Source organism: Mytilus californianus, unplaced genomic scaffold, assembly GCF_021869535.1.
Source record: "Mytilus californianus isolate M0D057914Y unplaced genomic scaffold, xbMytCali1.0.p SCAF_2, whole genome shotgun sequence".
Lineage (NCBI taxonomy): Eukaryota > Metazoa > Mollusca > Bivalvia > Mytilida > Mytilidae > Mytilus > Mytilus californianus.
The window spans coordinates 95,523,360-95,667,538 of NW_026262668.1; the positions used below are offsets into that span (position 1 = coordinate 95,523,360).

The window sequence follows — 144,179 nt, forward strand, 5'->3', positions numbered from 1 at the left end:
TGTAAAAGAGAAATATTTCATTAAATCTGTCTTACATTATACATTGTGCATTTCTAATTTTTAATTTTGATCAGAATGGATGGTCCAGAAAACTCATGGCCTTTACCATTTCTGCAATTTACATTTCGATCGTACGTAAAGACAACTGTTCAAATCCTGCACAAATCATTGATAAGTCTATAGTATCATACTTAGTATCAGAATGTGCAGAAAATTAATAATGACCAGATATCCAGCCATGTGTAATAGTATTCGTCCCTAGTATAGCACGGTCTTTTATCTTATAGTGTACAAATGCACAAGCAACATCAGACATGATTTTGAAGTAAACATTTTGCTGAAAGGTGCAAAATATTTTTGCAAGGCAGACGGGCAGAATGAAAATAAAATTTTGTATAAAACTCTGCCATCACTACAAATTGTAGAAAAATGTCCAGACATAGAAAGCAATTTAATATTTTAGAAATAGTTCATTTTTCTCATATGTTTTTCCCGTTTAACAAAACAATTTGGGGTAAACAGCCACTTCTTTTCTAAGTCCTCAGATATGAATGGGTTTTCCTTTGTAAAAATGGTGTTAAAAATACAAGTGAACCTATATTAGCTTACATTCACGTCATTTGGTCTCTGATGGATAGTTGTCTCATTGGCAATTATACCACATCGCCTTATTTTTATATTTAGATATTTTTCTGGTGTTTTTTCTCTCGAGTAAATACATGTGTGCAAATCGCGCATCACTGTAACTTTTCGTTTTACCTTTGCGTCATAGCAGATGCTTGCGGACTAGCGAGTAAGTATTTTTGCATTTTTAATATAAAAAGATTGGAGAAAACACCAGAATTATTAAATATGGTGAAAACAAAACTGTTTTCATAAACACCAAAAATGAGTTTGTCTTGGGTAACTCCATATTCCTTAAGTAGTCGTTTTTAAAACTAAACTGAAACTACATAAAAACCAGTATTGTAAACTATCAGATCACTTGTTAAACCCATTGTATATGAATACTAAACGAAAGAGAAATATTTGTTCCTCTTTTAAATTTGTTATTTCCTTATCGGGTGAATAAATTCACCTTTCTGGCAGTTTTTTTTTAATTGCACAAATATGAAAATCCGACAATGATTATATTTTCCTAATTTTTGACAGATAACAACAACAAATAAATCACGTCGAATTGTTTGTTCGAAATACAATGAATAAAGGTTTTAATTTTTTTCATATTTACTTTATTCATACGTTTTACTCGGAAGTATAGTATAATAGAAAAACAACCAAACAAATTCCGAAAATATCTAAAATTTTGCTGAAATATTATTATCCTTATATCGATTTGTATGGTACTTAATAAACTAATAAAATTCAAATAAAGATTTCTCCACAAGCGATCATTACATATATCAATTTTTCTTCAGGTAAACATGTATATGAACCAGAGCAGAACAAGCTTTGACAAATCCCTTTGAATTATTGATTTACCTGTAACACCTTGATGAATGCCCACGTGGTCTGACCGACACTATCCAATATTTGTTCTTGTCACGGAAACATCTATGAGATATTGTGACATGCCGTTTTATAATTGGCAGGTAACACAGCTATTTAAACTATGTCATTTATTGGAAAATAAACTACACACTTTGTTACCGTATAACAATGAAGTAGATTGAATTTTAATACAGGTAGACGTTTTGCAAAATAATATTGTATATTTGAGCTGCATGTTATTTTAATTTTTACAACAACCACCAACCCATGAAGAGAAGATTTTATCGCAATAAAAATATTTTGGTCAAAATATTTTCATAAACATTTAAAATGTTTTGAAGTAAATATTGTACAAAGGCTAATTATTCAACACATTTGAAAACTTTTCCCCGTACTAACTTTTATAGCGGAAGATTATCCACCTCAAAAGTCAACGAATTATAAATGAAATTGCATAGTCATCGAATGCACATGACGTCATAGTTCAAAGAATTCCATTTGTATAATTATTTTCTCTTCTTGTATTTTTTTTGGTAATGTACTTTTTCGTTCATTTAATACAATCTACCGAAATATCTTAACCGTATATGTTATTTTCCCCATTATCTTTGACGTCATCATAGAAAGGAACCAATCAAAGTCATTATATAATTCTACGTGAAAGTACAGAAAGACGAAATACAGGTTCTTATTCGCAAATATAATTTTTGTATTAGAGAAAATATGATAAAAATGTCAATTGTCGTTATTCTGTGTTTTTTTTTTTGTTGTTGTTTGTCTTTTGGTCGTTTTTCGTTTTTTGTCAAGGCCTTGTCAGTTTTTTTTTTACTTTTGAGTTTGAATATTTGGTATCTTTCGCCTTTTCTTTAAACTAGTAAGTGCAAATAAAATATACAAATGATTATACAAATTCTGACAAATTATGAATAGTCTTCCATTAGAATAAAATAACGCTTCCAAATCGAACCAGCGTGTCTTTGAAAATCCACAAAGAAGAATGAGAATGTTCATATTTATCCACTGCCTACCGCAATAAGTGGCCATACCTGGTTTATATTTATCCACTGCCTACCGCAATAAGTGGCCATACCTGGTTTATATTTATCCACTGCCTACCGCAATAAGTGGCCATACCTGGTTTAAATTTTTTTTTGTATGAACGATAGGTAGTCACAGGTGTTATGCGAATATTAATTCATCGACATAAAATGTTTTTGTATTGCACGAAAACTAATAAATCATAACACGTATTTGTTCTCAAAAATATCAGCAAACAACAGTCTGATTTATATCACCGGTGTGTTGTGTACGAGACGACTTTTTGAAAAATTTATCATTAATATGTCATTTAAACTGCAAAGGTTATTATTATAACAACATGTATGCATACAGTTTACATGGTACGATTAAACAACGATCAAATTAATAAAAAATACTATCGTATGAAATCAGTATACTTCTTTTTTCATCCCTCCTTATGATAAATTCACTATATTCATACTTTCAGAGTATTCTAACTAAATTGGTATTTGAACAAAAGGAGCAACAGCGAAATTTTGAACAAAACACTTAATAAGCATTTGATGAACTTTTATGGGAAACTCATCGTCCTATTAATCTACACAGATGTCGCATGCAGTAATGTTGTTTTATTCGTGGATGTACAGGGTTGATATTTTACGTGGTTTTCTATACACAAAATGTATTTGTTTTCTTCGGGGAAGAATTGTACGCAAAGGTTCATCGGTTTTTTTCAATTCTAGTATATAGCACTGTAAAGCTTTGAAGTAATACATTTTTTTATTTTTTTAACCTAAATAAAAGAAAAAAAAAAATAACGTAGACCTCTAGAAAATGGTGTATTTGAAATTTATGATATTATTTTAATCAGTGGAAGGTCCTGTGAAGATGCATTATAGTAACTAGACCCCATTCAATCAACTAGAGAAGGAGTATACAATATCAGAATATAAATGTCAACTTAGAATGGTTATAATATAGTTCTATTTTAAGGATGCCAAATAGTTAAAAAGAACTGTTGATATGTGTTTTGAATAAACAGTACACAATAATGCAAATACCTATGATCGTCAATATTAATAAAAATATATAAACTATTTTCTCTAGATTTCGAAAAAATAATTGTTAGCGCATTGGAAGATCGTTTGACAGACGTAAAGACTTTTGATGAAACTTATTCTTCACTATTTGTACAATTATATATATATATATATATATATATAACTCGTCTAAACATCAGCCCAACAATGTTAGATCTGTAAATTTTTAGTTCTGCCCTCGCCGGGATTATATATATAATACGCAGTCTCTATTGTAATTTCTTTACCTTCGTTAACTTTTAAATCTTAGAGTTATTCTAGTATCAAATCGCACAGTGTTATAATTCATTTACCTTCGTAGTCTTTGAAATTGATGAGTTATCATACCGATTCAAATCGCACAGTGTTATTCATTTGGGATGTATAAATACGCAGTCTCTGTCGTAATTCATTTACCTTCGTAATCTTTGAAATTTTAGAATTAAAACCAGTTCAACATACACATTACTATTTATTCTGGGTGCATATATATATGCAGTCTGTATTGTAAATGATTAACGTGCGTCAACTTCAAAAAAATTGAATTATACAAGCGTGGATCGGTTTTTAGTTTGAATTACGTTACAAATTTAGTAAAATCACAAAAGATTGATATTATTCATTATACATTATCATGATCATACTGATGACGGATATCTGTTATCAGAAACATTTATTGATAGTTCTATTTACTGTTTTAATATTGGTGTTGTTTTGTACACATTACAGAAATATGTATATAAAAACAGAGTACAAATACCGTACTGTACAATTAAATTGTTAATAAGCGCAGTTACACTTTTGACCCTTTATATTTTCAAAAAAAAATCTAAAGCATTTGTCACCAAAATAAATTTCAACGATGCAAATGAAACTGATAAACATATGTTCACCATGTATGTACAACAAAGTCCACTAAGGCATATGATATTTTGGCATTTTGTGAGGACGTGATACGTTAACACTCGTTTTCGGAAATGCATTTCAGATATAGTTCTAATATGTATTGTGTAAATTTCATTCATGCAGTTTAATCCGTAATCAAGTTTGTTTTTCTTTTTTTGCTGAATTTTAACAAAAGAAATGGAGATATCCTATTTCCTAATGAGTGAATCGGGAACAATCGCCATACGTATTTCATAAACAGACAATTTAATCTCATTGTTGATGATTATGTATAGAGGTATTAAACTACATATTAAATCCAACATTCCATTTGATTCCATTTAAATTTGTTTTATTGTGCTGTTTGGACATGCTCGACAAGTTTTGCATATACTTCCAATATCTTATTTGTCCGAAGTATATGCTAAATATATGAGCAGGCAATTGACAAATATATATGGAACTAGTGTTTTTTCAATGAAAGTCATATCATATCATATCAATTTCGATAGAATGTCTCATTGGGCAAGAGGAACATAAAGTTGCATTAAGTGAAAGGAGCCATAGTTAATTTTATTGATAACCGAATTGAATGATATAATCTGGACAATTTAGTGCGAAAAAGCAAAAAAGTCACTTGTGATATCAAAATAAAGTCAAAACCATTTGGAATTTGATTTATTTGGACATTGTATTCCTAGTTTTTAACCAAATTAGAAATGAACAACAGCTTTAACAAACAAAAATATATAACTTACATTAACATCTTTATATAATATACCTTTTTGGAAAGGCCTTGCATCATTCTAGATATTAGTTAAAAGATCTCAGAGTGAGGCCATTTTGACAGTTTTCACAGATTTTCATTAAATGCAAGACGTTTGAAGCCCTGTCGCATATATGTTAGATAAGATTAAAAAATATAGAAACTAATATCTATCAACATATTGTTATTTCGAAGGTTTACAATACTTTTTGATTTAGAATGGAAGGGGCGAAAAAGAAACCTAAAATTTACTACTTCTATGAAAGAACTAATTATACTCCAAAAATTTATCAGAATAATGTTTTAATTAACATTGACATGACGACAGTCAATGGATGTAGTTATCACGCTCTCCCAGACACCTCCGGATTTTGGTGGCTTTTATGTTGCTCAATCTTTGTTTATTGAAGTGTTTTTTGGACTGTTATTTGTTGATGTCATTTTCTGTAGCCGTTGTGGTATCAGTCTTTCTTCAACTTGTGATTTTTATTTAGTTTTATTTTTAATATTTTGTTGTATGTGATCTTCCGTCATTGAATAATTCTATACTTTTGTTAAAAATAAAGATGTATGATATTTGAAAAGCTGTACCATGAAAAAAGCTACCATCAACAGCAAAATAACAGGTACACGCGTACAGAGGAGTATATTTTCAATCTGTAATATTGATATAGAGCTTAAACTATTACAAAATGTTTAGTTAAGAAGAAACAAAAAAAATATAAATTCAATCATATTAAAATGATTAAAAACAAAGATTGTGCAACATAAACCCGACCAAAATCCGGAGGTGTCGTGGAGAGCGTGATAATTGCATCTCTTTGACTGTCGTCATGGCAATGTTAAGTCCAACAGTAAACGTACTGTTCCTTGGATATGATTCTAGTATTCAACTTAACAAACACGATTTGAAATAGTCGCACATAAGCTGCTTACCCTTCTTGAGAATTGAAGTTTGTTCCAGGCTCGCTGGGGTTCTTGATGATTTTGTTTTGTGTTTTGTGGGCCGTTGTTTTTCATGTGGTCTTGGTTTTTGTCTGTTTGTCTCCAATTTACTATTTATGGTTGGCCTATTTCTATATTCTTCTTTTTTCCCCAATGGTAATACATTGGAAATACAATGTGAAATGCTTTTACAACGTTCAAAACTCAAAGTTTTAAAATGCTTTTAGGATACTTGAAATTTTGAGATATTCAAAACTTTAAATATTGTTTTTTTTGGATTTTGGACTTTAAAATAAGAAAATAAGCGGGGGAGTGAAAGCTAAAAGAGTTTTGAGTAGGAAAGAGTCATAACCCATTATATAAAAAAATAATTAATTTAAGTTGTTATTTAAAAAGTGTGAATAGAAAAACACAATCATATTTTGAAATTTTATTTGTTAAATGTTACAAAAAGCTAGATTGATTAGGATATACAGTGTAAAGAGTTTAAAACAAAAGTAAGGTTTGAGAATGTCTGAAATTACTTAACGATAATTAGGAACCATCTTAATTGGTTGGAAATTGGTTGTATATTTATGCAAACTGCACATCCTTGGAAATATGGTCACCTGGATTTCTTCCGTTTTTTTTGGTAAGACCCTCCTCAGCCCATAATGAGGAGGTGTCCCTATTGTGATACTTAAATTCGCCGTCACGGAGCGTTCGGAATTGGCAGCTTAAATCCGATGCATCGACAGGAGGATTGCAACGCCCTCTGAAAGGTGAATTTCTTGACGAAGAGCTGTTCCCTAAAGAAAATCATAAAAGAAGTAGGAAACAAAAAAACATAACTTAGATTTTCATGTTTATTTTGTTCACAGGGAAAACATTTTATTTCTTAATTTCAAACGTTTAAGTCATTTATCACTTATTTGCAATTACATATTTATACACGTTTAGATCAATGTATAAAGGTATTCTCTTTTTACACAAAGTGCACTTGTTGTAATATTAAAAAGTCACATTTACAGGTAATTCCTTTCATCTTCATAGATCGTTTGTTATCTTATTATGTAATACTGAATTGCACTCAATGTAAATGCACCTAACTGCGCATAATGATTGGTTCTAAGTGTATTATTCATCTAAATGACAGTAACTATTTATTGCTCATATTGTTAAAGTCAGATGTGTGTATTATATGGTTTAAACACACACACACACACGACTATAAACCTGTTTAATTGTTTATTGTTCAATTCCCCGCCTATACCGCAACTGAGGTTTCCATCGTTTTTCTACTTAGAACAGAGTTCCGGTTTTTTAATCTTATTTTCTGTTAAGTACACTAGATAGTTACCAGCGCAAGAGTGTGTATGATAAAACATACAAAAAGAATTTGGAATCACAGAATGTAGTTATAGTGAAAGCCTTGACCTTTATATTGCAAAAAATATGTTTTGTAAGTACCTGATATTGCTGAGTTGTTTTGAAGTGGACCATGCATTCACTGCCTTGACATTTGTAGTTGTAAAGTTTACATATAAAACGTTTTGCTTCCCGGAGCTGGTTTGAATCTGACTGAAGTACCTAAGTTGTCTATTAAGACTATCTAATTTTTATTACAAGCAATGCATCACATTCTTTAACCGCAAATTGAGAAAGGTATTAGAAAATTTGGCACGTTGCCTTGTTTAGCAGTTACTAGACAACCTGAACAATTTTTACTGTTGATGGGTCTTGTAGACGAAACGCGCGTCTTGCGTACAACAGTTTAATCCGGCATCTGTGAAGAGATTATTTTGTGCCGCGCGCTTCCTTAATAAACAGTAAGTTCGCCCCTTCAGTTACATAGTTAGGTAATTGTTTAACCTTATGTATTTTATTTTTTTTTGTAATGTTCCATTTTAAAAAAAAATAGATTGATTGCTGTATCCTTAAGTCATGTGGCAGATATTTCATGTCTATTCATGACTATACCAAATTGACCATTCCTCCAAAAGGTAGCTTCTGTAAAAACTCACCAAAAATAAAAGGCTGATTATATGGTACGCTAGACGTGCGTTTCGTCTACACAAGTGGTACTCGAATAAAAATAGTTGAAAAACAAAATCAAGTACGAAGTTGAAGATTATAGAGGACCAAAAATATTTTAAAAGTTCACCAAAATATGTCTAAGGTTATCTATGATTGGGGTAGAAAATCTTAATTGGGTTTCGAAATATTCAACATTTTATAAATAGTAAATAAGCAAAGATGACCGTTTCAAAGATATTTCATTAAAATGAGTCGACAAGGTCACGGTTGGGAAATTAAGACTTCTACTGGAAAATGAGGGAATTATTGGTAGGGTCAGACATTTTGCTTTGCAACGGACCCTTGATTGTGTTATGATAAGGGTTATATATTGTTCAAAGAGCATGCTATCTCTTTTCATGGACGTGGCTCCGTATTTATCCTATGGTTTACTGTAGAATGGTTAAAGTCAGGTGACCATATCTCGATTGCCCTGTTAATCCTTGAGTTTTGAAGGGGCATTAGCTGTCAAATTCATGTTCACCGATTTGACTCAAATTCTAATATTTGATTTATAACATACCAAAACGTATATCCAAATTACAATAAGTCTGAAATAAACAATTAACAATGAATAGACTCGTTGGTATATGTGTATTTTAGTCTAGACGCCATCTAATTAACCATCGAGATGACCTCCGAAGACTACCGACGGTCACATAACCCGATATAAACATAAACATAAACATAAATATAAATAGATTGCGACCACGTGCAATTGGATTTTTCTAGGTCTGTTTGATTTCATGTTATAGGTTAAAAAAAATAAGTTAAACATCGTTTTTACCTGTATAAGAATGATTTTTGTGGATCGAATCAGTCAACGAAATGGTTCACCATTGTTTCACTTTCAATGTTGACATTCTCTTCCTTTTAATGACTGAACACGCCTAATACATGCGTCACCAATCTCTAGCTAAGGGGTTGAATTGAAGGTCAAAAGAATACGGATTTAATGAGGTCGAATTATTCACTTGCAAGTGAATAATTCATCAGCGATTTTTGTGGATCGAATCAGTCAACGAAATGGTTCACCATTGTTTCACTTTCAATGTTGACATTCTTTTCCTTTTAATGACTGAACACGCCTAATACATGCGTCACCAATCTCTAGCTAAGGGGTTGAATTGAAGGTCAAAAGAATACGGATTTAATGAGGTCGAATTATTCACTTGCAAGTGAATAATTCATCAGCGATGTTTCTTATCTTATTTTGACAAAATTGAACTAAACTGGCTGCTGAAAGCGAATTATTATTTCACTATTTCACTTTCATTAATGATTGAACAACAAAAAATCATATTTTATTTGTTTTTATATCAGTTTAAAAGAAATGCAACGAAACTGACAACATGAAATACAATTCTACGATTTCTAATTGCTTTAAGTGGCTCCCATTTTTATATCAGGGAAAAAAAACGTTTTGAAGGAAGGGAATGTAGACTTAGATACATGCATTATCTATATTAATCCCCTGTGAGAATAGGAAACAACAAACGTACTAAACCCCATCGTATAATCTGGGGGGGGGGGGGGGGGGGGGGGGGGTGACGATCAAACAATTGAATGTATTGTTCATTTAAAACAAAGCTTGAAAAGTAATGACAATGTCAAAGTCTAAAAGTAAACTGATGACTGATTTAAATTAGCATACATTTAATGTATGTACATAATGTTTCAAATATAAAGGGTCACACTTTGTAGGCTAATCGGGAGTTTAAAATACTTGGCATCCATCACCTTTCCAAAAAAATCCCACCAAAATAAACAACAAAAGTGAAAACAATAATATTCTTTTAGATGTTGAAAGGTTTTAAGGAATGAAAATAAAACATATACACCATATAAAACACCTTAGTAAGTATCAAAAGGCGAATAAAGTTAATCCTGACATCTTGATCTGCCATCAGTCAAAAGATAGATCGGATGGCATTCTACGTATTCCTTTGATAAATATTGAGGCGGAAGATGTTTTTAAGACAATGGACAAAAGGAAAGAACAAACATATATGTGATACTTTTTTTCAACTCCGTTTTTTTTTTTTTTTTTTACTTTTTAATTTTTTTATTCTAGCGTTACTGGTGAGTCTTTTGTAGACGAAACGCGGGTCGGTGCACACATTTATATGCCTGGTATCTTTGATGATTCTTTGCTTTACATGAAAAAAAAACCCCATATATTTATGAAGTTCAGCTTTTAGTAACTAACCATCCAAAATTTTGCAAAATTATTTATGGACTAACAAAAGTTCATGAATATGGCACACACACACACACATATACATATATAAAGACATAAACTTATTTGATACTATAGCTCGTGTTACTCAGTCATTTAAAATTTCTATGTAGTGGTTTTGTTGACTTGTAGGTCTTTTCGTCGTCTTTTTTATTTTTGCCATGGCGTTGTCAGTTTCTCTTCAATTTAAGAGTTCTGAATTTCATATTCGATTCTCTCGCCTCTTTGTATATATATAATTGGGATTTGAAAAAAAATCAGATTTTATGGACTTCCCCTTTTTGAATTTACTTTGGAGTTCGGTATTTTTGTTATTACTATTTTCATTTCATCGACTGCCTTCAGTCAACTGTAAAATGTGAATTATAACTGTAAAATTGCTGCTCATTTGAAATGATACATACTAAACTGTACATACTAGATATGACCTTTTATAAATTCATAGACATATAAAACGTGTTTTACTTACACCTTCACGGCGTACAAAGACTCAAACATTTGAAAAATGATTTTTTTCGTTTTTATTAATCTTAAATTCTAAGTAAACAATCATACGTTCTACAACACTTAATAAACATTTCTTAGTTTTTTTTTAATAAGCTGAAATAAAATAAAACTAAATCAGTTAAGATTTCAGATTTAAAAAAAGTTTTAAACTTTAAATAACGTTATATTCATGACTGAAAATATCTAAATAAAAAAAAAAGAATTAAATTTTGAAATTCTGAGTTATTAAATGTTACATAGGTCCATTTTGTGTTTTATGGTATAACTTTTGTCTTATAATCAAGCTCTTTGACGGATTTGATACTGACATGTTTTTGGTTATGGTGTAAGAAACCGACGGACTGTACATATGCCATTGTTTACATGTTTCCCCTCATCAAGATCACTTGCGACGGTGCATCCCAGGAATCAATTTGGTGTTTATTGGTACAGTGTGTGGGCATTTTTTTTATATTAAACTTGATTAGGGTTTTCTTTTTCGAGACTGGAAGGAGTCGCATTTAAAAGCCAAAGTTTTCTTCTTAACTTTTGCCATGTTTGTCTATGTTTTCTTGTAGTTTATTGTGGTTGCTGTTTTAGAAGGGTTTAAAAAGAACTGCAGTATCTTCCGTAAACATTCTGACTGTTACTTAATTATAAATAAAAGAAGTAAATTGAGTCTTTTAATACTGACCCGTGTGACATTCCGTATTCTATCTTCTATTATTCTAATGTATCACCTTTGACTACTACTATACATTTTGTACTTGTACCAATTCACGGAAATGACAGTTGTTTTCCATTCGTTCCATTGGTTGATATTGTCTAGTTTTTATAGACTTTCCCTTCTTTATATTTTTCTTGGAGTTCGGTATTTTTGTTTACTTGTTTGTGTTCAGTTCGAAATTATCCCTTAGTCCTATACTTTTCTTTAGAACTTATGATTCCATAATGGTGTAGTTTAGGTAGGAAAGACTGATCCCTTGAGAAAGCTCCGGAACAGTATAAAATTAGCAGATGTTTGTTATCCTTTTCCAGGTTTGTGTTATATTGTCAATAAATTTTAGAGCTGTGTTTCAAATGAACCTGTTTTCTATAACAATTTTGCATAAGATATAGAAAGTTGTTTGCCTCTCCATGTTTCATGATACCACTAATGACCGTATTTAAAACGGGTACATGTAACAGATATTGACCAACGGATTCCTGATATGTATATCTGTTCTTTCTTGCATGCTGTAGTGACATTTGCAGTTCTCCAATCATCGAGTATTCCTGTCTCCTTTAAAAAAATTGTAATTGTTGATTTTTTAGCTTTTTTTCACGCTGTTACTAGTGGTGATTACAGTTTCAATCACGATTATTTTTTGCTGGTTGTCGTGACATTTTTTTTTTGTAGTATTTTCTCTGGCTGACGGGGCAGGCTGGGGAACAGATAGATTGGATATGATCGTTAAGTATATTATTTTATTTCCTCGTAGTGGTGCGTCTCCATAATTTATGACATTTTTCCTGTCTTATGTAGGTGAAGAATCCGTTTGTCATTGTAAGACTATCTTCATTTTCCTCGTGAGTTAGTATGTCCTCTATGTATTTCCAATAAGCTTGTCGTGATTTGTTTAAACAGATTGTTTCATTTGCTTAATCTTTTATATCAAAAACGTGATTTGATTTCACGTATGTAGGTTATCTATTTGTTTTTGTCCTTGATCTATCATACTATGTAAGGTTAGTGTGTACTGCTTTCCGATCCTTCCTTGACCGTATATATAAATTTCAGAGAGTATTTATTTTTGTACTTTTTCCAGGTTTTCTTTAATTTGTAGTACGACATATTCATATCATCTTTTAAACTTTCCCTATTTAGTGAACGATACAAAAGAATTGCTTTTTTGGTTTTGATTGTTTGATTATTTGTCATTGGATATTTATTATTTCTGAATACACTATATCATGGTCTAAAATTCATCATTTTGATTGGGCAGTTGGTAATTATAAGATCTAGTGCTATTCAATTTCTAGTTGGTATTAAACTAATTTAGTAATCAGTTATTAAATTTTCATAGTGGTTTGTTCGACCAATTCATTCTTTGTAAAAAAATATTACAAAAATACCGAACTCCAGGCAAATTCCAAAAAGGGAAGTCCATAAAATTGACAAAATCAAACGCTATCAATCAACGGAACAAGTGAAAAACAACTGCGACATCCCTGACTCGGTACAGGCATTTTCCGAAGAAAATGGTGGGGTAAACCTGGTTTTATAGCTAGCTTAACCTCCCACTTGTATGACAGTTGTTTATAGTTACGTTGTATTGTAAGTTTAAGTCACACTGAGCGCTTTTGCAAATTCAGTCTCTTTTTTTAGAATAGGATTATGTATAGATATTTTGTGCCTTTTTGTTGCATTCGTACCCATATTATATCCCTATCCGTGTAGAGTTCTTAAACTTAGCCTATATGAACTTGTTGTTTATTGTTATAAAACTCCATATTTAACTTTATGTTTTTTATTATCCTTGTGGTAAATTTTATATTTTCCAGAGGGAAAATTTAACGGCTACTTGAGAAAGATGAGCCTTACCAAGTTTTTCATAATCATTAAATCTTGCTTTGTACTCTCTTTTGTGTTTTTGAATTGTTTTTGTTTATTTCTTAGGTATAGATTATATAGTAAACATTTAAAATTCTTAGTGTTATAAACGTTTCATTTCGGAGTGTTTTGATGTTACTTTGGACGCTTTTGAGTTGATGTGCGCCTCGGCTTTAATTATCTTATTCAGTTGCTCTATTGATATACCTTCTAGTAGTGAGGTAAAACTCTTGGTAGTTGGAAAAGCATAATAAATTGTAGTGTTTGTTACTTTTAACAATTTATAATTTGTCGTGATTTCTTTCTAAATCCGTTAAAAAAAAAGTTCTGAATAAATTTTAGTTGGTGAATACTTTCATATGCTAGATGTAGTTAGTTTCGATTTAGTGATCCGTCTTAACAATTATTATGAAGAAATGCATGACCAGAATAATTGAATTTCTAGAGTATGATTATTTTTCGGTTTTCAGTTATGTTCAATGTAGTATAGTTGTAGGTAAATTTGGCATGGCGTCAACTCAGTTTATTTTCCTTGACTTTTCAGGAACATGTAATAATTTGAAAGTATTTTAATTATATTCGGGTGTATATATTCAACGAACGACTAGAAATATTACATTCAGTCCGGTCGATGAATTTATTGCTCTTTTTGTCAGTGATAAGATGTCGAAATATAGGTTCATTATGTCACCAATTCAAAAGGGTAAGATTAACGAGAATTTTTTTTTCGATGGAGATTCTGTTGTTAATCATTGACTATCATTTATTTACACTTTTGTTTTAAATTACATCAGAAGCTCAATTTATGATAATAGAGAAAATATATTTGACCCGTTGGTAACATGACTGAGCTAGCGTATATTATTTTACTGTTTTATGTTTAAAACATGTTTTTAAACTTAACAATATACTTAAACTGCCTGGTGGTTCAAAGCCCATATAAAAAACGTAGGAAGTCATTTAATATCACCAACAGTATTGAGGCTGCTCATTCATACGAGTACATATACATATATATTGTTTGTATTTGAACGCAAAAGAATTGTTTAATTCTTTTTCGCTAATTTTATTCTTTAACTAATTAAAACATTGTGCAACATTACTATTTGTGACTTTTCATTTTCATTTCAGGTCAAGATACAGTAAATGGATGATATCAGATTTTGGTAAAAAAAAATTATACAACTTTGGCTCGTTAAACTTTAACTGAAAATCGGAAAATGTTGCATTTATCTTTTTTGTTTTCTGAAATATTACTGATGGAATGTGTATAGAAAGTACATAAAATCAGCGAACAAGTTTTTCAATTTGTCTTAAAATCATCAAATCTCCAATTTCATCCTATATATATTTCTAATTATTTGTTGTGATACATTAATTTCCGTTTTAATGATGTAAAATAATCATCTGCGACTTGGCGTATTAACTAATACGTTACCTAGTTGATGGTGAAAAAGCGACGTTTTACCTTTTACAACTTGATGACATTTCGCTTATTTTGACGTTTTATGGTATTTTTTCACCTATAGCACACCAGTTTGAATGATGCTTACCGTAAAAACGTAGTCGGTGAACCTGCTATCGTTATATTACATCATTAAAATGTACATATTTTTCTAAGAAAAAAATATCAATTAGAAATTGGAGGTTTGATGATAAGTAACACACAATAATCTAAATTTTTAGAGCAGTGATGTTTTTGTTCTAATTTAAGATTCATTAAAAGTATGTGTATAATTCCACATTTAAAAACGATGATTATGACGACTTAACGCAAAGTGGCAATGGTTGACATGGCCTATCTGACCAGGTGAGCCGGACATCGTTTGTACGGTTTCTAAGTCGTTCAAGCAACTATTAAACTTGAACAAAGGATTTTTCAAACGAACATTTTTCTTTTTGAGTCGTACAAACAAGTTTTAAAATGTATTGACTATTTTAATAATCTTTAAAAAAAGTTTTTTTGAATATCGTAGACAAGATTTTATTTTTCCCTGCATTAAAAACGGCACGATTACCCCGTCGTTTATATTCCACAATTCTAAGTAGATAAATGAACCATCTTTATAAACATATAAACCGTATATATAAAAATCATTATCCAATATTCTGATTTAATCTACAATTTGGAAAAGTTATAGAGGAAGATTGCCGTGTGTGTTGTCAGTGCACATTTGCACTCGTAAGATGTTTTGGAGTACCAAAAACCAAAGAAAGAGTCATATAAACATTATAAATTTAAAAAAAATAGGCGGAAATAAAATACAATTATTAAATAACTTGGTATAAACTTTTCCTAAAACAATTAATAATTTCCCTAAAGTCACGTTGATATACAAGAAAAATTTCCCATTAAAAATTCCGTCATAACGATAAGTTCGACATAGTTTTTTCTTTCAAAGTTTCATATGTCAAAATCATTAAAACAACCAAATGATGGTTTTGCCTGAAAACCGTACATTTAAAGAAACTGGTCTCATAGAATATGAATCAGACGGTTGCTTTTCGTGCAAGTGTAATTTTGTTATTGCCCTAAACATAGAATATATACGATGTCGTTTGTGAAAGGACAAATGTTACTAAGGAAAACAAGAAGTGTATTTTATTCCTTGTATTTGTATTAGTCTGCCTTTTCATTTGTCAGTTTTATATGTTTGATCCTCTTGGCATTTGTCTACTTTCTTTTAACGTTGCTTCGATTTGTTTAATGGTGGAAAATAAGATAAGATTATAAAATTTTTCAATTGTTCTCGTTAAGAAAACATGCATGGTGTGTCGATTAATCTTTATAAGACTTCTTGGTCTCTTTTTGGTTTTACCATCAAAATATGCTTGCATTTATTTTTGGTGTAAAAATTACTTATATATCTATGAATTTTCATTCATGAATTTTTTATCGATATATTTCAGTAAAGAACGATTTGGTAGTCTTCTTAAGTCAAGAGAATATATACTTGGACTCAGAGGTATATAAGCACTGAATTTGAGAATTAGGCGAAAGAATTTATTAACTTATTGCTATTTTATATGCAGACGACACTGTAGTAAAGCAGAGCATATAGTGTTATAGTGTATAAATGCGCAAATACCTAAATACAATGTAGTTGTATTTTCTAAAGGTAGACTAACACAAAATTTATAACTTTTTAATACTTTATTCTGAAAGAGAAATTGTAAAAAAAATCAATTACTTAGGAATTCATCTTTCCGTGACTAGGAGCTTAAAGTTTGGAAAACAACATTTATAGTTAAAAAAAAAAAGCAACAAATGCAATATATGACGTCTTACGAAAGGACGGATATCGAATGTGACAATATCAAATAGATCTTGTTGATAAACTATAGTAAAACCCATTATACTATATGGCTGCGAGGTCTGAGGTTTTGAAAATAGGGATTTATTGGAAAGAATGCGGCCTAAATTTTGATTTTAACTTTAAATATACATTAAAGTAAGAATGATTTCTTGTTGGGCTAGAATATTTGCAGAAAAAATAAAATAAATGACTGAGTATGATTTGAAAATTGTTACTGATATTGTCGGCGGAGAATGGTACTTTATATTATTAAGAATACATACAAACACTTCTCCATGATTCTGATCTCACTAACATTTGGTTAGAAAAAAACGTTCCTTTTTGAACAATTGATCAAAACAACAATAAAAATTGATACTGTAAAACCAATTTAAACAACTTGGCGTATTCAAATATTCAAAAGTATTCTAAAACAGTTAGTTATCGTATCTTTCAAACTGAATGTGCTTTTGAAAATTATTTTAACATCCTAAATGAAAAAGATATGTATGTGTTTTTGAATTATAAACTTCCGATCGAAACTAGCAGATGGCAAAATGTACCAAGGGAAGACAGAGTTTGTGTTTTCTGTAATGAAAATTCCGTTGGGGATGAATACCATTAGATAATGAAATGCAAATATTCGGGAACTTAAAGGAAAACATGTTTTGACAGACAGTTTTTGTAATTCAATTGCAGTACGCTAACGTTTAAAGATTGTAGTTGAAAATTAAATTAAATAGATTATGTTCCTTAAAAAAATCATCAAAAAAGGTTAATTAACTTTATCGCAAGACCCTTCATATTCTAAATTCATAAGCTTTCTATAAAGATAAATTTTAAATCAGACCTTTAAATGTTCGTTATTTTTTGTATACGCTAAAACATAAGGAACATTACTGCATGAAAATATTGTTAATTAATATTAACAATTTCGACAGCATTGTTATATAAAAGTCAACATAATATATGAAGCCAAGTTTTCCTCCCCTTTCATTTAACATGAATCTTTAAAGCAAACAAATGACTATAATATCATTTTAATCCAGATACCTGAGAAAAGTTTCAAAAATATTGTATCTCGAAGATAATTTTATGTCTTTGCTATACTTTGAAGCTTCAATTCATTAGTAAAATCTAAGTTCACGGTAAAAAAAAACAACCTTGTAATGTACATATTTTGAACCAAGCATTGAATGTTTGCATCTTTCTATTTCAAAGTATGTGGCAACCATTTGATATTTGATATTCGCGGGAGGTTGGGGTTGGAGTGAATCCTCCCCAAGACAGGATGAAAATCAATATCAATATCCTGTCGTACGAAATGCAAGAACTAATTGTGTGTAAAAGTGTAAATAAATAAGCTTAGCTGCGGGTGAAAATGAAATTCCGTCCGTAAACAAATCCTCCTCCCCTTTTAACCGAAAATCAAATAGTCTCCCTAATTAATGTCTCGAATAGGGTGTATTATTTCAATAAGTAATATAACGTACAGTCGTGGAGAAAGGGGTTGAGTTCGTGTGGCCAATATCGTGTTATAACTCCCTCTATGCACAAAGAACAACACTGTCTTGTCTATGGTTAAGGTAATTTGTGTGTATTTATACATAAATTCCTGAATAGCAAATCTTGATTTAAAGTGCGTTTATATTTAAACAAAGATTATAAAGTTGCCTCGTACAAACATATTAATTACAATAATAAATAAAAACTCAAAATAACAGAAATCAATAGACAGTCGTATAACTTGCACAACTCTTTAATTTTCTATTGTTTATGTTGTTCATTTTATTTCTTTGGTTTTTTAAAAGTTTTTTCCTGTTTTTTTTCGGGTTTTTTTTTTCGGGTTTTTTTTTTTCTTCTTTTTTTTGGGGGGGGGGGTGGGGGGTGGGGACCAAAACGACTTTACAGAGTTCATATGGCGAAGTGGAATAAAACATACTAACTTTAGGAAATGAATTCAAAACTACAATTTGAAGTTACTTTTGATTTTTGCATAACCTGTCGTGAGCATCACATATCTTTTCTCTTGTACCGTTCCCCGAAAGAATTCTTGATGTTATACAATAAAGAATAAAGGGAAAATTCCACATGTACGTACTTGGATTAAACTTACAGGACCAGTGTATTTCACAGAATGTTTCAATCATGAATGTATACTGTACTTTTAAATCGCAGGTTAATTTTTATTACATGTTCATTTTGAAATTGTATTAAGTTATTAATAATCATATAATTTTCTTCCCTTTCGAGGATTTTGAAATACCGTATTTCAATAAAGCACTGCTATTGCACCGAGGGGAACTTTATTGCAACGACTGCGAATTCGAATGCAAAACTGTTTATATATATTATATATATATACATAATTACTCTAAATATCAGCACAACAATGTTAAATCTGCATATTTGAGGAAGCAAATTTTTGTTCTTGCTTCCGCAAATTTGCAGATTTAACATTGTTGTGCTGATATTTAGAGTAATTATGAATATAATATGTGTTTTCTGCCGTTTATCACCTTCGCTGGTGATCATATGGATGAATCTGTCGTACAGTTGTCACTTGTTTAGACGTACTTATTATATATATATATATATATATATATATATATATATATGTATGTACTCATATATGAAATGAATATTCCAATATAGATTAATTAACCCTTAATGCATCAGTTCTCGCTTAATTGCTTTCAGTAACTGTACTGTTGAAGAATGCAAGGAAATTAAATGCAATGTAGAATAAATTTTAATTCATTTAAACTTTTTTTTAATCATTTTCGAGCAATTCTCACAAAGAATCACAAAAATAAAAACATTTAAAAAAAAAAATCAAAATTTATAGGAATATTATCTTTTACGACTCCCAAAATAGATGTTTGAAAAAAAAAATCACTACTTTTGTATTTTTTAACAAATTATTGCTATTTTCATTGAGAATGTTTTTTGGGCATGATAAATATACACATTCATCTGTAAATTGGAATGCTTTAAATTGATTTCTTTTATAAAGGTTAAAGCTTAAATTTTTGAATTTTCAATGATAAACATTGGTTTTGAAAAGAAAATGATTTAAAATTTATCGTTGGGAAGAAAATCAATCACAAAGCTCTTTGAAAACAGGTTTGCATAACTCTGAAGACCAATTATGAATTTTTAAACGAGCAATATATATCGTGGATAATTTGATTTTCGATTTTGAGATCACGTTTGAAGCAATGCGATACTTTTCAATCTGTTTGAAATACTATAATACAATAACACAGCATGCATTCTTGTTAATATGTTTAAATCACGCTCGAATGACAAGAATAATAATGCTTTAACATGCGTTACAAAAATTATTTGTACACATAGTTCTATTCTCATCGAGTTGAAGCTTTATAAATTACTGTTGATCACGTGACCACAGCTGAAGGCAATACAGGACGACGTACGAATAATACATCTGAAAATAACAGTATTTTGATGACACTGTGAGATTTTTTAGTATTTCTTTTCTGGTGAGTACACTAAAATTTTAACTTTTTAATGTCGTTAACAGTTTCCTTGCGAATCATGCAAAAAATCAGTTGTTTTGATAATATTACGAATTTAATGGGTTAACTCAGACGATGAAAACCACAACAACATGGCGGCCATGTGTAATTTTCGTCTGTATTATTTAGTCCAATATGTTGAAATATAATATATTCTGATGAATGAAATATTGCACTTTTCTAAGTATTATTTAATATAATATTTATCCGTCATAATTTCGATTAAAGGTACATTAATTAATTGTAAAAGTATACAAATTTTAATTAATTTATCAGCTATATGTAAATTTACTGGCACTCTGCCACTAGGTAGCTCCGCCCACTAGAAGCAGACGATATGTTTCATGCGGCGAGCTATTTACCGACATTGTTGCAAACATTTTGGTGATACATTGATAATGCATTTTACTTTGTAATTTGCACCAAATGTGAAGGCTATTGATAAAAATATTTCAAGGACTGCACAATATACGTGTGAAACTCACACAGGAAGATAGATTTTATGTGTGTGGGATCAATCAGAACGAACAGAGATAAAATTGTCTGATCACCACACGCAGTGTTCATCAATCAAAACCTGTCATGTGATCAAGGTAGTACAAAATATCGGATTAAAGAAGAATAATTGTAATAAATCACAGAGGATTAATTAAAAATCCCCTTGTCATTTATTTATTCATATTTGAAGGAAAGCATGTAGTAGCTGTATGAAGTTTAATTTATGAGAATTTAGCTTCTTATTTTAAAAATAATTTTGTTCAATGCATTGTCAAACCATATAATTTTAAAATGAAAGAAAATGTAAAAGGTGAATAAAAAATAAGCATGAATTATTAATTAGATAATTACATATGAAGTTTAAAAAATTGCCTACTAAGTTAATGAGCACCCAGTACACATTAAATAAAAAATGCATTAAAAATAAGATGACCAGTAAAATACAAATTTTTGTGAAGTGAACTGCAAAATGCTGATTTGTATCTACAAATGATTTAATTGTGCATAACGCACTACAACTTATAGAAATAAAGCAAGGAAGTATGTGTACTTTATCAGGCGATCATTTTACAGAATATAGGAAAACACATTTGTAAATTCCCTCTTGCAGCACGTAGACAGAAGGCTTCGCAATTAGATTGATCAAACTTTAGTTCGTTGTTGCAAGAGAGAAGTTATTGATTTTCTGGCAATACAGGAACTTTTCTTACAGAGATGCTGCTGTTATTTTCTGTATCCATAGAGAACTTACACATTTCCGTCATTAAATGAAATACGCGTGGGTATTTTTAAGTGTAGTTTTGCATGTGATGTCTAAATGTTACAGGGAAATCATACAATATATCTTTTTTGATATTTGTCATACTTGTTATGATTTATGATACGGAACTACAAGTGCATGACGTAAAACAAGATTATATTTATGTATTCCAAAAACACGCATGCACGCTGAAGCTTTATCGCATTTATAGTCAAATTAATTTAATCAGTGACGTGGATGTTGATGTTTTATTATAAGGACGAAACGTTTATACAGCTTTTATAGTTTTAAGCTATTTGTACGAAGTCAACTGGGAATAGGCAAAATGTCACAACTTAAGAAGTGCTATATTTAGTTTCTTATTCTAGAATTCATGAAATAATGACGGTACAGGCGAATGTATAAATTTCGTATACAAATTTTCTTAAATGATTGGAAAACCGTTGCGATTTTTTCCCTCGAAAGTAATACTGAGAATATAATTGGAAATTCTTTTTCCTAAATTTTAAGTAATAATGAGAGAATGAAAAATAATTACTTTGACGAAGTTTATAAAAACGACATGAAATATATATAGGACCCGAAACGACTGGATTTACCGTATAAAATATTTAGTTTGTTCTTTCTTTTCAAACAAAAGCAGTTTTAAATTACGAACCATGATAATGTGCATAAAATTAGATGCTATTTTTTGTTACTCAGTGAAAATACTCAGTGCGTGAAGAATAATTCTCTATCCAATACATTTTTCTTGCAATCCTATAAATATAAAATAATTAAAATGTTACAATTGTTTAATTGAGAATTACATGGATTTATAACTCATCAATGTTAAAGACTTAAAAAGTAAATGTCACACACTCATCTGTTAATGGTAAGTGACGTTCGCTGTAGACAAATCATAGTAAAACATTAACTTGTTCGTGTGAATCCTGAAATCAATTGGATGATAAACGATGGGGATTTTTGTGTTCAAGCGAAGGTATACTACACGTGTGTTAACAAATTGTTATAATATCAGATGAGATATAAAAACAAATATATGTTAAAATTCTTCAAGTACGGATTAGAAGAATTATCTTAAATTAATTGGATTGTCATTATTTCCGAAACTGTGATGACGTCTTTTAACCTGTACAAACAAGGACTGTTCGCATCGACATCTAAATACACAACACATTTGACTTCAGTGGAATTTGTATTGTGAAATTGAGATAAAATAACGGCAAACCGGTTTAACGTTGGCGTTTCGAAGTCGGAGTGCAATTGTTTTGTATGCTGAATCAGCAAAATATAAGTCAAAAGTTGAGTCTCGCAGTTTGAATGTCGGCATTTTATGAAAATGGACCTGTTTAATTATTAAAAAAAAAATCTGTTAAAAAAGTTCATGCATTAATAATTCTGATATGCGTTTTTAGTTTCATTAACGTGCAAAATTATATCGGTACACCAAAAATGGCTTTTCTAAAATGACTGCATGCATAGCATTGTGAAGTTGCTCTTACTTGAGATCGCGTTTGTTAATATAGCGTAAAATATAACAATGTACTATAATAGCCTTTAACCCATACATGGATGTGATAGACATTTATGTAAATTGGAACGTGTATTATACAACATATTAATTACAACTGCAAATTTTTGTGTTTTTTTAACCTCACTGAATAAACGATACATAACATTGATTCTCATGGAAAAAATATCACGATAATATTAATAATGGTATATCCGGAAGAACAAGTAATAGGACGAAAAGGTGTACGTTCACATACCATAGCTAGGGATGTCGTAAATTTGTCATCTCGTGCAGAATTTGTTTTGAATCCAAGACGTTTAATTATAAGCAGAGTAATCTGGTTGGGCAAAATCCACTTAAGATTCATTTCACAGAAGGAAATATCGTTTTTTCAACGTTTTTATATTTTTTCACCTAATGAACTTCACAAGGCCTTACTAACACGATAGGTATAAATTAGTAAACTACAACACATACGATATAGAGTCAACAATAACTTCTTAGCGAGATATGTAAAAAAGTCTTTTCATATGAATTTTTGAATAGAAACAAACTGGATTTGGGAAAGTTCCTGAAATCAGTACGTTGGTTAATTCATAAGCACAATTCCTACTGGTTTATTGATTGCATAGTTTACGTTAATGTACTTCGCGCCTCATTTTACATCATAACGTACTGTATATACCCCACAAATCGTTTTTAAAATGAACGAACAATAACGGATAAGTAAATTATATTTGACTGCACTAAGGGGTATCTCAAAAAATTAATACTTGTGTCTTGGTTGGGGTATTTAGATTATAAACGTTTTGGATTACAGTGAATTTGAACAAACCTGAAATAATTAAAAGTATCAAGAAACTATTAGTTTAATTTTTAACAAACAAGGTTTTGATTTTGTATATAAAGTATTAAATTTCTTGCAAGTCATTTGCTTATTCAATAGTGTGTAAGGGGACATGACATTAAGATACCTTTTTGTTAATGTTAAAAATTAGCAAGAAATTATGATTTTACATATTTGTCCGTGTTTTTCTACAAGTATTCCCTAGGTATAGAAATTTCGTTAGAGTAATCACTGTCTCTGTTGTTTTTATGTAGAATTGTATTCCGTGGATATTAGAATTCATTCAGAACTTGCTGACTTGCTGACTGAGAGCGTATTTACATGAATCTGAATTCTTTGTTAGGGTTCGTTTCTCAATCTTTGTTTTTTATGTAGTGGTTTGTGGACTGCTGTTTGTCCGTTCATCTCTTTTTTGTTATGTCAATGCTATCTGTTTTTCATCGGTTTGTGTTAGTTTATTGTCCCCTTGGTACCTTTTCGCTTGTTTTACCAGGTTTGAGGAACTCGCAACTATCATAAAAAACGCACACTGAACAACCTTTGAATATATCTCGTTTTGACCACCTTGTGTTGGGGAGTTGCTGTTTCATTGACGTTGACCCAACATCCCTTTTTATTCGTTGAAACTTTTGAATTGAATGCTACACTTTGTTGTCATATTAGGCTGTAAAAGCGTTGACCAAAGCACAGGAGTTGTGCACGGTAAACAGTTTTACAACCCTATGAAATTGACTGCTTTCCAATCAAAAGTATATACATGTATATATATGCAATATTTATGAAAAATCTATGAAATGTAATTATAAACTTATAAAAAGCAGTATTTATACAAAATCTTATGTTCACTGTTTTATAGTGAAATTGTTTCTCTTTTCGTAGTCTTTTTTGTTTTCCACGGGTTGTCAGTTTCTCTCGACTTATATGCGTTCGAATAACCTCTTAGTATCTTCCGCCTCCTTTTATTTAAAATGAAAGACCAGACGAAAACACAAACGCACATGTGTGCATATATATACACTTTCTCTCTCACACACATATATATTATATCGTTTGATATGACTTTCTGATTAATTAATGATATCCATTTCATGCTATAATCCTTATTTCAGTAAGTACTTTCTTAGTGACCTTGAAAATATGGATACTGCAGAGATTATTCTTAAATTAAAACGGAATAAAAACTTGTAGCTATAGGATCTATAACAAAAGGTGATTTCTGCTTTTCATCTGCCAAGCAATCTTCTAGTATTAGATACATCTATGAGGGCGTTTGCCCGATTTGGTGTATCTAATTTACACCAAGATGTTGTTGTTTTATGTAAAATGATAGTTTTCAATAATTTAGGAGTGGGGTCTTTCAGCGATTTGACCATATGTTATTGATAAGCATGATAAATGCAGGGTATCCAATTTTATTTAACGACATCTTGGTGTAAGTATAGTAACACACCATCTAGTTCAGCAAATGACTGTATATGACAGTTGTTTTCCATTTGTTCCATTGATTGGTATAGTCTAAAGTTTGATTTTGTCAGTTTTTATGGACTTCCCCCTTTTTTAATTACCTTAGAAACTCAAAGTTGGAGTTCGGTATTTTTGTTAATACTTTTTTTTCATATCCCAGTTGACACGATGCAGCGTGTGTGTTCTCTTTGTGACAATTTCACGAACAGGGTTATACTTTTGGCCCAAAGAGGTGATGAGATGAGGAAGAACAACTGGAACTGTGTATGTAATGTCTAAAAACCTCTACACTGTCACGGATAGGTTCAATTTATATAGTGTCTCGGATTCTGAATTTATAGTACCTATGTTATAGATTCAATAGTATACATATTTATTATATAATATATAATATATAATATAATAATTCTACATAGTGTTCAATACCCAAAAGATTGCAACCGATGATATGTTATAATCGGTTAAGTCAACCAAACGACTATCAATTATGTAATCGATTGTGTTTTTCAAGAGCCAATAGAAACATAAATGACCTCCTCAGTATGCTAAAAAATAGCAATAGAAAAGTAAAGCTTTCAGAGTTCACTGAATATGCAACAAAAATCTTGCTTAATGATTTGGAACATATTTGCATCTATATCTATACTGCAACTATTCAGTTAAGTGGGCCAAATGCATGACTTTAAAAGTATTCATTTAATAACTGAACATAATCAATTATGAAAATTTATAGTAGATAATCACGTTGGATTGCCTCAACTGACATATTTTTGTTTATAATATATTAGATCAATTGATCATCAGAACATCACCATAAGATCCACCATACCCACCATTCCTTATATGACATCATTACTGGGTTTCGTCATGATACAATCTCTGACCATTGCAATATATACGAATTTGGAATTAATAGGTAATACATGCACAGAAGCAAAAACATGATACTTTAGCTATCAAAAGTAAATCTATTTCAATAAAAAAAATTCACCGAAATAGAAATTATCAAAATATCGCACTTTTTGATAGTCATTTTTAACTCATTTGTTGAGTTTGGTTGATTAATATTCATACAGACTGTCAATATTCCAATGAGTACTGACTGTGCACTCATTAAGGCCCCTTGATTTTATACCCATTTGAAGTAAAATTTATACATATAAGTATATACTAGTATAAAACAGTCTTAACGTCTAGTTTTTGTCTCACCATCGTCGCAGTATGGAGACATAGGTATTACTATCCGGCGGCGGCGTAAACTACCGTATTTGTATCTATACTACTGAAATAAAGAGGTCCAATTTGTTAGCCGGAATGACGTAAAAACGAAGAATCAAATGATTTAACTTTATATGTAACTAATAGAGGACAATGATGTTGTTTAAAAATTACACCATTCCAGGTCCTTTTGTTTTCCGCATAATTAATATTACCAATAATTAACAAGTTCCGGGTCGAATCCGATATCGATACCAATAGTATATGTCACATGTAGTTTCCGGTTACCTGTTACCTTCTCAATCAGGAGAACCTGGAATTCTTCCAGTGGTTGTTTCATATCTATGATACACTATAGTACACCATTTAACAAGTCTGTTTTCTTCCACCTCAATCACTATTAATTTTGATCAATTAGTTAAAATTAAATTCAGTTTATTGAACATGTTGAAGTAAGAAAACCAGGACAGGTTCAAACAGAAAGATTTTGAAAGCAGAGAAAACTGTGCACCTTACAATCAGCATGACTATCAGATGATAATACGAATACTAAAAATCCAGGCTAAAAATAAGGCGTTGATACTCTTATTTAGTCACGGACCCGTGTGTTCTAGTGAAGCTTTAAATTTCAGAAGGTAAAAGACCTGGATGCTTCAGACCTTGTATGCAGATACCTTATATTACGAAGTTGCCGTCTGTCATATGTCCATGGTCCTTGACCTCATTTTTATGGTTCAGCGACTGCTTGAAAAAAAAATTACAGTTTTTTGTCATGTGAATTTCTCATTTATTATGAGTAATAGGATAACTATATTTGGTATATGGGTTCCTTGCAACGTCTACATGTCCGTCAGACAGGGTTCCCCTGACCTCTACCTCATTTCATGGATCAGTGATCAAGGTTAAAATTACGTGATTAGGTCCGTTTCTCAGATTCTATAACATTAGGTCAACTATATTTGGTGTATGGAATGATTGTAAGGGGTACATGTCAGACTGGCAGGTTTCATCTGACCTTGACCTCATTTTCATGGTTCATAAGTCAATGTTAAGTTTTTGTGTTTTGGTCTGTTTTTCAAGTACTATAAGCAATTGTTCAATTATATTTGGTGTATGGAATGACTGTAAGGTGTACATGTCGGTCTTACCGATATCATTTGACCTTGACCTTATTTTCATGGTTCATTGAGCAATGTAAATTTTGTATGTTTTGGTCTGTTTTTCAAATACTTAGGGTAATAGGTCAGCTATATTTGGTGTATGGAATAATTGTAAGGTGTACATGTCTGTCTGGTTGATATCATCTGACCTTGACCTCATTTTCATGGTTCATTGGTCAATGTTAAGTTTTTGTGTTATGGTCTGTTTTTCAATTACCATAAGCAATAAGTCAGCTATATTTGGTGTATGGAATAATTGTAAGGTGTACATGTCTGTCTGACAGGATTTAGATAACCTTGACCTCATTGTTATGAATCTTTGAAAATGTTAAGTGTATGTGGTACTTGTAGTAAAACCTTTATCTGTAAGACTTTCAATGTAAAATCAATGGTCAGTAAAGCAGTCGAGACATTTCAGCGTGTGCCCTCTTGTTTTAATGAAAACCCTTTAATTTCACTTTCAGATATTTCGACGATAGGTCTTAAAACTCAGTGGCAAGACTTCCTTTTGGAATACTCCATTCATATATATGTCTATAATTATTCCTTCAACAGAGGGGATTCAAATGGAAGTCTTCCCCAAGCCAACTAATGTCAGTGACATATTAACTGAGTCATAGATCAAACATGCCTATACTAATGGCAATATGACATTATCGGTTTTGTCATGTCCTGGCTTTGAGAATTATACTACTACATGAATGTGACTTTGGAATCATGTGGCGGGTGATGTGTTTGCCCAATGCCAGGAACCTCGTCATTCGTTATTTTCTTTCATTTATTTTCTTTTTGGAGATCTTGATGTTGATGGAAGATGTTGAATTTATTCTAAATTGGTTTTAGACCCTGGACGGTTTAAAACTGTACACATTGTACTTAGTATACAGAAGCCTATTGTTGAAGACTGTATGTTGCCATCTTGATGCATTTTTATTTTTTTTTGTCGTTTGGTTGCTGTTGCATTGACATATACTCCCCCCCCCCCCCACCCATATTATGCATATAATAGGAGATGCTTAGCTATACTTGACGTACTTGGTCAAACTCTCTTTGGTGTTTATGTGATTTCGATTTTGTCCGTTTTTTTATACTGATTTATGATGTATTTATTGAAAATATAGGTATATTACCTATATATTTTATACTATGCCAAGGTGAAACATACATATATTGTTTTTGTCTGCGTTCGATACGCTTAACGTAGTATAACTTTTTAGCCTGGTTTCTTACAGACGAGATTCTTTACCGGGAATTTCAGCTTTTGGTTCTAAATTTAGTGTGCACGAGACAAAAGGCATTTGAAGGCAAGTACACAAGTAAGAGGTAACATTATATAGATACCGATGTACAAAACTCGTACATTCAAGTAGAATATACAAATCAAAGTACCGAGGAAGCGTGAACAAAACGGAGTGAGTTAGGGCATATCGACAGGGTACTCGTCTCCTGCAATGATTTCATCACCCGCCATGCGAGTCCACACTAATTGAAATTGTCATAATAGGGAACAGGCAATCATCGGTAAATTTACAGATCAGACGACTATTCTGCATTGTATCTATAGATGTAAAGATTTTTAAAACGACTAAAATCAATGGTTCTTGTAAGTTGAGACACAGCCACATCGGTCAACTAATTCGTAATGGTGACAGTAAAACTTGTGAAGTTTCGATTTCGGTCGTTCTTACTCAGCTGATGAAGCAGTTTTTTTTTTTGGCGTGAGGACGTAGCCCCCTGTTAATGAAGTTTGTATAATGTGATGATACATGTAACTTATCAATGAAGATGTGTTAATGCCATACGGTGAGGCATTGGGTATACTGATGCTAAGACATTTAGAATTAACAATGGGAAAGCTGAAATCATTATGTTTGTCATTTATCACAGTTTGAAGTCATCCTTTAACTGTGGCCATTGTGTATCCTACCTTTCTTTGATTATTGTTATTGATTGCCATTTGTTTGCCTTAGGCTTCCTTTTAGTAGAGTTGTCCAATTTATGAGATATTAAATGCAACCAACATGATTTGCCTTACAGTTATGTTAACTTCTAGCGATTATCAACAATCCACCAGCAGTGATACCGAACAAAATGGTAAAGATACAATTGTTTTACATGTTTTTGTGTGCTACAGCACTATATGGAACCTCGAAATGTATACTATTTGTTAAAAGAGATTGCAAAATACAGAGAATGAAGATAAGTACCAGCATTAAATGCTAAATCCGTTTTGTCAGTTATAAATGATTAGGACATGAGTAGTGACCATATAGCGTATAATTAAAATCACGTAATTAATGTAATCTATACATATCTACCAAAATGCAATTTATGAACTATATATATATGTATACCATAGAAGGGAAAGCGGATTATTTCCACAACGTCTAAGTGATGTCACCACTGTCTTCAATCATGCAGTTTTTGTCCTCTATATTTAGTCGGGGCCTCGGTGGCCGAGTGGTCTAAGTAGTTACTTCTGTAATCACTAGCCAGTCAACACTGAGGTTGTGAGTTCGAACCCCGCTCGTGAGGGTGCACTCGACTCTAATCTTAATTGACTAGGATTGTCAGTTTTCCTATCGAAGGTCGGTGGTTTTCTCCGGGCACTCCGGCTTCCTCTACCAATAAAAACTGGCCGCCTAGAAATAGCCCAAAAGCGGTGCTTAAAAGTGGCGTTAAAATACCAAAAAAATTAAAAAATAAATAAATAAATATATTTAGTCATCATTGCTGTTATCGACGTACTATAGTAATATTAATATATATATATATATATATATCATAGGTTTGAACGTTGTTTTCAATTTAGACTTGTATATATATATATATATATATATATATATATATATATATATTTAATGAAATTTTATACTGTACTTACATCGAACTAAAAGGAATTTGTTTACTGATTTGTATAGATTTCATTTTACATGTTGATTATTGCATAAGGTGAGGGGACAATTTAAAAAAAACTATTATGTGTATCCACATTGAAGTTATAAGTATATTTGCAAATCCAAATATTTTGCAAGACTTATCAATAGTTTTATTTATTTACTAAATTGTCTATCATATATGATGATCTCAAAAGTCATGATTTGTAGGAATTCGATTCTGATATGCATTTAGAGTGTTATCGCTTGTCTTCTTATGTTTTCTACACTGATTTTGGAATAATGGGACCGGATACTGGTTAAACTCGACTACATTCAATTTGCTCGTCCAAACTTACAAGTTACTGACGTTCAGTGATTGTATTTGTTGTATATATTTCGTATCGCCTATATTGTTTGTTAGTTAGATAGTTTTGTTTGTGAGTTATATAGATTTTCGGCTATGCTTTTATAAATCTGTTGTAGTGGGTTTTCTTTAGCTTATTGCCCACTTGTAAGTTGTCCTCATCTTTAATTATGCGCTGGATTTCAGTTATTTTTTACTCTATTACTTTATATATTTTGTGGCATTTCGACAGGGACATCTTAACGATTGTGAGAATGTATTTGTTTTATTTGCTTTGATATTACTTTTTATTCTTTGGTTAAAACTTGTACAATACATTTCTTTATTTCAAGATTGTATTTGATACCGTGTGGATAGGTTGATTGTGGCATAAATTACAAAAATCAAATATCAATAAGGGAAAGCCTTTTTACATTTATTTAAAGCATGTATCAACATATACATTTGTCCAGTTTTTGATATTATCACTCCAGGACAGGAACAATGAAATTAATTGAAATTTTGTTTATTTTTAACATTTTTATAAAGTTCTAATCATGGAAATTAAATATTAAAAAGGATGAAGGAAAGTTTGTGATGTTATATTTCCCTACACATTGAAAAAAAATTTGAAATTGTATTTGTCTTCCTATATTTTTTTATTTGTATTACATGTAACTAAATATTCACATTTGTATGTTACCACCTTTTATCAAGAAAACAAGACATGTGGTATTCATCAACTAACAACTTTATATTTGGAGTGAAAATTTATTTGAAAATTTTATGTTTTCTGAGTGGTATGGCTGATAAGCTGATTTTCAATCCAACATCATTTTGATGCAATTTCTTGGGCATAGATGTAGGACTGTATATTCTGTTACAAGATGCGGAAAAACAAGAGGGAAATCTTTCACCATTTTAGTTTTCTATTTATTTAACTAATCAGGAATTTTAATGGAGGTAAATAATATTCAAAGTCCCGGAAAGATTTCAAAATCACGCGAAGAAAAATTGACCATGTATTTTAAACTGTTTGTTATCCTTTATTTCGCTCACATGGTTTTATTGTCATGCAGGGGATGCAGGAAACAGTAGTATTTTTTCTATGATACTTTGAATAATGCAAGCTAAAAAGACCATAAAGACACGAGTTGTTATCTTAAGCAAAGGAAAAAGTTGTTCTAATAGCAGAATTTAGAATTAAGAATGAATAAATAAATGTCGAGGACAGGGGACTGTTTTCATTTATAACGGTATTCGTTGTACCTGCATATAGATAATAGAAAATTATCTTCCATAATGTAATAATTAATGTATGAATTATATGATATTTCCTGTTCAAAATTCAGACGAATCGCATTAATTAAACGTATTCTAGACAACTGCGACTTATTATTGATATGAATATAAAATTAAAATCGACAGATTGTTATTCAAGCCAATGATCATCAAAAATTATTGATCAATTTATTCATGACTGGTTCTAAAAAAAACTATAGTAACGCGTCAAAAGTAATTTTTTTTCCATTTGCAAGAATGTTTTCTGTCTGGAGTCTTACTAAATTAAACTGAACCAAATTGATCCGCATGCAAATAACGATGTAGAGATGTTTACACATGAAGTTTCCAATTTTAAAACATGTCGCTGGTCAGGTTCCTGCAGAGAACAGAATTTGCCATCTTTGTAAGAATTTTGTAGGGGATGAGTTTCACTATTTATTTATATGTAACTATTTAACAAAAGCCGAACTTAGAAATAAGCTCAATTATAGCAGAAATCCAAATGAAATTATATACACAGCTGTATATATTATTGTTATGTTTTAAAAACAATTAGAAATTTATTGTAGCCTCAATATGAATGTTTCCCCCGCTACCAATCCATTCTTCTAATAGCTTTGATATCTGTCTAGTTTCTATATATGTTTGATTGGTTTTTGGGTTGTATATAGTATGTTTCTCTTTAAATTTTTCAACTATGCAATATTGTATGTATTCGATTCACCTGTCTAATTTACATCAAGATATTATTGTCAATGTAGAAAGATAGTTTTCCAAAATTAGGTATAACATCTTGTACACTGATCGTTATAATAGCCAATGCGTTATCTTGTCTTGTTTTGTCTATATACAATACATTTTATATATTTTCACAAAACAATTAAAAAATAAATAAAAAAATACAATAAATAAAAGAATAACCAGAATATCTTTTTGCACGGCAAGCTCTATTAAGTCAAGAGTTATTTTTGGGTTTTTTTTTTTGTTTTGTTTGGACTCTTTAATAATGTATCTATGACCTAAACTGATTTTTTTCACTGTCCCAAAGAAGTCTATCGTTGATATCTTTATACGTATTTAATAGACATATCCTTATAATACGGTTATAAGCCTGATAAGATAAGAAGACCTTAAGAAAGCAGTTTTTTCGATTTGCCACATATAGTACAGGTACAAATAAAACGGTTGTTTTGAAAGTATGCACAGCGGCTTAGATGTCAGCATAACATGCAGATACATTTTAATTCGTGAAACATTCGACAGATAAATCACTGCAAAGTGTGCATTCCTTTCAAAATATGCATCAACTGAAAAGTGCTTTGCCTGAAACAATATTTCAACGAAGTGTTAGAAGACACATAGTACATAGGCACTATGCCAGTAGTAAATTGAAATAAAACTAATGAACTAAGCGGTCATGACATAACAAAACAGCACCACGCGGATTGCCCTAGAGTAAATATTTCCTATTTAGATGAATTTATTTATTATGCAATGGAAATTCCCTAGTTATCAATCACGTTGTCGTGAAAATCTGTTATTTGGAAAGATATTTAAGTCGGTAAAAGTCCCTATTAGTTTCGGCTGACGAATAACTATACACCCTAAAAGTCTTGTCAGATGGTATACAACGGAGAGAACTTATTTCCAACCTTAATTTTTTCAACCGTCGATTGTCGATACGTAAGAAAAGAATTTTTCGCATACTTATTCTATAGATCGCAACATACAAAAATAGATTTAGAAAAATGAATTGTTGGAAGTGTATTATATATATATATATAACGATCAATGACTAAACAATTAACTAAACTATGCTTAGATCGTTTACGTAAGAAGTGTGAATATGAATTTTTGTAATGAAAAAGTATCTAACCGTCTCCAATTAAACTGTTGAATATTTTGAACGTTTCACCATAGGAAATCTCCCCTCTTGATAAAAATAGCAATAATGCTGAATATATAGATATAAAAAAACTGGTTATCGTTAATTTCTTCTTACTTTAACAAAGAGAAAAGTGTATATGAAAAGAGTTTTACATTGTTAAAAATACGTACAATTTTCCTTGCAAAAAAAAAAAGAACCATACTAAATTTATTTTCTACTGGATACCAAATTATAATTCGATATTAAGTTACTATAAGCAAATTTAAAGCTACATCAATGCGACTTGTAGATTCTTTCAAATATATATAAAGACTATTTCAAAGAATAATTGTGCAAGGACCATCACGAAACAACTGACAATATATGAATGGAAAAAACTTTAGATTATCATGTAATGTATTTGATTTTCCCCAAGATTATTTTTGTAATAAGAGATTTAATTATCTTAAAATATCATTTAAAAATTAAAAAAAAAATTCTAATGCATTTTCCTCAATAAATAATGAAAGTAAGACGATACGAGTTTACATGTTCATGGTTAATTTAATTTTTAGCAGACAACTTAAAAAGTACATATTTATAGTTTGTTTCGAATTTACTTTTATTGAGTATGCTTACAAAAATAAACAAACTATTGACGTTTTAACATGTCACAACAGGAGTGACTTTTCTATTGATCTCTATTCAACGGTCATCACACTGTAAATGAAGTCAACGTTGACACAGAAAGTACAAATTGATTCAACGATTATTTACATTGTTTAGATAAGCAACGAATGCACTTCATGTCATTGACAGAACAAAATATTTTTGTTTCTCACAAAGCAATTAGAAATGGAAAACACACAATGAAAAGAAGCATTGTCTTGTCTATGATTGCTGGATTCAAGGGCATCTTGTTTTATTTGTCTTGATCCGGTTTTGTTTTCTTAATTTCTATTATGATCCCACCATTCTTCTAATAGGTATTGAGTGTATAGAGATCCCTCAATTGAAGTCCCCAAAACAGCACCTTCTCGCCAGAAAGGATAAAGGTAACGTTTTATTTACGGTGTTTATGTTTTACATCTGAGGCTATCAGATACCAAGTGGCATACTACTGTATCATGTAACTTATCTATGGATGGTACTATTACAGACGCCTTGCTCCATAGTAGGTCACATAGGCAAACATGCCACTTAATTAAACATGTCGTCGATGTTGACTGCAGAGAAAATAAAAGCACTAACGAGTCGTGAAGCGTATTGTATTATATGTGGGCAAATAACGCCACCCACTACAAGTATACATCATTTTGATCAACATGTACATTGACTCTCGTGTTACGTCCGAAACCAGTTTTCAGTTACTAAGTACATTTGTATGATCAGAAGGATGCATAAAAGGAAATATAACTACATTCTTAAAAATAGAAGGTCAACTAGACTTACTTTTCATTCTTCATTGGCTTAGAATTTTGCACAGCGAGAGTGTTAAGTTTTAGGAAACTAAATAAGTTGCACCTAAAAAAAAAAACTCGTATAAAGATGCATCTCAGATGAGATCTCATAAACATGTTTAACCCCGCCGCATTTTTGCGCCTGTCCCAAGTCAGGAGCCTCTAGCCTTTGTTAGTCTTGTATTATTTTTAATTTTAGTTTCTTGTGTACAATTTGGAGTTTAGTATGGCGTTCATTATCACTGAACTAGTATATATATTTGTTAAGGGGCCAGCTGAAGGACGCCTCCGGGTGCGGGAATTTCTCGCTGCATTGAGGACCTGTTGGTGACCTTCTGCTGTTGTCTGTTCTATGGTCGGGTTGTTGTCTCTTTGACACATTCCCCATTTCCATTCTCAATTTTATCTAATGAGTAGAACAGCCTCCTAAGTAGCTCATCCCAAAATCCATACTCTTTTGGTTGCTGTTTCTTCAGTTAATTTTGCATTTGAGTACTTTTGACAAACAATGAGGTTAATTTGTATTGGAATGCATCACTATAATATTGAATGGATCAAACTTAACCATTTTCTTTTTACATTTGACTTTGTTTTCCCTTCATAAAAGTTACAATAACTATTTAAAGTTGATAGACTACCTGAGGTAACAATTCAGTTGGTGAACTGTGGTAAGCAGCTCAGTTTTTACCAGTTTCACCCAAAATATATATTATAATTATATCAATACCATTGGAATAGTCTCGTAATGAAGACTGTTTATCATACAGAAGATGTTTTAGCCGATTTATAGTATACAAATAACGGAACTTAAAAAGCAGAAAAAATGAAATGTCTGTGTCCTTGATTTTTTATAGTATATAAATAACGTAACTTAAAAAGCAGAAAAAAATGAAATGGCTGTGTCCTTGATTTTTTATAGATATAATTAATTGAAAATTTGGAGAAAAAAAACGATTCCTTCGTGATTTTTCAAACAGTTAACACTGGCTCCTATTTTCTTTCAAAAACTATGAAAATATAAAGTATTTTTTAAGGTTTTTAAAAGTGGCACTTTATACTATAAGTAATAAAATTGTGAAAAAAGGGGCTAGCGGGCAAACTACTTATTGGCACTATACATGGATAAAACTAGAGGATTCCGAATATCTTACAAAAAAATTAAAGACAAGAGTAACGAACATCCTTAATGCACTGAGTTGGAGTATACAGAAAAGTTTGAAAGATTAGGTTGGAATCTATTTTTGATATATATTAAAGAAAGTCTTAATATTTCTTGTTGATATATATTTTATAATTTTTAAATGTGAATTTTATACACACGCTGGCACCGAATTCAAATAATACGATAGCAGATACTGACATAAATATGTATGATACTTTTTCAATAAATAACAGGTTGATAAAGGAAATGGTTTTTATCGCTAATAAAGATAACCATCGTCATGATAATAACAATTTTCAATATGATATTTTACTGTTTACAACAATTAAATTATATAAATTTGGACAAAAAGGTATGATACATATTTTTGTCGAGCCTGCAACAAATGTGGAAGCGAGATATAGCGATCCTACACTCCCGTGATCTCTCGTCGTCGGCGTCGTCAACATTTAGGTTCAGTCTGTGGTTAAAGTTTTTTTTAATACATCAGTTCCTTTTTCAAACCTTCATGGAATTTTATTAAACTCGAACAGAAGCTATTTTATGATTAAAAGACAGCAAACATTTGAAAATATATTTTTTGATTTTTCCGTAATTATACTTTATAAAGGACATACATTTTTTTCAGTTAACATTTAAGGGTTAAAGTTTTTTTTTTAGACAACACAATCTTTATTAAACCATCATAGAATATTATGAAACTTTGGCAGAAGCCTTTTTATGCTTATGAGATAATGTCTGGTTCCAAATTTTGAAAACATATTTTTAATTTCTCGTTTTTTTTTTGCAGTTAACATTTACATGCAGTCTCAGATCACTTTTTTTAGACATCAATAAGTTTGTTAAACTCTCCATGATGGAATATTTTATGAAACTTGGAAATTTAGTTGTTTCAAGTTGAAGAAATAGTATCTGAAGAAAAGTGTTTTGAGTTATATTATTTTCCCTGTATTTTACTGATAAATGGACCTTCTGACGATCAACACTAAACTACACCAGCAATTGCAGGCGAGACGTCTCGCGTGGTTCTGTCAAACCCTTTGCGAATTTTTAAAAGACCTTATTATACAAAATTAAACTCTGATCAAATAGGGTGTCACCATTCATTGTCAAAACTGAGACTAAGACATATCTATTGGTTCCAGTTGTTACTTCGAATTTTATAATATTTTAAAAACTATTAAACTGTGATTTTTATGATGATCATTTTGTTAAACAATAGTTTGCGGTAAATCTAAAGACAAAAATACTTTGACTATTTTATCTAATTCGGTTGAATTCCCCACTTTCGTTCATTGCTGTATACGAAAACCAGAGAGAGTACATCAAATAAATAAAAGCTTTATATAATTTATGAAAATATTCATTCTAGAAATTGTGTATGTCGCAGATGGTAATGCATTGTAACACATTAGTATATATATATTCGCAAAGCTCCATGTTTTGACTTATATTTTACCTTATAATACAAGAAGAAATTATTGATTAATTGAGGCAAGTTTGTCCGTATGTTATCAAGGAACGACATCCATACCTTTTATTGTCCTCACCATATTATCTGAAGTTCCGCATTATGTACGGTGTGTATATAGTGCGGAACTAATAATACTATAAGTTATCTACGTTCATATCCGTAGATATGGATATTTTAACACCCTGAAGTATCCAAGTACACCCTGAGGCGCAGCCGAAGGGTGTACAGGGTACTGAAGGGTGTTAAAATATCCATATCTACGGATATGAACGTAGATAACAAATTTATCCCCAGTCTTAGTCTAAATCTGGCGATTTTTAGAGAAATTCGACCACAAAGTTAAACGTGAAAGCAACGTTTTTTTCATTTTTTAAATATCTATTATTGAAATTTGGGAATTTGACATTTTTTTAACGGGGTGTAGGGTACTACCTTTGGTAGTACCCTACAGGTAGACAAATATAAGACGTTTTTAAACTAGAGACAGAAAACTGAAATGGGTCGAATTTGGCGCGCAATGTTGTGAGAGTTACATCATAAACGATGTGACGTCAACGTGGGTCATTTGCATAGATAGGTCAGTAGTACCATTCATTGACAATGTGGCTGCATAGTGATGCATTTACTAAAATGAGTGCAAATAATCGATATAATAAGATAAAATCGTTAGTGGATTAGATATTTAATTATACAGACATCATGGAAAATCTACAGAATTCGATATTTCATAAGGAACAACCATGGAACTAAGGAAAACGCGCGTGAAATTCCCCGATGTAATGGGTAGCAACGTCCGGGGATATGGGTTAGCAACACCCAGGGGCTATGGGTTTTGTAACGACGTGCGTTAACCAATCAAACTCCTAGAAATATACTAAGCCGGGGATAAAAACCTTTACGTCAGTACTTGAGATCGCATTACGTCTTATGTGTTGCAATATTGTTAGATTTTGTATAGTATATGATATCGTTCAGGTAACAACGTTCGGTGAGTGCACTACCCGTTTTTGTCGTTATCATTGCACTGCCTATAATCCGCTGGAATGTAAGGGGCAATCAATCATATTGTCCTTCTAATCTGTTCTCCAGAATTATAAAGAAAAGGATCAATAACCACACTGAATAGAAGTGATGTTTTACGATTCGACTACGTATAAAATCAATTAGGGAAGCGGATTGAAGGCGATATGTTACACACGATAAAATGAAATGTATTCCTTTATTGAAATACATCTTCACCAGATGCGCATACAGATGCCATTTCTATTTCCTTTGATTACATCACTGAAAATGATAATGTACAGCAGAAGTGCTATGTATAATTCACCAATTACCGACACTATCTTATTTTACAAAGAAAGAACACTTAGTACAGTGTGTTATCTTTTATTTTGTACACGAAGCTACACTTTGACTGTTATTGGATAAAAGAAGATGTAAATAATGATTATTGTGATTTATATTGACATAAAATATATACAGTTTATTGACTGTGAAACTAGGAAATAAATATAAATTGATTGACTGAAACAGCTAACAGATAAAACAATAAATGCATAATGGTGCAAAGCACTGGAAATAGTAATTAAGATAGGGAAACTTTAAATTAAAATTAATTTTATGTATAATTAATAGTCGTTCACATATTTTCTGAAATTACTTTTCTTATTTATTCCCGTTACGGAAAATAGGGATACAAAAACATATTACATGAAAAAGAACAGTCATTAACAAAATAGTAAATTGATAACCGACGAGGAAAAGGAAAAAAAGGTATGACCCAAAACAAAATAGACATTATTCATCTCATAGTTTCGTTTGTGAAATGTGTATTGATCAATTAACTGATTTGTTATTTATTCAATTTAGTTGAATTGTTTATTCTCATATTCTTTAACTTGAACAAGTCAGTAGATCTAAGGCCCTTATTAGACGTACTACATGTATTTAGTCGTTGGTTGTACGAGAGTCATACTAGATTTTACTCTCCACACATTTCTGAATTGATATTTTTTGTGTGTTTAATTTACTCGACTACTGTCTTGCAAAAATACTTTTTATAGCTGATCGTGGTTTAAGATATATTATCTTTACTTTACAATATCATTTCTATCTTTTAGGTTTGTAATGTGACCTATAATGACTAACCTTGACCTTTAAACAATTGTTAACCAAGTTACGTAATGTTGATATGAAATATTATTGTACCGCCCACATTTTATTACACGCTGTCAGTTCTTGACACCTTTGGTGGTCATTAATAACATTTTACTCGTTAAACATGTTACCTTCATTTAAAAATATTATTACACACATGCATTACACGAATTAAAATGTATCATATATTTCAGCTTGCGCAATGGCACATCGACCAAAGAGGACAAGTCTTCGACATCTGCGAGAGCATTTGGTGTGCGTGCTGTGTGGAGGCTATCTGATTGATGCCACTACGATCGTAGAATGTCTACATTCATGTAAGTTTATCTGTTTTGACATTTTTCCAATATTGTTGGCGCAGACGATAACGGTACGTAGCAATGCCATAAAGGCTTTCAACTGTTATATGGTTAAGATTATCGTGATATTGGAATTCTATAGCAGATTGTAAATTAAATTATCGAATAAAAGCTATTTGTATTGACGATGATTATGATTTTCAAGGGATTATTATAGCTGTTAATAACTATAGATAACATTAGGAAGTACTGTCCTGATATATAGAATAATTATTACCTATATTGATATTCAAAAAATGGATATTGCCTTGCCACTCAGTTCATCCATAGTGAACATAGGAACATCATAACTTATTTTTATTCAATATTTATTGCGCTGAACATTTCTATTAGTTTTAATGACAATTTCATTGTTTTCTTAAATTTGTGTACAAATTAACTGCAAATAGGAAAAACACTAATTACACGGGCGTAGGAAATGAACTTAGTTTGCAAAGTTTTACGTGTCTTCTTCCATGGATATGATTTCAAAAATGACAATATAAAAATATGCCCCTGTTTTAATGGACTATGGCACATGAAGAAATCACAAGACCAATAGGCGTAAATATTGCTAAATATAGAAAAAGTAGTTCGAAATTACTAAGGTAATTAGGAAGTGATATCAAGTAAATATTAACGATAAATAATCTAAAATCTCAAATTTAGAATATTTGCATTAATTCATATCCGCATTCCGATAAAGTAAGAATAATATGTGGAAAACAATTAGTCTCACGAAACCCATGTAAAAATAAGGACAGTTCAACTCATAAAAAGATATAAAGTGAATCCACGAATAGAAAATAAAATTCACCATTAGACAAACATGAAACTTTTATTGAAGATTTAAACTACGGTCGGCTTTATGGTATGGTCTTCACCTTAATTTATAATTCATGTGTAGTCACGTTCTAGAAAACACGCATTAGTTTGAAACATGCAATTTTCCATTTAACAACCCTCTAAAATACACAAACATGCATCACTATTAGCATATGTAGTTGGTATGAAGTTCTAAGTGACTTTATAAATTGCCAAATACTTGGTTCTTCGCATAGGTAGAACGGGCATGTGATACAAGTTACAGGCAAGGTTTCATATCTGTCCAATCAGAGATCATGTTTTCAGTTTAATACACGTTATATCATTATTTAGCAAAAGCAAATGTAAGCGGTAAATAAAAACATGGCTAAAATAAAAGGAAAAGAAGTGGAAAAGGCGAAATGCCGAACGGAAAAGGGAGCATACGTAAGACATTCTTCACGTTTTTGTTCAGAGACACTTTTGCCACATACCTTAAATCAAATAAATCAAAACTATTTGAAATAGGCCATTGATTAAAAGAATTAAAAATATTAGGGTAACTTTTCAGAAATGAAATGGTGTTTCTTGTCTAAAGTTTAAAAAAAGGATATTCATCTTACCGGACTTACTGTTGATTCTCTATTTTGGTTTAAACCCATGCACATAACTTGATAGGCAGTGTCAACTTTGAAGGAATATATCTATAGGATACACAAGTTACATGTCGCTGATGATAAGTAAGCATTGATTTTTTGGGAGTAAGTATTAAAGCATCTGTTCTAAATGTTATTGCAAAAAAAAAAACGGATGAAATGACCCTCTGTTGAACTACTTATCAAGGCAGGATACATGCATTATGTGGGCTGTTATATTTTTCCCTATTTTTTCGCCACCGATACTCAATTCACTACAAAATATACAACTTAAAAAATGTTTTCCAATGTCTATATAAGAGATTATGGTGCATGTTGTTCAAATGAATAATGGCTATTCATAAAACTAAAAATTAAGAAAGCGATAATGCAAGCAATAGTTATCTATAATGTCTGTCTATCATTTATACTTGTTTTCATGTAATTGAGTGATGTGATCAAGTAATATAGGTTTATTTCAACATACCATAATCATATTTAACAATCATCACTTCAAAGAAACATAGTTTTGTTAACATGTACTTTTCACATTGCAGGGATAGGGTAATTATTCAAGTAGATCGTTCTGTATTGTATTAATGTTATTTTAATCCCAAGAGATGATTATACAACACAATGTTTGAAGATTTGATATATAATATTCTAAAGTTAATTAAGCGACCACCGAAGATAAATTCATTCCTGCTATTTATACTGAGCAATGGCATTCTTTCGTATCATTACCAGGAATATATATTTCTTTTTATTCATAGTTTAAGGTACATTTTCATTTTTTTTAGTTTTAAGCACTGCTGAGAAATAATAATTTTCAAAATGTGCATATGGTGCATACAATTATTTTCGTAATCTGGAAATTTTGTATTGATATAACTATGCGAATGTTATTACATGAAACGTTTGATAAATGTCGGTACAGATTTGTATATGCAAAATAGTTAAAAATCTGATCAATCTCTTTAGTGGAATAATTTTTTTTCTTCAAAACTATATTCTGAAGATAAGAAAAAATGGACATAACAAACTTCAATGTTATCTTAACCTCATACTGATTAATTTAACCTTTTGATGCTTGATAAACATTGGATGGAAAAAACTATCGTTTAAAGTTTCTGCGTAAAATGGGTAACCTCAATGCTGTTCATACTAAACAGTGACCAGATCGTTAGCTTTAGTTTTTGTCCGTTTTTGAACTATTTAGTATTAAACAAATATTGCAAATCAAACAATATAAATCATATAAAGTACTGAAAGAGGTTATTGATTCCAAGTGATAAAGATTTTATAGGATTTGATATTTTCAATTTTTCAACCAACTAACGTTACAACTGATTAAGATCCCGTTCTCTCTTTAACTCCGTTCACACGACAAAACAAAATCAAATTCGACAACAATCATGACCGGTTCGCATTCAAAATAGTCCGGAATAATACCATTAACGGTACCAATTTTTAACTGCACCAGATACGCATTTCAACAAATAATGTCTCTTTATTGATGCTCGAGGAAAAATAATTGAAAGTCCAAAACCTAATACCAACGTTCAAGAGCTAATACAAAACAAAAAGATTACATGCGTATTTGTGAATCCGGGGTCAGACCATTTTAGATAGGTTGTCTGACATCCGATTTCAACAAACATCGGATTTGAGTCTAGAATAAATATACGTGTGAACCCAAATGCATTATCTAATCCGGAATATATCAGCTCAAAAGGCTTTTGTTTACATTTTTGGCACCAGAAAATCACGTGCATGCATAAATATTTATTTCACTCGTATATACATGTGGAATTTATAGATATACAGAATGACAATTACACATTACAGAACCGCTTGTGAACGCAAACTAAATTTGAATCCGATAGGATAATTTCAGGTATACATATTCGATTTGTTAACAGGGCATTTTTTTTACTTTTTTACATGAAATGACCGTTTGACCTATTGTGTGCGTGCATTAAGTATGAATGGAGATATTTATTATTCGATGCTTAAATAAGATTAGAATATGCTTGTGAAACCTTACTTTTTTCTATAGTAGCCTTTATGTGCAGTGTTTGAAATAAACATCTGGGAAATTTAATTAAATTGCTTCACATAATAATTTGCAACTTTGGAGTATCGTGTTTCGTACAAAAGACTTTGGTAATTTTTCGTTTTCCCATTTGAAAAAATCCCACTTATGTTGGGTCTTTCCTTACATTTTGTTATAGATTCAGACATTTTTTTTTCTCAGCCAATACAGCATGAGCTGTTGGTCCAAATCTGTAATATTCCCTATTGAAATTATACACCAAATAATATTTATGAATGCATACATATGTCAATCAGTTTCTGTGGTTGCTGACGATCATGCAGAATCTAACCACTCTGTTCTTTTCTAATTCTTAGTTAAAAAACAAAAGCGATAATATATATTGCCAATTACATTGGTATTTTACAGAGAATGACTGCGTATGCATCCTTTACAAACTTCATAACCGGTAGTCATCACAAGTACACTTCAATTCATAATGATTGTAATAAGCTTTTTTCTCATGCATTTTTGATACTTATGATGTCAACACTTAATCCGGGGCATTTTTCTGAAGATAAATATTGTATAATGACTTATTTGTCAATTTATCAAACTTCCCAATCTATTTTATATCCGGGTTTTTAAACATCAGACCTCCTACAGTATCCTTTTGTAAAGAGTGGCCATATCCGAAAGATTACTTTTGACTATTGAAACAGGAGGAGTCGAGTAAAAAACCTAATAAACACATTTTTATTACGCCATAATTGTTTGCTTCAAAGTTCAAAATTAAGTTGAATACAGAAGTCGGTTGTATAAAAGGAATTAAGCATTTATTTTCCTTAATTTCAATTGAAATTATGTCATATAACAAAATGTTTAGAGAACATGTTTTTTTCCTTCTTTCTAAAACTTTAAAAATCGGGAATGGTTTTGGTTTATCAGCAGTAAATATGGGCTGCTATATGCATCTATATGCACTGAAAAAAATTAGCATTTCAGTTTTTATCATATGATAGGCAATCTTTGAAGTTAACACAAGACTTTTTGAGGAAGTTTTTTCGGGCTTGGGGATTAACAATCAACGCAACCAAGTATATTGATACGACTTAACCGACTCATATAATTGTACTTCAACAAATTCATAAAGTCAATTGCATGTAATGATAATGAATTAAACCAACCACATTTGGAGTAGTCCTGAGTTAGCTAAATATCCAAAAACAAAAGGTTGGTTTGTTATGTTGGATGCTTGTTTCTCAATGCTGTAAATGATTCATTGCTATGTTAAGTTTAATATCAATTCGTTTCCAATTATTTCATTTGTAGTTTTCCATTCTATATTTGTCGAAAAATATTTTTACTTTGCAGTGACAAGTTGTACAATGAGTCAAATGAAACTCACTTGGAAACGTTTCACAAATTCTTAAGTAGTTATTGAATGGGTTAACTGCATGGTGTGATGTTGAATAGGCTAACTGGTGTGAAGCTTAATATAGGTGAACCGGCGTGATGTTGAATAGGTTAAACCGGTGTGATGATTAGGTCAATTGGTGTGATGTTGAATGAACACTTGCTTGATTAGTCCATGGAAGTAGAATGTCAATATAATTAACTTCCATGATTAGTGAAGGCAAATGTGAAGCCTTCTCTTTACAAAACATTATCTCTTTGGCTAATAAATTATATAGTTATGTTTTAACTGCTGTCTCCCTTTCTGCTTTAATTGCGTCTTTAGAATAAATGATCGTTCTGCATACGTTTAGCAGTACTTTTCTTTTTACTTAAATTGTGATGTGTTGAGCGTATTGTTTTTTTATAAGTTTTGTTTTAAAGAATACAAATTTAAGTCATTGCACAGTCTCTGTAAAAAACAATTATCCAATACAACAGTCGTCTGCATATCCGTGTTAATTATAATAACTTATCTATCAATTATTCAAATTGTCTTCATATGTTTCTCAGCCTATTTTTGGTTTTAATTGTTTTATTTCTGATAGCGCGTTTTACAACTTATAAATCTCCGTTGTCTTAAATGGAAGCTTGATTGTGTATAATTTTCACATTAAAATGGGCTAAGAATAATTTCAATAAGACCATGCTATATAAAAAAATAAATAAATAAAAAGATAGAGTGATAAGTTAATTAATTAATTAATCATTATATATATATATTTTAAAATTATTAATTAATTAAATAATTAAAACAATTAAAAAAAATATATATAAAATGATTGTAAATTGTCTCTGAATTGATTACTTTAAAGTACGATACATTGCAGAAACGTTGTCTGTTTTTTTTTTTATATTTGACAAGAAATATAAATACGTTGATTAAATCGTTAACCATATCATTGTTACTGATGTGTAAACATTGCTTCCCTATAACATCAGTTTTGTTGATGTATAGGGATTTTGTTTTGATGGTTGATCTTCTGTATAGTATCTGTTGATTTCACTCAAAATTTGGGCCAATTAAAGTAAAAATTTAGGATAATGCTTGTCTATAATTGACCTCAAAATGTCTTTTTTTTAAATTCTGTTGTTAATGTTCTGGCTCCTCCCCTTTTGTTTTTATTAGTGCGCTGTCTCATCCCTCAACCCCTTCGTTTTGTTGGTGTGCTGTCTCATTGATATTTATGCCTTATCTCATTTCATCCATTGTTTTATTTATATTGTAATATACCAATTTAAAAAATATCTGCGAATACGATTTGCCTAACGATTTCAACCTTCCATGGTTTTAATCAGGCTTTCTGGAACATACATGTCCGTTTTTGCTTATTCTCTTTTGTGCGTCTTTTTCCGTAGGGGTCAGATATTAGTGGTTGGTTTGGTAAGTTTTACTAATACACTTGGTAATAGCTGCAATTCTTAATGTATTATTTTGTTTTACAAAAACTGTCTAGAACGAGTATATCTCCTCGAGTTCTCGAAAAAAGAAGTTTGTTCGGTCCGTATTCTTGGTAAATGGAAAAGGGTGCAAAATATAACATAGAGGATGCCTTTACCTATATATTGAACAAAAGAAAATTAGCCAGTTATAAGATGATTAGTTATTATAATGTGTTCGTATATATGTAAAAAACGACAGGTTCAACAAACAATTGTTAGGAAGTAGTAGACACATTTATTTACGTAAAGAAAAAAAAATGTAAGTAAATGTCACCAATAAAGGTAAATGCTGAGTTTTGCAAAAACAATATAGGAAATAATCAATGTAAATTAAGCATTGGTACAGTAATGAGGAAATGGATATTTCCGATAGTGTCTATAGTATCTCATGGCCAAGAGGACTTATCTTATATTTATGTGTGTATTTATATATATTATCTGTCAATGTCAAATTTTAGATGTAGACACAATGTATTGCACGAACAAGAAAATATTGACATTAGCTTTGTATTGATTGCTGAAAGTCTAATCCTCAAATAATAAGAGATACTTATCCAGTGCTGCACTTGTAACACTATTTATGATTTATCGTCTAATTAATTATGTGGTAACTATGAATTCATATTTGATATAATGTGTGATTGTATGCTACCGAATACGAATGCCAAAAGAAAAAAAAAAACGTTTGTTGCGTGTTTGATTCACGATTATTTTACGTTTCATGACATATACTATATATATAGTAGTAAAAACTTTAAGTAATTATGTTTTTTTTTTTCTCTTTTCAGTTTGCAAGACCTGTATTGTACGATATTTAGATAGTAGCAAGTTTTGTCCAATATGTGACGTTCAAGTTCATAAAACAAAACCACTTGTTAATATTAGGTTTGTATATTATTCAAATATGCATTTGAGAAAATTATTTGCATTGACAATTTAATAACTTTTCTCGACCCATCCATATTTATACATATGCATCATGTTTGGTGATATGGTGAAGTATAAATACGAGACGGTGCATAAAGGTACGTTCTTTGGCTTATACGACCCTGTACATTCACCAAAAATTAAAATGTGTATAGTAACATTATTAATGGTATGTATATTTTAATATTCATTTATACAATTTTTGTTTACTTCTGAATTTAGACTTACTTAATAGTTTAGGCTTTTTGTCACATTTGTATTGAATTGTCTTAAAGAAGATTTGTCAAATTAGAGAAAAAAGTCTTATTTTCAGAGGTGTCTTGGATAGTTTTTAAACAATTCAATGAAAGTACTGTTTTTGTTGCTATGGGAGAATAGAACAATGTGACGACACCCCTTCCCAAACAGAACTTTTGATATTTGGAACGTTCATCACGAGGATGCTTTTTATTATTAGTTCACATAAAATGTTCTGGTTTATATAGTTAAATTGATGAAAATAAATAAGTCACCATATCACGTTATCGTTCGATTTCGTGTTCTGACAGATGACATTGGGGGAACTTTACTATATACAACTCTCATTCTTATAAACCTTTCGGATATATAAAATTAAATAAATAAAAAGAATACTATTATAAAGGAGATTAAGAATAAAATACAATTATATAGTTTTCGTCAAAGGTAGATCCACTAATTGTAAAAAGGTTAAAACAATGAAACGTAAAACGGAAGTCAATTTAATTGTTTTTGAAAGTTTTTGCTCTTGTATATTTGGTTGTACCAGTTCTTTATTTTCTTCTATAGCTTGATTAGAAATAGTGGTTAAACTTGTCAGTTTGGAAATCCATCTTAACGCCTATTTATATTTATAAATCCAATCAATAGCATTATGTTACACGTTTTACAAACTAATTACTTCTGCTATCCATGCCACAAGTCATAAAAGTGCCTTATACAACATTTGTGTAATACCCAGCACACACTAAACCTAATTTGAGATCGAAAAATATACGCATATACTAATATTTACATCGAAATTGAATCCATTTGTGTTCGCTTTTTTAAGTTGTGTGCATGTGGAATACGTATTCAAATTCCCATAATGGTATTGATAGTTTGAATGTTCTCTCCTATTCATGTATTCAGTGTATTGTTATACATTCAGTGATTGAAAAGGCGTGTGAGAATGCTCGAAAAGTGACTTGAACACGTGCTGTAATCACCAACCGTTATGTGCACATGCATTGAACATTGGCACGCACTTGCTATTTGATGTCAAATTAGTTTTAGAAGACGAAGCTTGGTGTTCTCTAATGTAACATGTATTGATGTAAATCTAAGAAATCCTCTTATCGATTGGATTTATTATTAGCGATGATTACTTCTTTTGGTTAAATTTAATATCCATTATATTTATGAATCTGTACTTGCTTGGATAAAATAAATGATTATTTTAGTGATAAGTGTGTTTAAATAAAAAGATTTTTGTTCATATTATAGACTGTATAAGATTATAATAAATAACGTGTTTAAAGATATAAGTAATATTATTAAAAATGATAACCTTTTCAAACGTGTAATTCAACTGTTATACGTAATGCACGTATATATTTGACACAGATATACGAAATGTACGTATGTATATTTGACACAGATATACGTAACGCACGTATATATTTGACACAGATATACGTAATATACGTATGTATATTTGACACAGATATACGTAACGCACGTATATATTTGACACAGATATACGTAATGTACGTATGTATATTTGACACAGATATGCGTAACGCACGTAAATATTTGACACAGATATACGTAATGTACGTATGGATTTGACACAAATATACGTACTGTACGTATGGGTTCCGCGTTTTTCCATTCGTTTGATAAGGAATGGCTTTTTCATTTGTTTTATATATATGATATTTACATGCCGTATAATATGATATTTACGTGTATGTTATATGATATTTACATTTGTATATTACGTGTCGTAGGTATTTAGTTTAATTATTAAAATCGTGTGCAAATGTAAAATAGTCTTAAGTAATGCTTATAAATACTTGTTCTTTTTATGTGTTCTTATTTATCTTGTTGTTTTTTCTCCATTTGACTTAAAAAAATGTTCCGTAAGTTTTTTTTTTATTTCCTCAGAATGTCGCTTCCATTAGATTTCGTTGATTTTTACATGAAAGGGATGGTATTTATCATACATGCATACAGAAATCATTTGTATACAAAATTCCAGCTTATTCTTTGATGTTGTGGAATATCTGGTAGAGTCCCCCATCTTCCTTATTCGGGAGAAAATCCGATAATATTGGCAACTAAAATTGCTCTGTCACTTAATTGTAATCTGTTTGGAGTGGATTGATATGAATTATACATGCGGCGTTCAAAAATGGCAGGAAATTTATTCATTGATTTTTCCACGTCGACAAAAATTGAATGAAAGTGCTATGTGCACGATACCACTGGTTATAATAGGGTTATTTTACGAGCAAATCCTTACAACGATGGACCATTAGCATATTTTATTATATTATAAATAATGAGATATTCAGTTTCTTTGTCATAATAATAAAGTACTTGTCTACATGACGAGAAAAAGAGACGTATGTGTTCACAAAGAGGGGTACTCTATAATGTCCGAAATTTAAAAAAGCTTGTTAAATTATTTTATATCAAGATAACATGATATAACAAAATTAATGTATATGGGACCTATTTGATAATAGTGTCTAAAATCTGTCCAAAGAAGTGTCATATATATATATACCACATCTTAAGGTCATCTATAACAGACTCAACCGTAAGGCATGTCAAACTATATTTTTGGTTTCGCTAAGATGGTATTTTGATAGACATGAATAGATAAGGATAAAGAAATAGATTTTTTTATCAAAAAATGTTTGTTATATGTTTTATTTATCAATCGCATCATTGTCCACCTTTCCTTTCATAGTCCAAACATATTTGTTTAGTTAAATTCATTGTTCATGTTTTGTTTTTTGCGATAACGATCATATATATATATATATATACACATATCTATTATCAATGCGAGCAATATATAGTTATACTCTTGTTTTCTTTAGAACTTGTATCAAAATGTTGTCACATTATTGTATATACACAACCTTTTCCTTATGAATGTTTGCTATTTTGTTTTTTAATTTGTTTTGGTTTGAAGTTCTTATTTCCTAAGATCATCTTGAGATGTGTAGTATACTGATTGGTATTTTAGTCTGGGAAAACATGATTTTATTAGTTGAAATTGTCTTTGACGGCCTTTTATAGCCGACTAACGGTATGGGGTTTTCTCATTGTTGAAGGCCGTACGGTTGCCTATATTTGATTACATCCACTTCATTTGAACTTTGGTGGATAGTTGTCTCATTGGCAATCATACCACATCTCCTTATTTTTATTTTGAACTATAACTTCCAGTATAAATTCGAGTACTCTTAGGTCGGTAGTGTGTCTCAAAATGTCTTTATGTTAGTTGTTTGTCCTCGTCCCGATCTAAAGTTTATGTTCGATCTTTTATGGCTTACTATACGGTATGGGTTTTGCTCATTGTTGTAGACCGTACGGTGACCTGTAGTTGTTTTTACATCCTCATCCTTAGGTCTCTGGTGGATAATGTATAATTGGCAATCAAACACATCTCCTTATATTTACATTGAGTCTCTTGTCTCGTTATTCAAACTGCGAGGAAGAATTGAAGGATACATTTGTAATGTTGCAAATTATAATTATTCAATAACTCTATCTAATAACTATAATATTTTATTAGACAGCCATAAGACAAAATTAAGTTTTATTTCTTATTCACTTTTATAAAACCAGCTATTGAATGCTTTACCTTGCATACACTATGTAGCAATTATCAATAAATAATATATATATGCAATATCACTCGTGCATTTCGCCTATGATACTGTCTTGATATGCTTTAAGGCATAAATTCCAACAATTAAAGATCTCTAAGCAATCTTCAAACCAAGGAACCAATAACAGCACAGTTCACCTATTTTGTATGTAGAAGCCCATACCAAGACGAATAAATGATGTCGAATAAACCTTACAAAGTTCATGACCAAAAACAACAGCACAGTTCACCTATTTTGTATGTAGAAGCCCATACCAAGACGAACAAATGATGTCGAATATACCTTACAAAGTTCATGACCAAAAACAGCTAGGAAATGTACACAATCAAAGAGTTGTAAATAATTGTTTTGTTACTTTTCAGAATGGACCATACTTTACAAGATATGGTGTACAAACTAGTGCCTAATCTATTTCATGGTAAGGTTCATTTACGTCTATAGATATAATGTTTTTATTTCAGTCCTAATAACAGGTTGTCAGATTAATTTGACATGTTAATTTTATTTTAATTGATAGAATTACAATGATCGTTTTATTTACATATCCACTACATTCATGCATCATATCAAACAACCGCGAAAAATCAGGCGTAACTGTATAAAAAACTATTGTCGCAGGGTTTCAACTAAATTTATCATGGAAACCCTGCGCAGACTTAGTTCATTTGCATTCATAATTATAATTTGCTAAACAAAAGATGCTTTTCATCTATAATGCGAAACCATTCATGTAGTGGCAATGATCAGAACGACCTTTTGTGCATGCATTTAAGTGGTTCTCAACAACACATTTATTTACACGCATTCATAAGGTTTTAACGTGTTTGTGTCAACAATTAAAGAGAACTGATGGATATTCATATATTTATGTGCAAGTACTGATGTTGTGTCATGGATAGATACCCAATATCCTTAGTTTTTATACGCCCGTTTACGGGACGTATTATGGTATACCGTTGTCCGTCTGTCCGTCCGTCGTCAACATGTCGGACATTAACTCAAAAAACGCTTTAACCAATTTGCATAAAACTTTGGTTAATTGTTTATATCTATTGACGTGAGCTCCCTTTCGTTTTTTATAAATTTTAGATTTTACGTTTCCGAGTTGTGGGGTTTTATTAATTAAAAAAGGGGGATTTTCCAGTTTTTGGACAATAACTCAAGAATGCTTTCACCAAGTTGCAAGAAATTGTGGTGAATTGTTTATATCTATTGGCATGAGCTCGCTTTCGATTTTTATATATTTTAGATTTTACGTTTCCGAGTAACAGGGTTTTATTCATATAAAAAGGGGGATTTTCCAGTTTTCGGACAAAAAATCAAAAATGCTTTCAGCAGTTCTTATGAAACTTTGATGAATTGTTTATATCTATTGATTTAAGCTCCGTTTAGAATTTATAAATTTCACATTTTACATTTCTGAGTTATGGGGTTTTCTTCATTAAAAAAGGGGGGATTTTCCAGTTTTCAGACAATAACTCAAAAATGCTGTCAGCAATTCTCATGAAACTTTGGTGAATTGTTTATATCTATTGATGTAAGCTCCCTTTACATTTTCATAAATTTCTAATATGACATTGAGAATTAATTGAACTTTAATTGTTTATAGTCTGACAACAGATTTACTAAGTATTGCGCAATAGCACAGTGTATTGCACAACAGCAAGAAATCTTTAATTGAATATAAATTCAATTCATATAACCAATTTCAAGTTCTTTGACTACATTTATTCAGAAACCTATAATATGTCAAACATTTAATACAATCCAAATTCAGACCTGTATCAAGCTTGAATATTGTGTCCATTTTTGTCCCAACTGTTCAGGATTGGACCTCTGCGGGCGTATCTAGCTGCGCTCAGCGAAGCAGTTTATTCTATTATAATGTTCATTGACTTAAATCTCAATTATTCAAACAGGAAAACTCTAGAAAAGAAATTGATTTGTATTCCGGTTGTAAACGCTTCTATGAGTATTACCTTCATATATTCCCTTTCCTGTTAATAATGAATATTGAATATAATATATAATTATACGTGTATTCCATAAAAGTCAGCTTATGCATAAGCTTCAGTGTCTCTGATTTTACATCAAGTATGTATGTTTTTTCCCTCAAGATTAATCTGGTATTTGATTATCAGTCAGATTAACAGAAAGTTATAGGATTTATCAAGAGTGATAATACCTTTTGTCTTATTTGAAAATGTTTGAATCGTTTATTATCGAACATCAAAAAGTTTACATGGGTGCTAGGCAGGAGACGATTACTCGGTTGACGCAGCCGGTCTCGCTGCGATTAGAGTTCATGGAATCTTTCAAGATTTTATCTCTTGATAAGTATATAATTTTCGATTTTTGAACATCAGTAAAATACCGAATCCTCTCACTTACATGGTTTTTAAACTGAATTGTATTCCTATGGTGTGTGCAAAAGACTTCTTTGAAAGGGGGTCGATAGTGAAACTTGTAAAGTAACATTTGTCATGCTGTACGCCAATGATGTCATAGCGGGTTACAAATATTCAAGTTAACTTCCAGTCCATTAGTTAAAATTTGTCATATTTTCTATTTCCACCAAGTGATGTGCAAGTCCTTAATTTGCATAAAATACAACTTGTATCTTGTGGAAAATAACTAACAGGAAAACAATTAATACCGCATCACATCAAACTACTGACACATTGCTCAAGTATAGAGAGATATTTTATTTCCAATTAGTATATAAAGTCGTGTATTTTTCATGTATAACGATGACTCTCTCAATAGAAAAAATTGCATTCCAAGAAGTGAACTTTCGGCCATTGTTGCCAGCTGTAGAAAATAACTTACAATATAACAGGCGGATTGATTTTCATCATCATTATTTCCTTTTTTTGTATTTACAATAATCAGGCTTTTTACACCTCTCATAAATGACAATGAAAATGTTAAATGGGCCTAAACCATATACTTTCATGCCGACTTGGGAATATATATTGCATTTTTCCGGTAGTAGTATTTTTAAAATGCGATACTCGAGATATCACAATGTGATACTCGAGATATCACAATTACAGAGGCCACAATAAAACGGTTCTTGAAATCTGAACACCAAAAAAATGGACTGTTCTCGTCTTAGTCATTGTATGTTTCTGTCCGATTAAGCAAGAAAAAAACGAACAGATAAATAGAATTAAATTTAAAAAAATGATATATATTAATTTATGAACGTGTGATACATGTAAATATTGAAAGACAAAGGTTATTCGAAGAGGCATCTGTTGGCAGTATACTCAAATAGCTCTTGACTGATTTGGACCAGAAAGATATGGTAGAGTTGATCCTTTCGACAAAGAAATTCCTGAAACGAACGATAAATTATGGCAATTCTTTGAATTTTACATATATTCACCAGAAACTATATATATCCATAGAAACTCTCTGAAATACGATGTCGGTATTCGTTATCTTAATTCAGAAATTTCTTATATATGCAAAACATTTAATTTCATTAAATAGCTCGTGACTGATTTGGACCAGAAAGTCAGTGTTTATATATTTTCCCTTAATGAAAGAAGTATTTTTAAAGACAAAAAGTTAATAAATAGGGGAAATAATATTTTCAATAATCAGAAACAGTTGCTTGTATTATTGTTACAGTGTATTCTGCAGTTGGATGAACATTCAAAATTTCTTATATCAAACAAAAAAGTCAAATATCAGTATCTACTGCAACAATGAAATTCACTTTAGGCTCGGGATTTAATACAAAAACCAATAAAGATTTAACGATATTCATTTGTATAACACTCTACCTGTGTTAAACATTTTTAGTTATTTTACTAGACTATACATATTATTTCAATACCCTTTATAGAAAAAAAATACAAAATGAAATTTTAAACTTGGTTAATATTTTATTTAAAGAAAAATTTGTCATAGATTTGGTATTATTTAGTATTATATGTAGTTACTTTTCCTCAAATTTATATGCCAGATGTTCATTTCTTTCCTCCATATTCCAATCTATATTATTCATTGCATTAACAGCTGAACGATATATTAACACACACGCGGATAGTTACTTTAACATATGTATTTTGTTTAATATATTATTAATGCAAAGCTGTAGGAATTTTTCGGTAATCATAGCTGACAGACGTACTTCTCGTGTGCCAAAATATTATTTATACTACAGCAATTTAACATCTTTTATGTAAATGAACACTAAAATATATCATATTGTGCGTGAAATGATGTGCGGTATTTAAAAATGCATAGATCCATTTACTAGTATATCTTACCCAACTATATCCCTAATTTGTGTATAATCATATATCTGATATATTTATTAGTATCTATATTCTTTTTGGCAAAAATGAAACAGCGATCATATATTGATTAATGTATATAAAGTATTAACGCGTATTATGCTGTTTTGCAGAGGAAATGAAAAGACGTCGAGAGTTTTATAAAGAAAACATCGACGAAGAAGGTTAGTATGAAAAGTGTTGGTTCTTGTGGTATAAAATATTCCTTCAATTGCTCTGATAATTGTCCTACAACCTTTAATATCTTTAAAGTATTACAACTGTAATAGCAAGTGAATCAAATTCATATTCACCTGACATTATATTGTATCGTGATAACTGTTAGAACAAAATATATGCAGCTCTCTTACTCGCACATACTGTAGCAAAACATGTGTATTTCACAACTGATGACGTCTCAGTGAAATTGTTTCTACCAATCATGAAGATCTTTGATCATATATTATTTTTTATCCGAATACTGCTTGAAGTATTTGATAATTTATTTTTAAAATGCAATATCCAAAACATAAGTGTTTGACTCGATGTCTTCGTTCTCGGACTTAATGGTTTAATTGTAAAAATTCATGGAATAAGTTTTTAAGTCTTACGAATGTGATACTTTCTTATTACGAAAACCGTCTGCAGTAGAGCAAATTATGCCATTTACATTTATAAGTATATTTTAAATTTATTACTCAAATTTTGCAGATAGTCCGGAAGGACCATGGCCAGAATATTACATAGATGATGATGGTGAAATACAACGAGAACGTGTCATCTTTTCTGATGACGAACAGATTAGTTTATCGCTTCAACTAAGTACCGAGTGAGTTTATAAAAGTATATGGTCACTAATTTCTATAGGTTGAAACAGTAATGTTCATTTCTATCAAGTTTCAGAATAAACTCGTAAAATATTGTTACATTTATTCCTTGTGCTTCAGCTAAACCTGTCTGGAACGTTTCCAAATCATTTACTTCTTTCAGACATTTCGTTTTTGTGTTTTAAGGGTGTTGATGTGCATAGCATTCAACACTCTCATACGTTCCTTATCACAAGTGCACCATATTAAATTTCATTCTACAGTAGTTAAAATGTGCATTATATCAGAAAAAGCTGCACAAGTTATCAAAAGCCTGTCATATTCTGTTAGTTTATAATCTATTTGCATTCCTTTCATCGTTAGTTTCTAAATTCAATAACAGTACTATCAAATTTCTTACAGCGGTAAACCACCCAAATCACCTGATAAAAGGGATCCCAAGAGTTCAACAGAGGTCAGTATGAACATAGGATTTAACGTACAAAATAATAATACACTATATCAACAATAGAAGCCCCCTTGATACCAGATTACGTTGTGTATAATTTGTTTGCCAGGTCATATCGATTAGAAGAGATTTGATTCTTACATATCGTAACAGATATCTATATAATATATTATATTATTTGACTTCACTGACATATTTGGATCTTTCTAGATACATTGTATCAAGCGATGGAAGCGGTTACTAATATTTACTATAAAAAGCGTTTCTTATTGTCGAAGTCAGATGGGAACTATTTTCTTTGATTTGATTTTTTATTCGTACAGCTTCATATGTTTAGGTTTAACTAATAAAATATGTTTTCTTTATCCTTGATTAATGAATACTATAAAATGTACACATTTTAAAATTTTATTTCATGGTAAAGACCCGTTTCTGACCAATTTTTGTTTCCGAGTTTTCTAAATCATTTAATATTTGCAGTGATTCACTGAATTCATTATAAGAAAGTATATAGTTCTATCAAACTCATAAAATGAATATTAGTAATAAATGTAGTATTTATATATACTAGTATATTTCAAATTTTAATTCCGCTGACATGCATCTAGTTTTGGGATTCGGAAGTCGTTTTTTTTTAAATGATGACTAGAAACTTGATAACCCAAACCAATGCAACATAAATATTTCAGTTCTTGAAATATAAATACTACATTATCATAAATTATACTAATATTTTTTTATGATAACATTTATAATAACTTTTACATGATACCTTGGTGCTTATAATTAAATTTAATAAAATAAAATAAAATAAAAAAAGTCCGTATACATTGGCCTGCATTATATTTTTTAAATTATTATAAATTATTTCAATTTTGGGTTGATAAAACGTTCAAATTCTTCCTTGATAAATGATTTCATAATTTAGTTGATAATGATTTTATTTGATAATGAATTAATTTGCCTTTTTTCTTTCCTTATCTCTCTTTAAATAAGCCTACGTCCCGGTAAAGTGATATTTTAACTTTTGATTCAAATGGAGTAGAGTTTAAAGTATGACAATCGATTACAACCAAAAGCGTCAATAAATTAAATAGTTAACCATCAGCTTAATGTAGGCCTTTGCATAATTACGAAAAATTGTTCATGTGTTGATAGAAACATAAATGGTGACAAGGCACAACCCGATCCATAAATCTGCGTCTAGGGTCATCAAGGTCAAGGTTGCGGTCTGATGACTCTATTGTTTCTTTGTTTATGCCGAACAAAAATCAACACAATTGTTTTTATGGTAAGATTTAACATGGTTATAGAGAAAAAGCTTTTTTTCAGTGCTTTGTTTTCACGTTTTTTTTTATAGATGACGGATTGTCGTTATTTGTTGTGTCCTGCTGCCGTAACCGTATCACATTTGAAGAAATTCATTCGCCTGAAATTCAATCTGTGTGACCGATATCAGGTATATATATATAAAGTAAATTATCCTAAACCAACCACGTGTAAATAACCTGTATTTCTTAAGGCATATGGAAGTATTCATAAAGTGTAATCAGGCTTTTAAAATTTATTTCTTGTGGTTTTCAAATATTAAGTTTATTGTCAGTTGTAAATTAAAAGATTAAGATTTGACAAGGATATTTTTGTAGTTATCAGATCTCCCCCATACATGTTTATTTCTATATGTCTGACCTATTTATAAGACAAAAATTTAAGGGTATTGTACTCTTATTTGTTTACAGTTTGATGGAAGTAAATATTGATGGAATATCTGGTCAATTGTTATTACAGGAGATTGACAATCATCATATTTAAAAAAAAATGAATTCCATCCTTTTAATTGTAATTTTGATAGGTATTATATACGTGGCAGTAGAAATACATATAAATCATAGTTGACGAAAAGGACGATGCAAAATTCTGTTCTTTAAATTTAATGGTACTTAGAAAGTAATGATATATCACTATTATGATACTCATCACACACAAACAGTACGTGCACTAATAAGTTCCTTGTAACTGAAAGAGAAATACTATATACATGTAAATAATTTGACGTATAGAAAACTTTTTTAAATACACAATAAATGTCAACGTATGCAGTTTCCATGAGTAGTTAGTTCTAAACTTAATATTGTTGGATAGCCAACATCAATATATTGTTTTTGTATATTTGAAGATCGATGTTTATCACTCGGATGAAATCCTTCAGGACCATTACACACTTATGGACATTGCGTACATCTACGCTTGGAGACGAGTAAGTAAAATTTTCCTTTAATTTGATATTTAGTAATAACATTGATTTATGCCAAAAGCCTAATCTTGTATGAAAGAAGATCCTCATTACGGATAATTTGATTCGTATTTGGTAACACATTTTATTCTCTGTAGAACATCAATATAATAAAAGAGAATCAAACATAAAATAAATTGTATCTTTTTTTATTATTGTGACACGTTAGCAGTTTTTGATGGCAATACATTTGAATCATTGCATCAGCAGATATAATTTTATTCATTTAAAATGTTCAAATTAATGTTTGAATTAAATTTTTTTATCGTTTACCGATGCGTTGACGACGCTAAGGGCGTTGATCAGAAAATTTCTTTTTTACCCCCTCAAATATCATTTTCTCATATTTTTGAGTTCATATCAAAATGTTCATGAAATGCCGTTACAATGAAAACAACTTTTGAGTAAACTGAAAAATACGTTTTTCGGCATGTTTCGCCGATTCTTAATGTGTCATTTGAACAAGGTGAGTACAAATCTGAGAATATCTGTCTCACATATGACCAGGAATCTGATGTTCAGTAGTTGTCGTTTGTTGATGTGGTTCATAAGTGTTTCTCGTTTTTTATATAGATTAGACCGTTGGTTTTCCCGTTTGAATGGTTTTACACTAGTAATTTTTGGGGCCCTTTATAGCTTGCTGTTCGCTGTGAGCCAAGGCTCCGTGTTGAAGACCGTACTTTGACCTATAATGGTTTACCTTTATAAATTTTGACTTGGATGGAGAGTTGTCTCATTGGCACTCATACCACATCTTCTTATATCTATATATTATGTAATTGTTGTAAACGCATTCGCGTCCCTTTTTCCTCGATTGTCACACGTACAACCGAATTTGTACTTACCATGAGCAACACGACGAGTGCCACATGTGGAGCAGGATCTGCTTACCACTTTGGAGCACCTGAGATTCCTCCGGTTTTTTGGTGGAGTTCGTGGATCTCAGTTGTTTAGCTTTGCAGTGTTTTGTAAACTGTTGTTAGTCTTTGACGTTTTTCGTTTTTGTCATGGTTTTGTTGGTTTCTCTTCGACTTTTCAATTTTGATTGTCCCTTTTGTATCTTTCGTCTTTTTTTAAAAGATTGGCTTTCCCATTTCATGTCAAAATACAAATTAATTTAAGGATGAATACCATTTAAATTTAATGTAATGCTATATGTTTTACCCCACAAATTCTTATCCTTTTTTCTTCAGTGGATGTGTTTGATCAGATCTGAACCGATTTTTGATAAACAAATTATAAATTAAAAATTTGAGAGCTTCTAAATATCGTATTGTCGCCAAAGAAGGATTTGAAAATTTTATCACTGCAATTTCAGTTAAGAAGTTTGAACTTCCGCCTCCGAAAGTTTGATTGAAGTGGCCTTTAGTTATCAGAATCTGCCTTACTTTAGATAATTTTCACTGAAGGTCAATTTTTTGGGTCAAAATCAAATTTTTAACATCAGTATTTGTCTATCAAAAGGGAATACACAAATACATTCTACTTTATTGTTTAAAGAACTTCATTTGAACCGTTGAAAACCTGCACGCTGTTGTAAGTGAAATTTGTCTTTATGATCCTTATTTTTTTGGTCGGTATATATCGATGATTTTTTAAGTCAATGCGTATTCTATTTTGGTTGAGTCTACATTTATGTCGCGGAAGTGATCCTACATTCCGTCGGCGGCGTCAACATTTAGGTTCAGTCTGTGGTTAAATTTTTTTTAGGCATCAGTAACCTTGTCAAACCTTCATGGAATTTTATGAAATGTTAACGGAAGCTATATTATGACCAAAAACAATATTCAGAGCAAAATTTTGAAAATATTTTTTTCCATTTTTCATATTTTTTTTATAAGTAGACTTAGTTTTTTTTGCAGTCAGCATGTAGATACAATCTAAGATTTAAGTAATTCAGTCTTCAATAATTTTTTGAAACTTTTATTGAAAAATACCCAAATTTGACAGAAGCTTTTTTATGACCTAAAGTATCCAGAGCATTTTAAAAAACATTTCCGTATTTTCATGATAAAAGGATTTGTTAGACATCCATTACTTCGTCAAACCTTCATAGGTGGAAGCTTTTTTACGATAAAGAGATAATGTCTGAAGCAGAACTCTGAAATTTTTTTTTCCTAATTTTTCCGTATTTTACTGATCGATGGACTTCGTTTTTTTGCAATAGCATTTAGGACATTTAAGGACATTTTGGGATTAAAGTTTTTTAACACGATACATTTCTTAACATTCATTGATTGTTATGAAACTTGGACAGAGGCTAATCTTTTAGATTAAGAAATAGCATCAAAGAAAAAAGTTTTATTTTGTTTAAATTTACGTATTTTCCTTATAACTGTTCTACCTTTTACAGTCGACATTACACTTTTACACTGAAAGCAGTAATCGCAGAGCGAGACACAGGGTTACGCAGAATCCTTTACAATTTTTTAGAAATACGTAACCAAACAAAGATCAAGTGTTAACAAAAATGTATTTTTATATATTCCCGTATTGATACTTTTCTTTTTGGAAAAGATTAATTACAATATTAGCGAATATAGAATGATATTTGTTGATTTATGCCTGTTTTTTTTTGCAGAGAGGACCTTTAAGACTATTTTATACCGTGTACACAAATCCCGCAAAACGGATAAAACGCAGTATATCTGCTACAGTAACATCAGACATTGACACAAGTATTGTTGAAATGCCGTGTACCACCAAACCATCAGAGAGTACTGACGATACTGATAAGAAAGTGGCATCCCCCGTTCAAACATCAACCAAATATGATGACCAATCAAAGAGTGAAACAAAGAAGCCTGAGATTCCTTCATCTACCACCAGCTCCAGTAAATGTACAGAAACTGTTAGTTCCACAGTAGATTTTTCAAAACAGGAAAACAAGGTACAAATGCCAACTAATGAAATCGTCACACAAAATTTGGAAATTCCACAGAAAACAGACACAAAGAAAACCTCTGACATACAAAAAATGACAGAAATACCAACATGTACTCAAATCAATGTTCCAATTCCTCACAGATCGTTCTTATTAGGACCGAAACCAAAAGAAAAAACAGAAACGAAGCAAAAGGAGTTGTCAAGTTGGAAAAATTCTAAAGATAAAATACTAAGTCTTCCAGTGAAACATCCAGATAGTAAAATAACAGTCCCTCATCCAAAACCTGTAGAAAATGTCTCGAAAGTCTCAACTACTTTGAAACTACCAAGTGCTTCATTTACTCATAGCAACGGCAAGATCACGAACACTAATGCTACTAGCCAAATAATGAAAGCAAGCAGCAGTAGCACTTCCACTGGTAGCAAAAATTCGAATTCAATACACGATAAACAAACAAAACGAACTCACGTCGATTGTTGTGTTTCGCCCGACACAAAGAAACCAAAATACAATACGGAATCTATTGCTAAAACCGGGATATATAAAAATGGAAAGGATAACCATGTAAATAAACCTGTCAACATCCCATATGTTTCTAAATCTCCAACAAATCTTGTTGGTAGTACATTGTCGTCTGCTGATAAAGCACGCAAACTTCTTCATATACCAGAGAGGCCACTCCTTCCGTATGCCCCTATGGCAGCGCATTATCAAAGCATGAATGGTTTCTTCAATTATAGATCACAAATACAGGATTATGGTAATGATGCACCGCAGGACCTTAGCATGAAAAAGAAATCTAGCGATTCTAATGATAATACAAAGAATCTACCGGATTCAACAAAACACTCGCCTCCTGCGCCAAAAAGTGCTCCTGATAATAAACAGAAAAAGGAAAAAAACGGAGAAATTGACAAGTACGCGTTCACCGATGATGATGCAGCTACCCCAGTTACGTCACGTAAACTGCAACATGTAAAGTCAGAACCTCTAACTTTGAACTGATTAATTATTGTATGGCTTCAATGGATAAGAAATTTTTATGTGAGTTTGGCAAGTAGGAAATTGTATTGTGATGACACGGAAAGTTCTGTGGACGTCTTGCTTATATCACAGAATATGAGTTAGTGCTAAATTGTTTGTTTAACGTAATGAGTGAAAAAGGATGTGGATATTATTGGACTGCTCCATGAAACACTGAAAAAGGAAGTAAATAACAACTTAAATTAGGTTTACAAAGAGTTCAATTATGTTATTGAAAAACCAATGCTTATAGTGCAAATTGCATTTGTAAATGCTAGCTGCTTCAAACCAACTGGCTGTATGTATTAATTACGAGCTTTATAGGTTAAATATATTAAACCAGGATTGGTCACAGTGGATATAGGTGATTTTTCTTCATTCCATTAAATTCGTTTTTCTTTTTGGACATGCATGATATGTATTTTTTTGTTTTTCTTTGACTAATGATTGCCTTGCTCTCTTGGCTCTTTTTCTTCTTTTTGATGGTACAAATAAAAAATATAAAATGAATTATAATTAAATCATAAGGTGTTCTTTTTAGAAATATTTTAAACACTTCACATGGAAGTAATATACTTTTACAGCATATTTTTTTATTCATAAAACTAAGAAATATAAACTCAATTTTATTGTTAGTACCTTAAAATTTTTATGTACAAAAATGTTGTCTTTAAAAAGCATACATCAATATACAAAACAGAGAACAGATACCAGACTGACAGCAGTGTTATTCATTTACAAAAAGGTTTAATAAACGTCAAGCAAAACAAACGTAATTATTGTATTATGTATGACAGAACTAAAACTAGCATGACTATACCAATGCCACAGTCTACTTAAATATTTTGTTTATAAAACAAATTTTAAAGTAAAAAATCGAGATCAAAATACAAAATATATTAAAACCATAAACACACAGTTTGAATTATGAATTTGATTTTAATTGAACATTGGACACACGATTTAAAAAAAATGGTGTAGTCTTTTTTTATTCTGTTTGCTAAACGATTTTTAACATTTTTATTATACTTCATATTTTACATAATTATATTTTTCATTTTCGCACATTCATAACAATCATGTTTATATTTACAATCATACATTTCTGTACATAGTCACTCCTTGAATTGTTTTTAAGTTGGTAAAGAAAAATATTTTTTTCTTAATATCATGTATGACATAATTAAAAGTCATGGGTATCAACTTTACTCTTTTATAACTTTTATTGAAAGACAAATCCTAATCTTATTATTAGTGTTAATTGAAAATGATAATAAAAACTGTAAAAAAATTACCAGCTAAAAAGTCGAATTGAATTAAAAGTGTTAAACATGATCAAATTAACAGATTGAAAAATAATAGTTTTTGTATTTTTGCCCCAAAGTTGTTTATTAATTCCATTTATATTCGATCTAAATATTGCACTTTGGTGAATATATTATATTTCACAACAGGTCAAAATTTATAGAATGGTATAACCATGGAAGTAATATAAATATTACTTCCATGGTATAACTCTCTCTCTCTCTTTCTCTCCTCTCTCCCTCCCTCTCTTTTTATATGAAACAATGGAAGGTGCAAACATTTTTGATAGGTGTTTATAAAAATATGTATTAAGTGTTATGTTTTCCATTTTACTTCATATTGTTTTATTTGAATTTAAAGCTATTTATTTTAAGGATACATATATTATATTGAATGAAATCCTTGTGAAGGAGTTAATATTATTTTATGTTTGGTTGTATGAGATACAATCTGTTAATGTCTGTTGTTGTAGAAATAAAAAAGTTTATGTGAAATGTTCGTATGCATTAAAATAAGAGTTACTGTTTATTTGGGGTCAGATTTATGGCCAAATTACCCTTAATTGTTTTCCCATTCAGTGTTAAAATCGGAAAGTCATTGAAACCTTTTGGAATTTAAATAGTAGAGAGTTGAAATGAAATACTTAGAAGATAATTTCAACAGTTTTACATATATCCATGCAATCATTGTGTTATTAATCGCTATGTGCAGTTGTGGAAGACAATTTTGATATAAAATAGCAAATTATTTATTATGGTAAAGTTTTGAAATTTGAAGGTGGTAACCTTAAGAAATTAATTTGTATCTGAAAGTCATTACATAAATATACTACAAATATAATTTTGCTCTAGTTTAAGAAAGTCCTTCAGATAAATTTTATAGAAACATACAAAATATTTGCCAAAATCTACCAGTTATGGGCTAGCTAAAGACGTTTTTAATTTGTGCATGTGTTCAAAAATACACGATTACATTGTTAGAATCTCAAATTACACCCACGACACTGTACTACGATACACTTTAGTGAAAACTGGAATGAAAAACAGTAAAAATAACAAAAATACCGAACTCAAGGGAAAATTCGAAACGGAAAGTCCTTTATGAAATGGCAAAATCAAAAGCTCAAACACATCAAACGAATGGAAAACAACTGTCATATTCCTGACTTGGTACAGGCATTTCCTAATGTAGAAAATGGTGGATTAAATCTGGTTTTATAGCTAGCTAAACCTCTCACTTGTATGACAGTCGCATAGAATTCCATTATATTGACAACAATGTGTGAGCAAAACAAACCGACATAAAAGGCAAAAACGTCAAAAATTGGGGTACAGCAATTTAGCCTTTTTGACAACGGCTATATGATGGGTATACAATCGGTGAAATAGGCTGTTACTATTTTTTTTTTCGTTATATTTTGTTCCCGTGTTTCATAACATAATCAAAGGTGGCAAAATGAAATAAAACACGGTTCTCAAAAATAACAAAGAAAAACGTCTTCGGATAATTCTGTTGGATATCTATAATTACTATTTGTAGAGTATCATAAACAATTTACTATTTATTTCATTTACCATGAACAAAGGTATTTCTGTGTCATTACTTGTGATCACTTATCGAACAGTTTCACACACACACACACACACACACATATATATATATAATTCGTCTTAATAACAGCCCAACAATTTTAGATCTGTAAATTTGCGTTAACAAATTTTGTTCTTCCTTGGCCGGAATTCGAACTCGTGCATATATATATATACAAGTCTAAATTGAAAACAATATATATATATCTTAGTTTACTTATACTGTGGATTATTTATTATTCGTGGAGCACCAATTTTCTTTGATTTCATGGGTATATGGAAACCACAAATTTAATTGCTCAACAAGTATAAATTTTCTATATGCTTGTATACAAACTTTTGTAAAACTATACGAAATCAAATATCCATGAATTTTTTAACCATATCTATGAAAATTGGTAACAACGAATATAAATGAATCCACAATATATCGAATACCGATCACAGAAATCTTATGGCCTGTTTGTACAGTTCGAAAATTAGTAGACTACTAGAGATACTTCGTCGTGTTTGTCTATATGATGTTATGATTCGTCATCTTTCAACAATTCCAACTTTTTGATACCGCCTTTTTTAAGATGAAAAAATGAAAACAACTTCTTATAAATCTCATGCATCCGAAACGCTCTTCTGGATTTACCTTCATCAGGAACGCCCAAAGCCAAGTATTTGAAAGGCAAGGACGAATAACAACCGAAACAGTTGAAGAGCTACATGACTAAATAGATCTAAAAAGTAATAGCCAATTCCATCTAAGGTCAGGTTTGCCTGAGGGAGTTGAAACCTTAGTTTCTTAATAATTTATAAATTTATAAACAGGCAATTTAAGAAAGGTATGTTATAAATCTTGCCAGTACCCAAGTACCGACTACTTAGCTGATGATACCATCGGTGACTGATAGTCCACAAGCAGCCGTATCGGTACCCAAGTACCGACTACTGAGCTGATGATACCATCGGTGACTGATAGTCCACAAGCAGCCGTATCGACCGCGTGCTGTAAAAAAAATTCTATCCACTATACAGTGACTTCCATAAATGATTAGTTACTGTCACATAACTTAATTTTTGTTTCTGGCACTAATTCGATACCTCTGCTGGTGAACTGCCATTCCCCAAGGATAACATTAGCTCAGTAGCCAGTTCTTCGTTGTCGACATGATTTATAACATGGCTTTCTTAAATTTCGCCGTTGAATTATTTAGAAACTATAAAAGAAACTAAGGTTCCAACTCCCTCAGGCAAAGTTGACCTAGGGTGTATTTGGCTATTTTAGTCTTCTTTTTGGGTCCGTTTTTGTCATATAACTACTGAGTATTCAAGTATTTAAACATCCTTGGCTTAATTGTTTTTGGGGGTGGGGTTGAGCGTTCCTAATGAAGGTAAATTCATTTCGGACGCACCAAATTTAATAAAGCGTTATTTTCATCATCTACTGTCGACACCACGTGTTGGTCGATCGTTATCAAGTGACGTTGAATTTGTCCCAAATGAGCATAAGCATATTTCCCAGTGTACTTTACGTTAACCTTTGTCTATTTTAATCCTTATGGAACATATTATCACCTTTGACCCCTGTTTAATGCGACAGGTGTGATTTACGAAGCAGGATATGCTTGAGATTACCTACATGGTTTGGTGGGAATTATTAATGCCCAAGATTTACTTGGTCGCTCTTCGTATACCTCAGTTCTTGTTTGCCCATTCCTATGTATAGTCCCTTTTGATTTGTTTCGGAAGTGTGTTGTCTACTTGATACTGGTTTCTGTATGCCGTTTTGACGTAGTTTGTTGTAGCTATATTCCATCTTTTCATGTAAGGAACACAAATCTTCTTTTGGTATAAAATATTCAATCGACATCCTAAGATTACATACTAGTATTGTCGCATACGTACACTATTCATAAAATTTACCCCAATTCAAACAAAATATAATTATTTAGTGCGATAAAAATCACAAATTTGTGATAAAACTATATACAATCATCAGTCGTGCATGTATATACATGTAAAACTTCTAATAGCGAGCAACCAGAATTGGGTAACATTGACGTAAACGGTTTCATAACACTTAAACAGGATGACAAGTCTCATTGAACTTGATTGATTTGACCTATATATTATGTGAAATTCAATTAAGCTGCAACAGTACAGAGTGCAACATATATGGGTCATTATGCGGTTTTAAACCGTCATTAAGATGCATATGTTCTTCATTCTCTGACATGCATCAAACAATTGAATTTTTGAAATGGCAAATATTGAATAGGCTTTGAACTGGAATATCAACATTATTTCTTATGGTAACTTCGAAAATTTTAAAATTAATTTTGTAAAAATATAAGAATATTATGCCTACAAAATACAATACTTACCGAACAAAATTACAAGATCTATTGCCAAATTTGAATGCTTAAAACAATAATTAAAAGGAAAACCTGAGCAAAAACATTTTTTTTTATTTAAACACCTCTAATAGATACTGGAACTCCTGGTTGTCCATTATAGACTTAAACAATAATGGTGCCTTTTATTTCTTTTCAAGAAAGTTTGATTTCAACACCACAAATATATCCAAGAATGAAAAAAGAAGATTCTTTTGGTTAACCATATATGATTTACCTAATGTTATACAATAATATATTCCATGGTTGTTTTGATTTTAAATTTCCTTTTTGTGACTATGTCAGTCTGTTAACCTTTCTTCATACATGTCGTGCCAGTCTATTGGTTTCAATAAAGCGAATTCATTATAAAAAAATATGAATAAACGACCCGTTAAAAAAATGCCAGAAAAACAGTCTACAAAAACAGATGCAAAGGATACCAAAGGGACATACCAACTTAAGTAGGAAATAGACTGACAACGCCATGGCTAAAAAAGAAAAAGACAAACAGACAAACAACAGTACATAAAACACAACATAGAAAACCAAAGACTAAGCAACACGAACCCTACCAAAAACTGGGGGTGATCTCAGGTGCTCCGGAAGGGTAAGCAGATCCTGCTCCACATGTGGCACCCGTCTTGTTGCTCATGTTAGTACAAACCTGGTGATAAGTCTAATTCGGTAAGTCACATTTGGGGGGAAAGGGAACGGGATTGTAGTTACGACAATTGGAACATGTCAAGTTCTCAATCTCCCCTGCTTCAAAATGTAGTGGCGGAACTTTACAGGTATGACCAAAAAGTTCTGTAAATGGATTTGATCATAAGGAAACCGCGACAGACAAACACTGACTTCGAGTCCTAACTTTGTACTTTAAAGGCTAAGGGGTATTATCTTATTGTGACGTCAATCCTGCCGTAACAAAATATGGATTCCCCATTGGCCTTCTGTACGATTTGGAAATCAAAATATATTTGTAAATATGAAAGGCCACTTTACGTATTTTATCAACTAATTTGCAAGTTTTATCTTGTTAAGTTGTATACATAGGTCAGGTGAACTATATTTTCTCGGGAATCTCGTGGTAGCGTGCTGGAATCGAGTGTGGAAGGTCTTATGTTGGGTCAAATGTCGAGTCAAATGACTAAATAACACTTACATTGTTGGGTAAAAACTGATTGGCTTGGAGATTAAAATGATATGCCCAGTTGAAGTGAAATAACTTTCTGTGAATAAATACTTTGTGACATCTCATATTTGAAATTTCCCTTAACTTGTCCATTCCGATTACAAAGAAGGCCCAATTCTTCCTGATAATAAAAGGTGCTTGTCCAGAAAAGTTTTGAAATGTTGCCTTTTTAACGTTTTATATCTATTGATCGATCATCCAAATAGAAAGATCAAAAGGAAAATTCTAAGCATAATTTAAAAGATACGTTCTGTCAAAATTTCAGCAATTTTATGCCCCAAGGAAAATGCGGTTTTGACTGTTATATCTATAGATCCTTTTGGCTCTAAAACTCGTCAACGTCTGATGTATGCAAACTTTTGGTCATGAGTGTGTCTTGGGAAATTTAGTCCACAAATCGGTAAAAAGGATCAATATCAGTTTCATTTCCAGTTGCGTGTGGACTCTTTGTCTCCATAGATAGCATCCACCAAGTGTTCATAATTTGTTACACACAAGTTATGATAAACTCTCAGCTTTATTATTTTGTGCAAAAACTATGTCCCAATCCTCTCATGTATAGTATATACTTTGGTCGTTGCTTGTTAGTATGTACCTTCTATAAGTATTCCTGAAAGTTTGGCTCTGATAGTTCATGTATGGTGATAATAAATCCAGAGAAGATTCGAACGCAGGTAGTTTTTGTCTCGCCTTGACGGAGTCAAAAAGCGAGACATAGGTATGCTGTTTCCGGCGTCGGCGGCGGCGGCGTCAACAATGTATTAGTTTGTGATTAGGTCTAGTTCATGGTGAACCACTAGTGGTAGGTCAATGGTATTTGGTATGCAGTTGTATTAACATTGGCACATCTCATTACCATGGAGATTATTTGGCCCCGCCCCCTTAGTCAAGGTCTATTGATTTTGAAGTTTGCTTAGTTTATATGTATTTGTTTGTAATTAGGTCAGTTTATGGGGAACCACTAGTGGTAGGTCAATGATATTTGGTATGCAGTTGTATAAGCATTAGCATATCTCATTTCCATGGAGATTATTTGGCCCCCAGCCTCATCCAAGGTCTATTGACTTTGAAACTTTGCTTTGTTTGCATATATTAGTTTGTGATTAGGTCAGTTTATGGGGAACCGCTAGTGGTAGGTCAATGATATTTGGTATGCAGTTGTATAAGCATTAGCACATCTCATTTCCATGGAGAATATTTGGTCCTTACCCCCTCAGTCATGGTCTATTGACTTTGACACTTTTGCTTAGTTTACATGTATTAGTTTGTGATTAGGTCAGTTTAAGATGAACCACTTATGTTAAGTCAATGATATTCTGTATGCAAATGTATTGGCATTTGCAAGTTTCATTTCCATGGAGATTATATAACCCCATCCCCTAATTATGGTGCATTGACTTTGAAACTTTTACATAGTTTAAAAGTTAATGTTTGTGTTTAGGTTTGTTTAAAGGGAAAAGTCAATGGTATTTTGTTTGCAGTTGTATTAGCATTGGCACATCTCATTTCCATGGAGATTGTTTAGCCCTGTACCTTCAGTCATGGTTCTCTGACTTTGAATATTTGCATAACTTACAAGTTCAAGTATTGCTATTTTAATTTCAACATTTGCATTATCAAAATAACAAATAGGCGAGACATATCTCTGTGTTAACAGTTTATGATGTTTCACTTTTATTTGAAATATAGCACTGTACTGCAAATTACAGAATAGTGAAACAAGAACGGAAACATTTGCACTAGGTAAGCAGAACACAATGGTACTAGACATCAATACTCAGGGATAGAACATTATGTTGTTCACATAGTTTTCAAACAGCACTCCGTAAACATAAGACCAGATGGGATGTTTTTATAGCTTGAGTATGTTATCTAATTCTATTCAAGAAACATGCATTAGCTGTCAGTAACTGCGAGTACTCTCAGATCTGTACTTAGTGTCTTTTTTGTTGTAGGGATGTATAAATACCCTGCCACGTCCGGTCTGTGTTTTTGTTACTTCTTTTTCTGCTTTGTATCGATCTGATGAGTTAAGCCCTTTTCAACTGATTTTTATAGTTTGTTCATATGTTGTACTGTTACACCACTGCCCCAGGTTAGGGGAGGATTTGGCGCCCGCTAACATGTTTAACCCCGCCACATTCTGTATGTGCCTCTCCCAAGTCAGGAGCCTGTAATTCAGTGGTTGTCGTTTGTTGCTATATATCATATTTGTATTTCGTTCATTTTTACACAAATCAGGTCGTTATTTTTCTCGTTTGAATTGTTTTACATTTGTCATTTTCCGGAGCCTTTTATGACTGACTATGCGGTATGGGTTTTGATCATTGTTATAGGCCTTACGGTAACCTATAGTTGTTTACGTCTATGTCATTTGGTTTCTGGTGGAGAGTTTTTTGTATATTGTACTGAATTGTTTCTTTGTTGACTAGCTTATCATCATTATCTTTTTTTCTTTAGTCCATATAGTTTTGGGTAGATTTGACGAATCTTGATGCATACATTTATTGAAAGAAGGTTTTTATAGCTTTCTAGATGTCTCCAACATTAAGCTTTGCAATGACTGGAAAACCCGTTGATATTTGCTCTGTCTGGGCCATGTGTTGTTCGTTGTTGTTTGCCTTGGTTTGTGTGTCGGTTTTTTCGGGGAATCGAGTGTTTGATGTTTGGTGATTGATGTATCATGTTGTGTTATGTGGTGTTTTTGGCGATTCCTGCTAACCCTTTTTATGTATTATAAAACTATTTAATTTCCAATCAAAGTTAAATTTGTGCACTTTTTCAGTGCCCTTTTTGACTGACGTTTTTCGACAGGGTACATTGTGACAACATGAATCAAATATAAATTTATAATTTCACCCTCTAAGCGAAAAAAAAAAAAAAAACTATCAGCATTGTTGTTAACATTTACAAACATTTTGAAATAATTGAATACAGTTTCAAGTCGAAATATAAATTTGTGTGTCGGTTACCGTTTCTAGGCCGCTTGTGTACGTCACAGTGTACGACAACTCTTTACCAAAACATCCGTCATTCCAACATGCATTGCATGCTTCATGAATATTATTTTGGTTTAATAGTTAAAACACCGTTTTCTGAAAGTTAAGGAGAATGTAGAAATGCAGTGGTTTTGGAGGAGTTACTAATACTAAATGGACACACCTCCCGCTTCGCTGGCGTGGAGTTGGTAATGATAAATCCCACTGAACTAATTTCATGCTCCTTTAACATTTAACATTTTTATAAAATGTCTTCCATTTTACAATCTTAAGTGACAAACAAGACATGCAGCATGATATCGTGAATCTATTGAAACTGATTATAGTTTTCATAGGCGCTTTAAAAAAAATCAACTCACTATCTTTAATTTGAAAAAAAATCGTGAAAAACGGAAAAGGTACCTGTTTTTAAATTGCTTTATGAAACTGACATTTTGTACGCTTGTTTGTTCTTTGCCAACTCAAAATCTGTAAAAATTGATATTTTGTTTACATGAGAATAAAAGCATTTTTGGAGGAATCCTACTGTCAATTCTTGATTTTAACCAACGTCAAGACTGTAATAAAAGAAAAAATGAAAGAAAAGCGTTTCTTGTATGTTTTTTAAACATATTGTTTCTAGTTTTGTTTGATTATCTTATATTTTCAAGTGAGATCGACACAAAATTATACTCATGCCATTAAACAATTCATCATAAACGTTTTGCTGTCTTAATCATTTTAATGATTATAACTTCGATCAAATTCTGGTGACTATATGGTTATCTTCTTAAGGATGTACTTAGGTGAAGTTAAAAAAATCAAGAATTTAAAATTGATACTTTAAGTTGGAAGAGCATTAGATAATGAACAAAATAAGCTAAAAATATTGATAGGTTATGGAGCTCCTGTTTGAGATATTTGATTTTTAAACAATGGTATTTGCATTGGTATCATTTGGGTCTTAAATCGAAAGAAATGAAATCTAGAATATGCTTAAATTGTGGTAAATGACCTTTTCAGAGCTATTGAAGTCTTATATGAAAAGAAAAATGAGTGTTATGGGGCAAAATATTTTACTCTGTAATGAAGGAAAAATACCAAGGAGTCCGAACATCTGACACAAATTCCTAAACCTCACCCAAGTACTTCCTTAAAGTGGTTATTGTTGGTTTAGAAACGGCGATAGATGGATACGTTTACTTGTGAGTCACCACTAAGAAGACACAAACAACGTAAATTAACATTATTACTTCTTAACAAAAACATTTAATAATACGACAGATATGACAAAAAATTATAATAAATCTGATCGAATTTTGTACCCGTATGCTTTTCTATACAACCTATTTGCCATTCCAGGGACAATATCGATATAATTTCCTATTTCTGTGGGAATATTGATCCGATCTCATGCAAACTACTGTTGACAAATACAACTGTTAATTTGGTCTATCTGGAATATTGCTGATAAGCGGGTTTAATCATACCAAAGTTGTCATAATTTAAGGTTTCTTCTGCTGATTAGATTGAAGTTATTACTAATTAGATGCTTTTAACTTTGATTTCAGTTTAAGATATTGAAAAGCCAATATCATTTGCCTGGAGTTCAATATCGTATAATGCAATAACAAAAACGTATCTCTCTCCTTTAGATTTAATATGCATTAATCTCAAATGTATACACGTCGTTTGACTACTTTCATCGTATTTTTATGCATATGTTATTTTCTGCTATTATTGTTGTTTTTGTTTTGTTTTAATGTTTTATTTATTGTTTTTGTAGATTTTTTGCAATATCGATTGAACTTCATTTAAATTTACAATAATATTATACACAACAGTTGATGGAAATGGATTCGACATACTTTGTTTGTTCTTTATAGCATTTCAGTCGGTTAAGATTCCAGAATTTCATGTCGTTGGCCGATACATAGCATGTTTTCCTATGGGAAAACTGGCAGATTTTCTTGTATACTACTAAATGTATTTGACATGTATTTAAATGTTTTTAACAACAACTATATAGAAGCAACATACTCTATGTTTTGGTTTTTTATTCATTCTCGTCCCTGGATATGGATTAATTATTTACCACTGGACTTTATTGAATTTAGTTTGTTGGCATTCCTGTCTGGAACATACTTGCCTTAAAAAAGTGCCGGCATATTTATAATCCCCGCCTTTTTTAGGACATGTATTGCATAAATTTAGTCGGGTTGATATTTTTTTCAAAAATCATATATAGCCTTGGGTTCAAATAAATGTTATGTATTACAGATGTTGTAAGATATTCTATTTAAAAAAAACAACCAAAAAACGAAAAGACGACATTTTTTAAATCAATATGCTAATAAATGAAAGTACTTTTTTTTTTTTATCCCTACCCAAACCTCTCAAAGCAAGTTATATGAAAATCGACCTTACAGATCAGTATAATGCTATACGAGTCTCAAAAACTTAGATTTCATAGCAATTTAGCACTTGGTTGATAACGTTTTCTCGTCTTGAATATACGAAAGAAACGCTTGCTACTTGACGTTTAAAAAACAGCAATGTATCAAAAGACTTTTATTTGGATAGAAAAAAAAAAAAAAAAAAAGACTAAACAAAATGATGTGCAATGAATTGCGTTCTTACAGTTTACTTCTTTTTGTTCCAAGATTATTCTATCCTTCTTGATTTAGGGGACAAAGCATGGAGTCTCTTTTCAACAACTCTGAAACATAAAATAAACTATACTTGGAGAAATGGTGATCAGATTATTCACAGTATGGTCGTCATCATTAGCAAGAAATCCGTATTATTTGAAAAAAAATATGAAAATATAAAAACAGTGAATTTTGATAAAATCGTCGTTGAGCCTTAAATACATAAGTTTTCTTGGATAGATTTGGATAAAAAAAAAACCGGAGAGAAGTTATCAAAGGGGGGGGGGGGGGTCGGAAACCATAGGTCGAATTACAACAAACAACATGATGGTCAAATGAAAAGCAACGAAAAACAAGCAATAGTCCACAAAACACTTCACAGAAAACTAAAGATTGAGCAAAACGAACCCCTCCATGCAAAATCCAGGGCTGACTCAAGTGCTCGGAATGGATAAGCAGATCCTGCACCACTTGTTCTACCTGTCGGGTTGTTCATGGCAACTAAAGATTTTACAATAATTGACACATATATATACGTGGTCATCTGTGAAACAAATATTCAAAAACGGTCAATCAAATCATGAATGCGTCCATAAAACTTTGGACGGGATGAATTCAACTAGGAACCCCTGGTTACAGAGTTTCCTTGTTAGCATGGTAATCATGAATCATTGATAGCAATCGAAAGTTCTTAAATATCGTGTCAAATTGGAGAATATCGTGTCAAATTGGAGATATATATTAGACCCCTCTACCAAGACATTTGTTTTACATGCACACGTATAAAAATTGCGGTTTTTATCCAACGCAATCATAGGTTTGAACGTTGTTTTCAATTTAGACTTGTTTATAATTTTTCGTTTGGGCTTGTATTATATTTTCCTTCGGGTTTATATGATCCGTTCATCCTATTTCGACTCTTTAAAATGCAAGAGTCTATCCTAAATTGAGGTAAATTATATGGCCTTCCAAATACCGTTTCGATCCCTAACATCACTGAATGGACATTAATTGTCGAAATCCGGATATGGTGTACAAATTTTTGCACTTCATGTTTGCGGTATACCATCTTTTCCGCAAGTTTATTGTTTTCTGTTTGGTATTAAATTAATATGTAAGATCCATTTTTTACATCTGGTGATCAATTTATTTGGCAATCGCCAATGGCAGTCAGCAGGGTTTAAGAACATCAGTTGTTCGACCTGTTAGTCAAATGCGTTTTGTTAAAATATACTTTTTCACTTTTTGGTCTTTTGGCAAATGTTGTTTGTGCTGTATTTAGACCCCTCTACCAAGACATTTGTTTTACATGCACACGTATAAAAATTGCGGTTTTTATCCACCGCAATCATAGGTTTGAACGTTGTTTTCAATTTAGACTTAATTGTTTATATATAAGTCTATACTTTTTCACTCATTTGGTCTTTTGGAAAATGTTGTTTGTGCTGTATTTAGACCCCTCTACCATGAAATTTGATTTGCATGCACACGTATAAAAATTGCGGTTTTTATCCAACGCAATCATAGGTTTGAACGTTGTTTTCAATTTAGACTTGTTTATAATCATAGGTTTGAACGTTGTTTTCAATTGATTGAAATGAAAACAACGTCATAGATTTGAACGTTGTTTTCAATTTAGACTTGTTTATAAGTCTTAATTGAAAACAACGTTCAAACCTATGATTGCGTTGGATAAAAACCGCAATTTTTTTACGTGTGCATGCAAAACAAATTTCTTGGTAGAGGGGTCTAAATACAGCACAAACAACATTTCCCAAAAGACCAAATGATTGAAAAAGTATATTTTAACAAAACGCATTTGACTAGCAGGTCGAACAACTGATGTTCTTAAACCCTGCTGACTGCCATTGGCGGTTGCCAAATAAACAGATCTCAAGATGTAACAAAATAGATCTTACATATTAATTTATTACCAAATATATATATATATCTCCAATTTGACACGATATGCAAGAACTTTCGATTATATATATCTCCAATTTGACACGATATTCAAGAACTTTCGATTGCTATCTTATCTATATACTTCATAAGCCGGCATACATGTGTTTAAATAAGCCCTCCAAACACTCGATTAACCAAAGGGAAAAGGAATCTGACAACATACAGTAAGGTATCGATCTTTTTTCTAAAATGACTGCCTCTGTGGTCTAGAGGTAGCTTGCTTGACACGAGTGTGGGAGGTCATGGACTCGCCGATGATATCGTATGTTTGAGCAAACCAAAGATTTAAATCTGATATTTGCTGCTTCTCTATAAAGCACACGGCTTTTAGGTGATGGATCAAGGACAGGTTGGCGCGGAGTTAGAATAATTTGATCGTTATGAAACAACCATTCAGTGAATCAATTTTATGAACAACACACACACAAACAAATGTACATACTTTCATACCATGTATTTTCCACAATTCAACGTACAAAAGTAAACCCCCTGAAATTCACATCATATATGCTAATATTATTCATTTAACCTGCATAAGTTTGAACAGCGTCTTTTTTCAAATGGGACAAAAAATTTGAATACACAACATACATAAATTACGGGACGATGAAACAACATCAATCATATAACTATTATTATCATTTAATATGGCGTTTTTATTGCCTTTTTATGTGAAATTTATGTATTAGTATAAAAGTACATAACAACGATGTGTACAACATATAACACTTCACTTTAAGAAGGCTAATTACAGGAAACTGTTTATTTTTATTGTTAGACATGTCGTTGTTATTGAAGTGTATGACATCCGACACTGCTTTGATATTTAAAATTTTATTTGTTCAAATCTTAGTTTTATAAACAATGTTTTTTGTAGATTGCATAATAATTATGTTTTAATTTGTAATGGTAAATTAAACTGGATGAGTTCCAGTAAGTTAAAGAAACTTCCTGAAAATGAAAATATAGATGAATTTATGGAATTTATTTCGATCAGTGGTTCAACTTAACTAAGAAGCAGATTGAATGTCACTTTGTCCGTTCTTAAATGATTCCTGAAGTCGCCCCGGTCATGACGTTCTTGAAAGAGAGTGTTGAATGTAATCCTCGGTCTCTCTTAGCCATTGGTCTCTTGGTCTATTTTTGGTAATAACCGTTAGGCGTGGTTCGGTACTTGTACATCCCGCCATTGTGTTGTTGCATGTGCTGTGGTTATTTTTTGTATTCTTGTGTTTCATTTTTGCGTATATACTTTGTCTATATGCAATTTTGTTTTTTGTTGTTGACATATTTGTTTGTTTTTATAGTGATTGAGATTATAACACAATGTTGACTGCTGTACCCCTATTTTTAACATTTTTACCTATTATGTCTGTTTATTTTGTTCACATATTGTTGTCAATATAATGGAATTTCATGCGACTGTCATACAAGTGAGAGGTTTAGCTAGCTTTAAAACCAGGAACATAAGGAAATACCGGAACCAAGTCAGGAATATGACAGTTGTTTTCCATTCGTTTGATGTGTTTGAGCTTTTGATTTTGCCAATTGTTAAGGGACTTTCCGTTTTGAAATTTTCTTGGAATTCGGTATTTTTGTTGTTTTACTTTTTAGCAACTAATTTCTTGTCTCCAGTCTTCTCACTCTTGTACGATTTCTATTTCGCCTTCTGATGAGTCAGGTAATATTTACAGGGGCGTTTCTAGGATATTTGAAAGAGGGGGCGTAGAATCAAATCTTTGCCCGAGTGGAGCGAGGCGAAAATTTTTTTGGACCTTTTTTTTACTAAAAAAACATAAAATAATTGAGAAATGCACTAATGTAACAATATTAGCAGATTACGATAGTTTTTTTGTTTTTTTTTTAGAAAAGAGGGGGGGGGGGCGTACGCCCATTACGCCCTCACCTGGACCCGCCCCTGATTTAAAGCTGAGTTTTAATTTGTTGTCATGTTCTGCTGTCACATCATTGTCCCAGGTTTCGGAGTGCTTACGAAAAAAAGTCAAATAACAAAAATAACAAACTCCAAGGAAAATTCAAATAGGAAAGTCCCTTATCAAATGGCAAAATCAAAAGCTCAAACACATCAAACGAATGGAAACAACTGTCATATTCCTGACTTGGTACATAGTTTGACCTCGAGAAACATGGAATAGACATTAATTGTCGAAATGTGCATCTCGTGCAGTTAAATTGGTACCGTTAGTGTTAATTGTTATTGCCTACATGTATGTTAGGGTTTCTCGATTTGTTTGTATTTAATATATGTCCGAATAAAGCTCGTACTAATTAGTCTTTTAGATTTAATTCTTATCTACTTTCCTGGTTATATTTTCTTTAACTTCTCTAGTCTAACTTATTTAGTTTTATTTAAAAAAAATGAGACAAATATCTACCAGAGTTTAAATGAAGTGGTATTAAGCAATCATAGGCCACCGTACGGTCTTCAACAATGAGAAAACCCATATCGTGTAGTCGGCTATAAAAGGCTCCAACATGAGAAACAATTCAAACGAAAAAACTAACGGCCTAATTCATAACAACGATTTAAGAAAAAAATATGACAGACATGAACCAATAACAACCATTGTACTATATACATATATATACAGTCTATCTACTAGTATTTTTGTTTCTATTTGTTGATATTATTACTATCAACCAAACAGTCTTTTTGTAAACCTTTAATGGAAAGAAGCCTTGCGGGTAATGTGTCAACCATGGAGGATATCTTTTTGAAAGGGAGATTTTGTTTACACAGGTGTGTAAAAGAAGAATAATATCAATTGCCATTTACAATGAGAACGTTTTCCAGGAAAGGAGAAAGTATGTTTAAACCATATTTGTCCCTTGAATTCGAAAATCAAAAAGTATATCAAAGTTTATCAAATGACATGCCTCGTAGATGCATGATGGCAATACATTAACTTTGTCTGACATACTTGCTCTGGGGCTTCAAGCATTTTGCATTTACTAGAATACTGCAAAAAGTGCCAAAAAAAGTAGCATATATAGATTTCAAATTTTTACATTAATATTTAAATGTGAACCTTACCCAAAAATATATTTTGTCACAAGCTGTCTTACTTCAAAGTCTAAGATACTTTACTTTTTATGGCTTGTCATTTGCTTTGAACTAGCTTACTAGTATTTCAGTGACTGCGAGTATTCTCAGATCTATATACTTTGTGTCTTTATAGTGTTTTTGTAAATTGTTTTGTGCTTTGTATCAGTCTGATGAGTTAGCCCTTGTTTCACATTGGTCTTTTTGTGACCCTTTATAGCTTGCTATTCGTGATGGGTTTTGCTCATTGTTGGAAGGCCGTACGATTACCTATAGTTGCAACTTCTATGTAATTTGGTCTCTGCATGGTGAAGAGTTGTCTCATTGGCAATCAGATCAAATCTTTTTATTTTTATATATTACAGAAAAGATGGTAATGTGCATTCAGGGAGGCCGTGGCTCACATATATAATTTACAGCGCAACATTAAAACACACTTTAAACATCAGATGAAAAAGTCTTAAATCGCCAGTTCGACACAACGTACAAAAAATAACAAAAAGACGACACACAAAGTACCGACCTAAGAGTACTCGCAATTACTAAAACCTCATTCAAAGCCAACTATAGTCTTAGATTTTTTTTTAATTAGTTATTGGCTTTGAACTAGCTGTCAGTAACTGAGAGTACTCTCAGATCTGTACATAGTGTCTTTTTTGTTGTGGGGATGTATAAGTACCCGTCCACGTCCACTCTGTGTTTTTGTTAGATGTATTTCTATTTGTATCCATCTGATGAGTTAAGCCTTTTTCAACTGATTTTTATAGTTTGTTCTTATGTTTTACTGTTGCACCACTGTCCCAGGTTAGGGGAGGGTTGAGCGCTCACAAACATGTTTAACCCCTTTACGTTCTTTATGTGCCTCTCCCAAGTCAGGAGTCTGTAGTTCAGTGGTTGTCGTTCGTTCATATCTGTCATATTTGTTTTTTGTAAATTGTTTTGTTATAAATTAGGCCGTTAGTTTTCTCAGTTGAATTGTTTCATATTTTTCTTTAATAGCCGACCATACGGTAGGTTTTTTTCTCATTGCTGAAGGCCGTACGGTTGCCTATAGAATCTGGAAGTTTTAGGGATTGAGAGTGGGTGTAGAAATCCTTGTTTACAATACACGTTCCTTTGTCCTCAGAGATATTTGTTTTTATGGTAAATCTGTGATAGTCTATTCGCAACTATTCGCAACTTATCTAGACAAGGGACGGCTTAGGGCTTGAAATTTGATGTAAGCACGACCGGAGAATGCCTGTTGATGAAGGCCGTAATTGTCCTTTAGTTTTATAATATTGTTGTCTCATTGACTTACATCCCATATCGATATAGGATCTCGGTTCCGCATTCTCCATATTGAGACAAATCTATTACTTGAAACTTACACAAACAAAATTTACTTATTATAGAACTTTGATTCCCGTTCAATGAGTGTTTCAAAATTCTTACAGGATTAAATTTTGATTGGCTTATGAACACCATGCTATAATCATTATCGTCTACATTTGAACATTGTGCTAAACTATATAATTGGCAATACATGTAATCGTTTATTACACTATATTTATGAAGCTACTGCTATACGAAATCTACTTAGAACTATTTCAAATAGAAGAGTTTACAATCCGTATGGTTCCATTATGGACCAATAAAGTACTTTAATTTTGCTTTCACGGAACAACAAGTAATCTTTGATTGAGTACTACTGTATTAAGTACTCGGGTAGCTGTTGAAAGACGGTTTATTTGAAGAAAACACTTGGACGCAGTTCACTGTAGTGTTAGAAAAATATAACAAATAGCTTACATTTACAAAGAGCAATACGGGGACATAGCAAAATTCACAGATCATCATTGAAACTTTTTTCAGTCAAAATTTTGACATTTGAAATCTTATAAATTTCGACTTTAACTCGAAATATTAACTTTTTTTAAAATCTCGAATTTTCGAATATTTAAATCTAGAAGTTTATATTATTAAATAGTCAGAATTTCGGTTTTGGCAAATTTCAAGATTTTGAAAGTAAAAATTTTCAAGATTTTAAGAGTTAAAATTCTGAGTTGAAGTCGAAATTTTAAGAATTTAAATGTCAAAATTTTGACTAAGAGAAAAAAGTTCAATGATACTATGTCCCTTCAACGCTACCGTAGAACAATATGCAGTAAAGCAACACTATTTAAAATGACCATACATAATTGTCGATGGTCGTTTCTGCCGTGGATACACATGGTAGAATATCCAAGAAGTAATTTTTGTCGCCTGTGAAACCACCGCTTTGAGCATTTTCCTGAATTTCTGGTTGTTATCTGTGCTTTTTATTGAATTTCTGGTTGTTAACTGCTTTAAATAGAATTTCTGGTTGTTAACTGCTTTGAATTGATGCTCTGACGACTGGTTGATGTCACCTAGAAGAATTTATTCTGCAACTTAGCATTTCATGATTAAAGATCTAGTCAGTGGTCTGTATTCCACATAAATATATAATGAAGCATCATGTGCAAGAAATCAGTTCAATTGTGAAAGATTTGGCCAACATCAACAATAATATTATTATAAGAAAAAAAGGGAGAATACATTTTAATTTCTTATCTAATGTATCCGATGTAAATTATTCATATCGTGTAACCAGTAGAGACCAATTTGTAGAGTTATACAGAGTTGTTACAAAGAAAATCGTCAATAAAGCCAACTGTATCAGCAAAAGGTTGATATTTACTTGCATCAGTTTTATTGATTTTCATATTCAGTGTTTAAGTGCCAAATAATGACCTTCTCGCATGTCAAGACACATGTCAAGACAAACAAAACGTAAGGCGCGGCCATAATTTGACCGTTTAACCTCATCATAGTCTGTCTCGATCGATAGTATTTTGTTATAACATGAGGCACGATGTGGGTAGTACTGTTAAATCAGACAATAATTTACACGTACATATAGAATGGAATGTTGTAGATAACGTATTCTAGGCAAAACCAGAGTTCAATGTATGATTTCTAAACACAGATATATGTGTTGGAAAGATTCACAATATTTTAACGTAATAACAGACATTCTCTTATCTTTGTTTGAATTTGAAGAGAAAAAACCCAATCTATTTGAATAATCAAATACAAACCTAATAAACTATTTGCGTTTCGTTAATTTCTTTTACATAAATCACGCTTTTAATTTTCTCGTTTGAATTGTTTCACTTTTATCATCCAAAACAACATTAAATGAACAACACTTAATCAAAAGCCTCTACCGGGTATTTCTGTACACAAATATGGTCACTTAATTTCATGTAGATGTAAAAATATCCCTTTCCCCCAAGCACAAATATTGCAGATCCAAAATTTTCAAATTGCAAACGACATACGACAAAAAACACTTAAAATATAACTTGAGACAACCACTGAGGAGTTTTCTTGACTTTGGACAGCTGCCAGAACATGTTGCAGTGTTAAATTGTATTTTTTTTTAAAGATATCAATCTTCCTACTTTTAATCACGGTCATTGGAAAAAAACAAATTACATAAAAAGAAGAAACCATAAAAAATCAGAAAAAGAACGTTTGTCTTAATCTTATAAGGACTTCAAAGACATACACAAAAAAAAAACAATACCCCAAGTATATAACAAAATAATATATGAAACAATGTTTGCAAGTTACTGAAAGCAATTGTTCCGTGTACTTAACCATGCATACAGCTGATACGCAAACATGTCAACATACAATGTTATATCGGCGACTGTTCATCTGGGTAGATTTCACACAGCTCCGTTAAAAAAATAAAGGAAACCTGTGCAAATCCAATTAAGAGACAATGTAGGGAAAAACAAACACTTTTTTTTATAACTGTGCTATTTATTACATGTAACTTCTGTATACCATTGTATTGACGGAGGTTTATCAGAATAAAGATATATATATATAAATATATATATATATATAAACAAGTCTAAATTGAAAACAACGTTCAAACCTATGATTGCGTTGGATAAAAACCGCAATTTTTATACGTGTGCATGGAAAACAAATTTCTTGTTAGAGGGGTCTAAATACAGCACAAACAACATTTTCCAAAAGACCAAAAAAGTGAAAAAGTATATTTTAACAAAACGCATTTGACTAACAGGTCGAACAACAAATGTTCTTAAACCCTGCTGACTGCCATTGGCGATTGCCAAATAAGCGGATCACCGATCTAATAAATGGATCTTAATTATAAATTTAATACTAAACAGAAAACAATAAACTTGCGGAAAAGATGATATACCGCAAACAAAAGGTGCAAAGGTTTTTGTACACCATATCCGGATTTCGACAATTAATGTCTCTTCAGTGATGTTAGGAATCGAAACGGTATTTGGAAAGCCATACAATTTACCTCAATTTAGGATAGACTCTTGAATTTTGAGGAGTCAAAATAGGATGAACGGATCATATAAACCCGAAGGCAAATATAATACAAGCCCAAACGAAAAAATATAAACAAGTCTAAATTGAAAACAACGTTCAAACCTATGATTGCGTTGGATAAAAACCGCAATTTTTTATACGTGTGCATGCAAAACAAATTTCTAAATATATATATATATATATATAACTGTTAATAAGCGAACGTGAAAGTGGCACAAAATGCCATAAAATACCAAATTCAAGCCCACCAAATAGACCCAAACTCTCAAATTTGATTTATAACATACTTAGCACATAGATCTATCAGTTTACAAAGTTCCGTAGGAAATAATGAACAATGCATGGTGTCGTTAAAAAATATTGACATGTCGTGTGTATTATTGACCTGATCTCATCTAATTAACAATCAATACGACCTCCGAAGATTTCCGATTTAAAAATATAAAATAAAATGCCGATTTTCCTTGTTTTGACCAAGGGCAACCTCCTTGTTTTGATTGACTTCATATATCATAAATTATAAAAAACAAATTGTGGATATCATCGTTTCGACTGTATAAAAATTATTGTATTTTTGCGGGTCAAATCAGTCAACGATATTTGTATTCTCGCTGGCTTACCTATATTTTTTTTAGCTGACATTCCTTTCAATAATTGAACTTTATGAAAACATGCGCTCTCAATATCCAACTAAGGTCACATCATAGGTCGTATTCATACAGATCCAAATGAGATCGATTTAATGTCTTGCAAGACAATTATGTAGCAGCTTAGTTTCAAAGTTGACCTTATCGTGACCAAATTTAAGAAAGCTATCTGATAACAGCGAATTATTATTTAATATGCCGTTCTGAAAAACACCAAAACAAAACACAAAACAAAACAAAACAAAACAAAACAAAACAAAACAAAACAAAACAAAACAAAACAAAACAAAAACAAACAAAAACATTTCTACTGTAGCCGTTATAAATAAGTCTATTATAACACAATACAAAAGGATTTAATACATATAGATTCTACCACTGCATCGAGTGTGATACGATATTTATCCACTCGAGACAGTTAAATTTTCAAATTTAAAACGCGAGGCTCGCCGAGCGTTTTAAATATTTAAAATTTAACTGTCGAGAGTGGATAAATATCGTATTACACGAAGTTTGGTGGTGGAATCTGTTTCTCTAATGATTTTTAAACAATACGCAGGCATTCCGTCTTTTCGAATGATCTGCAAAAAGATGTGTTCTTTCTATGTGACGTCATCAGGCATGGTCGCCTTTATTCATGCCGTCACAATAGGAAATATAGGAAATTCAGAGGAAAGCATGAAAATTCGACGTCATAATCGGATTTTAACCAATGAATAATTGAGATCAAATGAACCACACGTTGATTAAATTTTTTATACAATGGGTGCAGAAAGGGATAAATTGACGAAGAGTTAGAGAAAATTCCTTAATGTGTTTGTTTATACAAATGAAATATTACAGTTAAAGTTTAGAGATGACCAATTGATTTTCATATTTATCGGTCTTGAATAAATTCTAATTATTCTTTTATAGATTTTCGTTTTGGACGAGACGTCGAAATTTATATTTTAGTATGCCACTAAATAAATGAAAAAGTATAATAACAACTTTAACCTAGGTGATTTGTAACAAATATGTCGCAAAAGTTTTTTTTAAAGATACTGAAAACTGAAAGGAAAACACATTAGACGTGATTTAAAGTGTGGTGTAATAAAAGCATATTTGAAATGTATTGAGTTTGAACTTGTTGCCAAAATTACCTAGAAACATTAACAATTTAAACTAATACATCTTTAGAATAAATTAGGAAAATGTTAGGACCGACGTACGATGAGTTAAGCCTTTTTCAACTGATTTTTATATTTTGTTTTTATGTTGTGCTGTTACATTACTGTTCCAGGTTAGGGGAGGGTTGAGCGCTCACAAACATGTTTCACCCTGTCACATTCTTTATGTGTCTGTCCCAAGTCAGGAGCCTGTAGTTCAGTGGTTGTCGTTCATGTCTGTCATATTTGTATTTCGTTAATTGTTTTATTATAAATTAGGTCGTTAGTTGTTTCATATTTTTCATGTCGGGGTCTTTTATAGCCGACTATACGGTATGGGTTTTTCTCATTGTTGAAGGCCGTTTGGTTGCCTATAATTGCTTACATCCACTTTATTTAAACTTTGATGGATAGTTGTCTCATTGGCAATCATACCTCATCTCCTTATTTTTATATTACGACATGTCTAAGCATGCACATCGAAGCTATCTTAGGACTATCTTATAGCTAAGTATGACCTAGCTATAACCTCTGTTTTAAACACGTAAAAGAACATATATAGGAAATAAAAATTTATAAAAATGCATTGAAATAAACTTATGATAATAATTATAAGATTAATAATTATATTTATCATTAGTATTATCATAAAGATAATAAATATAATGTATCTAATAATTGCACATTTAAACTTATGAAATTAACAAACAAAAAATATAATTACATTTTAAATGAAAATTTAATGAATTGACAACTGGACGTGATAATCTATATACTTACGTATAATGTCATACAAATAGTCTAGCTAGGGCCGTGTCAACGAAGCTGTCTTGCGACTAGGAAGTGTCTTAGGGTGGTCTTAGGACACGTCTTAGTCCTGAGTCAGGTTAATGAAACTTAGGATATATATACATAGGTTTCTTAAGATGGTCTTAGGATAGTCCTAAAAGTTACGATGTTCTAAGTCGAAATAAAAAAAAACAACAAATACGGCCTTCAGTCAGTATTTGATGAATTTATGTTTGTGTGGATATACTATCCCATGTCTTATCCTTAGTATAATTCGTCGCCACATTTGATAGCTTGCTGAATAAAACTCCCCTATGCTTAGGGAGCAACCATTAAACTTCAAAAGGGGGGGGGGGGGTTATGGTTATTTTGTCTGAGTCAGAAAAAAAATTTCGACGCTGTCAATCAAATTATTTTATTCAAAATTTAACACTATAAGGTATGGGAAAAATCTGGATTATGAATATTTATAACGGAACTGTTCCGGAACAAGATCTTGCATTCGGCAAGATCTGGATGCAATCTAGACTCAATCGGTAAAAAAACAGAAATGACACAGGACATCGTGCAGAAAACGCAGGACATTGTCACGATTTTGATCCGATACAGCAAATTCTGTCACGACATAGTCACGATTGTAATTCCGACTAGACAAAATCGGCTAAGTTTCCCCGAATGTTACGGGACGCACCTATCTGTCGGGGGTGATTGGCCGACCTCTCCAGACCATTCCCGATCCATATGAATCTGTTACGAACGTATACGACTGCGTTCAGACAATGATAGGACATTCCAGATCACTGAGGATAGTAATCCGACTTTTTCACTTTCCGTGTCTTAGTGCTGTCTGGTCTCAAATGGGCCATAATCGGCACTGTGTGAACGACGCATTAACAAAGTTTTGTTACAATTTAGTTTAGTTGTTTATTTTCAATAGCATATAATTATGTATCTATTTGTATTACGTAAAAACTTTATTTTGCATTATTTTTTTTTGTCATAAAAATGCAACCTCAAGCCTTTGACGTATATATACTGATATCCATTAAGATGTATTTCATTTATTTCTCTACATATTTTTATCAATTTAATGAATGTGTTATGATGGTCCTAGGACAATCGTAGTTAGGACTGTCCTGTAATGTAGCTTTGTTTTACATCATATGACACGTCTCAGCTTAGGACATATCCTTGGATACTTTGATTGACATGGCCCTGCAGTTGATTATTATAGTCCCTATAAGCAGTCTATTTCCTTAACGGAAATTATTTGCCCTTCTTAAATAACTGACGTATTTTTTTTAACAAATTAACCATCATGAAATATATCTAAAAGTTAGGACCATCATAAGACCATCATAAGACACCTAAAGTGGTGTCCTAAACATTTCCTAAGTTTCAACATGTTTGATAAACTAACTCAGGACAAAGATATGTACTCAGATGGTCATAGTTGTTAATTTTTGTGTCATTTTGTCTCTTGTGGAGAGTTGTCTCATTGGCAATCATACCACATCTTCTTATTTTTATATTTAGGGCATGTCAAAATCTTAAGACCGCTTTGATAACAGGCCCCAGATTTTTTCCCATTGAAATTATACTTTTATCACGCGCATATAATATGATCACACAAATTATCAACAATTTTACCCAATTAGATACAAATGCTATATATATAGATTCTACCACTGCATCGAGTGTGATACGATATTTATCCACTCGAGACAGTTAAATTTTCAAATTTAAAACGCAAGGCTCGCCGAGCGTTTTAAATATTTAAAATTTAACTGTCGAGAGTGGATAAATATCGTATTACACGAGATTTGGTGGTGGAATCTGTTTCTCTAATGATTTTCAAACAATACGCAGGCAAATTTATTCCTTCTTTTCGAATGATCTGCAAAAAGATGTGTTCTTTCTATGTGACGTCATCAGGCATGGTCGCCTTTTTTCATGCCGTCACAATAGGAAATTCAGAGGAAAGCAAGAAAATTCGACGTCATAATCGGATTTTAACCAATGAAGAACTGAGATCAAACGAACCACACGTTGATTAAATTTTTTTTATACAATGGGTGCAGAAAGGGATAAATTGACGAAGAATTAGAGAAAATACTATACATATATTGCTGTCGAAGACAATAAAGCAAATTTTACAAGTTTTTGTAATATTTTGCATCTAGGAACCAATATAGACTTTTTTTGTATTCGATGGACAATAATTATAGCTTTACTTCTCGCACAAAACACAAATTTTCCAAAATTTTATCAACATTACAGTTTTTTGCCGTCTGTCGGCAGTTTTAAAATGGATACATGTTCAAAATTACAAAGTGTAACCATTTGAATCTGTGATACGATGAATTTTTATAACAAGATTCAAGGATTTTTGAAAAATGGCCTCTCGTATATGAAATTAATACATTCAAGGAAAATTGTCCTTCCTTTTTGACTCCAACTATTTGATGAAAGGGGGTAAGTTGGATGTAATAAATTAGTTTTAGGTATGTTTTAGTACACATATCTGCCACTTTTAACTGCTCTGGTATTTCAAAAGTTTTACAAAATGAATTTCATCAAAGTTCTAACAAATCTAACATATTTATATATATCTATATAATAACTTATACCGTTACTGCATTACTTTCTAAGTCACGAAGAATTCAAGGGAAAACAAGCAAGTATATATATATAGTTTATATAAAGCATGTTGCAAAATTATGAAATAAATTATAAAATATGAAATTTAAAAAACAAAAGTTTGGTTGACTTGAATAATTAACTATCATGTATCCTGATTTATTTCACTCTCGCTAAGAAACGGAGCATCCATTCGTCATCTATTTCTCCGCAATATCCTTCATTTGACCAGCAAATATAATTCAAAGAAAACAACACATCTTTCGTGGACTGATTCTTATGCTTCCGTTTCTGAATTATATACGCACGGGTTTCTCATATATATTTTATTGCTAAAATATTCGGTATTGAAAAGTAATTACAATATCGCAAGCCATCTTAGTAGTTACATATTGATTGAACTGTTTAACGACTACTCGGTTGGTTGATTGTGGGAAGGTGTCCCTTATATGGAGTGGAAAAAATCGTTTTTATATACACGTGCGGTTTGTTCCAAACCTCTGTAAACTGAACGACTATAGTAAACGATGCAATGAAAGCATCATTTAAAATATAAAATCACACTCTTCTCTCGTGAAAAGGTAAATTTAACCAGCTACGTTTGTACCTCTATGAAATAGCCTCCAACATTTCAGTATCGTTCTTTGCACTGTTATTTATATCTTGTAATGTGCAAGTTATTTTGGACCAATATGAATACAACGACCTATGACGAACATGCAGCAAAGGTCAATCAACTCCTGAATGTACAATATAATATAACCAAGACATAAGTCAATGAACTAAATGCATGACTGCTTTCTTCTGTATAATAATAACTTGTACATATGCATGTTAAGAATAAACCATTTTTTGTTTTATCTAATACATTTTATAAAGAGACTATTTTTTAAAATTAGCTATGCATAAAGAAAAATAACAAAAGAATATAAGTCTATATACATATTTGATTTATCCAAGAAAAAAATCGCGTGTGGATTAAATAATGTTGTGAGTTTACAAAAACTTAATACTCGCAAAAAAATTTCATCAGATATACATTACAAATAAGTCGTATATGTATTGCCATCCAACAAACAATAAATCGATGCATGATCTATCGTGTAATGTACTTAGTAAAATTAGTACGACAATCTATAATGTGTTTCTATACAGAATAAACTATTTTTTTATACAGAATTGTAATGTGTATATTTTACTAAAAGTCTATTATTTTTACGGAGTGCATTTCAGATTAATGGATATTTTTATTTTTTACTTGATTTTAACTTTTTCCTAAAGTGGTCACAGCAATAAAACAATTAATTTTAATTTCTAACCCATTTAAACCTCACGCGTAGAATATGTAATACGAATATTTTTTTTTTATTATTATTATTTTTTTTAATATAGTTTGACTAGGGAGTCTCTGATGACTTGATTCGTATGCCATGTTTACAATTTTGCTCCTGTTACGCAGAAACTGTACACATTAATATATATATCTGAACTATTTGTATCACCTTTAATGGGAATAAAAATATACACAACTCTAACACATAAAGTATAAAATGTCCGTATAAAATGCATATAGAATTTAAAGATTTTTTATTTTATGGAAAAGAAAATAAAAATATTAAAAAAAAAATAATAATAAAAAAAAAACAACTTCAAGAGATATACCAAAAGCTCTGTGAAATGCCTTAGTATATTGTTGCTGAAAATTTATTGAAATAAAGATATTTAAATTCTCATTCTTTCTAGTATACTTTACTTTATTTATACATATATCTCAATCTTCATATATCAATTCAACTCAACTTATAACATATAAGTCATCAAAGTCTGTCGGGTATATCACACTAAAGATTCATCTTTGATTCGCGTAAATGCGACAAAAAATAAATAAATATAAACTAGATGAATAAATAAAAATATTGAAAAACATAAAAATGATTCACGTATCCGCAATATAACCGCTCACCAAGACTCGCCATAAACAACCAATATACACGCAAAACAAAAGTAAGAATACAGATTAACAAAATGAAACAAGAACGACAAAAGAAAAAAATGATATCAAATACTTAAAATTAAATTGAAAGTGAGAAATTGCAAAGAATATACACGTCCTAAGGGATTTATTCTAAATAAGTTATCTTTCAAACGTAGCCGAGTATTATAAATACAAATTATAAGCTATATTGAGCGACGTTGAAATTGCCGATGTTTTGTGTATGCCAAAAAAAAAAAAAAAAAATTAAGAAAAAGAAGAAAGAAAGAAAAAGAAAAATATAAATAAATAAATAATAAAACTAAAACTAAAAAATATATAAAACAAAAATATATTGTAAACTATAATTCACATTACTATTTTTGGACACATTTTGGCTCTGTGCCGATCGATTTCATGCATATGCTTCATGGGAATAAAGATACGACTTGAATAAAAATAATTACATTTGTCTAATTAATATTTATATGTATTTATTTACAGAGTTATAACGATGTGAAGACTACATTGAAAGTGTTGGTTCCTCAATTCATTTATAAAAAAAAAAAAAAAAAAAAAAACAGTTTTTGAATGTTTTCAAATTAAACAATGAAAATATATACATTTGATTCCCTCAGATTCAATATATATAATTTTTGTGCATTGTATATTTAGAGAATAAGTGCTTTGGCCGCTTGATTTGTGTTTAACTTCCGTGAATAGATAAATGGTTGAATGTATTTGACGTGGTGTAGGAAAATTAATTTTGTGTAAAGAAATTAATTTATATATGAATAAATGGAGTTGGAGATGTAAGAGATAAATTTAGCTAAACATGTATATTAATTTTAAGCATGAAATATGCTTGTAAAGGGACACAAGACAACGTGTCCGTAATAACCATATTAAGATTTATTATGTAAAATACAAAAATAATTTTTGAAGTGATATGCTTTCAATTGTCTTAAGATAACTTTTTTATATTTGAATATCAATCCAATTTATCATCACTCTACTCTATTTTTTATTTACAAATAACATATTCAAAATATGACAAAACTTTACAAGGACTTGATATGCGCTTTATTTATATTTTCAAACAGGTATAAAAATCTTATCATTCTTTAATTTTCGTGTGTAAGCCATGTTTCTTAAATAATTACAAAATTATCGGTATATTTTCCCCCCCGTTCTCCCGTATATACAGTGATATCAGATGATTTTATCCTTTTTTTGGCTGAAAATTGCAATCGGTTATTCAGCTATAAACTGGTGATGTAGGTATTTTTTTAATAAGAATTGAATGATGTGTTAAAACATACTTCATAGTAATTTCCCAATGTTTTTTGTTTAATTTTAACATTTGATTGTTTCGTTTAGTGTCTTTTTATAATCTTAATATTGACTACTTGGGAAATCTTTTCTTTACAAATCAGTTTGAGAATGAAGTTCCAGATGTTTTGAAAATCTGGGTCAATCTCGAATAAATTTCTTTTGTGTGTCGTTTTTCACAAGTTCACAGAAGAAAGTTATTGATTGTCTGGTTTTTGATTGGCCAGAATGATCTGTTACTAAAAATAAATGAAAAACTACACAATGCGACCACCAATGATATGTCACGTGATTACTCATAGTTGCATTTTAGCGTCGTTACATTTATTTAATATTGCAAATAAACAAGGGATTTTATTTTATAATAGATAATGATACAGCTATAAAGGTAGGTTGAGTTTTATCAACTTTATATACGCAGTATATATTCGTTAGATCGTTGTTTATCACAGTGTATACATGTATCTAAACGGGTCGTAAGTTTTGTTTGACCTCACACATTAAATGAGATACATTCAAAATGGCGGTCGTTAAATCCCCCCGACAATTTTGTCATAATATAAACATCGTTTTTATTATTAAACAATCAGAGTTAAATTAAAATAGTGTTGTCTTTGATTTACAAATTGTATGTGGTTTTGAACAAAAGCGTTTGTTTGACAAGTTCTCTATCAATTTACCACAAATAGCTTATAGTGTGATGATCTATGTTTTGCCAGTCACGGGTCATTGTGTAAAGATAATAGGACCCAGGGTTCACAATGGAATAATCAATAATATAATTTTGCATATATTCAGCTTTTAGATAGTTCAAAATTTTATGTTAATATTTGCATTATTTGATATTTGTTTACACATACTATTGTAGTAATGTGTGGTTTGGGAGTGTGTTAATATCAGAAAATAGATGTATTAATGAAAAAACTATTATAACTACAATAAACAACATTTATATTTATTTTGAAAATAGCGTATTAGTTTTATTTTAAATCACTGTTTTCAAATACACTATTAGGTGTAAAGTTTTTCATTTTAGTTTGTACACATCTTTAAATATTTAATTTACAATATTTTAATATTTATAATAAACAAATAGCTGTTGTTACTGAATTTTAAAAGAATTACAAATATACAAAAGCTGCAAATAATTTTGTTTCTAACTTGTCTTTGAAGTATTAAATCCCTTTTTTCCTGGAGAATAAAAAACAATTCTAAAAATAAATTTGCTGTAATAATAAAATTATATTTTTGATAAATTTAGTTGTGAAATCATTATGACTGTGTGATAAGAATATTTCAATTCATATGTTATTGAGTGGGGATTATTTGAAACCTTGTTGAAAGGAAATCTTTCAATTTGAACACAGACTTCGACCTCTCACGGCAGATGTTCAAAATTTTACTGACACACCAGAGAGACAAAGAAAAAAATGAATTTAATTTGTACTAGCAGTCGCCGGAATTAGTCGATGAAGAATGTAGAGATAAACGTTTATATTAATGATTAATTTTATTTGTGATTAACCGAGCATTAAACCTATGGACAGGCTACATATATATTTATAAATATTGGCCAGAATACCCTTGACCGCAATACACACAATCACGTGATCTAGACAACCAATCAGCAGTAAGAACATTTCACTGCAAGAAGATTTGTCATTTGTGAAAATGTAAGTTACTCTAATGTCACGGATTTTTTGTAAGATTAAACTGCAATGCGACATAGGGATCAGATTTAAATGGGTTCATCACTTTGAATGAAAAAGTTACCAGGGTTCTTAAGCATAATGATATCACAGATTATCACAAGGTTGCCAAATTTGCTGACGAGATTTTACAGTAAACAATGAACCTGCAACGGTTAAACGTGAAATTTATGAGTTTTGCGATTCATGTTGAAGGTAGACAAAGTAAAAAATATAATTTTACTATAATGTGTTCATTTGCCTAGGAAGACCGTGTAATTGAATATATAGCATAGAGGTATCTACAACTATAGACTGAACTATATATATCAGTATGGAATACAGTTTTCAGCAATAAATTTTATATTATTTAACACCAATAGCATGTACATAATATATATATTATATGTTTTACGGTAATGATAAGGATAAACGTTGTTGAGCACTCGTAACGGAAACAATGATATGTCCATAAATATGCTACATGCAATATATCTAATACTAATTATACAGTTATATAAATCAAGAACTCACAATGAACTCATTGATTCTTTAATATGATTGCATAATTACTTGAATATGGTGCATATTTTTTATGAGTGAAACATTAGATGCAAAGTATATATACAAATGTGACAATACACGTTCAAAATGTGTTATACTATGAATACCAGCCATATATATATATACTATTGAAAAACAAGCTCAGAGTAAGATAAGTTAAAAGAAAAATTAAAAATTCTTTTTCTTGAAGAAAAAGAACAAAAAACCAACAAAGAATGTTAGTATTTTTTGTGAACAATAATCTTATTTGTGCACCGGTAATCATTAGTCTTCAGAAGTTTTCTGCAAACAATTTGTAAAAAACAACAATTTGGCATACACATTATATAAATAACTTATATAATTTGTTTGCCAAATGCTATAAGTGGAATATAACGTGAAGGTATAAGCATGGAAGTATTATATTAACAATGTAATACTTCCATGATATAAGTGATTGATACAGACCAAATAGTTAAATTTTATGATAATTCGCCTTTAAATACAAAATCTTTTGTCGTGAACTTGACACAGTGCCGACCATTTAGTTTCCCTTTAATGGGCGAATTTGTTTTTAATGGACACACAATTTTGAAATACATATACATGTTCCTTATCTATAAGCAAAATCGCTGACGAAACTATTTTTAAACCACCAAAAAGTACATGTTTCAAGTATTATATATATATATATATATATATATGTGTATAATCGAGGTCACGGGAAATTGTAAACATATTTTTGATCAAAGAACATAGCTCGTTTTTGTATCAAGAACTGGCGATAGAAAACATACGATGCACATTGTTTAGTTGTAAAATTTCAATTCTGGGGTTCACACATTTCAGTGCACGCGGGCATTGATAATCAATATACAAACGCACTCAATGGAAAGCGCTATATTAATCTTCTATACGTTCGTTTTCCCGATTTTTTTTAACAGTTCAGAATTTATATGATTATGAGTTATGACAAATTGAAATATTCAAGAAAAGCCAGTTTTGTTTATTTTCACTTGAAGAAGTCTTGATATGAATTTTTACATTATCCAATTAAAATATCTGTTTTTTTTTGACATTTTCATTGCAATGAATTAAAAGTAAGACATCTTTATGCTTGTGGTTACTCTTGTAATAAAGAAATGCATGCATTTCCGCAATGCAAAGAATTTACCTGGATTTTTTTTTTTATCTGAAGATGTATAATTACACAAAAAAGTTTTACTCTCCCCTTTTTTCCCAGTGAGATTTACATGGATGTTAAGATTTTGAATACATGTTTTAAAAACCTCAATTTTGGACTTAATAATTACACTTGAGCAAATGAATTTTTGAATAAGTATTTCGGAAACTGGATAAGACGTTTACGTATTGTAACCCTATTACTTCAATTACTAAGTATCATATTAGGAACATAACGGAAATTCGTTAACGTTTTCATATTGTGATTATGAATTATGGCTATGATCAATCAAGCATGCACATTCACCATCATTTGCAATAAGATCATATACTTTTGTGTGGTATTTACCCACTTCTATTTCACTAAGATTCCAACATTTGATATAATTGTGAGTGAAATATAATTAACATGATAAATCCATTTATCATTTTACATACAGTTAGCAAATCTTATGTTATACCAGGAGCAATGTGAACTTTATTGTGTATGGAATTTCAGTCGCTCTCTGTTGTAGGTAAATGTCAATTTAATAACGTTCTTCATTGCATCTCTCTCCAGGTAGGGAATGATGGTCGCAAGATAAACGAAAATACCCTTGTACCTTGGAAAGTCATCGCAGCGCTGTGCGATGCGTGTTTTCAAAAGTACAAATTTGTCATAAATCATAATTTTAGGGCGGTCTCATTACAAACATAATTACATCAACGAGATGGATATGTTTTCTTGCCTACCTTTTGCCGCTTGTAGTTTTTAAAAGTACACCACATCTGACCAACTTTTTAAATTTTCAGATGCATAGAACCCTGAAAATAAAGATTACGGAACTGAACCCGCAGTTGATTTGTGTGTTGTGCGGTGGTTATTTGGTAGATGCATCCACAATTGTTGAATGTTTGCATTCATGTAAGTATAGTATTAATTGAAATATTGCGTCATGCTTAAGTAATAATAAACTTTGATGGAGTTTACATTAATTATAATGAGTCATCTTTACATGAAAAAATTGCGGAATAAATTTTACTCAAAAAGGTAATAAATTAATCAAATGTGTATGTGTTATTATTGTATTTACTTTAGTAATGATAGTTAAATTGTTTATAAAATTAATTTAAACGTAAGTAATTTGTCTACACTACGATGTTAAAGTGTTGATTTTGACAGTTTTTTTGCATCGTTTTGCCTTTCGATATCCGTTGATAAAATAAAAAATCATTAGTTTTACATCTTGAATTTTGCATATTTATTTTTTAGTGTGGCCAAAAAATATGAATGTAGTTTTTGCAATTGCACACGAAATATTAATTTGACATTTTTAAAAATATTTTTGCAGTTTGTAAGACGTGCATTGCACGATACTTAGACAACAGTAAATGCTGTCCAATATGTGATACCATGGTGCACAAGACTAAACCCATGCAAAATGTCAGGCAAGTACAAAATAATGGTATTAATGGTCAAAAGTTCAGTTACAATTGACCACACATTTAACTTATATCTTAATTTAATATTTTGTGGTTTGTCTTTTTTATTTGATGGTAATAGAAGAAAAACACGTTTATATTACAAATTGTCGACCTATATTTGTAACAAATAAAATGACACTATATGCAGGTCACACTACTTGTAATAAAGTATTATTTATGGAAATATGTGTGATACATTTCAGATTGGATAAAACCTTACAGGATTTGGTTTACAAGTTAGTCCCCGGTTTATATAAAAGTAAGTAGTATGTAACTTTTTTCATAAGCAGGGTTTTCAATGTAGTGACGAAAAATTCATGCTTTTTCTTTTACAACATGACATCTGATCATACGCGAATGCAGTTTTGGAACGTTCTGTTGACAAGTTCTGAAAAAGGTATGTGCATCCGATCAGATAAATATAGATTTAATCGGAACCCTCATCAACGGCACGTGTCCAGTTCTTTGTTAATAATAACCCTTACAAGACGAAACTTGAGTCCAAGAACCTAATGAATCAAAGCAGTCGTTCAAATAGCTTTTTAGGGACCATATTATAAGTCTGTAAAATTGTAGATGTCTGCCGATTCGATATAAAATTGATTTTCGTATAAACGCTATTTTTTACTAGAACATTCTTTATTTGTCTATATCTAAGCGCTTTTCAGCGGAGGGTGTCTTATTTTTCTGAATTCAGTTTATAATGCCCTATGTATGCTATTTACCACCGGCAAACAATTAAATTGAATATTACTAGTATGTACATTTTTTTTAAAATAAAATTTTGTAACATCGTATTAATTTTCTTTATTACCAGACGAGATGAAGAGAAGACGAGATTTTTATGCAGCTTACCCAATAGGTAAGTTACTATACCAATTGATAGGTTTTTTTTAGCGCGAGGTTCAGCGCTTGATTTTGCTGTACGATATTAAAGATTGGAATAGCATAATCGTAGGCCATACTATCTCCCACTATGAACAACGTAAACAGACAAATATTATCAAAATAATTCTCATTTACATATTGTTTCAGTAATAATTGGCATACATATGTGCACATGTTTCATAAGACTTTTGCAACTTACTTTCAACTATAAGCCTCTTGTGCGATTTTTTAAGAGATTGTTGATTGAACAAAAAGGGATTTTCTCTTAAATACAAGTAATGGGAATCCCTTGGAAGTCAATGTAGATATTTTCGTTATTAAACTTCAGAACAAATAATGGAAATTCCTTTGAAGTCTATATAGATTTTGTCGTAATTTAAATTGAGTACAAATAATGGGAATCACATGGAAGTCGATGTATATATTGTTGTAATTAAACTTCACTATAATTAATGGGAATCCATCGGAAGTCGTAGATATTGTTGTAAGTCGTAACAAATAAAGGGAATCCTTTGGACGTCGATGTAGATATTGTTGTGTAACAAATAAAGGGGATCCCTTGATGTCGAAAGTAAACTTCAGTACAAATAATGAGAATTCCTTGGAAGTCGATGTAGATATTTTAGTAACAACACTTCAGTACAAATAATTGGAATGCTTTAGAAGTATATATATAATAATTTTGGTGTTGTGCAACAGGGTAAGAAGATCAGTCAAATGAATCAAACATATTATCCTTCGATTCTTTGTTTTGTGCCGAAGGGTTGACGTATCACTGGTATAATCATGATCATACAGGTCTTTGTTGAAATGATGCGGAAATCACTTTTACCTTTTCTTTTCTCAACCAAGTCAAGTGGAATATTATGTGTTGCAAACGAGAAAAGGCCAATCTGAAAAAGGTCGTTTATAAAGGTCTGTTCTGACAAGGCAACCCATGGTCGTCAGAATAACTATATTCTGAATTGGTATTTGCTGCATGGTTCTCCGTCAAGCATGCGGTATTTATTTCAGAGTAAAAACAAATAACTGCTCGGCTTGCAGTCAGAATAATGTACTAAAAGTACTACTCAGCGTGTCGATCATAGAAAGCAGAATATTTATTCATTAATTAAGGTTATTGTCATTAATATGCTTGTAATAATTGCTGAAGGACAATTCACCGATCAATCTTTGTTTGCATGGGAATTCTGAAATTAATCTTCACTGAATTTACTCGTATATACTGAGCATGAATTTCCTTGAAGTTTCGTTTTATTAACTGACGCCAGGTCACTATTGCCCTATAAATTGGGCTATTTTTTCCTGTGGTTATTGAAAGTACCAGAAGATGACTGCTTAATATCTGTTGTAGCTAAAAGCATACCAGTATCACATATATGGAACCAAGCTTTATTAAGAGGTTACGTTGTTGTGATACATTTTCATAACTGGCAGTCCACAATCTGATTAAAATACATATCCTGTGTCCAGGCTTTCCTTATAAGGATCTGAAAACGTTCCGTTCTGTTTTAAAGACCTTTCAGGATCCTCTGATTTTGTCGGATTAATACACACCTTCAAAACTTTGAAGGCTGAAATTTCATTGGCTGATGTAATGATTACCAGAACAGAAAGTAAAACGGAGCGTTGTCAAGTCCATGTTAGCAAAGCTTCGACATAGGATCTGTATTTTAATGAGATAATGAGATTGAACAGGCATTACTTCTCATTTGACAAATGGTACTGTTTTGCAATAAAGAGCTCAGACAGGTTACATTTGAACAATAATTGCAGCGCACTCTACATTTTACTATTAAGTTTTACCCTTGTCCGTCTGTACGTACGTCAACAATTGGTTTCCGTTCTATAACTTGAGTTTGCTTCTACCAAATGTTATGAAACTTATACACAATGCTTATTACCACAAAATACAGATCAAGTTTGAATTTTGGTGGCGTCACTTTAACCGTTCTAGAGTTATGCCCTTTATTAATGGTAAAATCCAAAAATTTTAGTTTCTGTTCTCGAACTAAAGTTTGCCTCAACCAAATGTTATGAAACTTATACACAATGCTTATTACCACATAATACAGATCAAGATTGAATTTTTGTAGCGTCACTTTAACCGTTCTAGAGTTATGCCCCTTTATAAATGAAAAAAATAAAAATGTTTAGTTTCCGTTCTCTAACTTAAGTTTGCCTCTACCAAATGTTATGAAACTTATACACAATGCTTATTACGAAAAACACAGATCAAGTTTGAATTTTGGTGGGGTTACTTTAACCATTCTCGAGTTATGCCCCTTTATAAATGAACAAAAAAGCAAAATATTTAGTTTCCGTTCTCTAACTTAAGTTGCCTCAACCAAATGTTATGAAACTTATACACGATGCTCATTACCACAAAACACAGATCAAGTTGAACTTTGGTGGCGTCACTTTAACCATTATCGAGTTCTGCCCCTTTTTAAATCGAAAAATTGCAATTTTTTTAGTTTCCGTTCTGTAACTTAAGTTTGCCCCAACCAAAAATTATGAAACCTATACACAATACTTATTACCACAAAACTCAGATCTAGTACAAATTTGGGTAGCATCACTTTTAATGTTTTTGAGTTATGTCCCTTTATAATGTTGTATGCAAGCGGGGGCATCATCTGTGTCCATGGGGACACATTTTCCATTTATTTTTTATTTCCCGCTTATGATTTTTACAATCAAGTCATTGAAAAAAGAGAAGTATGGACAATCTCAAATTGATACCAGTAATGAATGCAACATCAGATATTTCTCCTAATTTCTGTTGGCATATTTTTGCTCTGAATTCCCCAATCTGTTTAATGTTGGGAATGACACAATCTCCGTCAAACAATATGGTTACTAATATAGAAAGTAAGAGCGGAAGCAAATGGTTTACACCGATTCTTTGTTTTTCGAAGATAACTTAATACGTGTTTCTTTTTTTTTCTACAGACCCAGACCGACCACCTGGTCCTAGTGAAGATCGAGGTAACGAAGACCATGATAGATTGATTTATACGGAAGACGAAAAGATCAGCCTAGAGCTAGAACTATTTGCAGGGTATAAAAAAAAATCACATGATTGTTTTTAGAATTGAATAAACAGAAGAGTTACTTTCAAATTTCAAGTTTGTTATTGTACTCTTGTAAGGCAGCTTCAATGTATTATCAGTTTTGTAGGTGGAAGAATTAGTTATTGCTATGGTGTTTTACGATAGATCATAAAATATAAATATTATGAATAAAATTGAAAAAAAAAAACATGTTTTAATTTTTCTGACACACGAAATAACATTAAATAAATATGTGAATGATAACGGTATGTGGTTTACATTTAATAAGGATTTAGCAAATGGATGCAAGTGACAACTAGATATATCAAAAAGATCAATTGTCTTCCTATTTGTAATAAATGTAGAATTAGGAAGGAAATGGTAACTTCTATGCCAGTTGTTAACTTCTATCATCTGGTCTCTGGTGGACAGTTGTCTCATTGGCAATCATACCACATCTTCTTATTTTTATAGCTCACTCTCAAACGGGAGGAATATGTTTTTTGCCCCTAATATGTCCGTCAGAATGTTTTAAAAGTTTGATACAAAACTGAAGATGCCGTATTTTGGACGTCGGAGTCTCATGAAATTTTGAAATCTACTAATTCACATCACGGGAAATGTTTTTTGCTCGTTGATTTTTGTTCATACTTTTGAAGTGCTATATTACTATTGCTTTCTTTTTTCCAGCTTCAATCCATCTGAACACCTAGAATCCACGGCGGACAGCGATCCAGATAAGCTCAAGGTATTTAAATTGTTCTATATATATATTTTAGCGTTAAAGTTAAGATAATTTTACACTTAAGATATTGAAATTGTATTAATAATTCTTTTATATCAAGGATTAATCTTTAAATCCATATATTTTTAAATGATTGCATTTACAATCTCCCCTGTGCAATTTTCACAGTTATTTTAAAACACAGTGTTACCCTCTGCTGTCATTTGCCAGGTGTCTCATAGAAAGAAAGAATATGTTTTTTTGACAGTTGAATGGTCCAATAATAATTATTCCCAAGATTGACTATAGTATATATTCAACATTGATTTTAACTATACATGATGTTTAGTACATTTTTTATTCCTTATTTTTTGAAACCATTGTCTTTCAGGAAAAGGATATTCGCTATTTACTTTGTCCAGCAGGTGTATGTGTAGGTCATCTGAAGAAATTTGTTCGCTTGAAGTTTGACATTCCAAAAAAGTACAAGGTAAATGGATAAAACAATGCAACATGCCCCTTTCTACTTCTGACTTTTTATATAGCTGTACTTTCATTAGTTTGTGTTTTAACGGGTCCCGGGAACACATTTTGTTTTGTAGTTTTCATATCTTTTGTTTGATATGCGAATATCAATTCTGAGCTAATTGAAGTGAATTAAAGAACACAAAAGGTCAATTTAACGTTTTTAAAGCGTAATCTTTAATCGCTCTTGAGTTGAAGTCTTATTATTAAACTTTAGCCGTTAGTCTAATTATTGTTTATATACTGTTGTAGATTGATGTGTATCATTCAGATGAACCGTTAAAAGATGATCTTACATTAATGGATATTGCATACATTTACACTTGGAGAAGGGTAAGAAACACCGATTGATATATACCATACAAAATAAAAAAATAGAATGAAAAGACAATCAACTACAAGAAGAGTCGTGAATTATTTATAGCAAGCTTTCAGCTAATATTATACAATGCTAATTGAGCCAGTTGGACCTAGAGTTTATTTGAGAAACTATTTTGTATCTGGTTTTCGATCTGTAATGTCACAGTTTCTAATCAGCCTATTCAGGGTTTTGTCTGTAACACTTTGTTTTATTAGTTCAATATATAATAGGCAATTGTTGGTCATTGTTGTCATGATGATGATATTCAGTGTAGAATATCTGATAGTTCCGTTGAATAGTAGACCCATTTGATATCGTGCACCTATAAAGCATTCGTTTTGACATCATACCTTTATTGTTCAGTGGACATAAGAATGATTTGAAGGTTGCAGTTTCCATCATTTTTTCATTTTTGTTTTCGCTCTGTGAAGAAGATAAAAATTTCTGTGGAATGTCTTCACATTTTAGAGTTATACTTTTTAAGGGACAACAATATTTACAATAAAATGCAATAGAGATTTTCTAGGTAAGTATGAGGTCTTACAGTGACGTGTAGTTGTATACATCCTTGTGCTTTGATGAATAGTTGTCTCATTGGCAATTGTACCAAGTCTCCTAGTTTTTATTAGTCCCCTATTGAAGAAATCGAAGGGGACTTTAGGTTTGCACTCCGTCCGTCCGCCTGTCTGTCTGTCAGTCCGGCAAATCAGTTTTCAACACTTTTTTTCTTCGTGCTTGAAGATATTGATTTGATATATGTTGCATCATGACAAGTTACAGATCAAGTTCGAATTTTGTTCTGGTCTGATGATTTTGTGCAGAGTTATGGTCCTTGGACTTAGAAAATTCACTCAAATAATCTGTTTTCCGCACCTTTTTTGTCATGCTTGAGGATATTGATTTGATAATTGGTATATAGTTTTATCATGACAGGTTACAGATCAAGTTCGAATTTTGTTGCGGTCTGATGATTTTGTTCTGAGTTATGGTCCTTGGACTTTAAAAATTCTCTTAAATAATCAGTTTTCATATACTTTTTTTCGTCATGCTTGAAGATATTGACTTGATATTTGTTATAAAGCTTACACCATGACAAGTTATAGATCAAGTTCCAGTACAATGAATTTTTAACCGGTAGGGGACTATGTATTGCCTTTCAATACTCCAAGAATGCTTGTTGTAGTAGGTTTAATTATAACATAATGCAGTTTTTGTTCCAAAATGACACGTTATTGGATTGTTTTTTTTTTAAATTCATGATTTTGTGTTTCAGAATTCGCCACTAAAATTAATCTATAGTATATATGAAGTCTTAGGAACAAAGCGGACAGCTGCGTTTGAAGAAACAGCTACAGAACTGACCAAATATCCCAGACTTTCTTCAGACACAGAAGAAACGGATGCATATAGTGAATCGGAATCTCAAGATAGTCTGTCACAAGATGAGATAACCAAGAAAGATACAAACGAAAATCACATTTTTCACAATGAAAAAAATAACTCAACAGCCGGTGTAAATAGAATGGAAAACGGAAATCAGTGCAAGATGAATGGATTTTATCATGATAGTGATCTTCCAGTTGATTTGTCCAATCACAAGTTAAAGAAGATCACATGTGACAATGAAGTTTCAACAGATGGTAAAAATGATGTAAACGGTTTTATTGGACACCATTTCTTACAAAAACCCTACACTGTTAATAGAAACTCCCCAAACGACTTTTCTTTCAAACCAAAGAAAAGAAGGAAGAAAATGGAGGACTGTATAAAAGAGAAAGAGGTTTATTCGAACAAAAAGACATTCACCAAGTCTGAATATGATTTCAACGAGTAGATCTCATCATATTCAGTATGATGATATATATCAGGAAGTCTAAGATTTATCAGGGTCCGTATATTCACAGGAACAGTAAAAGGCAGCGATTTACCTTTCTTGTCTTTTCTCACTTTCACACCAGTTCAATTACATATATGAAATGAAATTTCTTTACTACATGTATCAACTTTATGGATGCTATTTCAGAACACAAGAGAAAGGAGCTGTTAATGTTTCCTTTTTTATTTAGGACCAGCTGAGAATTATTTTTTTTATGTTAGTGCTTAAGATGAAATCGAGCACTTAAGATTTTTTGTAATTTTCTGTTTAATTATAAACGGATTATTGTACTGATAAGCTCAGTCAGATGCAATGTATTTAATGGTGCTATATGTTTATATACTATGCTTTGTATTGTACAAATGTATTTTAATTGAAGAAAGCAGCTTTGAAAAAGAACATGATTGCATTTGAAACATTTAGTTTTGATGATCTATGTGGATGGTTGTCTGATAGTCAATCATACCACATCTCCATAATGTTTTATATTTTCTGTTCATATTCCAATTTTGACCAGAAATTAATACAATTTATATAAATTTCTGGTAGCCGTTTTTCAAATAAAAACAACTTTTTATGGAAGGTAGAACTAAAGATTGCTTCAGATAGTTCTATATAATTCTACTATATTCACCTACATTGTATGTGAAATTTTACACTAAGATTCATTGTGTTACTCAATTAGTTGTTGATATATCAGGAAATTAATTCAAAAATAAAGCTGAAAAATGGTCTGAATTTTACTACACTATCTAATATCGATTTCTCTTTAAAATATATCTGTTATAAAAAATGTTTTTAAGCTTTGTGAGTTTAACAATGACTTGTTCTTGCATGTATTGCACATATTAAGAAGTCTGAATTTTGTGATCAGATGAAGCTAACTCTTAGTTTAATTTGGTTGTTTGAAATACAAAAAAAACCCTAATAGATACTGATAAATCGCTCACATGTTCTGTTCTCACATGATGCAGAATTATTCATTACTGACTTGTATTCATTTTGTCTCATAAAAAACAAGAAACAAAATGTTCAGTTTTACTATCAAATTCATTGATAATGACATGAAAATGACGGAGCTACATTTCGAGCAGTGATTACGTTTGTTAACAAAAAAGTGAAACTTGTTTTTAGGAAAAAAAGTGAATTGCTCCATATTTACTTCTTTGGAGTAATAGATACGGATGGATGACTAAAAGATTAAGAATTTATAATATTTTGTAAAGACAATTTTTTATACTTGATTATATTCTTATGCTGAAGGTAAATCCAGAAAAACCCTAGTCAAAAGGAATATGAAAATAACACCTTATTTATTTCGTGTGTCACGAAATAAAAAGTGTTATTTTCTTGTACCTTTTGACATATCCCTTTTAAGTTTACCACTTCTCAGTTGAAACGAATAGAGTAGATCCTCTCTTCGAGATCATCTCTTACAGAGATGAATTGTCCAAAACAACATCGCCATCATAGTTTAAAAAAAAAACCAAATCAACCGTTCTTAAAGTTTTCTTTATTTTATAAAAAAGAATGGAAACATATCTTGTTTTAGGAATTGATAAATCGTACTTTGTACAAATAACGCTGATTAGAACAAAAAATTCACTAACAATTGACATTAACATGCTGGATTTATTTCATTGACAACATATTTGCTACATTTTGACGCGTTTTTCAACAGACAATCGATATTCCTCCTATGGAAACAAACTGTGTTTTTATTTTCGACGAATTGCTCCTTTATTAATGTTAGGCATATTTTATACAGGAGGAATGAAACGGAGCTTGCATTATGGTGTGCCCTCACTAAATAATGAGAATGAGGATACCACAGACTTGGTTTAGTCTATTTCATACATCTAGAAGTTGACAATGAGGGTCGGTTGAGACAACACTTTACGAAAACAAAAGATGAAGTCAGATTTCCAATTGTGAAAATTATTTTTATGTAGCAACATTTCAGCAGCGACTGCATATGGGGATTATATCTCCAATTTTATACGTAATTCCAGAACTTTCGTTTCCTATAAAGATATCCTTGATAGAGGATTGCTACTTACAATAAAGCTATTGAACCAAGATTTCTTATTGGTAAAGTTGAAGTCATCCCTTCGAAAGTATGTCACAGATGACAACGGATATGTTCCCATTGTCATTACCATAATCCCGTCCTCTTTTCCTCGATAGTGATATAACCAAATGCGACTTTTCACAGAATTTAGACTTATCATGAGCAACACGACGGGTGCAACATGTTGAGCAAGATGTCTTCATCGACATTGAAACAGATGGCATTCAAACTAGAATCTGACAAACGTGATTTCAACTTCCCATTTCTTAAGAGTAACATACACTCTGCCCCATCGTATGGCGTTTACACATCTCAGCTGATACTTTACGCTGGTGCATGTTCACACTACTAGCATACAAATTTCATTGCAAGGGTGTGCTTCTTACACTAAAACTGCTCAAACAGAGTTATTACGACTGATATTGTTCCAATTATCGTAACTACAACGCCCCCTTTTCTCCGAATTGACCTACCGAAGTAGACTTATCACCGGGTTTACACTTGCACGAGCAACACGACGGGTGCCACATGTGGAGCAGGACTGCTTACTCTCTCAGAGCACCGGAGATCACCCCCAGTTTTTTTTTTGGGGGGGGGGGGGGGGTCGTGTTGCTCAGTCTTTTGTTTTCTATGTTTTGTTTTGTGTACTGTTGTTTGTCTGTTTGTCCTTTACTTTTCTAGCCATGGCGTTGTCAGTCTTCTTAATCAGTTAATCAGATTTGAACATCGGTAAACTACTGCTGACTTAATTTGTTTTCTGTTTCTCTTTGCCTCTGAAAGGTAATTGCCAGCACATTCAGATTAATCAAAAGAAATAAACTAGTACACCAATTTTTGTTGAAGGGCCAGCTGAAGCCCGCCTCCTGGTGCGGGATTTTCACGCTGTGTTGAAGACCCATCGGTGGCCTTCAGCTGTTTTCTGCTCTTTGGTCGGGTTGTTGTCTCTTTGATACAATCCCCATTTCCATTCTCAATTTTATTTAACGTATGCTTAGATAAACTATAAATATACGATTTTCTCTATAACTATGTGAAAGAAATTGATACTAGTACTATATACTATCGTTGATCGGTAAACTGCATAAGAACAACGACCAGTATTGCATCTTCTAATAACCAGGCAATAGAATTGCTTGGTCTTATTAAAATACACCGACAATGATCTTTAACAAGAATGATATGATTTTCTTCGGGTTTCTGGTATTGACCATGAATCCTTTTAAGGGTAATGCATATATAGCAGAATAAAACATACTCTTTCGTCACACCTGTACCGTCTTCATTATGGGTCATGCAATTCACACGTTTGTATTTCAATGTTTGTCTGCCATTACATCTTTTTGCATGTCATAGGCTCTTTATTTTAGGTCATTTATCGTATTGTCTTACTGCCATTCTTAGTTCTGTCACTCAGCGTAGATCTTCCGATGCCTTTCAGTCCAGATGATAAACAACATTTATTTTATATAATTACTTTCAGATGGTCTATTGTTGTGTTTACCCATCCAATATTCGTTCATTGCATTGCTGGGGGCTTGGGAATAATAAAAAAAAGGTAAATTTCAAATGAACAATTTTCACTATAGTTATGCATGACTTTATACTAAAAACTGAAAGGTATTCCATATTTCAATATTACTTTTTTTTTTTACATAGGACTCTTATCTTTGATTCGGGTCCTTGTACTGATATATTTGACCAGCAGTTTGTCATGTTAATACATTGTCACTTGACGTTAAACAAGCGACTATTAATCAATGAATCGGGTTGATACGCAATTATGGTTATTTGAGACGGTTCATATATATTTCAATTCGCAAGTCCACAGAAAGTCGAATAAGCAGTAGCAAAAGGATATTTTTCAGGAAGAGTTGTGGGGATTAGTAAGATCCAAGTGTTTACATTTTTTTCTCTCTCATCTGTTGATAACCACCTTTCAACACGAACCGATATTTAATAGAGTGCAGACTTATATTCATTCAAGTGAATTTTGGATAACTGATTATTACCCATGTGGAGGAATTCACACGTATGGATGACTAAAAAATATAGGATTTACGAATTTCTATTGCCAGGTTCTCATATTTTAGTATCTTACTTTTTGTTCTATCCTTTGGTACAAACAGATCTCAGTTGAAACGATGTACTTAAGCATATTCTCGTTCGGGGACTTCTTGTACAGAGACGTGCAGTCAACAACAAATCAAAGTGATCAAAATCAATTATGGAAAGAATTGAAGACTTGTGTTCATAACTGCAAACTGTACTTTAGTTTATCATAAGGGGGAGGGGGCATTGAGGTGAAGCGAAGACAAAAAAAAACACAAAAAAAAAAACAAAAAAGAATTAACACTATTGAAAATAGTTGCATTATTTTCATCCACAGAAAGATAACCACATTGGAGAGTAAATAAATGAGCTTAATAAAATTGAGATTGGAAACGGGGAATGTGTCAAAGAGACAACAACCTGACCAAAGAGCAGAAAACAGCCCAAGGCCACCAATGGATCTTCAACACAGCGAGAAAATGTTTGTCAATGTCAGAAAGTCACAAAGTTCGCATAACATTTTCTTTGAAATTGAAATTTGATATTAGAATCAGTTTTATGTTTTCATTTTTTAATGCACTGAAGAACTTAAAAAATATTGATTCCCCTTAAAAATCTGTCATTACATTTATCCTTGTATAGTTCCGGTATAACACATGTATTTGAAATGTCACACAGCATATCATCTTCAAGTGTATAAGGAACAATTGACCTCGTCCAATTTTTTCTTATATCAAAGCAAATACATCCGCAATATTTAAAACCTTTTAATAACCCAAAGCCACAATAATGGCATGCATATATTTTATTCCATTTCAAGCTGAAGTGCATATCCTTTTTACAGTACTTTGGCTTTCTACGTTTTAAATTTGAAATTAATTTACATGTCAGACTATTAATCTCGGTTCCAAGTAAGAGATTTTTTAAGACAAACTAATACCAAAATTGCTTCCATTTATATACAGCAACACATCTTTTCATTTATTTAAAACAGAGTCTCCTTTTATCTCTACTTTGAATCAAAACTTAAAATTTCTACAGCGTCACCCATGAGTTTTACGTAGAAGAAACGTGCGTATTCTTAGCTCTTTCACTCATCGTAGATCTTCCGATACCTTTCAGTCCAGATGATAAACAACATATATGATATATTATTATTTTCAGATTGTCTTTTTATCAGATTGTGCTATGGTTATTTTTTGTATTCTTGTGTTTCATTTTTGCTTATGTGCTTTGTCTATATGCCATTTTGTTTTTCTGTTGACATATTTGTTTGTTTTTATAGTGATTAAGATTATAACACAATGTTGACTGCTGTACCCCTATTTTTGACATTTTTTCTATTATGTCTGTTTGTTTTGTTCACAAATTGCTGTCTGACCAATGAGGGAATATGATAAAAATGAACCAGAACTAATTATATCCGACCAAACGTGAAGTTCATTTACGTTTTTAAAATACTAGATCAGATGTTATGATCAATGTAAATATCTATTCAGTTTTTTATTTTGTTGTCCGACAAGAAATGAAGGCGGCTCCACAGTAATGGCAGATATAGTACTTAGTTACTTTTTCTTATTATTGGTGTTGATGTTACGTTGGATATGTCGTATGGAGTGCATATTTCTCATTTGGTTTGATGTGAGCAGAGTTGCAGTCAGGTCAATGGAGATAGCATTTTCATACTTGACACATCAGGGATAAATAATATCATCAATTGGTCAAAACATCTATTGATATTTACATTTACTAAATTGTATCACAACTACAGATATTTATTGTTGAAATCTGACTGCATCTACAGGAATTGTATGCAAAGAGATAATTCCCATCCGAGCTTGTACGTTGATGTTATCTATAAAGCTAATAAGAAAGGCCCGAATAAGAAATGACTATGAGTTAACATACATATTGATATCGGATAAAATTATTCTGTTGAAGTTCAATCATTGCGTCTTTTCTAAGAATGTAGATATCGTTTGAGGCAAATCTAAATGGTTTTTGTTTTACTTACAGTCCTTCCCCTGTCAGCAGCAAGCAAGATATCAGGTGGTTTCCTAAATGCAGCTGACAGCAGGGGATGATACCTCAAAGACAGACTGGCATCATAAATCTTTATGTGGAAAACGTCTTTATCCTACCTGTATCAAAAGCATAATAGGTGGCAGCATAAGTAACTTTAAATGCAGTTGACACCAGAGGATGATGCCATAAGGATATACGAACATTTTTATTTATAGAAATTTAAAAATAAAAAGTAATAATCAATATATATCTTCCATTTTCATTTTTGTTAGGACTAATATGTGTCTGACCTTTAAATCAATATGTAAATACAGCCAACATTTAAAATATCTATGTATACAATAATCTTTAGGAATCAGATGTGTGTATATATAATTACATTTATTTTAAGTGAATCAACATTTTTTTCTACACAAAAAAGCAGAATGATTTTGGTTGGTTTGACTGTTCAAATCATTAAAATAAGTATTAACTTTTGCAATGCAGACATCATATTACTTCTTTCATGCTCAAATTTTGTGCAATCAAAATGAAAATGAGCCTCATCTTCAATAGTACTGGAAGTACATTTATTATATATTCTGCTGTCAGAGAATACCTTGATATCTACTCAGTTCTATTTGTAACCAATGTGAAGAAATACGTAACCTTGGAAAACTCTTCTTAGTTCAAAATTTTTAATCAATGTGAGAAATTTCTGAAAACCAAAATTTGATTTATATGCATGATATCTAACTGTTTTTTCCCAGTAGCTAATGAACACAGTTGATAGGTTGGTTTGAATATACTTCTTAAATCCGTAAATACTCTAGGAACATTTCTAGTAGTTGCACATCAATCCCAAGTAACTTCAATATAACATTTATTGAACCATACCAGAAAAATATAATATTATATAAAGATTCTTTGTTTATTTTTGAATTTTGAAAATATTATTATGTTTTAAATGCTCATTAGCATGGAGGTGGGCATAACGTAAAGTAAAACGAATTTTAACATATTGAAACTGTTCAAATATATTTCCTCTGATGTAAATTTTTTATATAAAGAAGGGAAGTTGCTGCAAGAATATCGAATGTGAGTATATGTTTTAAACTCTTATGCATCATCTTAATTTTTGACATTTTACATCTTATTTTTGAATGCACCTGGACAAAACTTAAATTCGTCGCCATTGTCCCGTTAGGTGTTAATTTATTACGGTGCGTGTTGTCAAAACCGACGCCACTGTTGTCAGTTAGCAGTCTTATTATCAACACTATGATGTATGTAATGTGTCATAATAAACGTACATCATGGCTTATCGGTTCATCTATTTTCGATGGGTCCCTATACATATTCATAGTTTTGCCGTAGGAAGGAAATCTTAATTGAATACAGCATGTTTAATTTATCAGAATTATAGGACAAAAATACTTTTTTTAAAACAAAAACTTTTTCTGAATGCATTAATTCGATATGGCAAGAGGAGAAAAAAAGTTTTACTTTAATCGGTTTCGTATACCGGTATTATCATGAGCTATGTTTTTTAAAAACAAACATAAACAAAATGGTTGGTTTATTTTGTAATCAACCACTTTAATACAATGTAATTGATATTTGCGCACAACTACAATTAATGGAGGAAAAAGATCGATGCATCTCTGAACTTCAATTAATTTTATAGAACTGTTCTCTCACATGTTTCTTAATTCTTACAATGATTGATGTGCCTGCCAACTAGAAACCAACATTCAAGCATTCTTTTAAAATATATAGTATCTTCAAATTTTATCTATAAAAACAGTTATAATTAAGAAAAGTGCCAAAGGAGTTGTTTACATTATACAGAAAATAACCAGATATAAATGTGTTTCTGAACGAGTAAAATAAAATATATATATATGGTAATACCCTGTTTGTACAGTACATGTCAATGAATACATTTAAAAGTAGAAGAGTTGGCACCAAGTAAGTACAATAATCTACTGCATGTATGGCAGGGGTCAAAGCAAAGCTATTGATAGATTCTCTTCCGTATGATTTATATACCGTCTTAAGGAATGTTCCTTTGCTACCTTGACATTGTTATAAAATTTAGCGTAAGTTTTATATATATATTTATGTATTGATTTTACAAATACAATTATTTGAAGAAAAGATTTCTTTTCTCTTTCATTATGACGACAATATCAACTGCAACTGTAAAGACGCTGATACCACGAAACAATACCCTTTCCTCTGGCAGTTTTAGTCCTGTAAACAGTTTTAACATGTAAAGCAAGTAGTCCGTATTTCAACGAAAAGGTGAAAAGGTAATCATAAAGAAGTTTAAGCATTTTGGGGTTGTTATGATATGTTATTTCGCTGAACATTTCTATAACACTTACTACCATATAAATAAGCAAACATGAAGTCACACCTTATCTATATCTAAATGCAAAAAAAAGTCAACTCCTTTCAAAAATTTTTATCAAAATATCAGGGAAAAATTATGTTTCCATTTTTTTCCACATTACGTAAGTGCCTCTTACCCTACAAGTAAAGACATATATTGCCCTCTTTTAATTGTAAAATGTTGCTCAAGGGTATGATGGTGTAAAGAATAATTGGCAAAATCGGTGATTAAAAATAATTGAGGAACTATATATTTCAATGGTCGGGTAAGGTAATAACTATGTATTTGTTTTCTTTTAAATATGTTTTAAAATGAAGTTGAACCTTATATATCAGTATATATTTTACACAGAAAAACTAATTATCTCATGTTTATGTAGATATGTACTTTTAATGTTGTCCAAATATTCAATGTTCAAAATTCAAACGCTTTTCGTTTACAATTACAAATACATACTTATGCCTATTTCAAAGCAACAACTTGGCCATCAAACGTTTGTAACTGCTAAATTAAAATGCACTGATAAAAACTCATAATTCTAAAATGATTTAAAGACTATTTAATGAGGTTTTAATGTAAAGCACAAATCTACAAGTGTGTGGCGAATCTTAAAACGCCAAGATAGTTATCTTCGCTGTCGGTTAAGACCCACAACGCTTTACGAGTAGGTGGCCTTTATATGATGAATAATGCAAGAACCAGTAATGCATGACTCGTGATCCTAAGTGGAAGGCGTATGACATATCCATCATTAACAAAGCGTGAAACACCATTAATAAAGCATATCATACAATATTCCGAACTGAACGACAAAATACATAAATGCTATAAAATCCGTGTTTGTTAGCAATTCGGGTGTATTTCAATTTATGCTTATACAATTTAATTCACGTTTTAATACATTTTATTTTTGATTGATTTGTTATACACAAAAGTATTATACATTTGATATCACACACATTAAAATTTCTAGAAAAGGTACAAAAAGCTTAATCGGTAAAAATCAGGCCAGTACTACTTTGAAATCAGGAAAACATCATATATAAAGGCAGTTATCATTTCGGCAGATGTATAATGTTCAGTTAGTGTCGAATTACACTTTTTTTTTTTATATAAAAGGAAAATAAGCACATTTATCACAATTAAAATTAAATATTTTCAGACAGATGAATGTAGTGGTGTTGATATTTCGGAGCTCTTTATATCTAAATTGTTAAAAAATAAGATTATAAAGCCCCATAGTAATATTTATTCTCATTGAAAACTGAAGACAGGTTTATGGTGTAAATGTACGTGGGATAACTTGCGAGTCGAGACCAATAGGAAGGCGACTCTTTTTGCATTTAAAAGTAAAAAAAAGTATCAAGTTATTTTATCTAAAAAAAATCACAAAGATTAATCACCATTTTATATATGTCTAAAATATTTGTTATTTTTTATATTTCAAATAAAAATGAAAAGATATGGGCAAAAACATACTGTCATACTATTTTCCAAGTAGAATGCAATAGTAGCCTGATAAAAGATGCTAATATTTAAGAAAATGCGATAATTTTTTTTTAAAATTATATACAAACAGAAGATCTTTCCATTTATACATTAATGTTGCTATTTTGTGACAATTCAACGACATAACTTTGAAACAATTATTGCAGAATCAGCGTAAATGAATCTTGACCTATTTCATGTAAAAAAAGTAGTACTGCTTACTTATGATATATGTTCATATGAAGAATTCTATATAAAATTATATTGGATGCATTACATATATTTATCTGTTGGTTGGTTGTTTATATATATATATAGTTCGATTCTAGATGGCCGAGTGGTCTAGAGCGCTGGACACAGTGCAGGCGATGTTGTCACGATATCCCAATATAGCATGAGTTCGAATCCCGGCGAGGGAAGAACAAAATTTTGCAGATTTAACATTGTTGTGCTGATATTTAGAGTAGCAAATATAATATGTTCCGGATCGTCTAGAATAGGCGATACTGCGCAGATAAGAAAAAAAAAAGTTTAGCCGACCAGTACTTATATAAGATGGTAATATACGAAGATGATGTTATAAAATCGTGTTAATAGTGTTAATAATTTTAACAATGCGTTTATTATATAAATTAAACAAAAATCAAAACAACGGTTTTCACAATTAGTTTGATGTTAGAACGAATACAAATGTGACTCTGACGATATTTAGACGTTAATCCAATAATAAAATAAAAAGGGAAAACATTTCTAAGATTAAATATAAGATTTAAAAGAATGGACGGAAAAGGGAGAGAAATATCGGGAAGCGGGTAGGAGTCAATCAAATTCATACGTCTAAACAAGGCGGGCAGCAGTGTGTCTTAATCACATGTCAGACTCTAAATAGCCTCCAGTCTAGAAAGGTTTCTATAATAGAAGTTAACTGATATTAAAAAATGTATGACATTTGCGTATATAAAATCAACGATAATATTTAACAATTTATTTAAATTATTCTACCACAAAAAAACATATCAATAACAAATAACAACAAATAAACATCTGAACAATTTCATCTCAGTCTGCTTTTTGTTGTGCGAAGACAAAATGAATGACATAATATTGTGTCGAATAGTTTGAAAAAAAAAGAGAAAGCACAAAAAAAAGAAAAAAAAACCCGAGCCAGATGAGATTAAAAGTCATTATGAGTAACTGGGAATCATATTTTACCATATTAGAATTATGGTATGACAGAATAGTATTCTGTCTTCTTCAATTTTACAGAATTTTTTCTTTAATGCTATATGATGGTTGCTGTATTTCACTTGAATAGATTTAAGTGATACTTCGTCCAAAAAGTTTTTAAAATCTCATCAATAACTTCCTACAAACTCAATACAATTTGTAGACATTTCACATAATTTTTGATGCTCAATTCCACATTGTATCATCGTAAACACATATGTCGTAAACGCCTATGTACAGCAAATAAAAAAGGATAGAAAAGATGAACAATGAATACAAATATACACAGAAAAGGATGTATTGCATGACTCCAGTTTAAACAGACACAGTAATAATCTTTTTTACTCTAAGCATATTAAGATTCATCTGATATTTTTCCTATCTACATTTACAGATTTCTTATTATAGTTGTCTTTAAACAAACCGAGCTCCATATCCGAATGTTATGTAAAGATCACATTCGTCATCAGTTTAAAAGTCTCGGTATATATGGTTAAATTGTGTATGCATAAATGAGTAACTACATCTTGTAGAAATGCGCAGAGAAGCTAAGATTTTGGTGTCAAATTGGCTCCGGAAATCAAATGTAGTTCAAAATTTTGCTAACTCGCAGAATTAAATGTTTATCTGTGTATTTTAATTAAAAAAATGCAGTTGTTGGTTAAAATATATTCGTTTCACGGTTTTTATGTCCCCGAGGTTATCATAAGCCCAGTTTATTCCGTAAATCGAAATAATGAGGTTTTTCTATCACGTGCATAGATTCGGCACAACATTTTGGATTGTTTAGTTTCAAATGCTATTCAACTTCGTAATCGGTTTGGTATTCAAACTGTTTTAATATGAGCGTCACTGGTATTTCAGACGAAACGCGCGTCTAGCACTATAAATTACCAGCCTGGTATCTTTGATTACTTTATACAGTCATGAGATGTAGTACTGTAATTCACTACAGACAAAATGTTATACTCCGTTGACTATTTGACTCATACATTGTTAGAAATTATTGAGATTACAACAATCGACCAAAAATATTTTCACATAGGAAGTGTATGCTATGTGTATCTATTCACAAGCAAAAAATCCTTTTAAGGCTCTTTGTTATTTTAGCCAAAATGATGCTGAAATTTGTCAATTTCTTCAGACGAATATGCATGTTGACGCCAAAGTCAAATTGTGTTATCAACTCAGAATTTATCTTTTCATTGTTATCTTTTCATTGTTTCAAGTGAAGTTTATAAAAATGTGATGGATTATTGTCTCTTGTATTTTGTTTTAATTTTTGGCCAAACAAATCCAAAAATGTAACTTCTCCTTTGAAAGGTGTGTGTTGACCTGCATCAGTGACATGGATCGGGATAAACTTCTGTTCAAATATTAGCTATTAGCACCTATATGTAGTAAATAGATCATTTCGTTTTATCCATCATATGAAATATTTCAAATCCAGGAGAGAAAAAAGGAAAAAAAAGTTTTAGCACCAATCACATAGAAATTATTCAAGACATAGACGCAGTATAATTGTTTGAATCGCCATCTCTGCTCAATCGTAATAATAATTTATCACTCTTGGATTTCACTGCATTCACTGCATGGCCGTTACAAACTCCTATACATTTAGCATGTTTGTCCCCAGACATTTCGAGGTCTGCATTATCACTTTTAGACGAGTCAAGGTCACAACTTGGTTTCCTTATTTTTAATGTTAATGGTTTATCTTGAACAGTAGTTTTATTTGGCAGTATCATATAATTGTTATTTTGTACAGAAGGAGAAAGTGGATTTTGTTTGGAGTCATCACTAACATGACCGCTGTCATCTAGGTTACTGGTTGAAATATCATCGATGGGTGTGGAAGCTGCAGTAGGTGATCGGAGCGGAAGCTTCATTGGTGTGTTTGAAGATGACACCCGTTGACCGAGAAAAGTTACATATGATGTCATGTACGACTTTGAAGAACTTTCACTTTGTTTTGAAGTCGGAAACTCATCAGCTGTTGCATTGCTATTACTGCTAGTAATCTTTTCTCTTTCACTGTTTTTCTTCATTGTTTTCATGGACAAATCAATACCACAACAAGTTTCTTGCTGATCTACAATATCTGATAAAGCTGATTCGTCATGTGATATTTGAGAATCATTAACTTCACAACCTGAGTCTTCGAAACATTCATCATCAGAGCCAATGTTTGTCACTGATGACACACAACCATTACTACAAGTATCATCGGAAACCACCAGGAGTTGTGCAGTGTCAGATACACTTGTACATGGTCGTTTGGCCGGATTTCCGTAAAATGCATAAGTAATCTGAAGTACACTATCCTGTTGGTAGAAAGAGTAAGATATTGAATGTTTAAATTGTCAAGTAGATTAACTTAATATTAATAGTTTTGAAATGTTTACCTTTAAACAAATATTAAAACCTTATTCTTAATAAATCAAATTTAACAAAGATATTCGAAATGGCTAAATACTGAACTCATGAAATGATTAAAATGCTTGGAAATATCAGCCAATTGTCGATCTAACTTTCTTTCTGTAACAATACAAAGGTATGTCGACTGTAAACGGCAGACTGACATTTTTTCCATTAATTCCTTGATTTTTCTCTGGCACCGGAACACATATTATTCTTCGTATATATTAAATGAAAAGGGTGTAAATGTAATTAAATTTCTAATCAGGAATGTGGTCAGAAATTGGACAGCTTAATCCACCTTTGACTTGTAAGCAATTAAATCAAAGCCTTCAGCGCCATCGTCAAAGCTGAATGACCAACCTGTAACATTTTTCACATTTGTTTAAATGCTTACCCTCCTCCATCCAGTGATATATGCTACATCTACTAATGTGTAATAATCATTTAACAACTCCTCACCACAGAAACAATCAACCTGAAAACATGTAAAATATACCTGTTTATAGGCAATACAAGAAACAATTTAATAACTATTGCCATTGGTATAATAATATGCCAAATATATGTAACAGCCCTACATGTTAAAAGTCTCTCGATTTTTGAACATGAACGTCGCTGATCGGGAAAACAAATTGTCTGCAATAAATTATTGTTTTGATTTTGTAATAAGATGAAATCCCATGAATATTTTTATATGTACACAAAATAATCATACCAAGATGCCAATTATTTGTTATGTTACAAAATCAGAAGCTTAAGTGAAGGCATTATATAATATTGAACAATTGACATTTCAATTTCTGTAACAATGAACACGATGGAAATATCCAGAATCAATCGTTAAGATTGTATTTAGCATAAATATAGTAAAGTGTGAATGTGAAATCTTACTAACTGCTTATTACGGTTATGAAAATACAATGAAGCATATCGGAAATAAATCAAATTTAAAGGATGACAAGTAAGAAACCTAACTCAGAAGACCAATATTATATTATAATGACGAAATCCGTTGTTCGGATAGTTTATCGTATTATAGAAAAGTCAATCATTCACTTGTATCAATCCTATATAACACCTTCAGCTGTCCATTGTTTTGTTTAAAATAAGCAACAACAAAAACAAAAAAAGTATTAGCAAAAGTACCGAACTCCAAGGTAAATAAAAAAGGGGAGTTCCATAAAACCTGACAAAATCAAACGCTCGCAATTGAAAGTAAAATAAGGAACTGATTCAGCTACACGTTAAAAATTGTTCAACTGCAGTTCCTTGATACAAACAGAGACAATATACTTATCTTAAATATTTTCAATATATTTTTTATTACTAATAATTTGCAATCTTTTAAAAATTCAAACATATTTTTTTTATTTTACAAGTTGTAAACGAAATACATCCGCACACACACATATATATATGGCCGTACTTTGACCTATAATTGTTAACTTTTTATACATTGTGAATTGGATGGAGAGTTGTCTCATTGGCACTCATAACACCTCTTCTTATTTATATTAGCTTATAGAAGAGGTCGGTAGCTTAAACACTTCAAATTTTGAATGCAAGACAGAAATCACAATGATTATAGTAATAGTTTGTAGCTTAAAAAAGTGTATTTTAATTAACTTTAAGTTTCGTAGAATTTCAATGGCTTGAATACTTAATAAACAAATAAAAATAAGGCTATAAAGGAAATCGGAACCATTATCATTTCGATTTCCTTTCTATGCATCTATCAGTAGTTGCAGTTAAATTTCAACACTATCATATAAAACGATTGATTTTATAGGAATAAAATATAAAATTATCTGTAATTATGCCAGCAGAATAAAGTTTTAATCTCTTTGTATTTGTTTACTTAACAACAGTTTAAAACATAGAAATAAGGCATTGTTCTAATACGTTTAATAACGCTTTTTCCCTTCATTTTCACCTTGACAATTTTGAAACACATATACCAAATTTCGCCATACCAGATACCTAAAAAACGTATAAGGTCGGGTTCTGTGCACACGACATGTCATTGGAATACCCATAACCAGGTTCAATAAAGACCAAACCTTCGGAAAGCAAATCGAATATAACATTAGAAGGCATGCAAACCAAAAGAACCGAAACAGAATATCTGAAACCAAAATCAAAGTTGCCTTGGTGATTGAAACCTAAGTTTAGAACAATTATTAATTATACGGATTGCAACCCTTGTTTTAATACTATTATAAATTGAACGGATTGCAAAATAAATGTACCTGTTATAGCCCAATCTATATCACTGTATTTATCAACCTGATATACTATGCGGGGTCATTGCATTGTACTCAATAATTGATTATGGTCAGTTTTGATTCCTATATTGGTAGATTATTATCACATCTTTTTTTAAAACTTCCGTTGTCAATTTGAAAAAGTGTTATATGGATCGATCAAAACCTTAGTCAAAGTAGACTTGACTGCTATTTAGATACTGTGTCATATACCCAATCGCATTTAGTCTTTTCTAAAGAGATTAAAAAATTCTATATCTTTAAAAAGAAAAAAACCTGAAATACGTAAATACACAATAAAATCATTTAAGAATCAATTTAACGAATGGCTAAGAGCAACCAACATCTGTTGTGTAATGGATAACTTACCTCATAACGCTCTGGCAGTGAAAATTTCAACTTAATAAATTTCTTTAGGTGTTGTATAGAGACACCAGCTGGACATAATAAATACCTACAGTCTTCAAACTGAAAAATTGATATAGATGCATGTCAGTGTTTTTATGCTGCATAGCCATCAATCAGAGACATTTTGCTTTTAAAGTTCATAGTTCGTTGCCGTCCGCTGATTAAGACATTTTAAAAATGATTTAGTTTTACATATATGCTTATTGAGGAAAAAGGTCTGTCTTACAGTCAATTAAAAAAACTTATGAATTTGATATTCAAATTTGTATTTTCCCTTGATTAAAATTAACAAGAAAAAAAGGAAATGGACATTGAACATACGAAAAGAAAAACAAAGTATCCAAGATATGAATTATTCATAAAAAGTAAAATGACGAAAAATCTATATTTCAAGACAGAGTGAGCATTATATTTCATACTGAAGAAAAACCCACATAGATTTTCTTCCAATCATTACAATATGAAACATTTAAAGCAAGAGATTGATAATCCCATTTTTGTTATGTGGGAATGGGGTTTTATCAAATCATAAAAAGCTATAGAGCTTGACATTTGATAACCAAAAGACCTCTAAATCAAATAATCATAAGCCTGGTATCTTTGATGAGTTAAAAAAAAATAATGTAAGATTGCTTAGTTTTTCTATCTTCGTTGCTTCCTTAAAAACAGTATAAGAAACAGAAAAACTTTCCACAAGTTAAAATGTTAAAATCGCTTTCAAACAGTTTTCTAAACAAATAATAACTTTCCAGGAATTCTTTTTTGATAAAATGTCAGCATAAAGAAGAGGAGAAAGAAAAGGGAGTTTTGAGGAACTACTTAAAACTTGCCATATATATATATAGGAAAATGTATAAAACAAAGAAATATAAACAGATTAGACAAGTTAACAAAGTTATGACGTCATTATTACTTCATTATATGCGCAAATTTCACGATAAAAAAGATAAAACATGCAGATTTTACGAAGTTTTCCATTCATGTTTCCTTGGATGAAACATCGCAGCAAAATAACAATTACACATTTTCACATAATTCAACTAAATATAAAGTTGATATTTTGATGCGCACAAAATATACTCAAAGGTTGATACAAAACATGTAAACTAAAGAAATGTATTCCAAAATATACTAATTTCGTCATACTTTATTGCTATATTAACTCATAAAAAAATATTTTCATTTCCTGAACACCTTTTACCTAAGTCATAATAGGGCAAAATTACCATTACATGTATGAATTGTAACTTCAAAATTTGCACTTTGAACCAAATGTTGACCTTATTGCCCGTACTCCTTTCGTTTAAAACATGAATAGCTAAATCTCCAATTGTTTTTTTTTATGAACGTGTTACATCGGTTGGCCCGAGGTCAATCGGCATAAATCGTGATGTCATTCAACAATTAATCGGTTCTTACTGTGACGTAATATCATAAGCATTGTGACAAAGGAAGTATATATGTGAAAATGCACGAATTGAAACTAATCTATTAGAGTTCCCCGTAATTTTTAAAGATTTTCATTCCGTTTCATCTGATGATGGTCCTCTCATTTTATATTTAGTTTATGCACATTTATAGCACAAATCCTTGTTTCAGTATTTCAAACTCATGGTATATACCATGGTATATACGTCATTCAATTGGTTGGTACTACCGCTGATTTTTCTTTTATATATATACTATCAATTACCTTTTCCGTAAAAGTTTCTTTGTCTGTTACCCTGAAATAATAATAAAAAAAATACCTTCTGATTGAAGTGCAACAAGTTCATGTTTTACTAAATGTGCGCATTGTTGAAATTAAAAATTATATGTTATGCACGAACAAAACATGATAAAAAGGGTTGGAGTGAGTTTTATTTTTTAGATAATCAAATGTTTAGGATAATACATTTGTCAGTTTATCGCTGCAAAAATAAAAAGCACGTCTAAAACTGTATGAAAATCAACTAAATAATAATATGTTTGTCATTTCCGCCTGTTTAAAAAGTGATCTCGACAAAACCTCACATAAGTAGAAACAAATCTGGCAGGTTAACTCTATTACAATCTGACCAAGATATTATTTGAAAATAAAATACGGGGTGCACAAATACGTGAAGTATGAAGTAAAGTGGTCAGTTCTTTTCTATGGAAACTAGGATATTCTGCGTTGACAATTTCGTCATATCACAGTTACAAATTGCATGAAGAAGTTATTTTAAATTGTGTTAGAACAAGTAAACTTTTCATGATTTTGCGTTGACCACCTTCCTAATACATGTATTAATACATGGCGAAGTCCATATTTTGCAATTGGAAATTCATTATATTGATCTGATCAAAAATAGATCTGCAGCTTTACATAAATCTACACCTGGTGTAAAGGTATATTCTGTTAAGTTTGTTTCCTTTCCTATGCCCACATTAAATGCAATGAATCAACACTCTTCTTAAATTATGTAACTTATTAAGACTTAACAAGAAAAATGCATCATAAAACTTTGAATTTGGTAGTTATAATCCATAACGATTACTTTGTGAGGCTCTTACCGACTAGAAAACTGTAAACACAAACTGAACATCTCGTCAGAGCTAAAAACGATTCTCGTACCTTCTTTTGGAATGTTTTCTGAGGTATCTGTAAAGTAATGTAATTCCAACGTCATTTACTTACTACATTTATTTATGCTGATTGATATCCTTTTTTTTTTCGTAAGAAGCTTAACACAGACTATATCACTTAAATACACATTACATATACTAATACTGGGAAAAATCATCACAATTAAAGGAACATATCATGCAACATCAACTCTGAAGGAGATGGAACATTAAGAACATCAAATAAAATTGATATATTAAATAAATAATGAAATTCATAAACACATTCAGTAAATCAGCTTTTATATCGTGTTCATGCCGTAGGACTTAAACATGCTGCTAGTGTGATAATGGTCATTGGTATTCCGCCTAGCAATATAATGAACAGGTTTTACGTCCTACAATAAAGTGGTATTCAAAAGTGGAAGTATACAAACGGGAAACTCCACACTAAAATTTACGACAAAAGGGACGATTTTTCGTTCCCTATTGTTAATTTTCCCTTTTTGGATGGTGATGTTCCTTTGGCACCATCTTACGGTGTTTATATTTCACAACTCGTTCGCTATGTTCGTGTCTGTTGTGACGTTTTTTATTTTAACGAACGTAATCTATGTATTACTGGTAAATTATTAAGCCAGGGATTTCGTTACCACAAATTCTTCCACAGATATAAAGATTTGGTTTTGAAGTTTGGTTGTATACTTGTAGAAAACTTATTTCAAACGGGATTGCACATCCTCATTTTTACGGCAATATTGTTTACCGTGCCCGGAAATTTAGAAACGATCCTGGTAAACTTATCGATCCTTTAAATAAACTTATTCTGAAAGGTTACCAATTCAACACTGTAATTAGATCATTAAATATTGTTTTTATTGGTACTAATATTGATTTTGTTATCAGTAAATTAAAAGCTAACTAAATATTATTGTTATATACATTTACACATTCATGGATCTACAATCTGTCGATACCTGTATCTTGGCATTGCACAAGGTCGTGTTTTTCTCGGACTGTTTATGACGTCTTTACACTAAATCCATTGGATGTTGGATGTGTACGGATTGATAATTTAGTCTTAGATACATGATTTTTTTTATTAGTTGTTAGTGGCTTTGAACTAGCTGTCAGTAACTGCGAGTACTCTCAGATCTGTACTTAGTGTCTTTTTGTTGTTTGGATGTACAAGTACCCGGCCACGTCCACTTGTATTTGTAGATTTTGTATTTTTATCCATCTGATGAGTTAAGCCTCTTTCAACTGATTTTTATAGTTCGTTCTTATCTTGTACTGTTACACCACTGTCCCAGGTTAGGGGAGGGTTGGGATCCCGCTAACATGTTTAACCCCTCCACATTCTGTATGTATGTGCCTGTCCCAAGTCAGGAGCCTGTAATTCAGTGGTTGTCGTTTGTTTATGTGTTACATATTTGTTTTTCTTTCATTTTTTGTACATAAATTAGGCCGTTAGTTTTCTAGGTTGAATTGTTTTACATTGTCATTTCGGGGCCTTTTATAGCTGACTGTGCGGTATGGGCTTTGCTCATTGTTGAAGGCCGTACGGTGACATATAGTTGTTAATTTCTGTGTCTTTGGTCTCTTGTGGAGAGTTGTCTCATTGGCAATCATACAACATCTTCTTTTTTATAAAACATATATAATAATGATTGACACAATACACCTCTCTGCAGATACATCATCACCACTAGAGGACTTAAGTTTAGTAAACCAAATTACGGCTTGAACAAGTGACAGGTCTTGACAAAAAAGCTATTGAGTGCTCACATTTAAATGTGACGTCAAAGGAACTCATCTTTCCATGTCATTATAATGAATTATTAATCGATTTAACAATAGTGAAAACTTTCAATATCAATCAAATCAATTTATAATTTATGCAGTGGTTAATAAACGGCAATATACAGACAACAGTATCATCTGTATCGTATTGTGCTCACTGGGTACAAGGCGGATGGTACCATCAGGAACTAATCGTCTAACGCCAGCGGCATCAAATACCGTCGTTTTAAAAATAATGACGCTTTTTATATTAAAAAAATATTGGTGAGCAAATTTAATTCATGTTTTAGATACATTCAATCACGTAATTTATTTTGATTAAAATCTCGCAAGATTGGAAAGTAAGAGCTCCGAAACAAATGCATAAAATTAAGAATATAAAAATAGAAAATTTTGAAAAAGGCCGGTATAAAGCAACAGCAAACCAAACCAACAAAATTATTAGTATCATACAATCTACCTTAGAAAACGATAGTGATAGAAGGTGCTCTAGAACCACATATTTAAGGTTTTCATAAAAGAGCGCAATGTAGAAAGCTACCACAAATTCAAAGCAAGTCATCATTTTAACACTGCACATTCAATAAAAGCTTATAACTGCACATCGGAAACATTCAAAATTTTCTAAATGAGAAAAAAAATCAGCAATACTAAAGCAAAAGAGCTTTTCTAAAACCTTACCTTACATAAGCCGGGTACAGTTAATTTTTTTCGAAAAATATTCGGGTTTTGAAAAATTTGTGTTAATCAATCAAAATTATTAATATAGAAGTACGTTCTCCAGGTTGATCATCAGTCTCTCGTTTGTCATGCGCAGAATCTGTATGTTATTTTATGTGTAAAAATAAAAGAACAGAGTTTCAATGTCCCCCGCGTTGCACATATTTTACCTATCCAAGGTACAAAGGCAATAACTAAAAAAAAGCACTTTTTTTTGTTCTTTAATTTTTTTTTATTAATATCTTAAGAGAAATGAGGGCTTCAGAGCAAATGCAATGTGATTTCCATTATAATTTATATTTCCAAGGGGCATAACCCGTTAAAATATTTGATCAGAACTTATTTTCGAAAGTTTCAAAACACATTGCTGATATAAACCTATGATATAAGTTTCATAACATTCTGGCAAGAATTGAACACATGAGAGCGATAACATTGCAATTTTCCATATAATCAATATTTTCAAGAGGCATAACTCTTTTAAAAATAATTGATCAACACCGATTTTTGAACTCTTCAAGTACATTGATGATATAAACCTATAATATAATTTTCATAAAAATCTGGCAAGAATTGTACACATTAGAGAGCTCATAAGGCAATTTTCCATATAATTAATATTTCCAAGGGGTATAACTCTTTTAAGAATTATTGATCGGCACTGACTTTCAAATTCGTCAAAGACATTGCTAATATGAACCTATGATTTAAGTTTCATAAAATTCTGGTAAGAATTGTACATACGAGACCGATAACAATGCAATTCTCCATATACTTTATATTTTCCAAGGGGCAGAACTCTTTTAAAAATAATTGATCGGCAATGATTTTCGAACTCGTTCAAGACATTGCTGATATAAACCTATGATATAAGTTTCAAAAAAATCTGGCTAGAATTGAACACATGAGAGCGCTAACGATGCAATTTTCCATAAAATTAATGTACCCAAGGGCATAACTCTTTTAAAAATTATTGATCGGCACTGATTTTCGTACTCGTCCAAGACATTACTAATATAACATATGATAAAAGTTTCATAAAATTCTGGCAAGAATTGTACACATGAGAGCGCTAACGATGCAATTTTCCATAAAATTAATGTTTCCAAGGGGCATAACTCTTTTAAAAATAATTGATCGGCACTGATTATCGAACTCGTCCAAGACATTGCTGATATAAACCTATGATATAAGTTTCATAAAAATCTGGCAAGAATTGTACACGTGAGAGCGCTAACAAGACCGGACGGACGACGCACAGACGGACGCCCGGTATTTCCATGCCCCCCCCCCCCCCCCCCCCCCCCACCCGGCAACGATAACTTCTTTGTACCATTAACTTGTTTTGATAAGGAAAAAAGAAAAAAAGAAAAAAAGAATATTGAATCTTGAAACAATCAAACACGCACACAAAAAAAAAAACCCACACCCAACAAAACTAACACTGTGACCCCACCCCTCCTAAATCCAAGCAGATTACTGTAATTAAAAGACAGGGGAGTGAAATATATAAACAATCGTTAATTCCATCTCATAAAATATTAAACAAAACTTCAAAAAACTTACCCTCGAGAAAAATAACAAAAAGAGAGGACGGAAAAAAGATCATCCCCTCCCCTAAAAAAATAACGTAAAAAAAGAAGACTAGATATGGACGATGCCCCCCTCTGATCTGCCGAATGCATAAGTATAGTTCCACATACTTTAGATTTGACAAACAGTGATGTTGAAGTACAACTTGAAATTGTAGCGTTTTGTAAGACACAAGTAATGGTCCCAGGCTGACCATGTTGAGAAATTATAAATTTATCACTATGTACGATGATATATCTTTAATTTTCATTCTGAGTACCAAAAAAAAAATGACTAAGTCCAAATACCTGGCATTTTGAGAATATTTGAAAAAAATCAAAATCCTGTGGACATGCACACATTCTAATGTGTACAAACAACCTAAAAAATATATAAGCTGTAGCTCAAGAACTGTAGGAAGAGATAGCAGGACATATCATGTATATATATATCCGGACGGACGAACGGACGGATGGACACGGGTAAATTAATATGCCCCTCGACATTTTGTCGCGGGGGCATAAAAAAAGAAAGCATTCAAAAAGATTAAGAAACAAAAGGAATAAAATATATTCAGTGTTTAAGCTCGTTGTTAAAAATAAAATGCGTATCTTGGATCATTACTGCGATGATAAAAATGCATTGAAATAATAATCAACGATTACAATTGACAAAGACGTCTACTAATTAGTAATACTCTGTTCACAAAGATATTCCTTTCGTTTGATCAGAAGAGAACACTAATCAGATCTTTAATTTCAATATCCCCAAGGAACAACTGACAAACAAATATTATATTTAATGAACTGCAAATGAATTTGATTATTTCGCTCTTAGCATCCGTTCTGTGTTCTTCTTCTATTCGAGTGAAACGAAAGACAAAATCCGTGACTTGATGAATCAAATATAAAACTTGTGTAAGGAGTACATTGGCGACTGAAAGCTTATACGTGTTATCTCTGATAAATCTTTAAAGGCTCTGCACTGTATTTACTAACCCCATCCATAAATAATATTTGTACTTGCTGGTTTTGTTTTAAGTTGAGTTGGATTCCTGAATTCCTTTGTAAAAAAACAGCCATTACTCAGCATAACATGCATCCTGCCAATGCAATTTTAAGCCGCTTCTCAGGTTAGAATTTATAAATTTAATTTGTTGAAAATATATACGTGAAGATTTTGTCCAACTTCATGTAGATATTTTCAACAAATTAAGTTTTTACAACTTTTACAACGGTTCGATTTAAAAGTCGTAACAAGTAAGTTATAGCATCTGAAAAAAAAAGTTGATCATGAAATAGAGGGGTACTATACTTACCACTTCCGTCACTAATTTTTATATTGTCATAGAATTCTCTCCGACGTTTCATCTCTTCTGTAACAAAACAACAGATTAAATGTATAGTACGCATATTTCCAAGTTTACTGGAGATGTTTCCAATATCTTTTTCTTAATCAATTATCTTGATAAATGAGATTTATTTTTTCCATTTCATTCATTTTTTTTCATTGTTGTGCTTTTTGTTGTTGTTTTTTTTTAATTTAAACTTTACATTGAATCGAAAGTAACCATTTTCACGTAACTAGTAATTGACGCTTGAAAAATTCAGTCTGATAATGCATGGACTCTTTTTCATACTGACCTTTAAATAAACCAGGGACCGTTTTATATACAATATCTTGTAGCGTGTTGTCTGGTCTGAAAAGTGAACAGAAATATGCTACAATGTATAACAGTCTTTCTGAAGAAAAAAAAGTTCACATATCATAATATAGTTATGTCAAGCTTTCTATGTCAGGCAATCCTAGTAAAATGTAGCAGATGTAGAAAATTATTGAAAAAAACCCATATCAGAAGGCTATGTAAACATATAGAAAAAACTTTTCGATTTTTTAAGATACAAATATGAAAATAATGTTTTTTTTCAATTTAAAAGTAAAACCAAATTGTTCTTCGTCTTCATCTCACTAGTCAGAGCCACGTATTTAAATCAATGTGTTTATCTCTGTATTCATATGTATATCTTATTTATTCATTGTGTAATATTAAATCCAGGCAAAATGTTTAAATAGTGGTTTCTTTAAATAAATACCAAATAAAGCTATATGTTCTAAATGTCTTATTTCACAAATATTGAAGAAATACCTAATGTGTTCCAGTGGTCGTTTTTTGTGCACCAGCACTTCACAAACAGGGCAGTAATTACTTGTATGTAGATAGTGTATGATGCAAGTGCGACAAACTGAAAAAATAAAGTCAAAGTACCTGTATTAGCTCTGGGGTATTATATTACATTCTTATCATGTAATCATTCTAAAGCTATGAAACTTTCCCAGAGTAGCATATTGCGTTTAGTAAAGGGGCTTTAAGGATGTAGATTTGTTCATAGAACATAATACAAGTATGTGTATATATTCTCTTTATCTGGAATATTTCATTATTTGGATGTCGAGTCCAAGGGATGAATGGAATGTATAAATATGGTAACGTGAATGTATAAATACGCACTCACGTACCTTTAGAGTAAAGACGTTAAATCCAAAGCATAGTGTCTTATAACCTGTTGCTAGGCAACATTTTAATTGCCCTATCAAACACCATTCATTTTCAGGGACTGTTGAACAAGTCAAGTATAACAATTTATTACATTGAACATTGTGTTAGACTATTACATTGAACATTGTATTAGAATATTACATTGAACATTGTGTTAGAATATTACATTGAACATTGTGTTAGAATTCGCATCTAAATATGATGCACGTTATAAAAGATGTAAAATGTAACTACTAAAATAAGTAAAATAGCGAGAGAAAACGCTCTTTATTTAGATCGAACCACTATGCATACATCTACAATATTTGGTCTCTAGTGGTAAGTTTCATTGGAAATCACAGCACGTCTTCTTATTTGTATATGAAACATTTGCCACTGGACGTTAATCATTTATTGTGAGTGCTACAGGATATTCCATAAGCAACTAAAAGGAATATGGAAAAATAATTATCATAATAGATCCTGTATAGAGTAAGTGTCAAGCTGCTGGCATAGCTTTCCTTTGAAAATAAGGAAAACAGATCAGTTTCCCTATTGAACTACGGATATGAAATATTATGAATAATCTCAAAGGATATGCGAGACAGGACTTGTGTTGAATGTCAAATGCCCTCCAATCAACATGATCAATTCTTGATCTAAATCATCGTATATTCATAAAGTTACTTCCAGATAAAGAAACAGGCTACTGAAACTTTTGTCGAAATATTTGTGCCTAGTTTATTATCTATCAGTACATTTGTTTATATATATATCGCGTTAACTAAATACTTTAATAGATTTTATTACACCAAAGGCGACGAGTCTGACAGTTTAACACGTTGTTTATTATTTCCGAAAAATTGTTTCAGTGAACTGTAAATACTGATCTGCTGCAATTTCATTGTTTCGAATGTTTTATTGTACCACAGGCGCTTAATCGCTTGATATCATCTGGGGATATGCAGTTCCCTAATAAATTCATGAAGTTATGTTTAGCGATGAAGGCATGGACCACCAAAAACAACCGTGACTTACATTAGACTTCCGAGTCTTGTAAAGAAATGTACGCGTAATTCATTGATTATTTGCACTCTTTATGTTCGCAGTTACCAGTGATAGACTTCTGCAATATTTCAAAATAATTTCCATGGAGTTTTAATGTCATATCTTTTTTATAAATCGGCCTATATTTGTAACCTACAAATATGTATACTTATACAAAACATGTTGTACACCTGGGAGGATAAAAATTCTGAATGATTGTAATAAAAGCATGTATAATATTGATACACATCGATATATAAATATGCATATAAAATCCTTCTACTCACAGGAATGTAAACATTCTACAATTGATGTTGCATCTATCAGATATCCACCACATAATACACATATCAGATGCGCGTTTAATTCAGCTAATTTTAACTTGCTTTCCTCCATCCTATCACGTCCGTATCCAAATGTTTACATTTTACAGGCTAATTGCCTAAAATAAAATAAGCAATTGCAAAATAATGAAATATCAATCAAACTACTGCATGTAATTACGATTTCCAGTATGCTTAAGTTGTATTGATTCCATAAAGAAAATGGCGGAATCTGCAGGAATATGACTTGGCGGGAAAGCACATTCTATAATATCCATGAATTCAGCAGTTGGCGTGTCATGTCCAAAACGTAGCTAATCACATCAGAACTGACCATTAGTGAGATATATTGATAAGATAACTGCGGTCATTTTATTGAAATCAACAGAACCATCACGATATATTCGGCTTGTTAATCGAACATAAATTATAAACTAATAAATAAAATATGACAAATTTTAAGAAAGTGAGATGTAAAATTGAGCTTCTGCTTATAGAATAGAGATCCTCTAAAAGCAAAAAAAAAAAACAACACATAAAGTGCAGAAGTGTCAAACAATTCTTACCATAATAAAATACATAAATAACTATAATAACTAATAAAAAATATATAAAATACTTTGAAATGAACCACTCAGTATGCATTAAATCAGACGTTCATAACGTTTTGAAGTACAAACAATGTTTTGAAGTATACACAATTTTTTCAAGTATGATTTGGTATAAAAGTTTTATATTTTATAAAATATCTTTATACTGTTAACTAATAATATGTTAAATTACCTTGACAAAGGAAGGTTACGTTAGTTTCCTCTGAAAAATATTACACAAAGCTGAAATTTTGCCAAAAATGTAAGTCAGACAAGTACGTTAAACTTGGGATAGAGAAGACAAATAAACAAAACAATGCTTTAAACACGTCAAACCTATTTTATCACTTCTACTCAATAACTTTTAACACAAGTTTGATGATAATGTGTATCCGATTTACACCAAAATTACATTAAAAAAATATACCGTAAACTTATTCATAGTAGAGATTCTATCGGGTCGTCTTTTGTGACGTAGTAAGTGATACTGGTACAAGGTTGTGTACCGGATAACTTATTTGACAATGACATTTCTAAAAGAAGTATTTGATAGCAAATTAGTATGCTAAATAAAGTATACCACCCTATGTACTTTATTAAAACAAACAATACCATACACACTAGGTAATAAAATTAAACAATCATAAATTTATAAGTTATGCATTTCATAGCATTAAAACTTTTAATCTTTTACAGAAGAAAAGTTAACATATGTATTCAATTGAAACCTACTACGAAGACGAAGGCGAAGAAGAAGATAAACACAACCTGCTAAAATACCAAAAAAAATGACGAAAAAGCTACATCTAGAAAATTCAATAAAAAAAAGAAACAAACAGAACAACAAATCCAAACGGAAAAGAAAGAAAACTGAAAGTAAAATCAATTAGATTAAAAACAAAAAGAATACTTAGTTGTTCAAAACTTTATCTTATCTTAATAGTCCAAGGGCCGGTTACCATTCATAAGTCAATACTGAATAAATTGCATTTTAACTTTATGTTCGGTGAATACATTTTTTTTGTTAGTGATTAATAATAATTTCATAACGTACGATGAAATAATCTTACAATAATCACAGCAAACTCAAACAAAATGTACGATTGAAAAAGATATTTTTGTTTAAATAGACGTAATACCTGTAAATAATATTGCATATTTCAGTATTTCATAACACGTTTTCGTGAAAAATGACAACAAAAATCAATGATTAAAACGACTGCATTTGAAATAAAATAACCTTTATTCCCACATATAACTACGTAAAAGTTTAATGAAGCTGACAATCCTCAATTTACATATTCATTATTAAATCTAATTTTATTGACAGAATATCTTTTCGCCATGGTCGTTGGAAATAAATTAGAGTATAAATTGAAATTCGAGATAGTTTATGAACTTTTCACACGGTATACCATACATGTTCAACTCAATCTGTCGTAATGTTTAGTTTACTACTTTGGCAAAATAACATGTTCATCATCAATCTTTATCGAATTAGAACACGGAATTCTTTAAGTTATTCTTGTATAAATTGAAACAATTTATTGGTTAATGGTATACATCAGTATTTTGAATTCCCTTTAAACAACTAGCGTATAACAGCTAAGTGTTTGCTGTGTGCTATGACCAAATATTTTATTCAAGGGTCAGTGTCCTTAGCTCGTATATTACTAAATATCACAAGATATTAGTAATTAAATTAGATTATAAGTACGTCACTCTTATCTGTGTGAAAGTATGCAGTACACATTTCCTCTGACGTAAAAACCCTCGGATGTATTTGTGCACGAAACATTAATTTTACATTAAGTAATAACAACTTAATATCTGTATAAAATTATATAAAATGAACAAGTCAAGTATAACAATTTATTACATTTAACATGGTGTTAGAATTCGCATCTAAATATGATGTACGGTATAAAAAATGTTTTAAAATGTAATTATTAAAATAAGTAAAATAGCGCGAGAAAAATGTGCATTAAGCGTCACTTAATAAGTATATTGAAAATGTTAAAGGTCATCTTGTTTATTAAACGGCTCATGCCTATCAACTGTTTCACGAACCCAAAATTGTACCAGCATGAAGATAAATCGTTTAAAAACTAGGCAAATATTTACAGCGATCATTACATCGTTACGTTCACAGACAAATACGTATAAATCTGAGGTAAAAAGGCACTGATTTACATTAGATATATAAAACTACAAATATTTAAATAATATTGCTAATAATGCTATAATGCATGATTCAGTCAATGTAAGAATAATATTGCATATTTCAAGACGCCCTGCAACAAATACTACTCATAATAATAATTAAATAATAGTTTTAAATTTGTGACTGTTTTGTTGCTTTTCAATAGTGCTGATAACAATTCAATTACCTGTATAACAAACATGCAGGTGTAACACTTTTACGAAAAGATAATGAGCAACATGCTGTGCTGTGAGCGTAACTTTTACGCTTCTGCAAACTCTGCAACATATGGTTTTTTCAAAAACAATGCTTCACCTGTAAATACTTATACTATTTCAATATTTTTTTTTATTTTTGTAAAGAACAGTGTGCAGATTAACATGCCTATTTCCTCACTCTGTTTAAAACCATCGTCTGCACAAATGCACTTTTGTGTAAATTTATCGAACTACCGCCTAACTTATGCCGCCATCTTTCGCTACGTATGCGGCCAATGTAGTCAATCAATAGTGTTTAGATAAAAATGTTGATATGACTATGAATCTTAGTTAATAAATCAAACAGACGAATAATCAGAAGATTTACCTACCTCCATTTAAACTTTTGTGGTCACTGTGGTACATAAAACCACACACATAACCGCCGTCAATAAATTGGGTCGATACACATGTCACATGACCTAGAACTGTTGTGTATTCAGTTTATCCTGGTATTGTATGCAAATACACATTTTATGGACCAGTAACATAAAATTTAATGGTTTCGTATCTTCTATAATTTTCAAACTGTGATGGAACCTAGACTGCAACAAAACAAAATGCATGCATCATAAACATCAATATTTTTTTTAACTTAATCAACATAAATTAGTTAATTAATTTTCTTTTTCTCTATATTAAAAATCAATGTAAAACCTATTATATACGTTTTTATCGGTTACACAGAGAATATTATAAAAAGTAAAAAAAATTAAGTAATTAAAAAAAAATATATTGCGGAGATGTCTTTTATTTTGTTCATAACTTCACTTTTTTTATAAAAAAAAACCTTTACCAAGAAAAAAGTGTTGCTATTTTAACAAGAACGTATTTTTACATATTTTTACAAATTTACCCTGCAAGTAAAACATTTTCAATAATCTGCCAAATAAACTTTTTTTCCATATGGTATAGTTAAAATATATACTTATAACAGCCCTTTATATTTCTCGTTCATATTACATTTAATGAGATAATTAATTTATGTAATTGTATACAAACGAAACATTCCCTGGCTTTCGTATATATAAATTATATTTTATCCTTTGCTTTCACAAACTTAATTTTCTATGTGTTGTGTTTGTATGCATTTGAAACGGAGATTAAAAAGGAATAAGAACTGCACACTCAACAGAATACGACGCATGCATATACTTATGCAAGTATTTTGTTTACATATATATTTGTTTTTGATTTTTTTTATGTTAAATTTGTTCCAACCAAATTCATGAACAACAAAGGCATAAAAGATAGAAACAAGAAAGTTGGATTACGAGCATGTGCAAAACACGACCTAACTGTATTTTTTTCAACTTCGTTAACAAAAAAGCAATGCCGAGGCTTCAATTTAAACAAACCGTTTCATTGGTTTTATTTGTTTTAGTATAAGTGTTTTTGGATTACAAAGACGCTTTAAACTCATCTACAAACATTGTGTACATATGTCTATGGTACCATTGTGTGTGTGTATATATATATATATATATATATACTTTTTCACTTTTTTTGGTCTTTTGGAAAATGTTGTTTGTGCTGTATTTAGACCCCTCTACTAAGAAATTTGTTTTGCATGCACACGTATAAAAATTGCGATTTTTATCCAACGCAATCATAGGTTTGAACGTTGTTTTCAATTTAGACTTGTATATATATATATATATGTCTAAACGTAATATATATATGTCACTTGTTTAGACGTACTTATTTTATATCCAACGCAATCATAGGTTTGAACGTTGTTTTCAATTTAGACTTGTTTAGCCTAGGTGGTCGAGTGGTCTAGCCCGTCGGGCGTAGTGAAAGGCGATTTGGTGCCACGATATCTCAGTAGCATGAGTTCGAATCCCGGCCAGGGAAGAAAAAAAAATTTGCTTCCGCAAGTTTACAGATATAACATTGTTGGGCTGTTGTTTAGACGAATTATATATCAGCAGGGTTTAAGAACATCCGTTGTTCGACCTGCTAGTCAAATGCGTTTTGTTAAAATATACTTTTTCACTTTTTTGGGTTTTTGGAAAATGTTGTTTGTGCTGTATTAAGACCCCTCTACAAAGAAATTTGTTTTGCATGCACACGTATAAAAATTGCGGTTTTTATCCAACGCCATCATAGGTTTGAACGTTGTTTTCAATTTAGACTTGTATATATATATATATATATTTATACTTAAAATTCTACATTTTTCTCCAACGGTTTAACATCTTTGTGATAATCATGGGTGATAATGTAACTAATGAAGTCAATGGTAAAGTAACGTCACGATTATTTGTCCGTATATATATATATATGTATATATATATATGTAATTGCAATGTTATTGTAAGGCAGCGATTTTGTTAATTTGTTTATAACCATTTATATCATATAGGCAACGAAGTAAGTGAAAAAGATTAAATAAATTATAAAATTGCTTGTATTTTTTTTCAACGCTTAGCGGTATGAAGTGCAACGGTTTGCACCGTATTAAATACTTATTTTTTTTTATCTTGGTATAATTGCTGTGAGATGACAGATTTGCTTTTTTTTTTGCTTTTTAATTCAAACTGTATGATCTCCCTTTAAACCTATCGTTTTATTTGATTTATTATGGTAAGACGGTCAGTATTTCAGCAAAAGAAACTATAAAGATCACAATTGCCAAATATTTCTAAATGGTAAAATAATTTCTATAGTATTTTATACAAGTGACATATTTTATTATATATAAGGATTGGAGAAGAATTATTTTTAATTCTTCTTGAATATATTTATAGTTTTTTTTACTTTGTTCACATTATACTTAATTGTATGACGCATAATCATTCGTATTTTATTTGTTTCCTGTATGTCTAATATTATACTGTTACTTGCATAGGTGATTTCATTTTGAGTTCAAAATAATTTTTTATTCTAATTATTGATGTTTTTTCCCTACTTTTAATCTATTATTTTGTATCTTTATCTAATAATTGAAGGAATGAATTGTGTTTTTATTTGTTCGTATAATTTTGATTCGGTAATGAAATACGTTTAGCTAAGATCATGCATTATGTAACTGAAATGGTTTTCAATCATTTGCTTTGACCTTAAGCCTTAGAGATTACAATACATATTCCCGATGCGCATTCATTTGGCTTTCCAAAGTATTATCAAAATAAGGATTTAAAGTATTTTTACAGGCTTTTTAAAACTAAGTAATTTTACCGTCATTATTTGATTTCTCAATATACAATCGATTAATTCTCTAAATTTACTTTAAAAAAAATAGCAACAAATTCTGATCGAAAATATTTGTAAAGGTACATAATGAACTCTTCAGAAAAGTACACTATTTCCGTTGGAATGTTCAAAGATGATATATGCTAATTTAAATTATGCAATATCTTGTCAAGTCATTCAGGTAACACATACGTAAATAATATATAATTGATGTCATTCTTTTAATGTATATGATAACAATTGACCTGAAGGTCATCTACCTTTGTTCATGAATATATATTAATCGTGAAAAGCGCAACAACTCTGATTTACTATATCCTGAAAACCTTCATTTCCTCAAACCAGAGGATTGAAATTCGGGTGCAACAATTATAATTCGCAATTATCTTGGTATTTTGTGGTTACTTCCCTCTTTTCAATTAAAAACACATGTTCTATCCATTTTGGCCTACATTTAATTACTTGTATATCTGTGATTTAAGAAATCTTTGAGTGGCATATTTTAATTCATTTTCAAATTCAAATATAAGTAAATTTAAGTAATATAATGCGTAATCCAAGCTTACAACATGAAAATGACATTTAATATAATTTGCTGGAAATATATAACAAGTGACAATTTCTCAATTTATTGTGAACATACAATAATTAATGTTATACCTTTTCGTGTTTCATTAATAACATTGATAATGGAAGACAAGCCGATATATTGTGAAAAACCAAATCAATGGCCGTTATATATAAATGCTTTTTTGTATGAAAAAGGAAATGCGTTATGATAACCAATGAAACACATATTCAACAGAGACCCAAGGATGAGGAGGTAAAAACTACAAGTCACCGTACGTCTTTCAAGACAGTCCACAACGTTATGAGCACTTTATTGTTTGTATCTTTAAATTAATCTTTCTGTGTAATCATTTTATGAAGTTGACAATAGTGAGGTTAGACTGAGTAAACTTGGTTCGATGACAATAGATTTAATAAGCTCTAGAATATATTAGTACAGTTTGTTGACATTGCACAATGAAATATCACAATTTTAATATTGTGCCAAATTTATTGCATAATGCAATTTAAGCTTAACTTGAACATGATACATGAAACACTGAAGCCTTTACAACGGCGATGGACAAGTAGAATATCACAACATTGAGAAAACAATGGTACGTTAAAGTTCTGGGGCTTGTTTATCGAAGCAGTCTTAGGATTAGGACGTGTCCTAAGACCATCTTATTACACGTCTTTGTCCTAAGTCGTGTTCTCGAAGCTCTCTTAACTTAGGATATATCCATTTTTCGTCCTAACTTTAGGACACCTAATTATGTGTCTTTAGATCATCCTATCTTCATCTTAACTCAACAAAGTTTGGATTCCGCTTTTTGCGCATTATTTTAAGCGAAGATGAACATAAAACGAAACGCACCATCGGTTATTAACTCGTATATTAAGAAATTGTGCATGATTTAAAACTTTGAACTTCGTGTTTCACGGTACGATGACACAACAAATTCAATTCTCATTTCAAAACAAATTGTTTTCCAGTTTAAATTACAAACTTTTTTGATATTATTTTATAATAACATTTGAAATCATGCATTTTAAAATTATTTACATGTAATTATGAAATTCGTAAACAATTTTATTAATTGGTTTCGTCATTAATAAATGTTTTATCAAAAAATTACTTTAACGATTTAAAATTTCGCACTTATGATATGTTTAGGACGCCCTAACTTAAGATGCGTCTGAGACAGCTTCGAGAAACAACTTTAGAGTGTCCTAAGATGATCCTAAGTCCATCCTAAAAATGGTCTTAGGATGTGTCTTAGGACGAATCTTGGGATACTTTCGAGAACACCACCCCTGATGTTCACATTCACGAGTTCGACCCTGGGGCCTGTTTATCGAAGCTGTACTAGGATTTGTCCTAAGAGCTATCTTAGGAATGAATTAGGATAAAGTTAGGACCGACTTATGACATGTCTCAGCACGCACATCGAAGCTATCTTAGGACTGTCCTAGCTAGGATGTCCTAACCACTGTCCTAAGTGTTAGCGTAAAGGAAAATAGGATATTAAAAATGAAAGATATATAAAAATGCATCGAATTACGCCAGTAGTAAGCATTTTAAGATTAAAAATTAGAATTATCATTAGTATTATTATAAAGATAATAAATAATATTTAGCTAATAATTGTACATTCAAACTTTATAAAACAAAAACAAAAAAACACAAAAAATGTAAATACGTTTTATACTGTATATATGAGAATTGAACAACATATTTGTAAATCGTGAGAACTAAATATATATGTTTGAGTGAGTTTAATTCGAAATGTCACGGTTTTATACTTAACATAGTTCAAAGGCAAATCTCGTGCATCTTTCATGTAAATTCGGAGTTATTTTATTACGGATCGCAGGTCCTTTTCCTGATACTTTAGTTCTTTTTGTTTTTTCAAAACTTTTTTAAAAGTAAATATTATTTCATATTTTAACCTTTTTCTTTCTTTATTTAATGTGATTTATTTATATATTATGTGTACTGCTACCTAGATAAACATATATAGGCGGTGGTCGTTTTTAATATATATTTACTATAAAAGAATATATCCTAAAGTTAGGACTATCATAAGATAGGTGTCCTAAACTAAGGACGATTCCTATGACTTTTCCTAAATAACGACATGTTTGATAAACCCATTTTGGACAAAGATGTGTTCTAAGATGATCTTAGGACATGTCCTAGTCCTAAGAGAGCTTCGATAAACAAGAGATTGCAGTATTTAATATGACTGTTTGTTCATGTATTTATTTGTAAACTGTGATACTTATAATTTAGCTTCTAAAAATATCATAGACAGTTTTTTTTTTAAAATCTTAATATCTAATAAAAATCATAGCCAGTCCTATTGTCAAAAACGTTTTGAAGCGAATTTCAAACGCGCGATTTTACGCCAGTATTTAAAACCTTCCATCCTTTATGGGTGGATTTTACATAGATAAATAAAATCGTATAATATAAGCAAAACGAGGATTTTAAATTTGATGTATGCCTGTTTCTGCTTTTTCGTTACATTTGTTTGTTTTTATAGTGATTAAGATGATAACACAATGTTGACTGCTGTACCCATATTTTTGACATTTTTACCTATTGTTTTTGTTTGTTTTGTTCACACATCGTTGTCAATATAATGGAATTTGATGCGACTGTCATACAAGTGAGAGGTTTAGCTAGCTTTAAAACCAGGTTCAATCCACAATTTTCTACATAAGAAAATGCCTGTACCAAGTCAGGAATATGACAGTTGTTATCCATTCGTTTGATGTGTTAGAGCTTTTGATTTTGCCATTTGATTATGACTTATATCTAGAAATTGACTATTAGGGTCGGTTGAAAACAAAACTTTACGACAAAAGAGATGATTTCTGCTTCCCAATTGTGAATTTTCATTTTTAAACCAAGAGTTCCAAATGGTGAAGTTGAAATCATCACTTTGTAAATTTTACGGACGCCATCACGAGTTGGTTGACCGTTATGGAATATCCGTTTCACAGATGATATCGGATATGTTCCTTATGTCGTAACTACAATCCCGTTCCCTTTTCACGAATGTGACCTACCGAATAAGACTATTTACCCCTATTTGTGACATTTTTACCTATTGTTTTTGTTTGTTTTGTTCACACATCGTTGTCAATATAATGGAATTTGATGCGACTGTCATACAAGTGAGAGGTTTAGCTAGCTTTAAAACCAGGTTCAATCCACCATTTTCTACATAAGAAAATGCATGTACCAAGTCAGGAATATGACAGTTGTTATCCATTCGTTTGATGGGTTTGTTTTTTTTATTTTGCCATTTGATTGGGGACTTTCCTTTTTGAATTTTCCTCGGAGTTCAGTATTTTTGTGATTTTACTTTTTTCAGAGAGCACGACACGTGTCTCTGGAATAACCTTTAGTGATTATTTCAAAATGAACTGTATGCGACAAAGAATTACTTGTGCAATAGTTAGATACGATACCAATAGTAAGATGGATGGCAATTTCTATGCAGAAAAAAATTATTTGTAATTGCAAACTTAAACAAAATCGGATTCTTTGAAAAACATATTAACTTAACCGCTAAGGAGAATATTTTTTTCATATACAAATTTACCAAGAAGGTTATACACATTGATAAAAATGGATATTGTAATCGTCAGGAAAGCAGATGCGATATTTGATTAACAACGGATCACCGATGAAAGGAAACCGTTATATATATAGAACAAACATGCTTTGTAATGTTCAACCTAAACTGAAACGACGAAAATGTAGGCCTTACCCGGCAAACATAAAAACCTTAAAACAGTTAAAAGTATCAAGTTGAAATTATAAACAGCTTATAACTTGAAATGTGGAAATCGAAGGAATACACTAACATAGTAAAATGTAATATTTCTTTTGAAGCTTTCGTAAACCACTTCAAAATTTTTTGAAAAGTTGTGCCAATCCCACAGAGGCCGTCTATGCCCATAGCTAAAACACTATGTGTTTTGAATGATTTGTTTTGTATATTTTATGAACAACCATCTTTTATTAGAAGAAAGCATCAATGATATTTCATGTCATCACTGACAACGCCAGAGTTTCAAACTAGTACGGCTTCTTTCTCTAAAAATATTTTAGAGGCTAACAAATTTGAAAAAAATATTTGTTGTATTGACAATTCACTTGGAAACTGGACATATACTCCCACAACACTTACGAAAGAGGACATTTTAAACTATCATAAGTCTGTTCTATGTTCCTTTTGGAGTTTCAACCGAAGATGAAGAACTGGGTTTTCCATTACTGCACGGGATAACAAAT

The 144,179-nt window shown here is 31.1% G+C and overlaps 3 protein-coding genes across 5 annotated transcripts; 2 read left to right on the forward strand and 1 right to left on the reverse strand.

Annotated features, from left to right (window-relative positions):
• The first annotated feature begins 20,265 nt into the window (after positions 1 to 20,265).
• LOC127730437 (polycomb group protein Psc-like) lies at positions 20,266 to 65,631 on the forward strand. The gene is made up of 10 exons (XM_052238856.1): positions 20,266 to 20,361; positions 40,681 to 40,803; positions 47,985 to 48,081; positions 52,394 to 52,449; positions 56,455 to 56,505; positions 57,032 to 57,149; positions 57,550 to 57,601; positions 58,956 to 59,054; positions 59,772 to 59,852; positions 62,470 to 65,631. The coding sequence occupies exons 2-10, from the start codon at positions 40,689 to 40,691 to the stop codon at positions 63,778 to 63,780; spliced, it is 1,980 nt and encodes a 659-aa protein (XP_052094816.1). The 5' UTR covers positions 20,266 to 20,361; positions 40,681 to 40,688; the 3' UTR covers positions 63,781 to 65,631.
• A 28,504-nt stretch (positions 65,632 to 94,135) lies between these two features.
• Positions 94,136 to 106,959, forward strand: LOC127730449 (polycomb complex protein BMI-1-like). Of its 2 annotated transcripts, none has more exons than XM_052238877.1 (10): positions 94,136 to 94,234; positions 98,052 to 98,163; positions 98,591 to 98,687; positions 98,927 to 98,982; positions 99,541 to 99,585; positions 102,567 to 102,675; positions 103,358 to 103,415; positions 103,783 to 103,881; positions 104,169 to 104,249; positions 105,551 to 106,959. In XM_052238877.1, the coding sequence occupies exons 2-10, from the start codon at positions 98,052 to 98,054 to the stop codon at positions 106,109 to 106,111; spliced, it is 1,218 nt and encodes a 405-aa protein (XP_052094837.1). In that variant the 5' UTR covers positions 94,136 to 94,234; the 3' UTR covers positions 106,112 to 106,959. The 2 variants fall into 2 exon arrangements, with proteins under 2 accessions (XP_052094837.1, XP_052094838.1); XM_052238878.1 differs by lacking the exon at positions 94,136 to 94,234 and adding an exon at positions 95,417 to 95,519.
• A 10,174-nt stretch (positions 106,960 to 117,133) lies between these two features.
• Positions 117,134 to 136,543, reverse strand: LOC127730445 (polycomb complex protein BMI-1-A-like). Of its 2 annotated transcripts, none has more exons than XM_052238871.1 (10): positions 136,453 to 136,543; positions 133,035 to 133,189; positions 131,311 to 131,407; positions 130,808 to 130,863; positions 130,483 to 130,539; positions 125,019 to 125,106; positions 124,177 to 124,207; positions 122,445 to 122,543; positions 120,206 to 120,286; positions 117,134 to 119,714 (listed from the first exon to the last, which is right to left on the reverse strand). In XM_052238871.1, the coding sequence occupies exons 2-10, from the start codon at positions 133,141 to 133,143 to the stop codon at positions 118,890 to 118,892; spliced, it is 1,443 nt and encodes a 480-aa protein (XP_052094831.1). In that variant the 5' UTR covers positions 133,144 to 133,189; positions 136,453 to 136,543; the 3' UTR covers positions 117,134 to 118,889. The 2 variants fall into 2 exon arrangements, with proteins under 2 accessions (XP_052094831.1, XP_052094832.1); XM_052238872.1 differs by lacking the exon at positions 136,453 to 136,543 and adding an exon at positions 133,854 to 133,892.
• Between the last annotated feature and the right edge of the window lie 7,636 nt (positions 136,544 to 144,179).

Bases quoted from the DNA above. Each gene is read 5' to 3' on its own strand.
- LOC127730437 (XM_052238856.1), top strand. From the start codon at position 40,689: ATGGCACATCGACCAAAGAGGACAAGTCTTCGACATCTGCGAGAGCAT. The intron at 48,082-52,393 runs GTTTGTATATTA...GTTACTTTTCAG, and splicing joins AAACCACTTGTTAATATTAG to AATGGACCATACTTTACAAG. The intron at 52,450-56,454 runs GTAAGGTTCATT...GCTGTTTTGCAG, and splicing joins AGTGCCTAATCTATTTCATG to AGGAAATGAAAAGACGTCGA.
- LOC127730449 (XM_052238877.1), top strand. From the start codon at position 98,052: ATGCATAGAACCCTGAAAATAAAGATTACGGAACTGAACCCGCAGTTG. The intron at 98,164-98,590 runs GTAAGTATAGTA...ATATTTTTGCAG, and splicing joins TGTTGAATGTTTGCATTCAT to TTTGTAAGACGTGCATTGCA. The intron at 104,250-105,550 runs GTAAGAAACACC...TTTGTGTTTCAG, and splicing joins ACATTTACACTTGGAGAAGG to AATTCGCCACTAAAATTAAT.
- LOC127730445 (XM_052238871.1), bottom strand. From the start codon at position 133,143: ATGGAGGAAAGCAAGTTAAAATTAGCTGAATTAAACGCGCATCTGATA. The intron at 131,408-133,034 runs GTGAGTAGAAGG...TTATTTTTTCAG, and splicing joins TGTAGAATGTTTACATTCCT to TTTGTCGCACTTGCATCATA. The intron at 124,208-125,018 runs GTAAGAGCCTCA...TTATTATTTCAG, and splicing joins TGTTTACAGTTTTCTAGTCG to GGTAACAGACAAAGAAACTT.